The sequence below is a fragment of the Hyperolius riggenbachi genome, chromosome 8, assembly GCF_040937935.1.
Source record: "Hyperolius riggenbachi isolate aHypRig1 chromosome 8, aHypRig1.pri, whole genome shotgun sequence".
Taxonomy (NCBI): Eukaryota; Metazoa; Chordata; class Amphibia; order Anura; family Hyperoliidae; genus Hyperolius; species Hyperolius riggenbachi.
In genome coordinates this window covers 37,214,719-37,323,473 of record NC_090653.1, presented here as the reverse complement: position 1 = coordinate 37,323,473, position 108,755 = coordinate 37,214,719, and the positions used below count along the sequence as shown (strand labels likewise).

The 108,755-nt window shown below is 47.6% G+C and overlaps 1 protein-coding gene across 4 annotated transcripts; it reads right to left on the bottom strand.

The window, feature by feature from the left end:
- Positions 1–22,999: 22,999 nt before the first annotated feature.
- LOC137528727 (class I histocompatibility antigen, F10 alpha chain-like) lies at positions 23,000–95,862 on the bottom strand. 4 transcript variants are annotated; one of them, XM_068250243.1, is made up of 7 exons: positions 95,814–95,862; positions 82,062–82,322; positions 79,814–80,092; positions 60,688–60,963; positions 50,632–50,730; positions 40,398–40,427; positions 23,000–26,303 (listed from the first exon to the last, which is right to left on the bottom strand). In XM_068250243.1, exons 1-7 carry the CDS (start codon positions 95,860–95,862, stop codon positions 26,263–26,265), a joined length of 1,035 nt encoding a protein of 344 aa, XP_068106344.1. In that variant the 3' UTR covers positions 23,000–26,262. The 4 variants fall into 4 exon arrangements, with proteins under 4 accessions (XP_068106344.1, XP_068106342.1, XP_068106343.1 ...); XM_068250241.1 differs by lacking the exon at positions 95,814–95,862 and adding an exon at positions 94,283–94,360; XM_068250242.1 differs by lacking the exon at positions 95,814–95,862 and adding an exon at positions 93,894–93,953.
- Positions 95,863–108,755: the final 12,893 nt, after the last annotated feature.

The following is a 108,755-nucleotide window of genomic DNA, read 5'->3' as shown; positions in this document are numbered from 1 at the left end:
CATGGTACAATTTTTTCATCCAAACTTACCATTTCTATGTAGTATAAGGGTAAATTAAGTGAATATACTGAAAGGATAATTTCGGCAGTTCCCTTATATTACATAGAAATGGTAAGATTGGATGAAAAAATTGTACCATGTATGGCCAGCATTAGTCGGAGAGCTTAATGGCTTGTTTGCATAGAGATAACAACTGGAGTTTCTCAACTCTTCCTGTACTGGAAACAATTACACTGATGTATCTGATCTTAATGTTTTATTTCTTAGCTGTACTACACATACAAATCAAAATATCATCATTTTTTTTCGCTTCAGTGTCTCTTTAAAGGGAACCTTAACTCTGCCCAAAAAAATAAGTTTCACTTACCTGGGGCATCTACCAGCCCCCTGCAGCCATCCTGTGCCCTCGACGTTATTCACGTCTCCTCCGGGCCCCCGCTGTCACCTAGTTTAGATTTTGCCGATTCGGAGCCGGCGGCCCCCAACGCGTACCTTTGCACGCATTCCCGCTGGTGCAGGATGCTATTGCGGCTGGTAACATATCTTTATACACGTTGCAGGTTCCCTTCAAGAGGTTGCACCATTTTGCCAATATAGTAGCATCCGCAGGGACACCAAATACAATAGACCACGTATGTGGTACAGCAACTGATGAATTGTTTGACTTTCTATGTGACTGTGCCCACCTGTACAATATCGCCTTTCTTCATAAAGCGACATGCACTACAGTCTCCACAGGTGAAATTACCCATCCACTTCTTTTTAGTCAGCCAATTATCTGAAACTGTCGTAACATTTTTCCCAACATCACTATGTACAAGCTTCAATCGATCCCTGCTGCGGGTTCTGTACTGTTGTACGCATGCCAGCAGTGGTTGCATGCTGTAGCACGCGTGAAGCCTGTCTAAAAGGATGCAATGCTTCCCAACCTAGCCATCCAGCCAGAAGACGGGGCCATGGAGCCATTCCAGCTACAGGAGGTGCACATTGGAGAACGGGTGGAGCGGTGAGCATCAGGACGGCTCACCATAAATGCCTCCTCCCCCCATTTCTCATATTTTTTGGGCTCTGGTATCCCTTAAGTCTGAAAATCATGTTCAGTCCACAACTGTTTCTTTTTAATTTCAGGCCCGAATTACATGATTGGCTAAAAGGCAGAGAATTTAGGGTCATGAAGCTGAAGGCTAGAATGGAGGACGCCAAGAACTGGAACTTCTGGTGTCACGTATGAATCGGGAGGGAACAGTGGCGTAGTTAAGGAGCTGTGGGCCCCGATGCAAGTTTTACATGGGCCCCCCCCAAGCACTCTATACATAACAATGGATACGGCGCACCAAAACCTGCCAATGGCAACCACAGTGTCTGAGGTGCAAGAAAAGGATGGGGAACAGTGTGTTATTGATTACCACTATTCAATGTATCTATAGAAATGATTATTATGAGCACAGGACCAATAGAAAGCTAATACTGCAGTTGAGGGAGGGCCCTTCGGGGCCCCTCTGGCCCAAGGGCCCCGATGCGGTCGCTACCGCTGCAACCTCTATTGCTACGCCCCTGGGAGGGAAGATAGAAATCACTGGGCTCCTCGGTCAAATTTTGGATGGGCCCGCACTCTGAGTTACAAGTACTGTACTAGGTAGTCTTTAAATACACAGATATTGTATTAGGTACCGTACCATTGCCTTCTTATGGCTTCCTTCAGCCCATTGAAGTGTCCCTTCCCACAGCTCCACTCTCTGCCAGTCTCCCATGGTCCCCTTCATAGCGGGTCAGTGGTGTGTCAATCACCCGCCAATCCCGTTGTATTATGTCACAGTTGCCATACAGGTCTCATCCACTTAGAGACTTCTGGAGGCAAATCCACTGTGAGCACAATAAACATTTAAGGTTGTTTGGTGTTCCCATACATGATACAATCTTGATTGTATGTACAATCTGTAAAAAAAAATGATTGATTTCACACTGGAAATCAAGGCAATATACTGCCACCACCCTTCATTTTCAAAATGAGGCGAAGAGACCTCAGAACTAGCTTCCTAAAAAGAAAAAAGTTAATTACAACCTAACCAGCCAAATCAACTATTTATTAACATAATACAATGCGGTAGTGTGTCTCAATGTTGAGGACATGGAGTGCTAAGCATAGATCAGAATAACCAGATAACAAGGGCAAAGAACGATTCATTAGTTTTATTATAAAATTATACACACAGAGATAGTGTCTTCTGCCTTTGCTAATGAGACAGAAATACGCTTTCTTGAGCTGCAGTGAAAGTGTATATTTTTTTACACACAGGGAATACTTGGGAATGCTTTCGAATGTTCTTTTATGTAACTAAGAGTAGTTAGAAAAGCTATCAGATAAGCTAATTTATTCCAAATGTTTAAGACTTTCGGACAGCTCCACCAAGTATGTAATAACGTTCCGGGTGCCCAACATCCTCTAAGACAAAGTTCTGGTCTGGATGTTCAGGAACATTCTGCAAATCTCATAGGGAACTAGGTATGTTCTGTGCAATAGTTGGAGGGATATCTCCATTGCAGTAGTTTGCAGGCTGTCCTTGGGAAAAAGTTTGGCAGCACTGCGACCATCTCCATGGGAAGAGAGAAATGATGAAGTCTTGTTCCCACTTCAGCATGAAATACAGTCTGGTTCACATTACAAATCGACAGGGCTAACGCAAGCGATAGCGTTTTATTGAGTGATTTTGAAAGCTCTTTTCTAAGCGCTTTTGTGTAGTGATGTTTTTTTCCTGACGTCAGTCAGGAAGTGAACTCTTTGCCAGGGAAATTAACCACTTTGTCCTCCTTGACGTATAAAAACGTCAAGGAGGACAGGCGCGCTCCCGCGGCCGATGGCGCGCGTGCACGCGCACTCCAGGCCGCGGAGTCGGTAGCCACGGAATCAATGTATCGGGCTATGGAGCCCGATCACTGATTCCTCTCCCCCGCTGAAAAAGCGACAGCTTCTCTCGGAAGCTTCGCTCTTTCTGAAGCTGTGTCCCTCTAAGCGTACATTGTACGCTTAGAGTGACGTCATGTAAAAAAAATCGAGATTGCCATCTTGTGGCCAAAAAGTAAAACTACAAGTAAATGCCCCAAAACATTACAATACACCAATATTTCCCCAAATAAAACACTTTTATATCCCACCCTCCCAAAAATGCCCACATAAAATGTTTAATAAAAAAAAACAAAAAACATTACTATAAAAAAAAAAAAACACATAAATATTTACCTAAGGGTCTAAACTTTTTAAATATCTATGTAAAGATGAAATATTTCTCTCTATTTTTTTTTTTATAAGCTTGTAAATAGTGATGTATGCAAAACGGAAAAAATGCTCTTTAATTTCCAAATAAAATATTGTCGCGATACATTGTGATAGGGACATAATTTAAATGGTGAAATAACCGTGACAAATGGGCAATAACAATACGTGGGTTTTAATTATGGAGGCATGTATTATTTTAAAACTATAATGGCCGAAAACTGACAAATAATGAATTTTTTCATTTTTTTTCTTATTCTTCCTGTTAAAATGCATTTACAGTAAAGTGGCTCTTAGCAAAATGTACCCCCCAAAGAAAGCCTAATTGGTGGCGGAAAAAACAAGATATAGATCAGTTCATTGTGATAAGTAGTGATAAAGTTATAGGCTAATGAATGGGAGGTGAACATTGCTCGGATGCATAAGCTGAAAACGACTGAGATGTTAAGTGGTTAATAAATATAACGTATTTATTTATTTAAAACGCTTGGAAAATAGCTTTTCAAAGTGCTTTTTCAAGCGCTGATCGATTTTCCTATCTTTTCTATTGAATCGCAAACGCTCAGGAAATGGTGCAGGAGCCGTGTTTGTGATTGGATAGAAAGCTCACCGCTCATGTGATAACACTTACACAGAGCAACATTGCAGAAGCGCTTTTAAAGAGAACCTGTAACAAAAAAGTTCCCCTTGGGGGTACTCACCTCGGTAGGGGGAAGCCTCAGGGTCCCAATGAGGCTTCTCCCTCCGCTGTAGCTGCAGGCAATCCAGTGCTGGCTCCCCCGAAGTCTCTGGCAATCCAGGCTCCACACGCCTGTAAAGCTACATTTATTTATCTTCCCTGGCTCCAGCGGGGGCACTGTTGCGGCTCTAAGCACGGAGATAGGCGGAAATAGCCAATCTCCGTCGGGTCCGCTCTACTACGCTGCCGCAGGAGACTTGCGCCTGCGCCGTGGATCGGCCCGACAGCGATCGGCCAATTCAGCCTATCTCAGAGCGGATACTGCGCCTGCGCTGGAGCCGGGAAGGTAAAAATTTACATCCCCGCCATTCAGAGGGCCAGAGCGAGACTGCCGTGGGACACAGGAGGATGGGGAAGCATCGATAGGATCCAGAGGCTTCCCCCACCCGAGGTGAGTACCCCCAGGGGAACTTTCTCTCATTACAGGTTTTCTTTCAGGCGATTTTAAAAAATCGACAAAACACTAAAAAAAAAAAATGAAATCGCTCTAAGTGTGAATAAGCCCTTTGTGAAGGGCACCAAAAGACACAAAAATTAAAACTCATATAATTGGGAGATTGTTGACCCAGACTTAATGAATTTAATAAAGTGATACATCTACCTCATCTACCTTCCAATGGTATTAGCTTATCAATGTTAGTAAAATGTTTGCAGGTGGTCATGTTCCATTATTAGGGCTCGTTCACACTAGGGGGCGTTTTCAGCCTTTTTTCAAGAGCATGCGATTTTCAAAATCGCCCGCAAAATGCTTGTGCAATGAATCTCTATGAGAAGGTTGATATCAGCGCAGTTGTCTGATTTGCGCTCCGCAAAGCGGTGCCTGTACCATTGTGAGGGCGATTTTGGTCTAATGGTGTAGGAAGAACGCTAAACGCTCACAAAATCGGTTTGTGCGACAATTGCGTTCACGATTTTAAGAATGAATATATTGCATTTATTCTTTTCTAGGTCAAAGAGTTCATTTCCTGACTTGCGTCAGGGAGTTAATTAAAAAATCACTCAGCAAAAGAGCTTTAGAAAAGCGCTTAAAAAAAATGCAGCGCACAGACAAATGCTGGGAGGCGCTAAGAAAACTGCGCAGAAAATCGCAAAATGCTTGCGTTTTTAGTAGTGAACAAGGTCTCAGAGAGTCAGTTGGTGAAGTCCTTCCTCAAGGTTTGGGTTAGAAATATTTCAGTCATCTGAGACACAAGACTGTAGTTTGTACTGAAACCTAAATTTCTTCCATAACCTTAAAGGACATCTGAGTCGAAAATAAACTGATGAGAAAAACAATTGTATCTATCCTTAGTCTCCTAAAAATGACTTTTTTTTAGATTTCCCACAGTTTTATTTTATATTTAAATCAAATGTTTACGTTTTTACTGTTTCATCGTCTCTGCTCAATAATACCTTCAATGAAGTATGTCAGAGCTCAAATTTATTGACCCTTTTTATCTCTTTCCTGCTCTCAGAAGCCATTTACTGACAGGAAAGTGTTTTATGGCTGTAATTGCTTATCAATGAGGGCTATGCTATAGTCTGACCCAGTCCGACGCGGTCCCGACCTGGGCAGAAACTGTCACTTGCATACCTGATGTTTAACTTTTTCAGGCAGAGAAAAAAAAAGGAACACAGCCTAGTTATCTGTATGCTAGGCAGGGGTCAAGTCCTGCGTGTTTGCGGGTGGACGACGTCCACTTACTTTTATTGGAGAGTGGACGTCGTCCACCCTAGCACCCTGGAGGGGAGCAGCGCAGTGGAGAGGAGCGTTGGGCAGAGCAGCGGGGAAGGGCGGATGTCTCCCCCCCCTTCCCTCACCATGGGGCTCCTTTTCCTGGCTCTCCCCTCCAGATTCCAGAACATTTGCAGCGGCGGTGGCTGGCAGCGGGCATCAGTGAGCGGGACTTACCTCCTCCTGTTCCGGCGAGTTGACCCTGTGTGTGCTGCTAGTCTGGTCTAGTCAAGACCAGAGCAGCGGCATGCACAGCGTCAACTCGCCGGAACGAGGAGGAGGTAAGTCCCGCCCACTGATGCCCGCTGCCAGCCACCGCCGCTGCAAATGTTCTGGAATCTGGAGGGGGGAGCCAGGAAGAGGAGCCCCAAGGTGAGGGAAGGGCGGGGGGGGAGGGAATGCCCTCCCCGCTGCTCCCCTCCTGCTGGGGGGACACCTGGCTACCTATTCTGCGGACGCCTATAGACTGGCTATACTGGAGACTCCTATACACCTGGCTACATATACTGGGGACACCTATACACCTGGCTACATATACTGGGCACCTATACACCTGGCTACATATACTGGGGACACCTATACACCTGGCTACATATACAGGGCACATATACACCTGGCTACATAAACTGGGGACACCTATACACCTGGCTACATATACTGGGGGCACCTATACACCTGGCTATACTGGGGACACCTATACACCTAGCTGCATATACTGGGGGCACCTATACACCTGGCTACATATACTGGGGGTACCTATACACCTGGCTACATATACTGGGGACACCTATACACCTGGCTACATATACTGGGCACATATACACCTGGCTATACTGGGGGCACCTATACACCTGGCTACATATACTGGGGACACCTATACACCTGGCTAGATATACTGGGGACACCTATACACCTGGCTACATATACTGGGGACACGCACCTATATACCTGGCTATACTGGGGACACCTGAACACCTGGTTACATATACTGGGGACACCTGACTATACTGGGGACACCTATAGACCTGGCTACCTATTCTGGGGACATCTATACACCTGGCCACCTATTCTGGGAATATCTATACACCTGGCCACCTATTCTGGGAATATTTATACACCTGGCCACCTATTCTGAGGACATCTATACACCTGGTTACCTATTCTGGTGACATCTCTACACCTGGCCACCTATTCTGGGGACAACTATACACATGACTACTTATACTGGGGACACCTATAGACCTGGCTAGCTATACTGGGGGTACCTATTTTTGGGGAACTGCTGTCAGATCTGTATTTTTGGGGAACCGCTGATGCCAGATTACGTGTATTTTGGGGAACTCTTGCCAGATTGTGTAGGTTGGGGGACCACTGCTGCCAGATTACATGTATTTTGGGTGTTACGTGTATTTTGGGTGATCCACTGCCAGGTTTCGCGTATTTTTGGGAACTGCTTCCAGATTATGTGTATGTTGGGGGAACTGCTGCTGCCAGATTGTCTATTTTGGGGGAACCACTGTCATATTATCTGTATTTTGGAGGAGCCTCTGCCAGATTATGTGTATTTTTGGTCAAATGCTGTCAGATTACATCTACTTTTTGGGGATACACTACGCCAGAGCTCAAACTTCCCCTGGCAGACCTTTTATACCACTGCTAAGGTCATGTATATTTGGCCCCACCCATGACCACGCCCACGCTATGCTTAACCATGCCCATTTTTGGCGCGCTGCGCAGAGGTTTTTAGGGTGAGTCCACTCACCTCTTTTTCCAGGACTAGACCCCTGATGCTAGGCACTGTACATACACATGTCTATCTCATCGTGTTACATGTCACCTCGGTTGTCCTTTAAGTCAGGAATATCGAACTCCAGTTCTTGAAAGCTGTGGTTTTGAGTCTGACACATTTCTGGCTCAGCTCAAATTAATTGATGGAACTGAATCAGTAAAGGTGTGATTCATCAAGTACAAGACATTACTCCATTTATCAGTTCATCCTAAATATTGGCATGGTTGGTGATAGCCCTCAAGGACTGGAGTTCCACACCTGTGCCTTAACCGCCTTGGGAATAGGGTAGTCAGAATTAGAGATGGGCCGAACCTCCGATTTTAGGTTCGCGAACCGGGTTCGCGAACTTTCGCGGAAGGTTCGGTTCGCGTTAAAGTTCGCGAAGCGCAATAGACTTCAATGGGGATGCGAACTTTGAAAAAAAAAATAATTATGCTGGCCACAAAAGTGATGGAAAAGATGTTTCAAGGGGTCTAACACCTGGAGGGGGGCATGGCGGAGTGGGATAGATGCCAAAAGTCCCCGGGAAAAATCTGGATTTGACGCAAAGCAGCGTTTTAAGGGCAGAAATCACATTGAATGCTAAATGACAGGCCTAAAGTGCTTTAAAACATCTTGCATGTGTATACATCAATCAGGTAGTGTAATTAAGGTACTGCTTCACACTGACACACCAAACTCACCGTGTAACGCACCGCAAACAGCTGTTTGTGTAGTGACGGCCGTGCTGGACTGGTGCGCACCATGGCGAGAGTGCAGGTTTTGGTGGCTTTACAGCCCATATGGTCGGCCTGGCTGATGTAGCTGTCAGAACAGTGACTGTCCAGCTGATCAAATTTGGTCTGACCAGTGGCGGGTCCACTGAACAGAACAGGTATGCAGTGGCGGGTTCACTAAACAGGTATACAGTGGCGGGTCCACTGAACAGAACAGGTATGCAGTGGCAGGTTCACTGAACACAACAGGTATGCAGTGGCGGGTTCACTAAACAGGTATACAGTGGCGGGTCCACTGAACAGAACAGGTATGCAGTGGCGGGTTCACTAAACAGGTATACAGTGGCGGGTCCACTGAACAGAACAGGTATGCAGTGGCGGGTTCACTAAACAGGTATACAGCGGCGGGTCCACTGAACAGAACAGGTATGCAGTGGCAGGTTCACTGAACACAACAGGTATGCAGTGGCGGGTTCACTAAACAGGTATGCAGTGGCGGGTTCACTAAACAGGTATACAGTGGCGGGTCCACTGAACAGAACAGGTATGCAGTGGCAGGTTCACTGAACACAACAGGTATGCAGTGGTGGATTCACTGAACAGGTATGCAGTGGTGGGTTCACAGCACAGGTATGCAGTGGTGGGTTCACAGCACAGGTATGCAGTGGCGGGTTCACTGAACAGTACAGGTATACAGTGGCAGGTTCACTGAACAGGTATGCAGTGGCGGGTTCACTGAACAGTACAGGTATACAGTGGCAGGTTCACTGAACAGGTATGCAGTGGCGGGTTCACTGAACAGTACAGGTATACAGTGGCGGGTTCACTGAACAGGTATGCAGTGGTGGGTTCACAGAACAGGTATGCAGTGGTGGGTTCACAGCACAGATATGCAGTGGTGGGTTTACAGCACAGGTATGCAGTGGTGGGTTCACAGCACAGGTATGCAGTGGTGGGTTCACAGCACAGGTATGCAGTGGTGGGTTCACAGCACAGGTATGCAGTGGTGGGTTCACAGCACAGGTATGCAGTGGCGGGTTCACAGCACAGGTATGCAGTGGTGGGTTAACAGCACAGGTATGCAGTGGTGGGTTCACAGAACAGGTATGCAGCCAGCCCAGGAACAAGTTAAGCCTAACTAATCTTTCCCTGAGAGACAGTCTGCAGCAGCTCGCCCAACTCTCACTAATGCAGGCACACGAGTGGCCGTAATGGCCGCCGCTGCCTGCCTTATATAAGGGGGGGGGGGTGGGGCTCCAGGGGCTAGTGTAGCCTAATTGGCTACACTGGGCCTGCTGACTGTGATGTAGAGGGTCAAAGTTGACCCTCATAGTGCATTGTGGGGCGAACCGAACTTCCGGAAACGTTCGCCTGCGGGAGGCGAACGCGAACCACCTAAGTTCGCCGGGAACCGTTCGCCGGCGAACCGTTCGGCCCATCTCTACCAGGGAGGCAGTTCTGTCTTGTCACTTTTGTCAGCAGATCCATTGTTGTGGATGTGTGTTGTACTGTCTGCAGCCTCTCTGGTCACTCCCAGGGCTGTTCCTCACCTCAACTGTTGCCTCAGGGAAGTTAATCTCTCTGTAACCCACTCCCCCCCCCCTCATATAACACACTAATCAAATTTTTATAAATACTTGGCTATCTATGGGACAAATTGTGGATACAACAATAGAGTAACTTCCGCAGTAGGGGCGATCATTACCCCAGGCATCATTTAGGGCACCAGCGCATGCTAGACAGCTGTCTGATACCCCTCCCCCTTTGGCAATGCTGGGTAAGTACCTATCCCCTCTTCCAGTTCCTGCAGCATATAGCTTGACACAGTGGCGTAGCTAAGGAGCAGCGGGCCCCGATGCAAGTTTTACAATGGGGCCCCCAAGCACTCTATACATAACAATTGATACGGCGCACCAAAACCTGCCAATGGCAACTACAGTGTCTGAGGTGCAAGAAGGGGATGGGGATCAGTTTATTAATGATTACTACTATTCAAAGTATCTATAGAAGTGATTATTATGATCACAGGACCAATAGAGAGCTAATACTGTAGTTGAGGGTGGGCCCTTCGGGGCCCCTCTGGCCCAAGGGACCCGATGCGGTCGCTACCGCTGCACCCCCTATTGCTACGCCCCTGGCTTGACATCAGGTCAGCAGGAATGGGAAGAGTTGAGAGCAGGGACGTAACTAGACTTAACAGCCCCCACCCCCTGCAAAAATGTCCCTTGGTTCCCAAACCCCATGTAGGTCACATGATCAGGAGCCAGCAAATGGCAGCAGAGATTGTTCAGCTGTGAAGCAGCTTCTGGAAGCAGGAAGAAATGACACATGATCCGGCTCACGGTTTTTGTGAGTGAACAGGGAGTTTTTTTTTTGCTAATTGGCAGCACTTGCGTTTGGGGAGAGGAAGGAAGAGGGCCCCCAAAGCCTCTTGGCCCCCCTGCGATGGCAGGAGTCACAGGGTGATTTCTACACCCAGAGCAGGGACAAGGTCCTCCAGCACCCAAGGCTGAGACACCAAAGTGCGCCCCTCCGTACCTCCCACCCCAACCGTCACACACTGATTGCCATTAGATTAAGAGGCACCCCAGGGCCCCCAACACCTTAATCTCTAGTTATCTGGCTGCAGTCACTGCCATGTATCCACTTTTCTTATTTCTCTCCGCTTTAAACACAATAGGAGAATGATAGCTGAGTGAGTTGTGCGCCCCCCTCCTACACTGCGCCCTGAGGCTGGAGCCTCTCTCGCCTCTGTCTCGGCCCGGCCCTGTCTACACCCATGGTTGAGAGAGCCTCTTAGTGCCAATCTCTGCAAAATGTGGGTGGGGGTGTGTGGAGGGCCAGAGAGAGCTGCAGGAAGGAAGAGGGACCACTAGACCACCAGGGAGTGCCATAGGAATTGATGTGGGGCACCACTAGACTAACTGTGATTGCTGTAAATAGTGCAGCAAAGAAAGTATCACTGTTCATAATATTTGCTTTTAGAATGTCCTGTACATGAAAGCTGAGTTTTCTCTATAGCTGAATCTAACAAGGAATTTCCCGTCTCCAGTCAGAGAGCACTAGTGTTGTCCGGATCATGAACGATTCGGATCTTTGATCCGAATCTCTTTTGTGAGTCGAATAATCCGAATCATCAAAATGAGTGATTCGGATCACAGAGGGGGCGGGGCCAGGAGCGGCGCGCCACCCTCTCAGCGGGCAGGGGGGTCCTGGAAGAAGAGCAGAGATGGATCGCTAAGCTGGAGGGGAGCCAGCCTTGCAGGGACAGGTACATGAGAGAGGGGACATGGGTGGGTGCCACAGATATGTGTAGAGCACAGTGCTGGCTGCAATGTGCTGCTCATTTTAGGCTGTCAGTTCCTAGTTGTGCACAGTGAACAAATGGGAAACTTGTGGCTCAGAAGCACAGCTCAGCAACTTTGTAGACAGTGTGCTGGGCTAGAATGACAGGGCAGGCACTGTGATTGCAGGGCAATATGATCCTCCTGCACTGCTCTAAACAGCTGCACTTCACTTCTGGGAATGCTTTGGGGAATGCTTTCTTTCACTGTGCGACGTTTGCATTCAAAGTATACAGATGAACATATAGGTGAAATATATGTAAAGCATATGATTGCAGCATGTGGGTATTGTGTGCAAACAAACATTTCTGCTCTCTGCTCACCCGTCTTCCCTTCTCTGTCCACTATCCCCCCTTCTCTGTCTGTCCACCCCCTCCCCTTCTCTGTCCACCAGGGAAAGTCCTGTCCTGCTAGTCATTTCACCCCCCAATGCTTCCCTAGTAAAATGATCCGAGATTCGGATCAAAGATCCGGATCTTTTCAATGATCCGAATCGAATCATCCAAATCATTGAAAAGATCTGAACTTCCCATCTCTAGAGAGCACAGCGCCACCTGCTGTACAGCATGGACAAAGCGATTTCCAGGAAAGCACATGACTTCCTAGTAACAGCCGGCTGCATGTAGTTGGGCAAACAGTGCTATGCTGCCACCTACTGGTGGAAATTAATTATACGCCAACATAGAATAAGTTACATTTCTGTTCTAATATCCAAAATAACTAAAGATGGCTTAGCTGAACACATTCTGGGTGTCCTGACATGATTATGGACCTGGAAGACATCCTGTGACAGTTGAAATGAAGTGAAGAACCCACACTCAGTCACTTCTATGTACAGATAATTCACTTACTACACAGCAACAGCCCACAGAAGTCACTCATTATGCAGGTATTAGTTGTTCAAATTACCCGGCTGAAGAAAGTTGTTTTTTTAAAAACGATTTTGTGTAAAGATGATGGAGCAGCATTGCAGGTTGATGAGAAATGGTATTTTATTCATAAGGTTTGAAAATATCTCCTTGGAGAGAACTCAGGAGAAAACTTAAAGGACAACTGTAGCAAGCGGGCTACGGAGGCTGCCATATTTATTTCATTTTAAGCTATAGCAGTTGCCTGGCTATCCTGTTAATCCTCTGCTGCTAATACTTTTAGCCATAACCCCTGAACAAGCATGCAGCAGATCAGGTGTTTCTGACATTATTGTCAGATCTGACAAGATTAGCCGCATGCTTGTTTCTGGTGTTATTCAGACACTACTGCAGCCAAATAGACCAGAAGAACTGCCAGGCAACTTGTATTATTTAACAGGAAATAAATATGGCAGACTCCATATTCTTCTCACTTCAGTTGTCCTTTAATAGGCTATGGCCCTGATCTCTCGGTTGTAGGACATGTTGATTGCTCCTGCAGCAGCTGATAATCCTGCATCTGAACACAAGTGGGGATCCCTCTTGGGATATGAGCTTCCTCCTGAGCTTCCTACTGAGAGCAACTGATTAAGTGTAAACGGGGCCAGGGTCTCACCAGCTGTGCAGTAGGTCAGGCAGGAAGCTGCGAGTCTTCCCACAAGTAGTGTGTGAGTCACAATTTTTTCTGTCCAGATCCCCCACATCTAAAGGGATACAGAAAATCCTTTTTAAATGTCTCCTTCTCCTGCTCTGCCGTGCTGAAGTCCCTCCCTCCAGTGTATCATATCAAATGGGGTGAGAAGCATGGCTGTGCGGCTCTCCCTATTGGCTGTCTGCTACAGTACATCTGTCAATGTTACCGCATAGAGATTGCGAGTTACCGGCTGATCAAAGCTGGAGGTAAATACCAAACACTCTTACTTGATTTACCAAATGCTTTAATCTTTCTGAATTGCAATTTCTTGAGGTATTTACCACACAAGTCAGTAATTTACCTCACTAGTCAGTAATTTTACTTTTCAGTGGGGTAATAATAGGTTTAGTGAATTGGCATTGGGCCAGGTAATTGGAAAAATCAGCTGCTTTCTGCATTGCTGAATGCGGTAATGCTTAATGAATTAAAGGAGTTATCAGGCAATTTTTATTAAAATAAGCACTACTTACAGGGGGCTTCCTCCAGCCTCAAGCTCCCAGCATGTCCCTCGTCGCATCTCTCCCTTCAGCAGTTCGCCGCAGCTCGCTCCCGGTCCCTGGCGTTGACGTCAGGCCAACCTCCAGGTCGGCCTGTACTGCGCCTGCGCAAAAGGTGCTGTCAATCACCGCCACGTGGGCCGGAGCGGACTGCACAGTCGCAGAACTACTGCACCTGCGCAGTACGCTCTGGCCCACGTGGCGGTGATTGACAGCACCGCTTGCGCAGGCGCAGTACAGGCCTACCTGGAGGTCGGCCTGATGTCATCGCCGGGGACCGGGAGCGAGCTGCGGCTAACAGCTGAAGGGAGAGATGCGGCGAGGGACATGCTGGGAGCTTGGGGCTGGAGGATGCCCCCGGTAAGTAGTGCTTATTTTAATAAAAATTGCCTGATAACTCCTTTAAAGGATACCCGAGGTGACGAGTTAAATATCAGGTATGTAAGTGGCTGACTCAGTCCTGACTCAGACAGGAAGTGACTACAGTGTGACCCTCACTGATAAGAATTCCCAACTATAAAAAAACTTTCCTAGCAGAAAATGGCTTCTGAGAGCAGGAAAGAGATAAAAAGGGTCAATGGCCTCAATTCACTAAGATCATGCTGGAGATAAGGCAGAGAAAACGTACCACCACGCTGTGAGAGAGTTATCTTATCTCTTCATTCCTTAACCACTTGAGGACCTAGGGCTTTCTACCCCTTAAGGACCGGCCACTTTTTTTCCATTCAGACCACTGCAGCTTTCACGGTTTATTGCTCGCTCATACAACCTACCACCTAAATGAATTTTGGCTCCTTTTCTTGTCACTAATAAAGCTTTCTTTTAGTGCTATTTGATTGCTACTGCGATTTTTACTTTTTATTATATTCAGCAAAAAAGACATGAATTTTGGCAAAAAAATGATTTTTTTTAACTTTCTGTGCTGACAGTTTTCAAATAAAGTAAAATTTCTGTATACATGCAGCGCGAAAAATGTGGACAAACATGTTTTTGATAAAAAAAAAACCATTCAGTGTATATTTATTGGTTTGGGTAAAAGTTATAGCGTTTACAAACTATGGTGCAAAAAGTGAATTTTCCCATTTTCAAGCATCTCTGACTTTTCTGACCCTCTGTCATGTTTCATGAGGGGCTAGAATTCCAGGATAGTATAAATACCCCCCAAATGACCCCATTTTGGAAAGAAGACATCCCAAAGTATTCACTGAGAGGCATAGTGAGTTCATAGAAGATATTATTTTTTGTCACAAGTAAGCGGAAAATGACACTTTGTGAAAAAAAAAAAAGTTTCCATTTCTTCTAACTTGCGACAAAAAAAAATGAAATCTGCCACGGACTCCCCATGCTCCTCTCTGAATACCTTGAAGTGTCTACTTTCCAAAATGGGGTCATTTGTGGGGTGTGTTTACTGTCCTGACATTTTGGGGGGTGCTAAATTGTAAGCACCCCTGTAAAGCCTGAAGGTGCTCATTGGACTTTGGACCCCTTAGCGCAGTTAGGGTGCAAAAAAGTGCCACACATGTGGTATTGCCGTACTCAGGAGAAGTAGTATAATGTGTTTTGGGGTGTATTTTTACACATACCCATGCTGGGTGGGAGAAATATCTCTGTAAATGACAATTTGTTAATTTTTTTTACACACAATTGTCCATTTACAGAGATCTTTCTCCCACTCAGCATGGGTATGTGTAAAAATACACCACAAAACACATTATACTACTTCTCCTGAGTACGGCGATACCACATGTGTGGCACTTTTTTGCACCCTAACTGCGCTAAAGGGCCCAAAGTCCAATGAGTACCTTTAGAATTTCACAGGTCATTTTGAGAAATTTCGTTTCAAGACTACTCCTCACGGTTTAGGGCCCCTAAAATGCCAGGGCAGTATAGGAACCCCACAAATGACCCCATTTTAGAAAGAAGACACCCCAAGGTATTCCGTTAGGAGTATAGTGAGTTCATAGAAGATTTTATTTTTTTGTCAAAAGTTAGCGGAAATTGATTTTAATTGTGTTTTTTCACAAAGTGTCATTTTCCGCTAACTTTTGACAAAAAATAAAATCTTCTATGAACTCACCATACTCCTAACGGAATACCTTGGGGTGTCTTCTTTCTAAAATGGGGTCATTTGTGGGGTTCCTATACTGCCCTGGCATTTTAGGGGCCCTAAACCGTGAGGAGTAGTCTTGAAACGAAATTTCTCAAAATGACCTGTGAAATTCTAAAGGTACTCATTGGACTTTGGGCCCTTTAGCGCAGTTAGGGTGCAAAAAAGTGCCACACATGTGGTATCGCCGTACTCGGGAGAAGTAGTACAATGTGTTTTGGGGTGTATTTTTACACATACCCATGCTGGGTGGGAGAAATACCTCTGTAAATGGACAATTGTGTGTAAAAAAATCAAAAGATTGTCATTTACAGAGGTATTTCTCCCACCCAGCATGGGTATGTGTAAAAATACACCCCAAAACACATTATACTACTTCTCCCGAGTACGGCGATACCACATGTGTGGCACTTTTTTGCACCCTAACTGCACTAAGGGGCCCAAAGTCCAATGAGTACCTTTAGGATTTCACAGGTCATTTTTGTTTCAAGACTACTCCTCACGGTTTAGGGCCCCTAAAATGCCAGGGCAGTATAGGAACCCCACTAATGACCCCATTTTAGAAAGAAGACACCCCAAGGTATTCCGTTAGGAGTATGGTGAGTTCATAGAAGTTTTTATTTTTTTGTCACAAGTTAGCGGAAATTGATTTTAATAGTTTTTTTTCACAAAGTGTCATTTTCCGCTAACTTGTGACAAAAAATAAAATCTTCTATGAACTCACCATACTCCGTACGGAATACCTTTGGGTGTCTTCTTTCTAGAATGGGGTCATTTGTGGGGTTCCTATACTGCCCTGGCATTTTAGGGGCTCTAAACCGTGAGGAGTAGTCTTGAAACCAAATGTCGCAAAATGACCTGTGAAATCCTAAAGGTACTCATTGGACTTTGGGCCCCTTAGCGTACTTAGGGTGTAAAAAAGTGTCACACATGTGGTACCGCCGTACTCAGGAGAAGTAGTATAATGCGTTTTGGGGTGTATTTTTACACATACCCATGCTAAGTGGGAGAAATATCTCTGTAAATGACAATTGTTTGATTTTTTTACACACAATTGTCCATTTACATAGAAATTTCTCCCATCCAGCATGGGTATGTGTAAAAATACACCCCAAAACACATTATACTACTTTTCCTGAGTACAGCGGTACCACATGTGTGACAATTTTTTGCAGCCTAGGTGCGCTAAGGGGCCCAACGTCCTATTCACAGGTCATTTTGAAGCATTTGTTTTCTAGACTACTCCTCGCGGTTTAGGGCCCCTAAAATGCCAGGGCAGTATAGGAACCCCACAAGTGACCCCATTTTAGAAAGAAGACACCCCAAGGTATTCCGTTAGGTGTATGGCGAGTTCATAGAAGATTTTATTTTTTGTCACAAGTTAGTGAAAAATGACACTTTGTGAAAAAAAACCAATAAAAATTAATTTCCGCTAACTTTTGACAAAAAATAAAATCTTCTATGAACTCGTCATACACCTAACAGAATACCTTGGGGTGTCTTTTTTTCTAAAATGGGGTCACTTGTGGGGTTCCTATACCGCCCTGGCATTTTACAGGCCCAAAACCGTGAGTAGTCTGGAAACCAAATGTCTCAAAATGACTGTTCAGGGGTATAAGCATCTGCAAATTTTGATGACAGGTGGTCTATGAGGGGGCGAATTTTGTGGAACCGGTCATAAGCAGGGTGGCCTTTTAGATGACAGGTTGTATTGGGCCTGATCTGATGGATAGGAGTGCTAGGGGGGTGACAGGAGGTGATTGATGGGTGTCTCAGGGGGTGGTTAGAGGGGAAAATAGATGCAATCAATGCACTGGGGAGGTGATCGGAAGGGGGTCTGAGGGGGATCTGAGGGATTGGCCGAGTGATCAGGAGCCCACACGGGGCAAATTGGGGCCTGATCTGATGGGTAGGTGTGCTAGGGGGTGACAGGAGGTGATTGATGGGTGTCTCAAGGTGTGATTAGAGGGGGGAATAGATGCAAGCAATGCACTGGCGAGGTGATCAGGGCTGGGGTCTGAGGGCATTCTGAGGGTGTGGGCGGGTGATTGAGTGCCCTAGGGGCAGATAGGGGTCTAATCTGATAGGTAGCAGTGACAGGGGGTGATTGATGGGTAATTAGTGGGTGTTTAGGGTAGAGAATAGATGGAAACACTGCGCTTGGGTGGTGATCTGATGTCGGATCTGCGGGCGATCTATTGGTGTGGGTGGGTGATCAGTTTGCCCGCAAGGGGCAGGTTAGGGGCTGATTGATGGGTGGCAGTGACAGCGGGTGATTGATGGGTGGAAGTGACAGGGGGTGATTGATGGGTGGCAGTGACAGGGGGTGATTGATGGGTGATTGATAGGTGATTGACAGGTAATCAGTGGGTTATTACAGGGGAGAACAGATGTAAATATTGCACTGGCGAATTGATAAGGGGGGGTCTGAGGGCAATCTGAGCGTGTAGGCGGGCGATTGGGTGCCCGCAAGGGGCAGATTAGGGTCTGATCTGATGGGTAACAGTGACAGGTGGTGATAGGGGGTGATTGATGGGTAATTAGTGGGTGTTTAGAGGAGAGAATAGATGTAAACACTGCGCTTGGGTGGTGATCTGATGTCGGATCTGCGGGCGATCTATTGGTGTGGGTGGGTGATCAGATTGCCCGCAAGGGGCAGGTTAGGGGCTGATTGTTGGGTGGCAGTGACGGGGTGATTGATGGGTGATAGGTGATTGGCAGGTGATTGACAGGTGATCAGTGGGTTATTACAGGGAAGGACAGATGTAATTAATGCACTGGCGAATTGATAAGGGGGGGGTCTGAGGGCAATCTGAGCGTGTGGGCGGGTGATTGGGTGCCCGCAAGGGGCAGATTAGGGTCTGATCTGATAGGTAACAGTGACAGGTGGTGATAGGGGGTGATTGATGGGTGATTGATGGGTAATTAGTGGGTGTTTAGAGAAGATAACAGATGTAAACAATACATTTGGGAGGTAATCTGACGGCGGGTTTGCGGGCGATCTAATGGTGTGGGTGGGTGATCAGATTGCCCGCAAGGGGCAGGTTAGGGGCTGATTGATGGGTGGCAGTGACAGGGGGTGACAGGGGGTGATTGATGGGTGATAGGTGATTGGCAGGTGATTGACAGGTGATCAGTGGGTTATTACAGGGAAGAACAGATGTAATTAATGCACTGGTGAATTGATAAGAGGGGGTCAGAGGGCAATCTGAGCGTGTGGGCGGGTGATTGGGTGCCCGCAAGGGGCAGATTAGGGTCTGATCTGATAGGTAAAAGTGACAGGTGGTGATAGGGGGTGATTGATGGGTAATTAGTGTGTGTTTAGAGGAGAGAATAGATGTAAACAATGGATTTGGGAGGTGATCTGATGTCGGATCTGCGGGCGATCTATTGGTGTGGGGGGGTGATCAGATTGCCCGCAAGGGGCAGGTTAGGGGCTGGCTGATGGGTGGCAGTGACAGGGGGTGATTGACGGGTGATTGACGGGTGATTGACAGGTGATTGACAGGTGATTGACAGGTGATCAGGGGGATAGATGCATACAGTAAACAGGGGGGGTGGTCTGGGGGGGGGGGGGTCTGGGGAGAATCTGAGGGGTGGGGGGTGATCAGGAGGGGGCAGGGAGCAGGGTGGGGGATAAAAAAAAATAGCGTTGACAGATAGTGACAGGGAGTGATTGATGGGTGATTAGGGGGGTGATTGGGTGCAAACAGGGGTCTGGGGGGTGGGCAGGGGGGGGGGGTCTGATGGGTGCTGTGGGCGATCTGGGGCAGGGGGGGGGAAAAATCAGTGTGCTTGGTGCAGACTAGGGTGGCTGCAGCCTGCCCTGGTGGTCCCTCGGACACTGGGACCACCAGGGCAGGAGGCAGCCTGTATAATACACTTTGTAAACATTACAAAGTGTATTATACACTTTGTATGCGGCGATCGCGGGGTTAACATCCCGCCGGTGCTTCCGTATGGCCGGCGGGATGTTGCGGCGGGTGAGCGGCGCCAGGCGGAGGCGGAGGATCGCGTCACTGATGACGCGATCGCTCCGCCCATGCCCCTACAAGGACCGCCGCCAATTGTCAATACGGCGGTCCTTGCGGGGTGCACTTCCCGGCCGCCAATTGTACATACGGCGGTCGGGAAGTGGTTAAGTTACCTCCTCTGTAGTTAAGTTACCTCTTAGTGTATTAGTGTAAGTTGCCTCTTTGGTTTTAAAGACAGGAGAGGAGCTTAGTGAATTGAGGCCAATGTTTCAAACATTTTTGCTCTGGCATACTTCAATGAATGTGTCATTGAGCAAAAACAATACAACAGTTAAAAAGTAGATTTAAACACAAAATAAAACTGTGGAATAACTTAAAAAGTCATTTTTAGGAGAATGAAGATAGATACAATCGTTTATTTCATCTGTTTATTTTTGCCTCGGTGTCCTTTAAGGCCATTGTGGTACAGAACACCTAAGTTGATACATACATTTTACCCATCTGTTCCTCCTACATGTTGGGGATGTGGAGCAGATGAAGGGACATTATTGCATACATTTTGGTCCTGCCCTCAGCTCTAACCATTTTGGAAGCGGGTGCATAGACTCTGCAAGAATATCTATCTCACCCCATAACGTACCCTTTGCTCCAGATGTCTTCCTGCACCACTGTGGTTCTCTTCCCAGGAAAGCATATAAAAATAAATCCTCAATTACCTGATCAACGCAGATAAAAATGTGAAAGTGCACAGCAGTTGCTACTTTGAATTAGTGATGGAAAAGGGGTCAATGACCTTGCAGACCTCGAGGAGATGGTTTTAATTATTCAATTACAAAGTAGACCAGTATCTATGGACATGGCCTTCCTGGGTGATGTTTAAAGACACAAATCAATGTAAAAGGCCTTTGCTGGAGAAAGTTAGAATGGGCCCGGCTGAATAGAGTGAGGGGTCCTGAGACAGGGGAGCTGGGTACAGTGACAGGAGGGTGACACACGCTATATGCTGGGATGGAAAACAGTGCGGAGACTGTGGGGACTGTGCTGGAGCCGTGACTCACAGAAGCAGTGAGGGATTATCTATGACTGACAGGAGCAGAGAGCCAGTAGAAACAGCCCCTGTCTCCTGCAAGACCCTGTGATAGGATCCAAAGCCTTCTTGGGAGGGTCAAGCTTTTCTACCCCCAGGTAGCGGAGGAGAGAGATACCAAACAAAAGAGGTTTTCCCTGATGCCCTTCGGCCGTTTAACCCTTTAGGTTCCTGTTTGAAGATGCAGAGTACCTAGTTGGGAAATAACCTAAGCATGGCATGTGTAATGTCTCCTGGAAGGACATCTAAGTTGTGGCAATTAAATAAAATGTTAAGAAAGACTAATAGACAGATTTAGAGGGAGCAGAGGCAGTATAACAAACCTGTACGCCCTAAAGGGATATCTGGGATGCCTTTTACTTGTGTAATGCCATCACTGCACGGAACAGCATGTTAAAAAACAGAGATAGCTCCACACTGCTCTGTTGTTACCAAACTGTTTTATGTGAATTGAAGCCAGTAAATTACCGAACTTCTACCGCAACTGTGAAAATTTTGATGAATAAGCAAAAAAAGTCTAAAATACCGAATATGGTACTTTCCCGACTTTTTAATTTTTTTTCCCGAACAGCCTTTGACGAATTGAAGCCATTGTCAACATAAAGAATGTTGAATTTTACTGCTGAACAATATTTTGCTGCTGATAATTGTATCTCTAGTGTGTATGTTCCCTTTTGTTCTTTCCTTTTACTTGCTACAAAATGTTATGGCATCTGATGGAAGATAATGCATTGATATTATGTATTTTGTATGGGTATAGTAAACACTGGACTGGACAGTCGGCAGACTATGCGATGTGCTGGAATCTTTACATACCAGATTTGGTGCAAAAAACAAGGGACAATGCAACTTACACTGTAATGCTGCTGTGTGAATTGTTATGTGTATATCATAAAGGCAATTATTTTGGTTTTATGTTTTTCTCTTTGCTTTACAATAAAGCTTTTTTGAAAGTTAAAAAAAAAAATGGTTTTTTTTTATTAAATTTGCATTCAAGAATTATTTGCATGTCAATGGGCATTTCTATTGATGAAGCCACTTGGATGGTAGTGAAAGATTGTCAAGCATATACAAAATTGCTCAGTTAATTTTTTGTTGTTGTTGTATTTCTGGCATTTAGTGTAACAATTCCCTCCATCTTGTCCTGGGTGGAAAGTTGTGGTGGGTATATTCTTGCTTGAAGCTGCACTTATGGAAGAACTCTACCCAGCACCATCCAGTTACATGGCTGGAGACATCTGGGGATCTGTAGGTTATACACATCCCACTGCCGCCCATCACCAGATATTCAGCTGTGAAATCCCAGTCTCCTCCACACACACACATCTGTCTGTCGTCATGTATGGGCAATAAAAGCCCATAGAGACCTATGGAAGTCAGCCTAATAACCTGAACAGGAAGTGTGGCAGCCAGAAGTCAGGTGACAGCTTTCAGGGCGTGTTCAGAAGACAGGGAGCCCCGCCCACCTCTATTATCATATGGTGCCGGGTGACAGTCTCCTCAGGGCAGGTTCTAGACTTTTTGCTGCCTGAACCAAACTTGTGAAGATTTTTTTTTTGCTGGATTTGATGATTTGTGTGACAGGATAGTGACATTATCGGGGGATATTCAGCAGATTATTGATAATTCTATAAATGGAATCGATAAATAGATGGATGTGAAATGTGGGTGTGGCCACTCTAGTTCCCATCTATAACTTAGCAGCAGCTTAGAGATGTGACATCTACACACATGTAATGAGCTCATCCCGCCCACCTCTGGAGCTCCGCCCATCCCGCCACATTCATTTACACAGGTTTTCTCCTGCTGGACAACATAAGAGATCCAAAAAACTGGGCTGGGTTTTATGTCTGCTGTAAAGTGGCCTGTCACCCTCACATGGGTCATATCAGACTATAGTGGGAGGTAATATTCCAGTGATATATCTCCCAGCAGGAGTGGCCTCCCTGGTGTAGCAGGAGAAGGAATTGTCTTCTATGGGTTTCTTGATAATCTTCAGCTTTTCTACTTCACCTCATCAATCCGTCTCTCACTGGGGGCGGAGCTGAAAGGGGGCGGGAATCGGTTTTACTAATATCAGCTCATTAGGTAAATTACCAGTAAATGAATTTAGACAGAAATAAGAAAGACCCCAATAAAGTACCACAAAGAGAGACAAATGTTTGTTTTATTTTATTTATCAATTAAGGCCTTGAGTAAAAAATATAATTACATCTGATAATTTGATATCTACATTGTAAAAACATTTTATTACTACTACATTATAATTCTGTTTTGTGGACATTAATTTACAGAGGCGAAGCACTGCCTCACACATTGGATCCAATAAGGAAGAATAAACTTAATTTAATCAACAGGCAAAACATAAAATTTATTAACACGTTTCTGGAGGGATCACCCCGCTTCATCAGAAGTCAGTTTGTACATCCATTAAGGCTTCTCTATTTAAATAAAAGAGCTGAATCATAATTGGATAAATATAACCTATCACTGCATATATGGAGTGTTATATTCTAACCTGTATAAATCTAGAGGTGACAACTTCTTTTAGGTCATTATAAACAACAAAATAGGGATGTCGCTCTTAAAAAAATAAATAAAATACTTCTTCCACCTGTAATTCTTCCACCAGGAGCAGCACAATTTCTTATGTATTTATCTGCTGACGTGAGTCTGCTCCTGTACACCCATATGCACTTCTCACTGGCAGAGAAAGGAAACAGAACTCCTAATTTTCCCACCCTGTGCATTATCACCCCGCCTGACCGCACAAGCCCACTGCCTGGGTGTCATCCTGGACTCAGCTCTCTCCTTCATGCCCCACATCCAAACCATTACTGGGGCCTGCAATCTCAATTCATGCAACATCTCAAAAATCCAATCCTTCTTGACCAGGACACTGACAAATTTCACGTCTAAGCCTTCATCATTTCCCACCTGGACTACTGCAACACCCTCCTGTCAGACCTTCCTCTGAACTGCATTGCCCTCCCCCTACAATCCATCATGACCACAACAGACAGACTCATGTGCCCCACCCACTGCTCCGTCTCCATGACTCTGCAATGCAAATCCATGCACTGGTTCCCAATCTGCTTCAGAATCAGTTTAGAAGATCATATGTTTGGCCCACAAACCTATACACAAGTCCTGCCCAACCTACATCTCTGACCTGTTCAGCTGATCCACATCTGGCTGCCTTCTCTGATCCTCCAATGCCCTCCTCCTAACCATCCAACACATCTCGCACTCCCATGCACGAGTACAGGACTTCACTAGAGCCGCCCTTATCCTATGGAATTCTCTGAAACTGCCCATCTTGCTTGCCCCCTGCTTCAGCACCTTCCGACAGGCCCTCAGAACTCACCTCTTCACGAAAGCATACCCCAGCCCACCGATACCCTAACTCCCGCGGCCGAATACATCTCAATGCAGACCCTTCCTATCATGTCACCACCCCCACCCTTTAGATTGTAATCCTTGGGCAGGGTTCTTCCACCTGGTACTACTACTCCAGTGTATGATCTGGCATTGTGTGTCTCATTGCTTATTATCTGTATTGTGTTATCTGTCACCCCTATTATCATTGTCTGTAACCTTATCTATTGTAAAGCGCTGCCAGAGCCAAGCTACAAGAATTAGCATTAATCTGCATAAAAGCCGAGAATGGTGACATCCCTATTACACTGATGTCACTGCAGAGAGCTGAGTCTGCCAGATGCAGGGGAGTAACACACGGCTTATGCGACCAATACTGGCAGGAGGATCCCCCACTCATTACCTGCTGGGAAGACTGTAATGTGATAACATCTCTCTATTAATGCAGAGAGCTGAGTCTGCCAGATGCAGGGGAGTAACACACAGCTTATGCGACCAATACTGGCAGGAGGATCCCCCACTCATCACCTGCTGGGAAGACTGTAATGTGATAACATCTCTCTATTAATGCAGAGAGCTGAGTCTGCCAGATGCAGAGGAGTAACACACGGCTTATGCGACCAATACTGGCAGGAGGATCCCCCACTCATTACCTGCTGGGAAGACTGTAATGTGATAACATCTCTCTATTAATGCAGAGAGCTGAGTCTGCCAGATGCAGGGGAGTAACACACGGCTTATGCGACCAATACTGGCAGGAGGATCTCCCACTCATTACCTGCTGGGAAGACTGTAATGTGATAACATCTCTCTATTAATGCAGAGAGCTGAGGCTGCCAGATGCAGGGGAGTAACACACGGCTTATGCGACCAATACTGGCAGGAGGATCCCCCACTCATTACCTGCTGGGAAGACTGTAATGTGATAACATCTCTCTATTAATGCAGAGAGCTGAGTCTGCCAGATGCAGGGGAGTAACACACGGCTTATGCGACCAATACTGGCAGGAGGATCTCCCACTCATTACCTGCTGGGAAGACTGTAATGTGATAACATCTCTCTATTTCTAAAGAAATAGAAAGCATCTGCTGTTCTCTGAAGTCCTATGATGTCAGCAGTGATGCATTGTGGGACACCTCATATGCTCACTACAACCTGAATAGTTGCAAATAGTATTCTGTTCTAAGAAGGCAAACTTTTGTTTTGCACAGCACAGTAAGAGGGCTTTTTGGTCCTTTGTAGCCCCTTACACACTTCTAGGAGTTCTGGATCACCCTGAGCTTGCTGGGCAGTCTGTAACTCTGGGGCCCATATGCAATTACATTTTTCTCCTAAGTGATATATTCAAACTTGTCAATAAAATGCCTTTTAAATGACCAGCAAGTACGAAAATACCTAAAATAGTTTTGAAAGTACTTTTCCACCCACTTTTTGGTACTTTTTCAATTATAAAATGCTGAAAAGTTATTCTAAATAGAAGATGAAAAGAGAAAACCCAATAAAAAAGTTATTTACATATGGGGCCTGAGTGTTTTCATGGAAAGTTTTGTGAATCGGCCCCTTTGGATCATGAATCAGTAGCTGGAGAAGCAGAACGTGTGCTGTGCTCATTTGTGACTGAATTCTCATTATCTTGAAAAACAGACCACATAGTAGCTCCTATTTACAATAACATTTGGAAAATTCAGGAGGGTTCACAAACATTTAATCCACGCTGTAAATACGCCTCAATTACCCACAATCCTCTGCCTGTAGCAGACGCCACATTCTGACCAGAGCTGCGGGCTGTGATTTCTCCCATCTCTCTGCAGCTGAGAGTTCAGTAAACAATCTACACAGAACCCAGAGTTCCCAATTCAGCATTACAGCATTTCCAATAAACGGATTACAATACATGACAGGTTCTCTTAACATTTCCAGGAATGAAGAACATTACAAAGCAGATAAGAGATGAATGGAAAATGATGGATCTGCATAGAAAGAAAGTCCAGCCTCCTCTTGTGCCCTCTGTGCTCCACCCACATAATCCGCCATGATGGAGATTCAGGTTGTTGGGTTGTTGGAGTCAGAATTGTTATCTGAAGCTGTAAAACAAGACGTGATGCTGTTTATCCTGCATGATCATTATTCCAATAATGATGGTGCTGTGACATATGTCACAGCACCATTGACAAAACAGCACCTATATTAATCAAACCCCCTCTCAGTTCAGGGGTACTTTAAGGATGGCTTCTTTCTCCTGCATGGAGAGGTCCTTTGACTGCATATTGAATGTTCACAGCAAAATCTTCCTCATGCAAGCACCACACCCTTAAATCAACTCCAGACTTTTTATCTGCTTAATTGATAATGACATAGCTACAGACTTGCCCACAGCTGCCCATGAAATAGCGTTTGAGTCAATTGTCCAATTACTTTTGAGTCCCAGAAATGAAGGGATTGTGTTGAAGGACAATTGTAACGAGAGAGATATGGAGGCTGCCATATTTATTTCCTTTTAAAAATTACCAGTTGTCTGGCAGCCCTGCCGATCTATTTGGCTGCAGTAGTGTTTGAATCACACAAGAAACAAGCATGCAGATAATCTTGTCAGATCTGGAACACCTGTCAGGAAAACCAGATCTGCTGCATGCTTGTTCAGGGCCTATGGCTAAAAGCATTGGAGGCAAAGTTTCAGCAGGACAGCAAGGCAACTGGAATTGTTGAAAAGAAAATACAGGATCTTCTCAAAAAAATAGCATATTGTGATAAAGTTCATTATTTTCTGTAATGTACTGATAAACATAAGACTTTCATATATTTTAGATTCATTACACACAACTGAAGTAGTTCAAGCCTTTTATTGTTTTACTATTGATGATTTTGGCATACAGCTCATGAAAACCCCAAATTCCTATCTCAAAAAATTAGCATATTTCATCCGACCAATAAAAGAAAAGTGTTTTTAAAACAAAAAAAGTCAACCTTCAAATAATTATGTTCAGTTATGCACTCAATACTTGGTCGGGAATCCTTTTGCAGAAATGACTGCTTCAATGCGGCGTGGCATGGAGGCAATCAGCCTGTGGCACTGCTCAGGTGTTATGGAGGCCCAGGATGCTTCGATAGCGGCAAATCTTCTTCTTTTATTGGTCGGATGAAATATGCTAATTTTTTGAGATAGGAATTTTGGGTTTTCATGAGCTGTATGCCAAAATCCTCAATATTAAAACAATAAAAGGCTTGAACTACTTCAGTTGTGTGTATTTGAATCTAAAATATATGAAAGTCTAATGTTTATCAGTACATTACAGAATATAATGAACTTTATCACAATATGCTAATTTTTTGAGAAGATCCTGTACACTGGCTAACCTGTACTGTGGCACTTATACACTGGCTAACCTGTACTGCGGCACCTATACACTGGCTAACCTGTACTGTGGCACTTATACACTGGCTAACCTGTACTGCGGCACCTATATACTGGCTAACTTGTACTGTAGCACTTATACACTGGTTAAACTGTACTGCGGCACCTATACTGGCTAACCTGTACTGTGGCACCTATATACTGGCTAACCTGTACTGCGGCACTTATACACTGGATGACCTGTACTGTGGCACCTATATACTGGCTAACCTGTACTGTGGCACTTATACACTAGCTAACCTGTACTGCGGCACCTATACACTGGATAACCTGTACTGCGGCACCTATATACTGGCTAACCTGTACTGTGGCACTTATACACTAGCTAACATGTACTGCGGCACCTATACACTGGCTAACCTGCACTGCGGCACCTATACACTGGCTAACCTGCACTGCGGCACCTATACACTGGCTAACCTGTACTGTGGCACTTATACACTGGCTAACCTGTACTGCGGCACCTATATACTGGCTAACTTGTACTGTAGCACTTATACACTGGTTAAACTGTACTGCGGCACCTATACTGGCTAACCTGTACTGTGGCACCTATATACTGGCTAACCTGTACTGCGGCACTTATACACTGGATGACCTGTACTGTGGCACCTATATACTGGCTAACCTGTACTGTGGCACTTATACACTAGCTAACCTGTACTGCGGCACCTATACACTGGATAACCTGTACTGCGGCACCTATATACTGGCTAACCTGTACTGTGGCACTTATACACTAGCTAACATGTACTGCGGCACCTATACACTGGCTAACCTGCACTGCGGCACCTATACACTGGCTAACCTGCACTGCGGCACCTATACACTGGCTAACCTGTACTGCGGCACCTATACACTGGATAACCTGTACTGTGGCACCTATATACTGGCTAACTTGTACTGTAGCACTTATACACTGGTTAAACTGTACTGTGGCACCTATACTGGCTAACCTGCACTGCGGCACCTATACACTGGCTAACCTGCACTGCGGCACCTATACACTGGCTAACCTGTACTGTGGCACTTATACACTAGCTAACCTGTACTGCAGCACATATACACTGGATAACCTGTACTGCGGCACCTATACACTGGATGACCTGTACTGCGCACCTACATACTGGCTAACCTGTACTGTGTTACTTATACACTAGCTAACCTGTACTGCGGCACCTATACACTGGCTAACCTCTACTGTAGCACTTATACACTGCCTAAACTGTACTGCGGCACCTATACTGGCTAACCTGCACTGCGGCACCTATACACTGGCTAATCTGTACTGCGGCACCTATACACTGGCTAACCTGTACTGTGGCACTTATACACTAGCTAACCTGTACTGCGGCACCTATACACTGGTTAAACTGTACTGCGGCACCTATACTGGCTAACCTGTACTGTGGCACCTATATACTGGCTAACCTGTACTGCGGCACTTATACACTGGATGACCTGTACTGTGGCACCTATATACTGGCTAACCTGCACTGTGGCACTTATACACTAGCTAACATGTACTGCGGCACCTATACACTGGCTAACCTGCACTGCGGCACCTATACACTGGCTAACCTGCACTGCGGCACCTATACACTGGCTAACCTGTACTGTGGCACCTATACACTGGATAACCTGTACTGCGGCACCTATATACTGGCTAACTTGTACTGTAGCACTTATACACTGGTTAAACTGTACTGTGGCACCTATACTGGCTAACCTGCACTGCGGCACCTATACACTGGCTAACCTGCACTGCGGCACCTATACACTGGCTAACCTGTACTGTGGCACATATACACTGGATAACCTGTACTGCGGCACCTATACACTGGATGACCTGTACTGCGCACCTATATACTGGCTAACCTGTACTGTGTTACTTATACACTAGCTAACCTGTACTGCGGCACCTATACACTGGATAACCTGTACTGCGGCACCTATATATTGGCTAACCTGCACTGTAGTACTTATACACTGGCTAAACTGTACTGCGGCACCTATACTGGCTAACCTGTACTGCAGCACCTATACTGGCTAACCTGCACTGCGGCACCTATACACTGGCTAACCTGCACTGCGGCACCTATACACTGGCTAACCTGCACTGCGGCACCTATACACTGGCTAACCTGTACTGCGGCACCTATACACTGGCTAACCTGTACTGCGGCACCTATACACTGGATAACCTGTACTGCGGCACCTATATACTGGCTAACTTGTACTGTAGCACTTATACACTGGTTAAACTGTACTGTGGCACCTATACTGGCTAACCTGCACTGCAGCACCTATACACTGGCTAACCTGTACTGCGGCACATATACACTGGATAACCTGTACTGCGGCACCTATATACTGGCTAACCTGTACTGTGGCACTTATACACTAGCTAACCTGTACTGTGGCACATATACACTGGATAACCTGTACTGCGGCACCTATATACTGGCTAACCTGTACTGTGGCACTTATACACTAGCTAACCTGTACTGCAGCACATATACACTGGATAACCTGTACTGCGGCACCTATACACTGGATGACCTGTACTGCGCACCTACATACTGGCTAACCTGTACTGTGTTACTTATACACTAGCTAACCTGTACTGCGGCACCTATACGCTGGCTAACCTCTACTGTAGCACTTATACACTGCCTAAACTGTACTGCGGCACCTATACTGGCTAACCTGCACTGCGGCACCTATACACTGGCTAATCTGTACTGCGGCACCTATACACTGGCTAACCTGTACTGTGGCACTTATACACTAGCTAACCTGTACTGCGGCACCTATACACTGGATAACCTGTACTGCGGCACCTATATACTGGCTAACTTGTACTGTAGCACTTATACACTGGTTAAACTGTACTGCGGCACCTATACTGGCTAACCTGTACTGTGGCACCTATATACTGGCTAACCTGTACTACGGCACTTATACACTGGATGACCTGTACTGTGGCACCTATATACTGGCTAACCTGTACTGTGGCACTTATACACTAGCTAACCTGTACTGCGGCACCTATACACTGGATAACCTGTACTGCGGCACCTATATATTGGCTAACCTGCACTGTAGTACTTATACACTGGCTAAACTGTACTGCGGCACCTATACTGGCTAACCTGTACTGCAGCACCTATACTGGCTAACCTGCACTGCGGCACCTATACACTGGCTAACCTGCACTGCGGCACCTATACACTGGCTAACCTGCACTGCGGCACCTATACACTGGCTAACCTGTACTGCGGCACCTATACACTGGCTAACCTGTACTGCGGCACCTATACACTGGATAACCTGTACTGCGGCACCTATATACTGGCTAACTTGTACTGTAGCACTTATACACTGGTTAAACTGTACTGTGGCACCTATACTGGCTAACCTGCACTGCAGCACCTATACACTGGCTAACCTGTACTGTGGCACTTATACACTAGCTAACCTGTACTGTGGCACATATACACTGGATAACCTGTACTGCGGCACCTATATACTGGCTAACCTGTACTGTGGCACTTATACACTAGCTAACCTGTACTGTGGCACATATACACTGGATAACCTGTACTGCGGCACCTATATACTGGCTAACCTGTACTGTGGCACTTATACACTAGCTAACCTGTACTGTGGCACATATACACTGGATAACCTGTACTGCGGCACCTATATACTGGCTAACCTGTACTGTGGCACTTATACACTAGCTAACCTGTACTGTGGCACATATACACTGGATAACCTGTACTGCGGCACCTATATACTGGCTAACCTGTACTGTGGCACTTATACACTAGCTAACCTGTACTGTGGCACATATACACTGGATAACCTGTACTGCGGCACCTATACACTGGATGACCTGTACTGCGCACCTATATACTGGCTAACCTGTACTGTAGCACTTATACACTGCCTAAACTGTACTGCGGCACCTATACTGGCTAACCTGCACTGCGGCACCTATACACTGGGCTAATCTGCACTACGGCACCTATACACTGGCTAACCTGTACTGTGGCACCTATACACTGGATAACCTGTACTGCGGCACCTATATACTGGCTAACCTGTACTGTAGCACTTATACACTGGCTAAACTGTACTGCGGCACCTATACTGGCTAACCTGTACTGCAGCACCTATACTGGCTAACCTGCACTGCGGCACCTATACACTGGCTAACCTGCACTGCGGCACCTATACACTGGCTAACCTGTACTGCGGCACCTATAGCTGGCTTACCTATACTGGGGCACCTATAGCCAGCTAACCTTTACTGGGGCACCTGTAGCTGGTTAAACTATACTGGAGGCACCTATATGGGCTACCTATACTGGGGGAACTCATACTCACCATCAGTGTGCTGATCCATCGTTGTGTCTTAAAAATCGTGAATCAAAAATCACAATTTCTGACAGAAATCATGCAATTCAATCTTTTCCTAAAATCGATCCGGCCTATGCCACGGTCAACCCACCAGAGCACTGGTAGGAGAAGTCTATTGGGAAACTTTCAAAGAGAGCAGCACACTCAAAAAATGAACTAAATAGTAACTTTACTTGGTTCAAAAAAGTTTTACAATCAGGGCCAGTTCTAGACTTTTCGCTGCCTGAGGCAAACTTGTGAGGATGCCCTCCCCAATTTGGAATGATCGCACAGCACCTAACAGTTTACTCTGCTTCATTTAATATTCACAAATTACATGCTGCAGCTCAACACAATAGCACACTGACTGGTTGTGAGTCTGTGACAAATAAACTGCTCACCCTCAGCCACTCCATTCCTCCTCCTCCTGGTCAGGACAGCAGTGCCACCTCCTCCCTTCTGCTGTGCAAGTCAAATTAGAAATTGCTGCTCTCCTGCCTCCCCCCTCCCCACTCACTGTCAGACTCCTCACACAGCACAACAAGCTGCTTTTCCCCAATGACGATCTCTCCCCCCTCAATTTCCTCTCAATTCTCCTACTCTCATTGCATTCTGTAAGTGTAACCACAGTACAAAAATCCTGCCCCTGTAATCCTGCCCCTGTAATCTCTGCCCCTGATGCAAATGTTTCACCTTGCTTTCTGAGAGATCTTTACAAGTATACCCTGTAGCCCTGTTTGCAAGTATATCAGTGACAGTCCTGGAGGTAAACTGGCAAATGAATAGTTACCACAAATAATAACTCAGTCCATCAATTGTACCAAACCTCATTGGGCATAGTTTTAAGAGGTTGCTAATGAGTGCAAAAAATCATGCAATCCAATCCATGTGTCTTTTTACATAACAGACCCAGGCCACAAACTGTTTTGAGCAAAAAGATGCCAGTTCTCAAGCCAACAATGTGCACTAATTCGGATAGCCTTCAAGAACTTCTATGCCCACAATTTCTAAGCATAAGGGCTTGCTCCCACTAGATGTGGGTGGCCCAAGCAGCTATTGAGTGTTTTGGAAAATGGGTGTATTTGTATGTGATACAAGCGCGCATTGTGCAGGATGACGCTATGCTCATCAGCGGACAAACACATGCGCATGCTTTTTCCAGGCACTAAAATGCACACAAAGAAAAAAAAAATGCATGTAGGTGGAAACAGCCCAATGATTATCAATATGCTGTCAATTCTCCCTTGCATGATGGAGTTTGACACCCCTGCTTTGAGGTCTGGAATTGGCTGCATGTGTTATTTTGTGTGCCTCTGAGGAAGCAGTTGGTTACACAAAACACGTCAGGCCATTATTTTATACATCTGTGTGTAAATCTTTATGCAATTCCTCGATCTGTATTGGACTTGAAGACATTTGTACAAGAATAAATGTGATGCTTATCAGACTAGTCAATTCATGTTGGCTCCATTTGCGTGTTTCTTTTTTTTTAAACATTAATTTTTATTGCCAAAAGTGTAAACAGTTGTTAAACAATAGTAAGATGCATATGCAGGAGAACAGAGGCGCCAAAAGGATAAAAGGAAGCTAAATGAGCTTAAAAACCAAATTCTTGGTAAATAGAGGAGGAAGTGGTGGACTTACCTCCTCCAAGTAGACACACAACGACTGTAGTAAAGACAAGTCAATATATTTTATTTATGAACTCCAAATATGCAACGCGTTTCGCAGGTTTGATCTCGCTTCATCAGGCAATAACAACGGAGCAATAGCATATGTGGTCAGTAGAAGAGCCAGGCACCTCTGACAAACCTGCAAAACGCGTTGCATATTTGGAGTTCATAAATAAAATATATTGACTTGTCTTTACTACAGTCGTGTGTCTACTTGGAGGAGGTAAGTCCACCACTACCTCCTCTATTTACCAAGAATTTGGTTTTTTAAGCTCATTTAGCTTCCTTTTATCCTCTTGGTGCCTCTGTTCTCCTGCATAATATTGAGTCCACCCTGGGTTGAGGGTTGAACCCCCCTTTTTCTCATCTACAGAGAGCGACTTCTTATTCCTGGGTGGGGTCAGGAAAATCTCCCCACCTGCCTTTACAGTGGTTGCCTAATGGTAACCCTGGTTTGTGAGTATTAATATTTACTCTATCTAGTAACCATTTACCAGTACATATTACCCTATTGGGGCTCTTGGTGTTCCTTGTTTTTAATAGTAAGATGCAGTTGGCATTGGAATTAACATATAAATTCACTCAACAGTGAATAATTCAATCTGCTGTTGAGAATAAACAAAGATAACGAAATAACACCAAATATTAAGTCAGCAACATTAAGTCTAACACCTTTTAAGAATGGAATAGTAAACAGTGAAGGGCATACAAGGAAAAGCTAGGAAATAATAACATACCATGATTAATAATGTGGAACAAGGATAAAAAGTGTAGGTATGTGTAGTGGTTAAACAAACGCTCATACTACTTAGTGATCATCCAAGTGTCGTAGAGTTCTTATCATATTAATGTTGACTGTGGCTAGAGCAAGAGTATGTGTGAAAGAGGGAGGAATGGGAGCACATCAGTTACTGGTGACGTGTGGCACATGATACCTGCAGGGCCGGATTTAGGCCAAGGCCACCTAGGCCATGGCCTAGGGCACCACACCACACGAGGGCTAAACTGGTGAAGCATTTGCAAGTTTGCAAATGCTGCAATGCAGGGAGATCAGGCAAGCGCCTGACCACGGTACTCTCTGTGCACATTTGTATTGTGGCCAGCGGCTATGGACTTGGGCAGCATTGGAGACGGAAAGGAAGAGGAAGCTTCTGCACTGGAGACGAGCGGAGAAATGAGTGACACTGATGGCTGCAAGGTGTGAAGGCGAGCTGGCTACCAATACTGAAAGGGGGGTGGGAAAAGGAGGGATTAAGGGAGTCATCTGGCTACCTATACTAGAGGAAAGGGGGAGGGGTCATCTGGCTAACTATACTGGGGAGGGGTCATCTGGCTAACTATACTGGAGGGGGGTCATCTGGCTACCTATACTGGAGGAAAGGGGGAGGGGTCATCTGGCTACCTATACTGGAGGGGGTCATCTGGCTACCTTTACTGGAGGGAACGCGTCAGCTCACTACTTATACTGAAGGGGGGCGGTTGGGGACAGTGGCCTTGGGCAGTAAAGAGTACAAATCCGCCCTGGATATCTGGGATATTTCTAAGCGATGTGGTGTAGGGATTATATCCAGTCCCACATGGAGCACAGCAAGCTGAGGCGTTAACATAAAGGAGACCCATATGAGAGTTATAATACGGGTGGCGATTTCTTTCCAAAGAGCCCTAATAGGTTTGCAATATCAAAAAGTGTGGGATAGTGTACCTAGAAATCCACAATTTCTCCAACAGTCCGGAGACTGATCTCCCTTATACTTAGGTAAGCGCAAGGGAGTGGTGTATCAGTGTAGTAACATTTTTGGGAATGTTTCCCAGTGAGAAATACATCTGGAATATTTAGATAAGTAGGAGGAGCTCGTTGAATCTGTTCAAGAGATAATTCAACAAAGACTTCTTGTGACCAATAGTGAATATATTTCTTATGTTGGTAATCAGAAGACCTAAGGATTTCCGTGTAACACAGAGAGATACCTTTTTTAAGAGGGATAGGGGCTCTGACAAAATGAAATAAAGCTGTTGGAATGCTGGGAAGGGAAATTTGGATAAAGGCCAATACATGTTTCCACTGAGTATAAGTTAGAAAACCAAAGGCGGGAATGTGAAATTCCCCTTGAAGCTGGGCAAAGGGTTTACATTTCCCTTGACTAAGAAGGGCACTAAAGTCTGAGATATCTAGAGACTTCCAATGTTTCAAATTCAGAGTCTCTACAAGAAAAGGGGCCACTGAAAGTAGGATTTTTGGACTAAGATTGTCACCAAGGGGTTTCTGTTTCAAAATAAAGTGCCAGGAGTTAACCGTAACGTTAAAGTGGATCCGAGATAAACTTTTTCTCATTGCATAATTGTTTTCTTTTCATATACTGTAGTTTATAGGGCGTTTCTCAAGCCAAATCCTTTTTTTTTGTTTTGTTTTAATACTCTAATTCCCTATAAACTAAACAAGCCTTGCCGACAGCTTCAGAGTGCCTTGGCACTCTCAGATTCATGTACCAAGGGCTTATGGGAGCTCAGTCTGGAGGAGGGGTTACTAGCCAGAGATTTCAGAGACAGAGGGAAGGAGGGGAGTTAAGTTTTCACAGGTTGAGGGCTGGAGATGCAGAGCAGCTTGCCTGTGTTTAATGTGACAAACAGAACATGGCTGCCCTCATTGTATCACGGGAATAAATAATCATAATCTGTTGAAGCTGTTTGCAGTTAGATTTGCTGTGTAAACTATCTAAACTTTAGATAAGATATATTGACAAGTTACTTGTTATAGTTAGTTTTTCATCTCGGAGCCGCTTTAATGGTAGGTTAAGAGAATTTCTTGCCAGAGCCTTGTATCTGTTTTTCCAGTATGAAGTCACTTAAAGGGAAGGTCCAAGCAAAATAAAAAAATGAGTTTCACTTACCTGGGGCTTCTACCAGCCCTATGCAGCCATCCTGTGCCCTCGTAGTCACTCACTGCTGCTCCAGTCCCCCGCTGGCAGCTTGCCGACCTCAGAGATTGTCGGGCCGCATTGCGTACATTTTTACGCATTCCCGCTAGTGCAGGAACATTAACCCATATATTTTTACACGTTAGTGGTGCAACGCGTAAAAATTTACGCGTTGCACCACTAAACGCTTAAAATGTATGGGTTACTGTTCCTGCACTAGCGGGAATGCATAAAAATGTACGCAATGCGGCCCGACAACCTCCGAGGTCGGCAAGCTGCCAGCGGGGGACTGGAGCAGCAGTGAGTGACTACGAGGGCACAGGATGGCTGCATAGGGCTGGTAGAAGCCCCAGGTAAGTGAAACTCATTTTTTTTATTTTGCTTGGACCTTCCCTTTAAGTCTCCTTTAACAATAGATTGTTCAATTAATACCCACAGTGGAACCTCAGGCGATTTTTGCCACCAAAACTTTGAAACCTCTAGGTTACATGCATGGTAAAGGGATAAAATGCAAGGTACTCCTATACCACCATTTTTTTTAGGAATTATTAGGGTTTTAAAGGCTGTCCGGTGTCTTTTGCCCTGACATATATATTGTGCGATTCATTTATTTATTTAAAGAAGTTATGTTTAACTGGAATATTTACTGTTCTGGGGATATAAGTGATTTGGGCAAGATTCGCATTTTAAATGCGGCTAGCCTCCCAGCCCATGATAAAAGGTGAGAGGAAAGTTCTTTTAATTCTGACTTAACTTTATGTAAGAGGTATACAATTTGTCTTATAAAGGTTTGAAGAATTTTTGGTTAGCTTGATCCCTAAAGAGGAAATTGAATCAGAGACCCACGGGAAGCAATAATGATCTTTAATAGATTGTGGGATATGTTGGGGAATATGAGTACCTAATAAAACAATTTTAATTCTTCTTAATTTTATAATAAGAGCCATTGAAGAAATTATTTAAGGTTTCTAGTAGTGGAGGGAGGGATGATAAAGGATCAGTGATTGCTAGAATAGTGTCATCTGCAAAAAGGCCAATTTTATGCAGGTAGTCATTAATGGGAATTCCCTTAATTTTACAGTTGGATCGGATGGCTACTACTAGTGTTTCCATGATAAGGGTGAAAATGAGGGGGGATAGGGGACACCCTTGGCGAGTGCCGTTAGTTATTGTAAAATCCTTAGAGATAAACCCTGCAGAGACTACTGGGTACTTTTGCTGTGGAGCATGAGTACAATGCCATTATTGCCATTATTCCAAACCGTTTTAGAATAGCGGAGAGGAACACCCAGTGGACCCTATCTAATGCCTTCTCTGCATCTAGGGATAGAAACAGAGAAGGCAATTCCAGCAGCTCTGCGTAAGGAAAAATGTTAATGACTCTCCTCGTCCCATCACTGGCTTCTCTGCCTTTAGTAAAGCCGACTTGGTTGGGCACAATTACTGTGGGAAGAATTGGAAGTAGTCTGGAAGCAATGATCTTCGCATACAATTACGTATCGCCATTGAGGAGTGAGATTGGGCGATAGTTAGCAGGATTACTTTCGTCTTTTCCTTGTTTCGGTATAATAAAGATACTTGCTTCCAAACATTATTTGGGAGGGGAGTCCCTAGTCATAAGCTTGTTAAACAGGGAACACAAATGTGGGGCAAGAAGGGTTAGTGTTTATGTGTTTCTATACTGTTACATAGTTGTTTTGGTTGAAAAAAGACATACGTCCATCGAGTTCAACCAGTATAAAGTACAACACCAGCCTGCTCCCTCACATATCCCTGTTGATCCAGAGGAAGGCGAAAAAACCCTTACTGTTCACATGACATCCTCATAAAGTATATATTAGTTTCTATGAAGCGGCTACAATTACTTGTTTATGGATAGTATGATGGTGGTTCCACTTCCTCACCTTAGTGCTTGCAGCTGAAAATTGTATATTGATGAGTGTCCTAGGTCCATGTGACTTACTTCTGTCTGCTCTGAGACTTACTTTAAGGCTAATTGCACACATGGGGTTGATTCCCTAAACTATGACAAATGACTATGACAAATATCACACCTCATCAAAGACATCACACCTTATCAAAGATATCACACCTTATCAAAGTGAACACGCCTTATCAGAGTAGCATAGCAAGCGCTACAAACTTATGCCTGCTAATTGGCAATGGCACTCGTCCTGCCCTAAACCCCTGCAGGTTCGTAGCACTCACTTTGCCACTCTGATAAGGCGTGTTAACTTTGATAAGGTGTGATATTTGTCATATCACGTTTTAGTGAACCCCTTGGTGTGGTGCAATTGTCCTGCAGCATGAGAGCCTGTCGTAGAACAATCACAATGCACTATTTTGTATTTTAGAGTGCGCCGACGGGACAATTTTCTTAGCTCCGCCCCGCTCAGTGACATGCTCACTTGGTATTATACGAATGGCGCATGCAGTGCCATTGACTCCAATGCAATTGTGCACCCAGCGGTATTGCTGGGCAATGCACTGCAGAGTCAGCATCATTCAAAGCACTTCTGTCTCATTGCATGTGGGCACTATGACCAGTCTCACAGAGACTAATGGCCACTGAGACAATACTCTCCCCTGCCACTAATGGCCACTAAGTGGCACAGGAGAGTACTGTGACAAGATAGTGTGCAATAGGTTGAGGTGCGTAATGGGGTGCACACATTTGTTACATGCACGTTCCAAGCATTTCTGTTCAACACACACGTGTATGGGTTATGTGTGGGCACAGATATGCATACATGATTATATTATATTATTGACACACTGTCAATAAGCCTAAGGAGAACCACTCACCAGTTGCTTTAGCATTGCAGCAAGTAAAGCTACATACACACGGGGGACAAGTGTCCCCCGTTGCATGGAGACAAGAGACCAGGGAGTGACAGCTCCCAGGTGGCGACAGCTGTACACACGTCTCGCCAGAAAGGCAGAGACGCGGCAGAAGCTGTCTGTGAAGGGAGCATCCCCCGGCCGGATGCTCCATTCACTTTCCTTTGTCTCTTGTCGCTAGTCTGCATAGACACGCAGTACGCGTGATGGACTAGCGACAGTTGCGGTGACAGCTGTTGCCGGCGATTGGCCACGTCAATCGCCTGGCGACAGCTTTGACTGGCGACAGTTCGTGGCGCGCACCTCATACACACGGGGGACCTGTCGCCGTAACGTGCGCGTGCTACGTGTCTGTGGCGACAGTTGTGCCCCGTGTGTATGAGCCTTAACTCTATGCGAGTGTGTACTGTCCTGTGTCTGCCCTGGTACTGTGTGTTGCTGAACCTTGCCCTCTCTGAGAACCCGATCTGTTGCTGACCTCTGCTCCATCCAGCTACCTGCTCTGTTGCTGAACCTTGCCCGTCTGAGAACCCATTCTGCTGCTGACCACTGCTTTGTTGATGACCTGCTCTATTGGTGAACATTACTTCTACAAGAATCAAGCTTGGATCTGCTTAACTTACCAAGTACTGACCCAGTACTGTTCTGCTGGAGGTGTGTCCTCCTTCTGCCTGCATGCCAACCTGGAAGCAGCTCTGCAGTCAGTTGTTCACTCCATCAGCCACTGGAGTGATCCTCAACTTGACTACAGTTGAAGCGCTCCTGCCCCTCGCCTATCTGTCTTAGCATTAGGGGTTCTGGGTGGTGGTTTGAGAGAGAAGCTCTTCCTACTGGTCTCAAAAGACTCTGATATGTGACTTTGCCTCACCTGAAGGATATTATACACACACTGTACTGATAAACAGGAACAAGACATAATGGGATACTTACTGCTAGTGGTGCTGTAGCCACTCTTTGTTTCTGCAATAGATAACAGTAATAAAATAAGAAGCAAATAACACTAAACATGAGCTCCTTATAACCTGATGAACAATGATAGAACAATATGGGAGGTATTGGCTGTGATAGTATGTAAGCAGCGGCTCTTGTTCACCTCTTTCCATAGATGGTCACCATCTGCCATATAGCAGTGTGAGCGGCTGCCACAGTCAGGGGGTTTAGAGCAGGGCTGTGGAGCCGGTTCAAAAATCATCCGACTCCTCAGTTTATGAAACCACCGACTCAGACTCCGACTCCGGGTACCCAAAATGACTCCGACTCCTCGACTCTGATTCCTTAGTCTAATACTTACCAGGGCTGTGGATTTTGTACAAAAATCAACCGACTGACTCCTGACTCTTCAGTTTATAAAATCACTGACTCCGACTCCAACTCCGGGTACCAAAAATTGCTCCGACCCCAACTCCTCGACTCCGACTCCAACTCCACAGCCCTGGTTTAGAGGAATCAGTAAGGGAATATTCCATATATCATCACAGATAGGCTGACATCCAAATTTGGGGTGTAAAGTGGGGGGATGGTTGGCCTATCTGTGGGTGACATGCCATGGGGGTCCCTGTATGCAGAGCATACTTCAGCATGCATAGCTACCAGTCCTCTCTCCGACTTGCATCCTCTAGTGTCCTTTCTGAACTGGCCACTAGAGCTCTAGACTCACAGTCATGTGACCACAGTGATCCTGGAGCTCTAGTGGTCAGTTCAGAAGGGACACTAGAAAATGCAAGCTGGAGTGAGGACAAGTAGCTTCACATGCTAATGCACGTTTCAATACGCACTCTGAATCTGCCGAAACACTCCAGTGCGCACATAGTGAGGATAGGAGGGGTTGCTGGAACACATGGTGATAATAGTAGGGGGTGCTGGGACACATGGTGAGGCTAGGAGTGGCACTAGGCCACATGGTGAGGATAGGAGGGGTGCTGGGCCACATGGAGAGGCTAGGAGGGGGTGCTGGGCCACATGGTGAGGCTAGGAAGTGGTACTAGGCTATATGGTGAGGCTAGGAGGGGGTGCTGGGACACATGGTGAGGCTAGGAGGGGGTGCTGGGCCGCATGGTGAGGTTAGGAGGGGGTGCTGGGCCACATGGTGAGGCTAGGAGGGGGTGCTGGGCCGCATGGTGAGGCAAGGAGGGGGTGCTGGGCCGTATGGTGAGGCAAGGAGGGGGTGCTGGGCCATATGGTGAGGCAAGGAGGGGGTGCTGGGCCGCATGGTGAGGCTAGGAGTGGGTGCTGGGCCATATGGTGAGGCTAGGAAGGGGTGCTGGGCCATATGGTGAGGCTAGGAGTGGGTGCTGGGCCATATGGTGAGGCTAAGAGTGGGTGCTGGGCCATATGGTGAGGCTAGGAGTGGGTGCTGGGCCATATGGTGAGGCTAGGAGTGGGTGCTGGGCCATATGGTGAGGCTAGGAAGGGGTGCTGGGCCGCATGGTGAGGCAAGGAGGGGGTGCTGGGCCACATGGTGAGGCTAGGAAGGGGTGCTGGGCCACATGGTGAGGCTAGGAGGGGGTGCTGGGCCACATGATGAGGTTAGGAGGGGGTACTGGGCCACATGGTGAGACAAGAAGGGGGTGCTGGGTAGAGATGGCCCGAACCTCCGATTTTAGGTTCGCGAACCCACCGCAAAAGTTCGGTTCGCGCAAATTTTCGTGAACCGCAATAGACTTCAATGGAGAGGCGAACTTAGAAATTTAGAAAGCGTTATGGTGGCAAGAAAAATGATGGAAAAGATGTTTCAACCAGTCTAAAACCTGAACAGAGACATGGTTGAGTGGGATACACGTCAAAAGTCTCAATAAAAATCCTAGATTTTTCCTGCTCTCAGAAGCTATTTACTGACAGGAAAGTGTTTTATGGCTGTAGTTACGTATCAGTGAGGGTTATGCTAAAGTCCGACACAGACAGAAACTGTCACTTGCATACCTGATGTTTAACCTTTTCAGGCAGAGAAAGAAAAAAAAGGCACACAGCCTAGTTATTTGTATGCTTTGCACTATACATAGGAAGACAAAGAGAAAGCACCCGCAGCACCAGACCACTCAAAAGTATTTCCAAAAAATACATAAACTTTATTGGTAAATAGGAAACAAATTAAAAAAATAATTTAAAAATCACCAAAAGGTGACAGCAGCGGTGTACATATAAATAAATAATTCAATAATACAGGGATTTACAATACCTCACAAAACCTCATATAATGCCATATGGTTATTAACCACTTCACAACTGAGGGGTTTTACCCCTTGACCACCAGAGCAATTTTCACCTTTCAGCGCTCCTTCCATTCAGTCGTCTATAACTTTATCATTACTTATCACAATGAAATGAGCTATATCTTATTTTTTTTTGCCACCAATTAGGCTTTCTTTAGGTGGGACATTATGCCAAGAATTATTTTATTCTAAATGTGTTTTAATGGGAAAATAGGAAAAAATGTGGGAAAAAATTATTTTTCAGTTTTTGGCCTTTATAGTTTTTAAATAATGCATGCTACTGTAATTAAAACCCATGAAATTTATTTGCCCTTTTGTCCCGGTTATAAAACCGTTTAAATTATGTCCCTATCACAATGTTTGGCGCCAATATTTTAATTGGAAATAAAGGTGCATTTTTTTCAGTTTTGCGTCCATCCCTAATTACAAGCCCATAGTTTATAAAGTAACAGTGTTATACCCTCTTGACATAAATATTTAAAAAGTTCAGTCCCTAAGGTAACTATTTATGTATTTTTTTTTAATTGTAATTTTTTTTTTTTAAATTACAAAAAAAAAAAAATTGGGGAGTGTGGGAGGTAAGGAGTTAATTTTTTGTGTAAAACTCATTTATTTGTATGTGAAAAATGCTTTAGGGTGTAGTTTTACTATTTGGCCACAAGATGGCAACAGTAACTTTTTGCTTAAAGAGACTCTGTAACACATTTTTCAGCCTTAGTACTTCTATCCTATAAGTTCCTATGCCTGTTCTAATCTGCTCTGGCTTACTGCAGCCTTTCCTAATTGCACTGTCTCTGTAATAAATCAATGTATCTTTCCCCTGTCGTGTCTGTCGGGCTAAGGCTTGATTGTGTGGAATGTGCAGGGCTGCTTGTGATTGGTAGAAGCGATACACACCCTCTGCAGGCCCCCTGCACACTCTGAATGACTCACACACTCTGCTTAGCTGAGCCTATTACAAGCTGGTTAGTTTGTTTGTAAACACTGCCTAAAACTGTTAATTACAAGCCAGGATTGCAGCAGAGAGTGGCAGAAACAGCACAGAGGGGCACAGGAAAAAATAAGGAATAGAATGGTATGCTCAGGACTCACATGGCAGTGGCTGGAGGACCGTGTGTAGCAGACTTTACTGAGATTATCCAAGGCTGGAGGATAGAAGGGATTTGGCAGATCTGGTCTAGGATTGATAAGTTATAAGGTAGCAAATGTCTCACCCCTCAGTTGCTGGGTCATATTTTCATCACCTGAAATGATCATTTATGATTTATTCCGGTGACAGTCTAGCCTGAGCACAGATGCCCACTGATGCTGGAGGCTATGCAGAGCTGTGAAATCCTCAGTTGACTGATAATGCAGTTCTGTCTGGAGCTGCAGAATCCTCCATATAAGGCTTTCTCAACCAGGGTTCCTTGAGGACTCTGCAGGGGTTCCTTGGCATTTTCCCCCCTCGTGGGAGAAGTATAATAGAGCACATTATAATGGGGGTATTGCAAAAATTGCAAAAAAAAAGCCCTAAATTGGGGGTTCAGAATAATAATGAACATATTAGGTAAAAGCTCTAGAAAAAGGAGACAGAACAATGAAGGGCACTGTAATAGGGGGTAGTGAAATAAACAACCACGCCCACTTTTAAAGACCAAGCCTCCTGCAAAATAAATGCAGGGGGTTCCTCGAGAAAACCTATTTGCAGGGTTCCTCCAGGGTAAAAAGGTTGAGAGAGGCTGCCCCATATCCTCATTAGAGATAGCCCGAACGGTTCGCATGCAAACTTATTTGCGCGAACATCGCGGGTTCGCGATCGAACGTGAACTTTATGCGAGTTCGACCCGCCCCCTATACTACATCATTGGGCTAAACTGTGACCCCCTACATCACAGTCAGCAGACACATGGTAGCCAATCAGGCTACACTCCCTCCTGGAGCCCCCCCCCCTTTATAAAAGGCAACTGCGTCGGCCATGTTCTCTGACTCTGTACTGCTAGTTAATGAGAGAAGGGAGAGAGTTGCTGCAGAGATTAGGGGAAGCTTAGTTAGGCTGTTAGGCTTGTTAGCTTGCTCCGTGCTTATACTTATTGCTAAAAAGCACCCAAAACAGCTCTTTTGAGAGCTAATGTTCTTGTAATCTGTTTTTTTTTTTGTGTGTTGCCCACTCACACTTGCATATACAGCCCTGTCAGTCAGTCGCAGCTGGCCCTTGCTAATTGCTATACTGTGCCAGGCCCAGCACATTCAGTGCCTACCTTTTCACTGCACCTGTGTGCGACAGCTGCACATTACCAGTCCGTGCATAGCTGTTCATGTTCACTGCACCTGCGTGACAGCACGCAGTGTTATATACCAGTCACTGCATACCTGTTCAGTGTACCTGTGCATGTGACAGCTGCATATTTGTAATACCAGAACGTGCATACCTGTTCATGTTCACTGCACCTGCGTGACAGCACACAGTGTTATCTACTTGTCACTGCATACCTGTTCAGTGTACCTGTGTGTGTGATAGCTGCACATTGTATTGATACCAGTCACTGCATACCGGTTCACTGCACCTGTGTGACAGCACACAGTTTTCTATACCAGTCACTGCATAACTGTTCACTGTACCTGTGTGTGTGACAGCTGCACATTGTATTGATACCAGTCACTGCATACCTTTCACTGCACCTGTGTGACCGCACACTGTTTCATATACCAGTCCGTGCATACCTGTTAACCGCACCTGTGTGACAGCTGCACATTGTATTGTAATACCAGTCACTGCATACCTTTCACTGCACCTGTGTGACTGCACATTGTATTAGTCAAGTCAGTGCATACCTTTCACTTCATCCCCCAATATGGAAAAAACAGGCAGAGGCAGAGCCAGAGGCAGGTCTGTTCGAGGTCGTGCTGACATGATTTAGTGCGGCCCTGGACCAAAGTACAGTGCTCAGAAGAAGGCACGTACCATCAACTCCCAAGGTTGTCAGGACGTAGTTGACTAATTAACACAGAACACCTCATCTTCCACAGCAACCAGCGCTACTACATGCACCACATCCACTCCATTTGACACTTCGCAGGAGTTATTTGGTGGGGAATTAACTGATTCATAGCCATTATTGTTACAACAAGATGAAGTCGCTAAGCAAGTTACACCACCTCATATGTCTGAGTTAGACGTCACTACGGACATAAGGTGTGAGGAGGATGATGAAGTACCTGCTGTTGGTGCAGTTTATGAGGTGTCTGATACAAGCGAAGCTGTGGAGGATGATTAGGATGATGAGGATAATGATACTAGCATGGATGTCACGTGGGATCCTAATAGACACGATGACCAGGGGGACAGTTCAGAGGAGGAGTCAGAGAGGAGTAGGAGGAGATGAGTTGCTGAAAGAAGCAGGGGGAGCTCGTCGTCAGAAACAGCTCGTGGAAGTGTCCGGCGGCATGTATCGCCACCTATGGACAGCCAGCCAACATGCCCTTCAATGTCAGCTGCTGACGCCACCATAGTGCCATCACACCAGGGCTCAGCGGTGTGGAAAATTTTTTGTGTGTCTGCCTCAGATGAGAGCAATGCCATCTGTACTCTCTGCCGCCAAAAATTGAGCTGTGGAAAGGCCAAGACCGGCATAGGGACAAACGCCTTAAGAAGGTACATGACAAAAAAGCACAAACTGCAATGGGAAGACCACCTGAGCAAAAGCAGCACACAAAAACAAAGCCACCCTCCTTCTCCTCTTCCTCCTTCAGGTGCATTATCTTCAGCCACTTTCTCCCTTGCACCTTCACAGCCACCCTCCTCCACTCCGCCTCTCACCTTGAGCGGTTCCTGCTCCTCTGCCACAGCAGCCAGGTGTCAGTGAAGGAAATCTTTGAGCAGAAGAAGCCAATGTCTGCCAGTCACCCCCTTGCCCAGCATCTGACAGCTGGCTTGGCGGAACTGTTACCATACCAACTCGTGGACTCAGAGGCCTTCTGAAAATTTGTGTCGATTGGGACACCACAGTGGAAGATGCCAGGCCACAATTATTTCTCACAAAAGGTGATACCCAAACTGTACCATGATGTTGAAAGGCAAGTGGTGCCATCTCTGGCACACAGCGTTGGGTCAAGGGTCCATCTGACCATGGATGCCTGGTCTGCAAAGCTCGGTCAGGGCAGGTGCATTATTTACACAGCCCACTGGGTCAACCTGGTGAATGCTGGGAAGCACGGAGTACGTGGCTGTGCAGTGGACCTTGTGACACCTCCACGGCTTGCAGGCAGGCCTGTTGCCACCTCCTCTCCTTCTCCTCCTACATCCTCTTCGCGGTCATCCTTCTCCTCCTCCTTGGCTGAGTGGCAGAGCTACTCTACTGGTGCTGCGATCTCCTCTCCACCTACACAGCCCCAGCTCCCCAGGGCCTATGCTGCATGCCAGGTACGATGGTGTCACGCCATCTTAGACATGTCTTGCCTCAAAGCCGAGAGTCACACTGGAGCAGCTCTCCTGGCTGCTCTGAAAAAACAGGAGGATCAGTGGCTGACCCCGCACCAACTGGAGATCGGCAACGTGGTGTGTGACAACGGCAGCAATCTCATTTCGGCTTTGAATTTGGGAAACTTGACACATGTACCCTGCATGGCACATGTGCTGAATCTAATAATTCACAGATTTGTGTGTAAGTACTCAGGCTTACAGGACGTCCTGAAGCAGTCCAGGAAGGTGTGTGGGCATTTCAGGCAGTTCTACATGGCCATGGCACGCTTGGCCGATATTCAGCGGAGAAACAACTTGCCGGTGAGGCACTTGATTTGCGATAGCCCGACTCGCTGGAATTCAATGCTCCTGATGTTTAACCGCCTGCTACAACAGGAGAAAGCCATCAACCAGTATCTGTACAACTATAGTACAAGGACACATTCTGGGGAGTGGAGGTTGTTCTAGCTGAAGTACTGGACATTCATGCGAAATGCCTGCAGGCTCATGTGGCCGTTTGAGGAGGTGACAAATATGGTGAGTCACAGTGAAGGCGCCAACAGCGACTTGATCTCATATGCTTTCTTCCTGGAGCGTAGAGTGGTGATTCAAGCTGTGGAGGAGCGTGAACATGAACAGGAATAGGAGGAAGAGTTGTGGGAACAATTATCAGCAGAACCAGATGTTTCCTCAACACTTGCAGCAGCACAGAGGAAGGGGGAAGAGTCGTGTGGGGAAGAGGAGTCAGATGAGGAAGGTGTTTTTTTTTGAGGAGGAGGCGGAAGAACAACCGCAGCAGGCGGCGCAGGGGGCTTGTGCTGCTCACCTTTCCCGTGGTATTGTTTGTGGCTGGGGGTAGGAGGAGAACTTACCTGACATCACTGAGGAAGAGCAAGAGGAGATGGATAGTACGTCGGCATCCAAATTTGTATAGATGGCGGCTTTCATGCTGTCCAGCCTGTTGAGGAACCCCCGTATAAAAACTCAAGGGGAATAACCTGTACTGGGTGGCAACACTACTAGACCCTCGGTATAAGCACAAAGTGGCGGAGATGTTACCAAATCACCAGAAGGCAGAAAGGATGCAGCACTTGCACCACAAGCTGGCAAGTATGGTTTACAGTGCATTTACGGGTGATGTCACAGCACACCGGAATAAAGGTGCCACTGCCAGTAATCCTTCTCCCATGTCCATGCAGGCAAGGACAGGACGCTCTAGCGATCTCATGGTGATGTCGGACATGCGGACATTCTTTAGTCCAACGCATCGCCTTAGCCCTTCCGGATCCACCCTCCACCAACGTCTCGACTGGCAGGTAGCCGACTACCTGGCCTTAACTAAGGATGTAGACAACATCGATGAACCCCTGGACTACTGGGTGTGCATGCTTGACCTGTGGCCAGAGCTGACACAATTTCCCATCCAACTTCTCTCTTGCCCTACCTCAAGCGTCCTGTCAGAAAGAACCTTCGGCGCAGCTGGAGGCATTGTCACTGAGAAGAGAAGTCGCCTAGGTCAAAAAAGTGTTCAGTACCTCACCTTTATCAAAATGAATGAAGCATGGATCCCGGAGGGCTACTGCCCACCGAAGACTCAATCCCCGCACACAGCATCTCTGCCTGCACGCCGTGCGACTACCTGCCCCAAGACTAAGTCGGTCCCCAGTCTCCACACAGCATCTCTGCCTGCAGGCCGCTTGATTGCTTTCTCTGCCACCACCAACAGGGTCCAGGACTCCAGGTGGATTCCTGAATTTTTAAGGCCGCTGCTAGCAGCGGCCACTAACAAAAACAATACCAATTTTTTCTGGTGCGTGTACATGCCTGCCTAATTATTCTGGCTGCACTGCGGCTGCAACTACAAAACAAAAGGCATGTACATGTGTCAATTCCCCTTCGTGATTGTTACCTTGCCACGGTGAAGGGGCTTGCGTATCACAATGAAGCAATGACCGCCGGCTATATGAAAGTGTTGGGGGGCACACCCAAAATAATACGGTCATTGCTTCATTGTGAGGTACAGACTAACCAGCAAGCTCATGGTGAACCAGAACTCATTGGAGTGTGTAAGGGACTACAATGGTCCTAAAAGCCCCCTTACTAAAATGCTAAGAAAAACAAAAGTTTGCTTTCTTAAAACAGAAAGAATTTGCGATAATTATCGCAAATTCTTTCTGTTTTAAGAAAGCAAACTTTTGTTTTTCTCTGCTTCATTGTGGACAGACTAAATTCGATCAGCTGGACAGTCACTGTTGTTCTCTCATTGAGCTACCTCAGCCCGGCGACGATATGGGCTTGAAAACCGCTATCGCCTGCACTCTTGCCATGGTGCACACCAGTCTAGCACGGCTGTCACTACACAAACAGCTGTTTGCGGTGCGTTACACAGTGAGTTTGGTCTGTCAGTGTGAAGCAATACACTTATTACACTACCTGATTGATGTATACACATGCAAGATGTTTTAAAGCACTTTATGCCTCCAATTTAGCATGCAATGTGATTTCTGCCCTTAAAACGCTGCTGTGCGTCAAAACCTGATTTTTCCCCGGGACTTTTGGTGTGCATCCCACTCTGCCATGCCCCCCTCCATGTGTTAGATGATTTGAAACATCTTTTTCATCACTTTTCTGGCCAGAATTAATGTTTGAAGTTTTGAAAGTTCGCCTGCCTATTGAAGTCTATTGTGGTTCGCAAAGTTCGCGTGAATGCAAACTTTTTCGGAAGTTCCTGTTCGAGGTTCGCGAACCTAAAATTGGAGGCTCGAGCCATCTCTAATCCTCATCCCCCTCCCCTCTCCATAGGACTGAATGTGCTGCTCAGCAGGGAAACAAACAGCTCATCTGTGAATGTAAACTGTCACCAGAAGCAATCACAGATTATCATTTCAGGTGAATAAAAGAAAACCTGTAATTAAGAAAAAGTCCCCTGGGGTTACTTACCTTGTGAGGGGGAAGCCTCTGGATCCTAACGAGGCTTCCCTCGCCCTCCGTTGTCCAGCTGCAGCCCCCCGAAGCACGGCGATGTAAATATTTACCTTCCGGGATCCAGCGGAGGCGTACTAGTGGATCACCCTTCGCGTTAAGGCGGAAATAGCCGAACCCGATTGATCCGCTCTACTGCACAGACGCGAGTCCTTTTGCGCCTGTGCAGTAGAGCAGATACGATTGGGTTTTACTATTTCCGCCTTACCTGAAGGAAGAGCCGCTACTGCGCCTGCGCTGTAGCCAGGGAAGGTAAATAAATCAGCACTTGTCAGGCTTGTCGAGGAAGAATTGCGGGACACTTCGGGGGAGCCAGCGCTGGATTGCCTGCAGCTACAGGGGAGGGGTAAGCCTCATTGGGACCCTGAGGCTTCCCCCTACCGAGGCGAGTACCCCCCAGAGGAACTTTTTTTTTTAGTAAAGGTTTTCTTCAAGTCTGTGAACAATTACGCTTGTCTAATATAAAGAAAAGTCACATGTGGGAATAATAAACAGCTCTTATAACAGTCAGCCCTCCGGGTGTTACACTTACTCTTGTACCAGATGACTCCAGCAATAGCTGCAGCGACAACAAGCAGACAGCAGATGGCAGCAGCAGCAATCCCAGCAGGAGAGAGGCTATTGTTGGGTTCTTGGGGAGAGAAACACAAAGGAAACATGAGATGTGATAATGCAGAGATCCCATCCAGTACCTGATACTCTGCAGACAGAGATGTGTAATTGTACATAGTAGTGACATGTGACAGGACTGCTGATCTCTGGTTGGCTGCAGCTACCTGACAGTCAGAGCCTGGGCTATAGACAGAAGGGTAAATACTTTATTAAATGTTGAGCTGGGAGAAACTAGAAAGTAACTGATAAGACTATTCTGACGAGCTGCTCCTACTAATCAGCAGCAAACCCTCTTTGGGGAGGAACTCCCCGGTGCTCTACTTGAGTCCTGGCTAAATGGTAATGACCGCATCAACACTCTACAGGTGCCAGGCTACAGCCTTCTATGGGTAGACCGCGATCAGGAACTCTTTGGAACGAGGTGGCACTATATGCTTCTATATCAACTCCACCTGGTGAGCCAAAATCACCTTCCTCAGCAAAATCTTCTCCCCAGACCTTGAACTTTTAGCTATCAACTGTAGGCCCCAGTACTCACCCAGGCTGTTCTCCTCCTTTGTTCTGGTTGGGGTCTACATGCCCTGCAAACACTGAACAACTGTATCTCAAGGTAGGAATCTGCCTTCCCCAAGTCCCTCATCATCATCCTGGAGGACTTCAACAGCGCGAACCTGCGTCAGGAGCTGCCCCGTTTCAAGCAACATGTCACTTGCCCCACCAGGAACCACAACACCCTGGACCACTGCTACACCACCGTCAGGAATGCAAACAAGGCTGCTCAAGGTGCTGCCCTGGGGAACTCTGCTTAATCCGAACTGATCCTCACTTACAGAAGGCTCGATGAGACCCACAAGCCCACCACCAGCACTGTCAAAGAGTGGATGGCAGATGCAAAGCTGGAACTGCAGGCATGCTTTGACTGCACTAACTGGTCAGCCCTAGAGGCACCCACTCTGGAGGAATAGTCAGAAAACGTCCTCTCCCCTAATCAGCTTCTGCAAAGAGGTGTGCATCCCAATTAAGACCATTAAAGTATTCCCGATCAACATGCCCTGGTTCAACGACGAACTATGGAGATTCCAGAGGTGGCTCACAAGTCTGACACCGTAGAAGAGTATGGGGAAGCCAGGAATGCCCTGAACTGTGAACTGAAGGTTGCAAATCGTGCCCATTCTGACAGGGTGAGCCTCAGCCTCCAGTCTAACAACTTGCAGGATGTATGGAAGCGCCTCTGAGCTGCCATGGACTTCAAAGTGCCCCCCCCCCCCTTCAACATGCAAACATGCAGCCCCCAGCATCCAACTGGTCAAGAAGTTAAATGAGTTCTAGTGCAGATTTGAGCACCCTCCCAAGCAGCCTCTGGTCCCAGAGCCCATAACTAAGGAGGCCCAGGGATCTCTGGAGGCCAGAAGCACCCCTGTGCTGGCCACAGTGCTGGAGGTGGATGTGCTACACCGCCTCTATAAAACTAAACCCCAGGAAAGCCCCAGGCCCGGATGGCGTGTCCTCCTACGGTCAGAGAACCTGCGCGGTCCAGCTGGCCCCAATCCACACCTCACTACAGAATCGGGCCCTGCCAGAAGGTTAAAATGTCTTCAATTATCTCAGTTCTCAAAAAGCCAGGGTTAATAAATTCGCTGACGACACCACGCTAATTGGCCTCATTGGCAGAAATGAGGAAGATGTTTACCATAAAGAGATCGAGAGGATCTGCAATTGGTGTAAGGTCAACAAACACCTCAATATAGCAAAGACTGTTGACTGATTGTGGCCTTCGGGAAACGCCATACCACCCTCCTCCCAGTGTTCATTTATGGGACTGAGGTCTCCAGGGTCCCATGCGTTTGGTTCCTGTACACAACCATAACCTTAAATGGGAGCAGAATACCACCAATAGTCATAAGAAGGTTCAGCAGAGGTTATTCTTCCTGCACCAACTGAATAAATTCACGGGAATTGTTGACCAGTTTCTACAGTGCTACTATTGAGTGAATCCTCTGTTCCTCCATCATAGTCTGGTATGCAGGTGCAACTACAAGCGACAAGTACAAACAGCGGAAAAGATCATTAGCCCTCCCCTACCTCCTCTAGATCTCCTCCATACCACAGGAATGAAGACAAGGGCCACCAAGATTCTACATGACCCCTCCCACCCAGGCAGGCACTACTTTGAGTCCCTTCCATTGGGCCGCTGCTTCAGGTCCATCCCCTCCAGAACCATCAGGCAGAGGAGCACATTCTTCCCCCAAGCAGCCCTCCTCCTGAACTTGAGCCCCCCCCCCCCAAACTCCACTCCTGTGGCACTTTAGCCTTTGGGTTCAATGCTAACTCTACGGTTTTGTCTTCTTTACTGTATCTTCTCATCCTATACAATAAAACCTAACTGTCCCTGCGTCATCATTCCCTGTCTGTCCGTCCGAAGGTTTTTTGTACTGCGCAGTACAGACAGCCGTTGGGATGGGAGGTGAGGCAAGGGAGCAGGGCGGCCGTGTGCGCGCGTGCGTCCGGTAGGGGGGTGTGTAAGCGGGTGGCCGGGCTCGCGGCGGGCACGCGTGTGCATTGACTGGCGGCGGTGGCGTGGTTAAATCACTGTATAGTACAGTGTGCGCTGTTTGAGGGGGGTGGGGGGAAATGTAGATGACAGGCATTACTTACCTTTGGGGTGGGGGGTATTGCTCCCTAGTACCCCATCTGTATGCACTCCACCATCTTATTCTGCCAGATCCATAGGTGCCGCAGTCAGATGTGCCTGTGGCAGTGTTGACATTCCTGGCTGCCACAATGCATGCTGGGAAATGAAGTCCTTCAATATGAGTACATCCTTAGTCTTTTGCATGTGCCTCCTCCCAACTCCTCCCTTATGTGGGTGGTTATGGGAGAGTATGGACCACTTACAGACTGCAGTTCATTCTAGCTACTGGAAGTCAGCATTGCTAACAGAGCCAGCCATGTAAAAACGCAATACCCCACCCCTTCCACATCACTGGCCAATTGAGGAGTGAGTGCGATTCCACTGAAAAGAATAGAAAGGAGGGGATCTGGCACTCTACCAAACCCCTACAGAGAACAGAGGGAGGGAAGACGAGTGGCTGCCTGAGCTACACCCTTGAAAATAATATAATGTGAGGTCAGTGGCAGCCTGAGCTACACCACTTCAAAGATAAGAGGGAGGTAGGGTCAGTAGCTGTCTGAGCCATACCCCTACAGAGAACAGCAGGAGGGAAGGCCAGTGGTACCTGAGCCACACCCCTACAGAGAACAGAGGGAGGGGAGGTCAGTAACTGCCTGAGCCCAGGGCCGGAGCTACCATAGGAAAAAATGGGCAATTGCCCCAGGGCCCCAGAGCCTGTAGGGGCCCCCAAGGTGTCCCTCCCCCATCTTAAAGGGACTCCGAGCAGTGCAGAAACTATGGAAAGATGCATATCATTTTAAAGCTCTCTTTCTCCTCTTTCCAACGATATATAAACCGCCACCCTACACCTTTTAGTTTTCGCTATTTTTTAAATTGCCGCGGCCGCAATTTCAATCACGAAAATAGAGAAAACTACAAGGTGTAGGGCGACTATTTAGGTGTCGCCAGAAAGAGAGCTTTAAAATGATATCCATCTTTCCATAGTTACTTGTATTACACAGGACGACACTTTCCCCAGTGTCAGCAGCTCCATTCAGCACAATGGAGCTGCTGACTTTAGGAAAAAGTCGCCCGGTTTAATACAATGTAACTATGGATAGATGATATCATTTTAAAGCTCTCTTTCTCCTCTTTCTGGCGACACCTAAATCGTCGCCCTACATCTTTTAGTTTTCTCTATTTTCGCGATTGAAATCGTGGCCGCGGCAAATTCAATCACGAAAATATCGAAAACTAAAAGGCGTAGGGTGGCGGTTTATATATCATTGGAAAGAGGAGAAAGAGAGCTTTAAAATGATATACATCTTTCCATAGTTTCTTCACTGCTCGGAGTCCCTTTAACTGTTGCTCCCCAGGGACTCTGCAGAGTCGTTTAAGTTGGGAGGTGATTGGAGGAGGGTCAGCAGCCAGCTCTTGGGCCCAAGAGGAAAATTTGGCTGCAACAAAGGGCCTCTAATGGTCGGGGGGTGTCTGTTGGGGGGGCCCAGGCTAATTTTGCCCTAGGGCCCAATTGTTACTTGAACCGGCCCTGCCTGAGCCACAACCCTACGGAGAACAGAGGGAGGAAAAGTCAGTGACTGCTTGGACCTGTTGTGTCACACTGCGGTACTCTTCCACACCGCACCTCAACTTGCATAGTGGACGCAAGGTGACATATCCAAATCACTGTAATGTTGCAGTCTGCAGCATGTTACCACTTGAACCTTGCCTACCGCATAAATCATGCACAATGGGTAATGGGCATGCCTGGAGCACGGTGAGGCGCACATGCGGGAACCGACGGTAATCACAGTGACATAATTCCTGACCAGCAGGAAGTACTTCACTGAGTGAGGGGCGGGCATACGCCTGTTTCCACACCATGGCACAGGGTCATAGGAAGACTGATTTCTGTGGTACGAGGTTCTGGCGGCATGCTCCCCTGCCGTGCTATCACAGCACTGTTTAAGTGTAAAGTCGGCCTCAACAGTAGATCGCTTAAATCCATTTTGTTGTTCAAAACTGTCTGTCCTGGCAACATATCTGCAACCTTTACAGCTCCCACAGCGAAACATAACTGGGGGAGGAGCTCTATCAAGCCTTGTGCCACCAACACTTCTTAGCAGCTCTGATTGGACCCAATGATCTCATAAGTTCTTCCTCCTCCTGGCTGTAAGAAGCGGTGTAGGTCCGACAATTCATTTTATCCCATCATCATCAATCTGCAACACGTGGCAACTAGAGATGGGCCGAACGGTTCGCCGGTGAACGGTTCCAGGCAAACTTCGGGTGGTTCGCGTTTGCCTGCGAAGGCGAACTTTTGCGGAAGTTCGATTCGCCCCATAATGCACTATGAGGGTCAAATTTGACCCTCTACATCACAATCAGCAGGCACATTGTAGCCAATCCGGCTACACTCAGCCCTGGAGCCCCACCCCCCTTATATAAGGCAGGCTCTGGCGGCCATTACACTCACTCGTATGCCTGCACATAGACAGACTAGGGCGAGCTGCTGCAGACTTTTTCTTCTACGGACAGATTAGTCAGGCTCTTGGCTTGTTAGCTTGCTCCTGGCTGAATGTTATTGCTTTAATTGCACATTCAGTAGTCAGGAGGAGCTCCACACCAGTCAAAGTTGAGTGTGCCTCGACCTTCACCTCTGCGTCCACCGAGGTGCTCAGAACATCAAAACAGCAAAGAGGTCGGCACCACTCCAAACGTAAAGAAAAGCTCTTTTATTGCATCACCATTGTAGCTTAACAATGACAAACGTTGTTTCGGGCATAGGGCTATGCCCGAATCGACGTTTGTCATTGTTAAGCCACAATCGTGATGCAATAAAAGAGCTTTTCTTTACGATTGGAGTGGTGCCGACCTCTTTGCTGTTTTGATGTTATTGCTTTAATAGCACCCCTCATTCAACAGCTCTTTTCAGAGCTAATCCTGTTCGTATGATTTTTTTTTTTTCTGTGTGTCAAACTGACACTTGTGTTGCATAGACAGCATTGCTAATTCATACCGTGTGTGTGCCACTGCCAGCAGCCCAGCAGCAGCACATTCAGTGACTACCTGTGTGTGTGACAGGGAGCTGCACATTGTACTACCCAGTACTGCATATACCTACTAGTACCTGTTGTGTTGAGTGAACTCACCTGACTGCATCTAACTACCTTTTGTGTTCAGTGAACCCACCTCACTGCATATAAACTACCTTTGTGTTGAGTGAACTCACCTGACTGCATCTAACTACCTTTTGTGTTCAGTGAACCCACCTCACTGCATATAACTAACTTTGGGTTGAGTGAAGTCACCTCACTGCATCTAACTACCTTTGGGTTGAGTGAACTCACCTGACTGCATCTAACTACCTTTTGTGTTCAGTGAACCCACCTCACTGCATATAACTAACTTTGGGTTGAGTGAAGTCACCTCACTGCATATAACTACCTTTGTGTTGAGTGGACCGCCTGGACCGACACTGCGAAAAGCGACGATGAACCCTTGGTCTACTGGGTGCACAGGCTTGACCTGTGGCCAGAGCTGTCCCAATTTGCCATCCAACTTCTCTCTTGCCCTGCCGCGAGCGTCCTGTCAGAAAGGACCTTCAGTGAAGCTGGAGGCATTATCACCAAGAAGAGAAGTCGCTTAAAGACACTGAAGCGGAAAAAAAAATATGATATAATGAATTGGTTGTGTACTATGAATAATTACTAGAAGATTAGCAGCAAAGAAAATATTCTCATACTTTTATTTTCAGGTATATAGTGTTTTTTCTAACATTGCATCATTCTCTAATATGTGCAGATTACACAACACTAAGCTTTCAAAATGCGTCTTTCAGAGCAGTCTGAGAAGTAATGATTTCTCCTCTAGCAGATAAAAAGAAAACAGTTCACTTACAGTTGAGATAATAAAAGTCAGATAACAGCCCTCTCCACGACTAACTTAGTCGTAGAGATTAATGGCTTTTTTGCATAGAGATAACAACTGGAGTTTCTTAGCTCTTCCTGTACTGGAAACAATTAGACTGATGTATCTGATCTTAATGTTTTATTTCTTAGCTGTACTACACATACAAATCATATCATCATCATTTTTTTTCCGCTTCAGTGTCTCTTTAAGTCACAACAGTGTTCAGTACCTCACCTTTATCAAAATGAATAAGGCATGGATCCTGGAGGGCTACTGCCCGACCGAAGACTAAGTCAGTCCCCACACGCAACATCTCTGCCTGCAGGCCGCTTGACTGCCTTCTCCGCCACCACCAACAGGGTCCAGGACTCTAGGCGAATTCCTGAATTTTTAAGGCCGCTGCTAGCAGCGGCCGCTATACTGATTTTTCTGGTGCGTGTACATGCCTGCCTAATTTTTCTGGCTGCACTGCGGGCGGCTGCAACAAAAAAACAAAAAGGCATGTATATGTGCCCATCTCCCTTCGTGATCATTACCTTTCTGCGGTGAAGGGGATTGCGTATCACAATGAAGCAATGACCGCTGGCTATATGAGTGTCTCGGGTGGGGGTGGCACATCAAAGATAATAAGTTTGTTGTTTCATTGTGGTCAGACCAAATTTGATCAGCTGGACAGTCACTGTTCTGTCATTCAGCTACATCAGCCGGGCGACCATATGGGCTGTAAAGCCACCATCACCTGCACTCTCGTCATGGTGCGCACCAGTCCAGCATGGCCGTCACTACACAAACGGATGTTTGCAGTCACTGCATACCTTTCACTGCATCTGTGACTGCACATTGTATTATACCTGGCAGTCAGTGCATACCTTGCACTTGAACGGATGGCAGACTTGCCCTCCATAACTGATTCTCATGAAAGGAAAGTGGTGTCATCTTTGTCCGCCATAACAGATCCTCTTAAAGGATTTAAAGTGAATTAGTTTCAAAAACAGCAGGTCCTCCCGAGTCCCGTATTGTTATTTTTAGTCACTACTTCGGGGCGGGCATGCCTGCTGCCCTCCTTGCCTGGATGTGTGGTGGTAGCCATTTGTTAGGCTACAACTCCAGACCGGAATCACACCAGGAAGGGTTCCCCCGCCATTACCCTTGGTTCAATGGCAGACTTTCCCTCCATAATAGATTCTCGTTGCAGGTACTGAACAGCAAGTAGAAAATGTAATGTAAAAAAAATAGATGTAAGCTTTAACAATGGTAGAGAAAGAACCATCGAAAGTTGATAAGGCAGACAGACATTACCTAACCAGACATCACTGAGTGAGGAAGAGCAATGTCGCCATGGTGTGCACTGCGCAGTAGTCCACCACGGCCGTCACAGTTTGGTGTGTCAGTGTGAAGCAGTACTCTAATTACACTCCCTGATTGATGTATACACATGCAAGATGTTTGAAAGCACTTTAGGCCTGCAATTTAGCATTCAATGTGATTTCTGCCCTTAAAACGCTGCTTTGCGTCAAAACCAGATTTTTCCCCGGGACTTTTGGCATGTATCCCACTCCGCCACCTGGGGGTCCAGGTGTTAGACCCCTTGAAACACCATCAGTTTTCTGGCCAGCATAAGTGTTTCTAGTTTTACAAGTTCGCCTCCCCATTGAAGTCTTTTGCGGTTTGCGAACTTTTCCGCGAACCGAACCTTCCGCGGAAGTTTGCGAACCGAAAATCGGAGTTTCGGCCCATCTCTAGTGGCAACATTTGGAAAGCACATTTCTGATGTGAGACCAATGACCATTATACTCTGATCACTCCAGTGTGGCTTTCTACTCCATCATTCAAAGGGCGAACTGGGGGCGGAGCTATTTGTCTCTACTCTTCTGTATCGCGCAACTGTATGATCGTCTCTTTGTGTGCATATCCTCTTGATCAAAACCAACTGTAAAGTGGTCTAGCTTCCACCTTAAAGAGGAACTCCAGTGAAAATAATGTAATAAAAAAGTGCTTAATTTTTACAATAATTATGTATAAATGATTTAGTCAGTGTTTGCCCGTTGTAAAATCTTTTAAATCCCTGATTTACATTCTGACATTTATTACATGGTGACATTTTTACTGTTGGCAGGTGATGTAGCTGCTGTATGGTATTTTTGGCAGCTGCAAACAGCCATTTCCCACAATGCAGCAAGGTTCCCAGATAGGAAACTGCCAGAAGTACCACGGTCCTCAGAGTTTCTTGTGGGAGGGGTTTCACCACAATATCAGGCATACAGCGCCCCCTGATGGTCTGTTTGTGAAAAGGAATAGATTTGGCTCCCGAGGACTTCCGAACAGTGGTGCTCGGATACCCCTTTTCAAAATCCAGATTGGATCCGGATACCCAGATATCTGATCCAGGTCAGATATCAGAGTTCCAAAATTTCCGATCCAAATCGGATATCCGACCGGGGTATCCGGACGGATTCGGATATCCGCATAGAAAACCGGAAGAGGCCTTTAAATTGCTTCTAAAAGATTTTTTTAGGGCAAATGAGGCATGTAGCATCATTATTTTTTAAAGGGGAACACTAATTGATGATGTGGGGACTTAAAATCCCCCCCCCCCCCCAAAAAAAAAATGGCTGTCAATTAGCATTGTCAATTGGCACTTGACTTGGCATTTGGCACTTTGCACTTCGCACGTGCCAAGTGCAAAGTGCCAAGTTCCAGGTGCAAAGTTCCAAGTGCCAAGTGCAAAGTGCCAAATACAAAGTGTGAAGTGCAAACCTATGCCCTGCAGCACACACTCTGACTGTCACTGTAGGAAATCAAGCTAGCTACCTATTTAACAATAGTGTAGTGATAGTGAAGGGGTTGATCACTTAACAGCTTTAGGTTTATCACTGTATACAGCACTTGCTAGGCCAGCAGCACTGGAGCATTTCTCTCAGTGAGCATTCACAAGCAAGGGACGATATGTCTCATCATGGCAGCCCTCCTTATTATACAGGGGGGCTGGCCAGGGTTCCCTTCTGTAATTGGGTGCCAGAGCTTAGGCTGGGAGCCCTCTGATTGGCTCAATGACGTCATCTCCTTGGTTACAGTATTCGGATCTGGATATCCGCCAAATATCCGGGTATGCGACCAAATATCCGCGGTTTGCTATCCGGATTTCCACAGAAATCCGTAAATCCAAAGCCAAAACGGATAGCTGAAAAAAGGTCGGATATCCGGGTTACCCAGATATCCGGAATCCAGATAAGCACCCCTGCTTCCGAAGTACCCCACGGCGGGTAATTTAAATGAGGGAGCTGCCGCTATTGGTCACTGAATTGTGCTTCAGGGGTCCAGCTCTGTATTTCTGCAATCCAAATACTTTTCTTAGAGGGGTGAGCAGTATTTTCACATACAAGCTACCTGTCTATTAAAGGCACACACAGCCTACATTTAAAAAAAGCTCCCCCCTTCCTTCGTGGCACTCACCCCATTGGACAGCGAAGATCTCCTCCAAGCTGCTGTGCTCCACATGGCAGGAGTAAGTGTCGCCCTCCCTTGTTGGCACTTCCACGCTGACTCTGGTCTGATAGGTGCCATCAGGATGGGGGAGGATGGGACTGGCTTCATCTGAAGGAATATGGTCCTCTCCATTCCTCACCCACTTCACATCCACAGCTCGGGGGTGAAACCCGTATGCCAGACACTGAAGTCTTGTCACCCCGTCTGGCTGCTGACGGCCCAACACCTTCACCTCTGGCCGCACTGACAGGAGAGAGAACACAGTGAGGATCTGCTGGGGGAACAGAAGGGGGCGCTGTGTGTGCTCTGCACTGACAGGAGAGAGAACACAGTGAGGGGCTGCTGGGGGCACAGAAGGGGGCGCTGTGTGTGCTCTGCACTGACAGGAGAGAGAACACAGTGAGGATATGCTGGGGGCACAGAAGGGGGCGCTGTGTGCGCTCTGCACTGACAGGAGAGAGAACACAGTGAGGAACTGCTGGGGGCACAGAAGGGGGTGCTGTGTGTGCTCTGCACTGACAGGAGAGAGAACACAGTGAGGGGCTGCTGGGGCCACAGAAGGGGGCGCTGTGTGTGCTCTGCACTGACAGGAGAGGGAACACAGTGAGGGTCTGCTGGGGGCACAGAAGGGGGCGCTGTGTGTGCTCTGCACTGACAGGAGAGAGAACACAGTGAGGGGCTGCTGGGGGAACAGAAGGGGGCACTGTGTGTGCTCTGCACTGACAGGAGAGGGAACACAGTGAGGGGCTGCTGGGGGCACAGAAGGGGGCGCTGTGTGTGTTCTGTACTGACAGGAGAGAGAGAACACAGTGAGGATCTGCTGGGGGCACAGAAGGGGGCGCTGTGTGTGCTCTGCACTAACAGGAGAGAGAACACAGTGAGGGGCTGCTGGGGGAACAGAAGGGGGCGCTGTGTGTGCTCTGCACTAACAGGAGAGAGAACACAGTGAGGGGCTGCTGGGGGAACAGAAGGGGGCACTGTGTTTGCTCTGCACTGACAGGAGAGAGAACACAGTGAGGATCTGCTGGGGGAACAGAAGGGGGCGCTGTGTTTGCTCTGCACTGACAGGAGAGAGAACACAGTGAGGATCTGCTGGGGGAACAGAAGGGGGCGCTGTGTGTGCTCTGCACTGACAGGAGATAGAACACAGTGAGGAGCTGCTGGGGGAGCAGAAGGGGGCGCTGTGTGTGCTCTGCACTGACAGGAGAGAGAACACAGTGAGGGGCTGCTGGGGACACAGAAGGGGGCGCTGTGTGTGCTCTGCACTGAGAGGAGAGAGAACACAGTGAGGGGCTGCTTGGGGCACAGAAGGGGGCGCTGTGTGTGCTCTGCACTGACAGGAGAGAGAACACAGTGAGGGGCTGCTGGGGGAACAGAAGGGGGCGCTGTGTGTGCTCTGCACTGACAGGAGAGAGAACACAGTGAGGAGCTGCTGGGGACACAGAAGGGGGCGCTGTGTGTGCTCTGCACTGAGAGGAGAGAGAACACAGTGAGGGGCTGCTTGGGGCACAGAAGGGGGTGCTGTGTGTGCTCTGCACTGACAGGAGAGAGAACACAGTGAGGGGCTGCTGGGGGAACAGAAGGGGGCGCTGTGTGTGCTCTGCACTGACAGGAGAGAGAACACAGTGAGGAGCTGCTGGGGACACAGAAGGGGGCGCTGTGTGTGCTCTGCACTGAGAGGAGAGAGAACACAGTGAGGGGCTGCTTGGGGCACAGAAGGGGGTGCTGTGTGTGCTCTGCACTGAGAGGAGAGAGCACAAAAAATGAGTTTAACTTACCTGGGGCTTCTACCAGCCCCCTGCAGCTGCCCTGTGCCTGCACCATCACTAAGATCCCGTTTGCACTAGAAGCGGTGAGATTTTCGCATGGCCGCATCCACCCGCAGCTGCGTCCCATCTCCTTAGTTGACTTCACTATCGGGAGATGCGGAAGTGACGCGACTGCAGGCGGAAGTGATGCAATGTGGCGAGGTAGCAGCATTCGCATCACTATCCCTGTGGAAACGGGCCCTAAGTGATCCTCCGGCCCCCTGCAGTCACCCTCTTCCGGTCGGCTGACTGAGTGAGTTAATGACCTCTGCACATGTCCGTAAACACGCTCCTGCTGACGGGAGCATTCTTCGCATGCGCATTAGAGATTATTGCGTACTGCACACGCACAGAGCGCTCCCGTCCACATCATCAAAACTAAAGCAGGACGCTGCTGGGAAACGGAGGATTGCTTAGTGACGGCGCGGGCACAGGGCAGCTGCAGGAGGCTGTTAGATGCCTCGGGTAAGTTAAACTCTCTTTTTTCTTCAATTTAGGTTCCATTTAAAGCACCCCTGAAGTGAGAGGTATATGGACGCTGTCATATTTATTTCCTTTTAAATAATACCAGTTAACTGGCAGTCCTGCTGATCTATTTGGCTGCAATTATGTCTGAATCAAACACCTGAAACAAGCATGCAGCTAATCCAGCCACACTGAAATTGGAGCATCTGGTCTGCATGCTTGTTCAGGGCTATAGCTAAGAATATTAGAAACAAAGGCTCGGCAGGACAGCCAGGCAACCTGGATTGTTTAACCACTTTGTCCTCCTTGACGTATTTATACGTCAAGGAGGACATGCGTGCGCCCGGCCATGGATTCGGTAGCCCAGAAATCAGTGAATCGGGCCATGGTGCCCGATCACTGATTCCTCTCCCCTGCAGAAAAAGCGACAGCTTCTCTCGGAAGCGTCGCATTTTCTGAATCCTATGTCCCTCTAAGCGTACATTGTACGCTTAGAGTGACGCAATGTAAACAAACTGAAGGTTGCCATCTTGTGGCCAAAAAGTAAAACTACAGCTGAAAGTAAAAAAAAAAAAGTTAAAATAGACATATATTCCCCAAATCAAACACCATTTACATCCCACCCTCCCAAAAATACACACATAAAATGTATAATAAAAAAAACAAAAAAAACCAAAAAACAATAAAATAAAAAACACAAATATTTACCTAAGGGTCTAAACTTTTTAAAAATCTATGTAAAGATGAAATATTTCTATTTTTTTTTTTTTATAAGCTTGTAAATAGTGATGGATGCAAAATGGAAAAAATGCTCTTCTATTTCCAAATAAAATATTGTCGCCATACATTGTGATAGGGACATAATTTAAAGTGAACCTTAAGCGTCAAAAATAAATTGAGTTTTACTCACCTGGGACTTACCTCAGCCGGTAGCGGGACCCGGAGCATCAGAGCGACCAGTCGTGGGCACCGATCAGCTGCAGGGGGCTGAGGTAAGCCCCAGGTGAATAAAACTCAATTTATTTTTGACACTTAAGGTTCACTTTAAACGTTGAAATAACCGGGACAGATGGGCAAATACAATACGTGGGTTTTAATTATGGAGACACAAAAACAATAACTCTAAGGTAAGGGGCTGAGGTCAAATAGGAGCCAAGATAATTATATAATTTTTTTATATAATAAAAAATCTTCATGCACTATGCCAACATAAATGTAGTAGGTAAACAAGAAAGAATTGGCTCTTGGGTGCATGAAGATAAGAAAAATACTTTATTATGATATGTCTAACAATAATAATATATACAAAAAAACAAACACACTAACCCTTTTACAATGTAAATACCTAAAACCCACTAAAACCAATACAAAAGATGGGGCTAGCCTTCCAGACTACTCCCTGACCCTTCATGAATGGGGCTGCAGTCCCCACTGATCCAAAAAACTGGCACCAAGATAAAAAAAGTAGTATGACAATGACTGTGCTAGCAAAAAAATGGCTGAAAAGAAGGAAACCTATTCCACTGTGTAGACAGTTCATGAAGCATGAGTACACGCTGTTGTCTCAACCCAGTGACCCTCCACTCGCAGGGGTCACTGATGAAGGATAAATTCCTCAAAGATATTATCCAAAAGTGACCATATGAAGATCCTTGATTGTATCAATCAGATAGTTCCTTGGTGGCAAAAGTGACCTGCCATTAGATTGAATCATCATATCTGACAGCATGCAGCGAACACAGGACTTCAAGCTTGCTGTTAGTTAGAAGTGCATGACAGTGTTCCAGCATGTATGACAAAGCATAAGCGTTATGAGGCATAGGCACAGCAAGACAAGGATTTCCAGGCAGTAGTTCATGCATTGACTTGCCATTAAACACGCTCGCTGTCAGTTAGAAATGCATGACAGCAGGGACGGATCTAGGGGGGGGCAGGCGGGTATTTTGCCCCAGGCGCAGTTTGTTGAATACTTAAAAAGGCGGCAAAATTTGGATGGGGAATGGCAGTTTAGGCTCTAAAACCTGATCTTTAGGCGCCAAAACCTGACCTTTAGGTGCCAAAACTGGATGGGGAATGGCAGTTTAGGCGCCAGAACCTGACCTTGCCCCAGGCGCAACTTGGTCTAGATCCGTCCCTGCATGACAGTATTCCAGCATGTATGGCAAAGCTTAAGCGTTGTAAACACAAGCACAGCAAGACAAAGCTTCCAGGTGATAGTTCATGCAATGCCAGCAAAAGCATAAGCGTATTCAGCCAAAATTTGCCACATGTAAAAGTCACACAGCCATGTGATGGCCCCCAGCATAGTTACCAGTCCTGCTGGGATATACTCTCCGCAAAGTTAGCCATGGCTGGGATCAGTTGTGAGTCAGGGATGATGATGGAGAGGAAGTCCCAATGCTGCTAAACACCTGACATGTTTCGCCGCCCCTGGCGGCCTTTTCAAAAGGCAAAGCAGCTAAATCTCGGAGGTAGAACACCGCTGTTTTTTGGTTGGGCTTCCGTTTCGTGCGGCGCAGGTTTGTGGGCATCCGCCCTTTGGCGCGTGCTCACGCTTCTGCGTCCCGCTCTTGCGGCCTTGGAGCGCGACATGCGCTCCAGTGACGATGCGGCCACGCCCCCTCTACACGGGGAGGCGTAACGGGGAGTGTCTTTGTAGCTGGGAGGAGGGAGCAGGTCACATGGGGAGGTTTAAGAACGCCATTACGGTGTTCTACCTCCGAGATTTAGCTGCTTTGCCTTTGAAAAGGCCGCCAGGGGCAGCGAAACATGTCAGGTGTTTAGCAGCATTGGGGCTTCCTCTCCATCATCATCCCTGACTCACAACTGATCCCAGCCATGGCTAACTTTGCGGAGAGTATATCCCAGCAGGACTGGTAACTATGCTGGGGGCCATCACATGGCTGTGTGACTTTTACATGTGGCAAATTTTGGCTGAATACGCTTATGCTTTTGCTGGCATTGCATGAACTATCACCTGGAAGCTTTGTCTTGCTGTGCTTGTGTTTACAACGCTCAAGCTTTGCCATACATGCTGGAATACTGTCATGCATTTCTAACTGACAGCGAGCGTGTTTAATGGCAGGTTATTGCATGAACTACTGCCTGGAAATCCTTGTCTTGCTGTGCCTATGCCTCATAACGCTTATGCTTTGTCATACATGCTGGAACACTGTCATGCACTTCTAACTAACAGCAAGCTTGAAGTCCTGTGCTCGCTGCATGCTGTCAGATATGATGATTCAATCTAATGGCAGGTCACTTTTGCCACCAAGGAACTATCTGATTGATACAATCAAGGATCTTCATATGGTCACTTTTGGATAATATCTTTGAGGAATTTATCCTTCATCAGTGACCCCTGCGAGTGGATGGTCCCTGGGTTGAGACAACAGCGTGTACTCATGCTTCATGAACTGTCTACACAGTGGAATAGGTTTCCTTCTTTTCAGCCATTTTTTTGCTAGCACAGTCATTGTCATACTACTTTTTTATCTTGGTGCCAGTTTTTTGGATCAGTGGGGACTGCAGCCCCATTCATGAAGGGTCAGGGAGTAGTCTGGAAGGCTAGCCCCATCTTTTGTATTGGTTTTAGTGGGTTTTAGGTATTTACATTGTAAAAGGGTTAGTGTGTTTGTTTTTTTGTATATATTATTATTGTTAGACATATCATAATAAAGTATTTTTCTTATCTTCATGCACCCAAGAGCCAATTCTCTTTCTTGTTTACCTACTTTAATTATGGAGACATGTATTATTTTAAAACTAGAATAGCCGAAAACTGAGAAATAATGTTTTTTTTCCGTTTTTTTCTTATGCTTCATACACACTTGAGATAAAAGTCTTTTGAAAATGAAAGATCACAGACCAATTTTACCCCCTTCCATGTAGTATGAGAGCCATACCTACACAGTCTATTCTATGGAGCTGCACTCCCCAACAAATAAAATCTTTGCAGGATGCTGCACACACAGATGCCCGTACACACTCAAAAGATCATTATCTGCAAAAGATCTGTTCCTGCAAAAGATCCATTCCATGCAAAATGCATTATAGTCTATGAGATCTGCAGATCATCATACACACTTGGTTTAACAGACAATCATCTGCAGATCATCTGCAGATCAGATTCAACAGGGTGGATTTTCAGATCTGCAGATGATTGCCAGATATGCAGATGAAGTCTGTTAAGCAGGCCATACACTGGCCCGATTTGCGCCCGTTTCGACAGCAGATTCGATCACTGGGATCGAATCTGCTGCCAATCGTTCACGCTACACGCCGAATTTTGATCCATTTCGTCCGATCCCGTCGATCGTGCCGTGCGGAAAATAACCGTCGATCGCCCGCGGGTAAAGAGCGCATCGCTAGCGGCGTTCGAGTGCCCGACGACCGACGCAATAGAGCCCGCATACATTACCTGCTCCGCCGGCGCGACTGCAGTCTCCCGGTCACCGCTGCTCTGTCTGCGCTCTGGTCTCCAGGTCCGGCATGCCTCACTTCTTCTAGCCCGGCAGGAAGTTTAAACAGTAGAGCGCCCTCTACTGTTTAAACTTCCTGCCGGGCTAGAAGAAGTGAGGCATGCCGGACCTGGAGACCAGAGCGCAGACGGAGCAGCGGTGACCGGGAGACTGCAGTCGCGCCGGCGGAGCAGGTAATGTATGCGGGCTGGGCGGGGGCAGCAGCAGCAGCACCACCACAACAGATTGTGAACGGTTTCAGGCTGAAATCGGTTCACAATCTGTTTGCAGTAAAGGTAGCCATACGATCCCTCTCTGATCAGATTCGATCAGAGAGGGATCTATCTGTTGGTCGAATCTGATGGCAAATCGACCAGTGTATGGCCACCTTTAAACCAAGTGTGTATGATGATCTGCAGATCTCATAGACTATAATGCATTTTGCATGGAATGGATTTTTTGCAGGAACAGATCTTTTGCAGATAATGATCTTTTGAGTGTGTACAGAAGCTGTGTGTGCAGCATCCTGCAAAGATTTTATCTGATGGGGAGTGCAGCTACATAGAATATACTGTGTAGACTATGGCTCTCATACTACATGGAAGGGGGTAAAATTGGTCTGTGATCTTTCATTTTCCAAAGACTTTTATCTCAAGTGTGTATGAAGCATTATTCTTCCTGTTAAAATGCATTTACAGTAAAGTGGCTCTTACCGGTAGCAAAATGTACCCCACAAAGAAAGCCTAATTGGTGGCGGAAAAAACAAGATATAGATCAGTTCATTGTGATAAGTAATGATAAAGTTATAGGCTAATGAATGGGAGGTGAACATTGCTCGGATGCATAAAGTGAAAACGACTGAGAGCTGAAGTGGTTAAAAAGAAAAAAATGTCAGCATCGTGATCGATATGTATTGCTATACCGGTACCATAATGTATGGTGTATACGCTTGTCTAGTGTATGGTGTACATGTGTGTGTGTATAGTGTATAGTTGTGTGTATAGTGTAATTATATGTAGTCTATGTACATAGTGTGTATAGTGTATGCTGTATACATGTGTCTGTAGTGTACACCTGGTATTTGTAGTGCACTCTATGTACACAGTGTGTATAGTGGGTGCTGGATATATATTGTATCTATACATCAGGTATAACAAGGATTGTTTATAAATTACTGGTTATAAGGTATGGAAAGTTTGTAGTCCTCCCCGGGTCATAACAGATCACAGTGAGGATTGCTGTGAGGTGAGGGATATAGCAGCTGTAAAGTTACAGTAACACACATTCTACTGCACTGAGCTATGATAGTAATACATGGAGGAGGGCCTGAATGTATCATAGCAATGCTGCACACAGCTACAGTCACATGACTGCCATGTCACTCACCTCTCAGCAACCCTCACTATGATCTGATATGACCCAGGTGAGGGCTGTACAGAGTTGCTGCCTGGTAGCAGACAAGGTGTAACCCCTCCAGTTCTGGATTCTTGGTCACAGCGGCTCTCCACTCCTCTCCAGTCATAGTAAATCAAAGCGACTGTGTGTAAAGACTCCCCATACTGTATATAGAGCGCTGTGCTGTGTCTGTACACTGACCATATAGGGGGGTATTTATAAAGAAGAGGAACCGGCTCTTCACCAGAGAACTGCTGAGATTTCTCTACAAGAAACTGGTGATCAGCTCAGGTGATTGTAACTCCTCAGCCTGATCGTTGCATTCATCTCATCACCAGTTTCAGCAGAGATCTGCCACACATTCATCATACTTATCCAGTGGTGATCAGGCTGAGCGTCATGCTATAGATGGGCAGACAGTGCCCATCACTGTCAGTGTGGAGAAGCCATAGACTACAATGGGGAGCAGCAATGTGTGAGTCACACCCCATTCAGCAGCTTCAGCACATCACACTGGAGGGAGATGCGGCACACGGCTGCCATGGAAGTCTATCGGCTGCACAGCGCTACTTCTTCTAGTGAGGAGGAACCGCCACACCTAGAGAGCCATCACCCCAGTCATGTGACTGTACAATCCCGGTACAGCAATCACAGCCAGGACCACCAACCAACAGCCGGGAGCACCAGGGGACAGCGGCTCACAGCCGGGACCACCAACCAACAGCCGGGACCACCAGGGAAGAGCAGCCCACAGCCGGGACCACCAACCAACAGCCGGGACCACCAGGGGACAGTAGCTCACAGCCGGGACCACCAACCAACAGCCGGGACCAGCAGCTCTCAGCCGGGACCACCAGGGAAGAGCAGCCCACGGCCGGGACCACCAACCAACAGCGGCTCACAGCCGGGACCACCAGGGGACAGCGGCTCACAGCCGGAACCACCAGGGGACAGCGGCTCACAGCCGGAACCACCAGGGGACAGCGGCTCACAGCCGGAACCACCAGGGGACAGCGGCTCACAGCCGGAACCACCAGGGGACAGCGGCTCACAGCCGGAACCACCAGGAGACAGCAGCTCACAGCCGGGACCACCAGGGAAGAGCAGCCCACGGCCGGGACCACCAACCAACAGCCGGGACCACCAGGGAACACCAGTTCTCAGCCGGGACCACCAGGGAACACCAGCTCTCAGCCGGCACCACCAGGGAACAGCGGCTCACAGCCGGGACCACCAGGAGACAGTAGCCCACAGCCGGGACCACCAGGGGACAGCAGCTCACAGCCGGGACCACCAGGGGACAGCAGCTCACAGCCGGGACCACCAGGGGACAGCAGCTCACAGCCGGGACCACCAGGGGACAGCAGCTCACAGCCGGGACCACCAGGGGACAGCAGCTCACAGCCGGGACCACCAGGGGACAGCAGCTCACAGCCGGGACCACCAGGGGACAGCAGCTCACAGCCGGGACCACCAGGGGACAGCAGCTCACAGCCGGGACCACCAGGGGACAGCAGCTCACAGCCGGGACCACCAGGGGACAGCAGCTCACAGCCGGGACCACCAGGGGACAGCAGCTCACAGCCGGGACCACCAGGGGACAGCAGCTCACAGCCGGGACCACCAGGGAACAGCAGCTCACAGCCGGGACCACCAGGGAACAGCAGCTCACAGCCGGGACCACCAGGAAATAGCAGCACGTCCTCCTTTATGTATATGGGGGAGAATCTACTAAGTGAGGAATAAATTAGGGAAGATCTGTGTACAAATCACCTCTCTGTATACACCGACCCCATAGTGTAATCTATATGTGTGTACATACTGTGTGCAGCTATCCTGTATATATACAGAGTTCTATATCTTTCGGACTATAAGATGCTTTGGACTGTAAAGCCTCATCTGCACGTGTGGATGAGGCGGCGATACCCGCTCGATTCCCGCTGGTCCCCACACCGCTTATCTTCAGCTCGATTCCCTGCCATTGTCCCCTCGAGGGGACCGAGCAGGGAATCGGCGGTGGGGAGATCCGTCCTGTCGGATCTTATCAATCGAGCCGCATCAGCGGCTCGAGTGATAAGGATCATTGCGGCCGCATCTACGCGTGTAGATGCGGCTTAAAGATGCACTTAGGTGTAGAGGTCAATAACCAGGAAAGAAAATATACTAAACCTGGTGCTGCCATGGTCCATAATTGGAGGTAGCTGTTCTCCCCCAATTATTTTGTCCTACTGTGTCCCCCATGTGTCTTCATGTGTCCCATTCTGTCCTCCTTTGCTCCCCCCATGTTTCCCCTTCTGCCCCCCTTGGTACCCCCGTGTGTCCTCCTTTGTCTCCTTCTTTCCCCGTGTCTCTCATTCTGTTCTCCTCAGCCCCCTTGTGTGTTCCCCCTTTGTCTTCCTTTGTCCCCTTCTCTCCTCCTCGGCCCCGTGTTTCCTCCTTTGTCTCCTTCTGCCCTGTGTCCTCCTTTGGCCCCCCCATGTCTCCTCCGCTCCCCTTGTGCAAAAACAATTAGTGGCAGCGAGGCTAAACTATTCTACAGTTCCAGCTTTTGCTGATGTCAAATCGCCCTAAATCTTTCAGGTTAGGAAAACACACATCCTCCACCCTTACCCTGTGTATTGGCGTGCCACAGGGCTGTGTACTAAGTACTCTCCTCTATGCACGTTTTACCCATGACTATCAGCCTATCCACAACTCAAATATAATTGTTAAGTTTGCAGATGATACAACTGTCATTGGGCCTATATCAGACAATGAGGAATCTGCATACAGAGAAGAAGTTAGGAACCTGACTGCACGGTGCAACATTAACAACCGGTTATTAAATAAAAAAAACACCAAAGAAGTTATTCTGGAGTTTTGAGCCACCAAAAAGATCACTCACATATCAATAATGATCCATGCAGAGGCTGTAGAGAGAGTTTGCAGCTTTAACCTCTTGAGGACTGCAGGGCTAAACCCCCCTAGTGACCAGGCCATTTTGAGTAAAATTGGCCACTGCAGCTTTAAGGCCAAGCTGCAGAGCCGCACAACACAGCACACAAGTGATCACCCCCCCCCCCCCCCCTTTTCTCTGCACCAACAGAGCTCTCTGTTGGTGGGGTCTGTTCGCTCCCCCATGTTTATTTTTTTTTATTGTAAATATTATTGTTCGTGGTTTTTTTTTTTTTTTTTGTTTCTTTAAACCCTCTCCCTCCCTCCCCACAGCCAGCCAATTATGGCGATCGGCTGTCATAGGCTTCTGCCTATGAGAGCCGATCGCTCTCTTGTCCCCCAGGGGGACAGCCGTGTCACACGGCTGTCCCCAGTGCAGCTCTGCTGCTGATCGCAGCGCTGCACAGTCTAAATAGACGGTGATCACGCCGTCTAACAGTCTCCCACTGAAGGTGGGGTGGAACTCCGCCCCCCAAGCAGGAGATGCGCGCGATCTCCTGCAAAACAGAGCCCCAGGACTTTATGCCAATTGGCGTTAGGCGGTCCTGGGGCTGCCGCCGCGGCCACGCTCATCGGCGTGACGCGGTCGGCAAAAGGTTACGTCTATGGGAGTCACCATTGCAGAGAACCTGTCCTGGGCTGACAATGCTTTAGCTGTAGATGGCAAAGCACAACAACACCTCTACTTTTAAGAACACTAAGGAGCGCTAACCTCCCACAAAAGCTGCTGGTTAATTTCTACAGATTCATTATGGAAAGCGTTCTGACCAATTGCATGATGGCCTGGTACAACAGCTGCACCAAGGCTGCTAGAGAGGCCCTGAAGCACAGGTCATTATCAGCAATGCACTGCCATCACTGGAACTCTAGTATAAGACTCGCTGTATGAGAAGGGCCAAAAACATTATCAAGGACAACACTCACCCTGGAAAAGCATTGTTTGAGCTCCTTCCATCAGGAAGACATTTTAGATTAATCCGCACACACACAACAGACTGAAAACCAGCTTTTTCCCATCTGCCATAAACTTCATAAACTCTGAATCCTCTCTGAAATAATTAAAACCGTGTACAATTTTTTTAAATATTTGTAATACCTGGCATACTTGTATAATTTCTTCTCTTTCTACCTTTGTTACTCTCACTATGTTCCCTATATGCACCGTGGGGTTGTCATGAAAAGTAATTTCGTTGTGTTACACAATGACAATAAAGTGCCTGAATCTTGAATGATGAGATCAGCAGAAGCCGTAACTCTGTGGAGCAGAGCGAGAGAGGAGAGGACAGCGCTCGCTGCTGGAACTGTGGATTAGGTGAGCAGTGATGACGCATATATATATATATATATATATATATATATATATATATATATATATATATATATATATATATATATATATGTGTATATATATATATGTATATGTATATATATGTATATGTATATGTATATATATATGTGTGTGTGTGTGTGTGTGTGTGTGTGTGTGTGTGTGTGTGTGTGTGTGTGTGTGTGTGTGTGTGTGTGTGTGTGTGTGTGTGTGTGTGTGTGTGTGTGTGTGTGTGTGTGTGTGTGTGTGTGTGTGTGTGTGTGTGTGTGTGTGTGTGTGTGTGTGTGTGTGTGTGTGTGTGTGTGTGTGTGTGTGTGTGTGTGTGTGTGTGTGTGTGTGTGTGTGTGTGTGTGTGTATATATATACATATACTAGCCAACCCGCGTCGTAGCATACGCCGCATCTATCTATCTAATAGAGTACATGCCTCAACCTTGAAGCAAGAAGAAGTAGGCTTTCCATGAGAAAATGTATGCGTGCTCAAACACCAAGTTTAACCCTAGCAAGTCTGGCTTTGCAAATCCGGCCTAATTGGCTATTCATGAGGCAATGCTCATGCAAATATGCATTTGCTTTCGCATGCCAAACTATGCAGAGTCAAAAAACCAATACTGCAAAGTGCTCTCTCGCTGCCTGGGAACCACAGCGGCACCCCGGAGTGGGAGGCTGGGTGGCGCAGCTGCTCCCCCCCAAGCGTGGCCAGCGCTGGGGAGAGCCGTCCGCACCCACCTCCTAATATTAAAAACAGCCACTTACCTTAACGTCCATTGGGTTCTGCTACATGCGCATTAATTTTCTCATGGAAAGCATTTTGTGCAGTTTGTATCCTTTGGAGGCAGGTGGTGGATGGCTTGCTCCGATGGTGTGAACCCTGGAGTGAGTGCGCCTGTCCTCCCACCCCCCCCCCCCCCCCTCTGGAGTGCTGGATGTGAGCCAGCCCTGAGCTCTAAAGCTCGGGGTGACCCATGCTTCTCTCCTTTCTCATGTGGTGCCCCCAAATTAATGCACATGTAGCAGAACGCAATGGACATTAAGGTAAGTGCCTGTTTTTAATATCGGGAGGTGGGTGCAGACGGCTCTCCCCGGCGCTGGCCAAACTTGGGGGGGGGGGGGTCGTCCACGCCACCCAGCCCCCCCCCCCCTCCGGGGTGCCGCTGTGGTTTCCAGGCAGTGAGAGAGCCTGGGACCCTGCGGTCCCCCCAGTTGTATAAAAAGGGGGCATTGGGAATCCTCCCCGTGGCGCTCCTGGAGGCCTGGAGCACACCAAAAACTGCTAGCAGATCCGCAAAATGCTAGCAGATTTTGAAACGCTTTTTCTTATTTTTCTGTAGCATTTCACCTAGCATTTTGCGGTTTTGTAAAGCGTTTTTGGTGTAGTAGATTTCATATATTGTTACAGTAAAGCTGTTACTGAACAGCTTCTGTAACAAAAACGCCTGCAAAACCGCTCTGAACTGCCGTTTTTCAGAGCGGTTTGCGTTTTTCCTATACTTAACATTGAGGCAGAAACGCATCCGAAATCCAAAAAAATGCCTCACCTCAGGAGTATGCATTTCAGCAAAACGCCTCCCGCTCTGGTGTGCACCAGCCCATTGAAATACATTACCCAAGCGTATCCGCAGCCGCAAGTGGATCGCAAAATGCTGCCGAACCGCTCTGGTGTGCACTAAGCCGGATAGTGCTAATGTAGCATGTAGCAGGGTGACTGCTTTGTGGTATTGGTTTGTGCATGCATTTGCATGAGCATTGCCTCATGAATATCCAATTAGGCCAGATTTGCAATGTCAGACTTGCTAGGGTAAGGCCTCTTTTCCATGGACTGTGAATAGGCAGTGAAATGGCTCTCAAACTCTCACAACTGCTCGCTGCTGCCTGGTAACTGCTCGCTGCTGCCTGGTAACTGCTCGCTGCTGCCTGGTAACTGCTCGCTGCTGCCTGGTAACTGCTCGCTGCTGCCTGGTAACTGCTCGCTGCTGCCTGGTAACTGCTCGCTGCTGCCTGGTAACTGCTCGCTGCTGCCTGGTAACTGCTCGCTGCTGCCTGGTAACTGCTCGCTGCTGCCTGGTAACTGCTCGCTGCTGCCTGGTAACTGCTCGCTGCTGCCTGGTAACTGCTCGCTGCTGCCTGGTAACTGCTCGCTGCTGCCTGGTAACTGCTCGCTGCTGCCTGGTAACTGCTCGCTGCTGCCTGGTAACTGCTCGCTGCTGCCTGGTAACTGCTCGCTGCTGCCTGGTAACTGCTCGCTGCTGCCTGGTAACTGCTCGCTGCTGCCTGGTAACTGCTCGCTGCTGCCTGGTAACTGCTCGCTGCTGCCTGGTAACTGCTCGCTGCTGCCTGGTAACTGCTCGCTGCTGCCTGGTAACTGCTCGCTGCTGCCTGGTAACTGCTCGCTGCTGCCTGGTAACTGCTCGCTGCTGCCTGGTAACTGCTCGCTGCTGCCTGGTAACTGCTCGCTGCTGCCTGGTAACTGCTCGCTGCTGCCTGGTAACTGCTCGCTGCTGCCTGGTAACTGCTCGCTGCTGCCTGGTAACTGCTCGCTGCTGCCTGGTAACTGCTCGCTGCTGCCTGGTAACTGCTCGCTGCTGCCTGGTAACTGCTCGCTGCTGCCTGGTAACTGCTCGCTGCTGCCTGGTAACTGCTCGCTGCTGCCTGGTAACTGCTCGCTGCTGCCTGGTAACTGCTCGCTGCTGCCTGGTAACTGCTCGCTGCTGCCTGGTAACTGCTCGCTGCTGCCTGGTAACTGCTCGCTGCTGCCTGGTAACTGCTCGCTGCTGCCTGGTAACTGCTCGCTGCTGCCTGGTAACTGCTCGCTGCTGCCTGGTAACTGCTCGCTGCTGCCTGGTAACTGCTCGCTGCTGCCTGGTAACTGCTCGCTGCTGCCTGGTAACTGCTCGTTGGTGCCTGGTAACTGCTTGCTGCTGCCTGGTAACTGCTTGCTGCTGCCTGGTAACTGCTTGCTGCTGCCTGGTAACTGCTTGCTGCTGCCTGGTAACTGCTTGCTGCTGCCTGGTAACTGCTTGCTGCTGCCTGGTAACTGCTTGCTGCTGCCTGGTAACTGCTCGCTGCTGCCTGGTAACTGCTTGCTGAGCACACAGCTCAACAGTCCGTGGAAAAGAGGCCTTAAACTTGGTGTTTGATCACGCATACATTTTCTCATGCAAAGTACTTCTTCTTCTTGTTTGAAGGTTGAGGCACTTAGTCTATTATATATATACTAGCCGACCCGCGTCGTAGCATACGCCGCATCTTCTATCTATCTAATAGAGTACGTGCCTCAACCTTGAAGCAAGAAGAATAAAGGTGGGTACACACATCAGATAAAAGTCTTTGGAAAATCAAAGATCACAGACCAATCTTACCACCCTTCATGTAGTATGAGAGCCATACCTACACAGTCTATTCTATTGAGCTGAACTCCCCATCAGATAGAAATCTTTGCAAGATGCTGCACACACAGATGCTGTACAGACACAAAAGATCAGTATCTGCAAAAGATCAGTACCTACAAAATACATTCATAGTCTATATCTGCAGATCTCATACACACCTTGTTTAACGGACAATCATCTGCAGATCAGATCAACCAGGATGGATCTTTGAATCTGCAGATGATTGTCTGATCTGCAGATGAATGTCCGTCAAACAAGGTGTGTATTATGCTGGACATACATGGTACATTTTCTACCGTGTAATCGAGCGCTTTCTTATTTTCCACTCGTTTCTTCTTTTGTCCTGCCCGCCGGTATCGAGCGCAGAATCGATCCGGCGGGGTATCGGACACGTCGGAAATTATCAATCGAGCCATCAGCGGCTCGATTACATGGTAGAAAACATACCGTGTATGCCCAGCATGAGATCTGCAGATATCATAGACTATGAATGCATTTTGCAGAAACTGATTTTTTGCAGGAACAGATCTTTTGCAGATACTGATCTGTTGAATGTGTACAGCATCTTAGTGTGCAGCATCTTGCAAAAAAATTTATCTGATGGGGAGTTCAGCTCAATAGAATAGACTGTGTAGGTATGGCTCTCATACTACATGGAAGGGGGTAACATTGGTCTGTGATCTTTCATTTTCCAAAGACTTTTATCTGATGTGTGTACCCACCTTTTGGCTTTCCATTAGAAAATGTATGCGTGCTCAAACACCAAGTTTAACCCTAGCAAATCTGGCTTTCCAAATCTGGCCTAATTGGCTATTAATGAGGCAATGCTCATGCAAATATGCATTTGCTTTCGCATGCCAAACTATGCAGGGTCAAAAAACCAATACTGCAAAGCGGTCGCCCTGCGGGAATAAGTTCATGCTACATTAGCACTATCCAGGAGCGCCACGGGGAGGATTCCCAATGCCCCCCTTTTTATACAACCGGGGGGACCGCAGGGTCCCAGGCTCTCTCACTGCCTGGGAACCACAGTGGCACCCCGGAGGGGGAGGCTGGGTGGCGCAGCCGACCCCCCCCAAGTGTGGCCAGTGCCAGGGAGAGCCGTCCGCACCCACCTCCCAATATTAAAAACAGGCATTTACCTTAACGTCCATTGCGTTCTGCTACATGCGCATTAATTTTCTCATGGAAAGCATTTTTTGCAGTTTGTATCCTTTGGAGGCAGGTGGTAGATGGCTTGCTCTGGTGGTGTGAGTAGTCTGCACCTGTCCTCCCCCCCCCCCCCCCCCCCCTCTGGAGTGTTGTATGTGAGCCAGCCCTGAGCTCTAAAGCTTGGGGTGACCCATGCTTCACTCCTTTCTCATGTGGTGCCCCCAAGTTAATGCGCATGTAGCAGAACGCAATGGACGTTAAGGTAAGTGCCTGTTTCTAATATTGGGAGGTGGGTGCAGACGGCTCTCCCGGCACTGGCCATGCTTGGGGGGGGGGGGGGGGTCGCCTGCACCACCTAGCCTCCCCCTCCGGGATGCCGCTGTGGTTCCCAGGCAGTGAGAGAGCCTGGGACCCGCGGTCCCCCCGGTTGTATAAAAAGGGGGCATTGGGAATCCTCCCTGTGGCGCTCCTGGATAGTGCTAATGTAATGTCAGAAATATTTGCGTTTTCGACCAGCATCGAAAATTCATTGTATGCGGAAAAATGTCCACAATAATCCGCATGGAAATTCAGTCTATGCGGAAGTTTATACGGAAAAATGTCCGCAATGATGCGCAAGAAACTTCTCTGAATGCGGACGCTAATGCCCTTATGCGGAAAATGTCAGCAATAATACGCAAGTAACGCGAAAATGACTGGCATTAGGCGAAAATTAACGCGAAAAAATTAGATGGAAAATTTGCTTGTCAAAACGAAATTAGGAGAAAATTCAGTAAAAATTTGTCGAAACAAAATTTTTGCATTTTCGCTCATCACTGGCATGTAGCAGGGCGACCGCTTTGCGGTATTGGTTTTTTGACCCTGCATAGTTTGGCATGCAAAAGCAAATTTGCATTAGCATTGCCTCATGAATAGCCAATTAGGCCAGATTTGCAAAGCCAGACTTGCTAGGGTAGGCCTCTTTACCACGGACAGTTGATAGGCAGTAAAATGCCTCTCAAACTCTTACAACTGCTCACTACTGCCCGTTAACAGCTTGCTGCTGCCCGTTAACAGCTTGCTGCTGCCCGTTAACAGCTTGCTGCTGCCCGTTAACAGCTTGCTGCTGCCCGTTAACAGCTTGCTGCTGCCCGTTAACAGCTTGCTGCTGCCCGTTAACAGCTTGCTGCTGCCCGTTAACTGCTTGCTGCTGCCCGTTAACTGCTTGCTGCTGCCCGTTAACTGCTTGCTGCTGCCCGTTAACTGCTTGCTGCTGCCCGGTAACTGCTTGCTGCTGCCCGGTAACTGCTTGCTGCTGCCCGGTAACTGCTTGCTGCTGCCCGGTAACTGCTTGCTGCTGCCCGGTAACTGCTTGCTGCTGCCCGGTAACTGCTTGCTGCTGCCCGGTAACTGCTTGCTGCTGCCCGGTAACTGCTTGCTGCTGCCCGGTAACTGCTTGCTGCTGCCCGGTAACTGCTTGCTGCTGCCCGGTAACTGCTTGCTGCTGCCCGGTAACTGCTTGCTGCTGCCCGGTAACTGCTTGCTGCTGCCCGGTAACTGCTTGCTGCTGCCCGGTAACTGCTTGCTGCTGCCCGGTAACTGCTTGCTGCTGCCCGGTAACTGCTTGCTGCTGCCCGGTAACTGCTTGCTGCTGCCCGGTAACTGCTTGCTGCTGCCCGGTAACTGCTTGCTGCTGCCCGGTAACTGCTTGCTGCTGCCCGGTAACTGCTTGCTGCTGCCCGGTAACTGCTTGCTGCTGCCCGGTAACTGCTTGCTGCTGCCCGGTAACTGCTTGCTGCTGCCCGGTAACTGCTTGCTGCTGCCCGGTAACTGCTTGCTGCTGCCCGGTAACTGCTTGCTGCTGCCCGGTAACTGCTTGCTGCTGCCCGATAACTGCTTGCTGCTGCCCGGTAACTGCTCGCTGCTGCCCGGTAACTGCTCGCTGCTGCCCGGTAACTGCTTGCTGCTGCCTGGTAACTGCTCGCTGCTGCCTAGTAACTGCTTGCTGAGCACACAGCTCAACAGTCCGAGGAAAAGAGGCCTTAAACTTGGTAATTGAGCACGCATAAATTTTCTCATGCAAAGTACTTCTTCTTCTTGCTCCAAGGTTGAGGCACTTAGTCTATTATATATATATATATATTTTGTTTACACCTATGCATTGTAAATATGGTGCACAGTCACCTCTCCTCTCCAGATCTTCTCTCCCATTGTTGATGTGTTTCTTCAGCCACTCAGTACAGATATTCTGCAGATAGTTCTTGTCTCCCTCCCCCAGTCTCTCCTCTGGGCTGTTCCATCTCTGTGTGGTGATCTGAGCCTCATGCATGGCCGGGATGTACAGCCAGCTCTGTGTGTCCAGATACAGGAAATCTCTGCCATCATATCCAAACTGCTGATATCCTGCAGTGCTGCCATCATCTCTCAGCTCACAGCCCTCCATCAGCTGCACAATATGGATCCCTGCAGACAGCACAGAACATGTTACACGGGAGCAGAGCGTGTGCTGTCATGTGTGGGACATGTGCTGCAGGAGGGGTGATGGAGCAGGGTATAGAAGGGGGATACATATGTACATGGAATATACAGTATGTGTTATAACACAGCTCTCTGTATATGATGATGTCACAGCTCTACAAATATACAGTGTGCCCTTCACTATGGCAGGATCTCCTCTCTAATGGATGACAGGACACACCCCCAACATGTGGCTCCTGGTGACACCACACAATGGCTGACAGAGGAGTCACTGTTTCCCATCAAACGAGGGAGCTGCTCATCTCTTACTGGCTGACCTGAACTGCCAACAGTTCTACCAATCAATTAGGTGACACAACTTCAGACAAGCAGCTCACTGGCTGCTGTTTCCCACCATTTTCTGACAGCCAATCAGAAAATAATCAGGATTATTAATGACCGTGACTCCTCCCCCAGTGATGGTCACATGACAGCTGTACGTTATAGAACCATTATATTATTTTCCAAAATCATGGAGGCAACCTGGATCATGTGACCAACATCCCATACAGAGCTGAAATCCCCTCAGTAAGAGCTACCCGATGTCACCTGAGAGGACATTACCGGCTGCTCTACAGATCATATATTACTATTGATACATTTACTAAGATGGGGCCATAGATGGCAGCCACAGAGCTCTGGCCCTCCCTTTTTCTCCCCTTTCCCCCTAATTCACATACCCCATTACCCTCATTCGGTCTCAGCCTGCCATGTCGATGTGCAGCCCCCCCCCCCAGCACTCTGGGCTTCAGCACCAGGACACCACTACCAGGAAACCACAGAGCCGGCTGAGAAATCTATCATGCCAGCCATCTCTGCAGCCCTCTGACCTCGTGCCCTAGATCCATAGCACCATAATGAAAACTGGGAAAGTCAAGAAGCCAATTACAGAAGCAGCAGGATGGGAACTGGGGTGTCCCATTCAGAGTACTGTTGTCACTGGTGAGATATTACACATAATACGATTTGGTAGTTATATAAAAACTGTAAGGCAGGGAACACTTGTTAGATCTGTGTGTAACACATGGCAACACTCGCACTGCCGCACTCGCCATTATAGCCAATTTCCTGCTCGAGAATCGCACGCTATTTGTATTTGTTCACTTCTTTCTACGCAATTTTAAATTGGAAAGCTTTCTGCTTTTTTTTTTTTTTCCACACGACACACACAGCCCTAATTACAATATATTTTGCTGGATTACTGTAAAAACAGTGCAGAAGATTTGGGTGCAGCCGGTACCACCATAGGCCGTAATAGGAATTACAGCTATAGCAGCTCTCAGTAAGTGATCTGGGCGTCGTCAGAAGACGGAGCACAAATCACTCTAAAAACACTGTTATTCGGCCGTCAGCAATAGCTGGAAGCTGAATTACGGTACATCATTCCCCACTATCCATGGCGACCTGGAGGGGGAATAATAATGAACGCCGCCGGTACTTGTGCAGGAGCAGGGTGAGCCGTATATCAGCTGTATACTGTGCCCAAGTCTCCCGGCAGGAACCCCTAAATTGAGTGGAAAAAAACCTCACAAGTGTGTTCCCTGCCTGTCCTCTGTAATGACAGTAAACTGTGATTTGTCACTTGAAAACCCTGAAAATCCCCCATGAAGAGATGGACTAGTCCAAAACCTGTCAGTTCTGTCACCTTTTAGCTGCTTACTTTTCTCTTACTTAGCGATAGTGGTCCTTTAATACCACAGAGGTAGGATTCTATTGGTTAATTTTCAAAATGCATTAACTCAGAATTATTTTCATCTCATTGACTATCCCTGCTGAGGACACGCCCCCAGTGTTAGTGTCATGTGACTGGCTGCACCCCCTGTGTACAGTGACAGTGCCGGCCACATCATATTACATCTGCCATGTGTACAGTTATCTGCATTGTGCTGAATAAGGTGTGTAAGAATTGTCTCACCTCCGGTCTGGTTGAAGCGCTGCATGGTTAGCTGCACATTGTACTTCATAACAGCCTCATTGTCTTGAGCTATTTGTGTCTGTGTCTCCCAGTATTCCGGCTCCAGTTTCTTCATCCACTCAGTCTTGGGAAGACTCCGGCGGGTGTCACTGTTATAATTATCTATCTCCCGATCATCCACATATCCCACCTCAGAGTACACAGGCAGCCCGGATCCTGGAGCTGAGACTGCTGTTCTGTGATACCGCAGAGAGTGACTGTCTGAGGAGACAACATACAGGGAGAGGGATTAGTGCTGCCACAGGGGAAAGATCAGCATGACTCCACCCCCCCCCCCCCTCTGCTGGTCACACACAGTACTGCATGCAGATGTTCTCCCAAGAATTTTTTTCCAGCTGGGTGGCATGAAAAAGTAGCCAGGTGGGGCGGCTACTTTTTCATGCCACCCAGAGAGAATTCAGGGCAGGTGCCTTTTTGCACAATTCTGCTTACAACATAGGAGGTGAGCCGATGACAGCTGGGTGCTCACCAAAACTAGCCGGGTGGAGCACCCGGCTAAAAGAGCCTGGGGAGAACACTGAGATAAATCCTCCCCACACCACTTCTTGTGCTGCCCCCCCCCCCCCCCTTCCACACACACACACTGCCATCTGCTGGGCAATAACACATTGTAACCTGTATGCAGCTCCTCTGATATTAGTTACAGTCTGTATCATCAGCACACCATACATTATTATCTATATATATATATATATATATATAAAATCAGGTGTGTGTGTGTGTGTGTGTGTGTGTGTGTGTGTGTGTGTGTGTGTGTGTGTGTGTGTGTGTGTGTGTGTGTGTGTGTGTGTGTGTGTGTGTGTGTGTGTGTGTGTGTGTGTGTGTGTGTGTGTGTGTGTGTGTGTGTGTGTGTGTGTGTGTGTGTGTGTGTGTGTGTGTGTGTGTGTGTGTGTGTCGATCACTCGAAAACGGCTTGACCGATTTGAACGAAACTTGGTATGCAGATCCCTTATTACCTGGGATGATATGTTCTGGGGGTCTCGGGTCCCCCCTGCACACCTGGGCAGAGCTACAAACATCAAATCAGATTCCACCCATTCATGTCAATGGAAAAAAATGGAAAAGGCTGCCATTCTCACAGTAATCAAGCCAGAGTTCCCACACTTGGCAGTTGGCCACTTGGTGACCGAGGTTACAAATCCTGGAAAAGTGGGCGGAGAATAAAACAGCCAATCAGATTTCAGCCATTCATTTTTAATGGGAAAATGTAGACTGCAGCCATTTTTAGACTGTTAATCGCAGGGTTCTCAAACTTGACACAGTTGGTCACTGGGTGAATGCGATTAAGATTCAAGAAAGTGGGTGGAGCCTACAACAGCCAATCAAAATTCACCTATTCATTTTCAAGGGGAATATTTAAACTGCTGCTATTCTTACACTGTTAATGGCAGAGGCTTCAAACTTGCTACAGTCGGTCATTGGGTGACTGGGGTCAAAATTCACTAAAGGGGTGGAGCCACAAACAACCAATCAAGACAAGACAAATAACATTTATATCGTGCTTTTCTCCTGGCGGACTCAAAGCGCCAGAGCTGCAGCCACTAGGGCGCGCTCTATAGGCAGTAGCAGTGTTAGGGAAACTTGCCTAAGGTCTCCTACTGAATAGGTGCTGGCTTACTGAACAGGCAGATTTCCTTGCTGGATAAACTGTTTCCATTCACACATTTGTGATGCCAGGAACCTGAAAGCTCATACACTTGGCCATGGAGTGACTGTGTCAACGGAACAAAAAGTGGGCGGAGCCAAAACCAAATTTTACTGGGAAAATATAAACTGCAGCCATTCTTACACCGTTAATGGCAGAATTCTCAAACTTTGCACAGTTGGTCACTGGGTGGATGAGATTAAGATTTTGGAAGGTGGGTGGAGCCTACAACAGCCAATAAAAATCCACCTTTTTATTTTCAAAGGGAATATTGAGGGCTCGTTTCCACTATCGCGAATCCGCATGCGTCCAACGCATGCGGATTCGCACAAGTAATGCAAGTGGATGGGCCTGTTTCCACTGTAGCGTTGTTGAGGTGCGTTTTTTTCAGCGGTGAAAAAACGCACAAAAAAGTCACAGATTTCGCCTGCGAGTGGAATGCATGCGAATCGCATGCAATGTATTTAATAGGGAAATCGCATGCGATTTCTCTATGCATTTTTTGCCGCGAATTCGCATAGGTACCAATGTAAATTCACATAGGCAGTGACATGGTTAAAATCGCATATACCCTCACGTATGTGAATTCGCGGCAAAAACCGCATGGGGAAATCGCATGCAATTTCATCAGCGGTGGAATCCAGGCGATTCCGCACCGCAATAGTGAAAATGAGCCCTGAAGCTGCTACCATTCTCTTATACTGTTAATAGCAGATGCCTCAAACCTGGTACAGTTGGTCACTGGGTGACTAGGGTTCAAATTCAGAAAGGGTGCGGAGCCACAAACAGACAGATTTGATTATTTTTCAATGGGAATATACAAAGTATTGATACCAAGGACTCCAAAGCTGATAAACTTGATAATTGAGTGACTGTATGTCAAGTTTAGAAAAAGTGGGCGGTGCCAACAACTACATTTTTTCGTTGGCAGGGTTCCCAAACTTTACACAATTGGCCACTGGTCGACTGGGATGAATATTCAGAAAGTGGGTGGAGCCTAAAAGAGCCAATCAAAATTCACTTATTGCTTTTCAAGGGGAATATTGAAACTGCAGCCATTCTTATACTGTTAATGGCAGAGGCCTCAAACCTGCTACAGTCGGTCGTTAAAGAGACTCTGTAACATGAAAAACATCCCCTGGGGGGTACTCACCTCGGGTAGGGGAAGCCTCCGGATCCTAATGAGGCTTCCCACACCGTCCTCTGTCCCACGGGGGTCTCGCTGCAGCCCTCCGAACAGCCGGCGACAGACCTGACTGTCAGTTCAATATTTACCTTTGCTGGCTCCAGCGGGGGCGCTGTGGCTGCTTTCGGCTCCGAACTACACGGAAATACCCGATCTCAGTCGGGTCCGCTCTACTGCGCAGGCGCCGGAAACTTGCGCCTGCGCAGTAGAGCAGACCCGACGGCGATCGGGTATTTCCGCCTACTTCGGAGCCGACAGCCGTCAGAGCACCTGTGCAGGAGCCGGGAAGGTAAATATTGACATCATCTTTCACGGAGGGCTGCAGCGAGGGACGGAGGACGGCGTGGGAAGCCTCATTAGGATCCGGAGGCTTCCCCCACCCGAGGTGAGTACCCCCCCCAGGGGATCTTTTGATGTTACAGATCCTCTTTAAGTGTCTGGGGTTCAAATTCAGTAAAGGGGCGGAGCCAAAAACAGCCAAGTTTCTTTTCTGGATAAACTGCTTTCATTAGCACAATTTTGATGCCAGGAACCCAAAAGCTCACAAACTTGATCATTGAGTGACTGTGTGTCAAGGTTACAAAAAGTGGGTGGAGTTAAAAACAGATTTTTCTGGGAAATTGTAAACTGCAGCCTTTCTTCAGTGTTAATGGCAGGGTTCTCAAACTTTGCACAGCTGGATACTGGGTGACTGGGATTAATATTCAGGAAAGTGGGTGGAGCCTAAAATTGCCAATCAAAAAGCACGTGTCGCTTTTCAAGGAGAATATTAAAATTGCTGCCATTCTTGCACTGTTAATGGCACAAGCCTCAAACCTGGTACAGTTGGTAATTGGGTCACTGGGGTTCAAATTCAGAAAAGGGGACAGAGCCACAAACAGTGAATCAGATTTGTTTCATTTCATGGGAAAATACAAATTATTGATGCCAAGGACCCCACAACTCACAAACTTGGTCATTGAGTGATTGTGTGTCATGGTTACAAAAAGTGGGCAGAGCCAAAAACAATTTTCACTGAGAAAATGTAAACTGCAGCCCTTCCTACACTGTTTATGTTCCCAAACTTTGCCCAGATGGTCACTCTGTGACTAAGATTAATATTCAGGGAAGTGGATGGAGCCTATAATAGCCAATCAAAATTCACCTCTTGATTTTCAAGGGGAATATTTAAATTGCTGCCATTTTTACACTGTTAATAGCAGATGCCTCAAACCTGCTAAAGTTGGGCATTGGGTGACTGGGGTTCAAATGCTGGAGAGGGGATGAAGCCACAAACAGCCAATCTGATTTGTTTAATTTCTATGGGAATATACAAATTATTGATGCCATGGACCCCAAAGCTCACAAACTTGGTCATTGAGTGTTTGTGCGTTAGGGTTAGAAAAAGTGGGCGGAGCCAACACCAGTCAAATACATTCCCGGGCAACGCCGGATCATCAGTGGGTGGAGACAAATACAAATTTCCCTGGGAAAATGTAACCTGCAGCCATTCTTACCCTGTTAATGACACTGGGTGACTGGGATTATTATGTAGAAAAGTGGGTGAAGCCTACAAAAGTGAATCAAACTTCACCTATTGCTTTTCAAGGGGAATATGTAATTACTACCATTCTTGCACTGTTAATGGCACAGGCCTCAAACCTGGTACAGTTGGTCATTGGGTGACTGGGGTTCAAATTCAGAAAAGGGGGTGGAGCCACGAACAGCCAATCAGATTTTTTCATTTCAATGCAAATTGATACCAAAGACCGCAAAGCTCACAAACTTGGTCAGTGAGTAATTGTGTGTTAGGGTTAGAAAAGTATGCAGAGCCAACACCAGCCAAATACATACCCGGGCAACGCCGGGCAATCAGCTAGTACATTATATAGTGCTATCTATCACATTACAGCCCATATAAGCTTTGTGGTGGGAGGAGGGATAGTGATGATGCTGTAAGGCCTCCAGTCACACTGTGTGTGTATTCCGTGTTTCCTGCACACAAATACCCATTTGCTCTGATGATAATAAATGGGCAGCTTCACATGTAACACATTTTATGGTGCACAGAAGTATTCCTGCAGCAGCTGCACTTCTACAAACATGATTCTTGTATTTAGTGGTGTAACTATAAAGAGCAGCCCCCGCAATTGCAGGAGGGGCCAGCGGGGAGAAGTTTGACCCCTCGGTCAAACTTGAGAACCCCATATGGCCCTCGAGTCAAAAAGTTTGCCCACCCTTGCTGTAGCCATAACTGGCATAACTCTGGGATATAAGCCCCCACGATCACCCAGCAGGGATAAGGTGCCAGGACTTCTTCCTTCCTCTGCCAGGGTCCCCTCCTTTGCTCCCTTGGCTGTGTCTTGTCATCCAGACCCACAGATCAGCTCCGTGACAGCGACAGTCAGGGCTTACCTCTTCCACCATCAGGTCTCTCTGGCACTCCTGCTACAGCCACTAGGTGTCCTCTGCATTCTTCTCGGTCTTCACTAAATGAGGATGCACTCACTGACCATAACCCAAAAGACAATCTGGAAAATTGTGCACATGGCCGGCCTCCAGGGGGGGCGCTCCTGCCCCCCTGGCCGCATATCTACCTGGCTGCAGGGCTCTGGCCGGATTTCTTGCATGGTAGCTCCGCCCCCTGGTGCCGCTGGGGGCGAAGACTCCAGCAACCTGCTGCCTCGCTTGCTGTTATCATCACTGTGCGTGCACACGCCCTCTAGTGACAGCAAGGAGACATGGGAAGGTGGTGCAGCTACAGCCCCACGGACTCTGGAGGACACTGGAGCAGTGACTGAAGGCTGGAGCAGGGGTAAGCAGCAGCTAGGTGATGATCTTATATGCCCAGCTGATTCCTTCCTGGTCCACCGTCCAGCTAGCTCAGGGGTGAGCAAACTAGCCAGCCTGCTTCAGCCCTCTTCATCAATAGGATCCCTGTGATGGCAAAGGGATAATGAGCAGTGCTGTGCAGCGGTATTTGAAATGCAAAGCGGGAACAGCAGGCTAGAAGGCTGGAGGAATGTGCCCTGTTAGTTCAGCTTCCACGTGGTTTGGGCAGTGGATCTTGTGTTTATTCTTCTTATCTTACTAAAGGTGGCCATACATGGTACAATTTTTACATTTTTTTCAATTAGATAATTTAGTTCGATTATTCAGTTAGATCGAATATAAAGATTTTTCCAGCATGTCCAATCAGATTTTTCTAAAAAAAAACAAAAAACGGGATAATCGTTCGAATTTCTTGATTGTAAAAAAAAAAATATTTTCAACTTTCATTCGATTCGATCATTTAGATTGAATAAACGGGATAATCAAACGTTTTTTATTGTACCATGTATGGCCACCATAATGTGGCTGTATACAGAAAAGTCAGGTTCGCTGTCCTCATTTTGTTAAAAATGTGTATGCTTGGCTGGAATGTGGGGCATCTCACTGAATTAACTGATAAGCAGCTCACTAGAGTGATTCTTTCCATCACCCTGCTGTGTGCAGATGCACAGTAACGGAGTCTTCCTGACAGGGCATTCCTAGTGAATAGTGTGTACAGGGAGGGTGCTGTCTGTTTAGCCTCCCTGGCGGTGCATTTCTGTCAGGAATTAGGAGTCAAAAGCGGTACTTTTTTTTTTTTTTTAATGAATTTTAGGCCTCCAATTAACTCACCAAAATACATCAGAATAAAAGCCTGGTAGACATTCTGCATATAAATAAAAGACAGGAACACAAAATTGTTGAAGTAAATACATTTATCAATAATCTGAAAGAATAGTAAAATTGTACAAATAAGGCAGCAGATTATGCAGTATGTACATATATACTCCTAATACACCTCCCGTGTGTGGTATATTTTAAAGCAAGGAATTGCACACAGGGCAACATCACAGTCTGGACAGTAGAATCGTGATTCTTTCCTGATTCTTTTCCCCTTCTCGTCGCTTTTGCTGCAGCATACATGACATGTCCTTTTTGGGGAGTTGGTGGAATGTATTCCATAAAATGACGGCTAGTGAGGTGCTCCGGGTTTACCACATAAGAGGCGCGGCGTCCAACTCTGGCATCCGCTGCAGTCTGCTACTTTAGACAGATGCATTCGCACAGTTTCCAGATGAAGTCAGCGTGCGTCACTGGCCTGTCACTTCACTGCTTGTGCAGAATGTATGCATTCCAAATGCTTTGTTCCAGTAGGTGCCAGAAAATCTTCTTGTAATATTTTTTCTGCCGTTTCCTTATGGCAGGATAAAAAGGTCACCGCCTGGTCAGCTCTGTCCACACCACCCATGGTGTGGTTATAGTCCACCACGACCTGCGGTTTTGCAATATCTTTTCCTCCTCTCGTTCTGGTGGGGACAGTGGAGGTGTCGTGAACAGTAGAGAGGAGACTGAGGTCTTTTTTGTCCCGCCACCGGAGGGCTAACATCTTCCCCTTCTGCCAAGCAGCTATGTCCCCAGTCTTCAGCTTCTGCTTGGCAAAGGCTGACGGCATCTCCCTCCTGTTAGCCCTAACGGTGCCATAGGTGTGCTTTATAAGACTCTCAAGACAGTTCAGGGGAGGTATAGAAATTAATTGTGGTGAGACAGTAGCCTTTGTCCAGTAGGCTCCAGAAGGGACAATACAGACAATGTCGCCACTCCAAACTCGCTAAACCTGGGACAAAATTTTGTGCCTTTTCCCGTATACAAAATAGTGTTCCAGATGTATCCGGTACTCGACTCGCATAGAGTGTATGATTTGATCCCAAAGCGATCCCAAAAGAATCCTTGAGGAGTAGCCAATTGTTGGGTGGCATACCGATTGGTCTCCTCCACTATCTTCTCAATAACCGTCTCCGAGAAGAAAAGTTGCAGGTATGCAACCCCTGTTGCACTCGCACTCCTTCTTCATGCCGGGCTCCCCAGTAAAAGGGAAACGTGGGGGCGGTGGCGGAGCCTGAGAAAGGTCAATGGGGCACCAAACCTGGTCGATGCGGCACCAAACTTCGCTGGTGATGGAGTCGCTGTCGCTATCTGGGTCGGATGACAGATCCCCAGGTGCGTCACTGTCACTGGAGTCCGCCAGTGACTGCAGATCGCTGTCCTCCAGCGCTTCCGTGGCCTCCGGGTCCCGGAAGATCAGAGTGGTAATGGGGAATCCGGCGACCGGGGGGGAAGAAGCCTGTGTGCACTGTTTTTGCCCAAACGAGCAGAGCTCGTGCTTACCGCTCCTGACATGTGTCAGTCAGCCCGAGCTCTGCTCGTGAATACCGCCAGGGGGGTTAAGCTCTCTACCCACACTCTCTCCCTCCCTCTCTGTTTACCTCTGTCCACCTCTCTACACACACTCTCTCCCTCCCTCTCTGTTTACCTCTGTCCACCTCTCTACCCACACTCTCTCCCTCCCTCTCTGTTTACCTCTGTCCACCTCTCTACCCACACTCTCCCTCCCTCTCTGTTTACCTCTGCCCACACTTTCTCCCTCCACCTCTGTCCACACTGTCTCCCTCCCTCTCTGTCTACACTCTCTGTCTCCCTCCCTCTCTGTCTACACTCTCTGTCTCCCTCCCTCTCTGTCTCCCTCCCTCTCTGTCCACCTCTCTGCCCACGCTGTCTCTCTCCCTCCCTCCCTCCCTCTCTGTCTACCTCTCCACCTATCTAGGACATAACTAAGAAGAAAAGGTGAATTGCATATGGGCCTGTGTGTGCCAGAAGAGGATGAATGGAGGGGGGGGGGGGTGTCACCAAAATCTGATTACGCTCAGGGCGCTGTGAAACCTAAGGCCGGCCCTGATTGTGCAAAGAACCAGAATCCGGGCACCACGGATGTATCAGCAGAAAGTATTGTAGATTTCCGCACCACTTCAAAGTTTAAATCACAATTTATTGTATCAAAAACACAAATATTTAAAAAGTACTGTAGGGCAAAACAGTCCGCTGTGTCGGGCTCCTGCCCTTCTTCATGTTGCCCAGTTCACTGGGAACTTGAAGGCACTCAGAACTGAGCAACTTGAAGAAGGGCAGGAACCCGAAGTCCTACAATACTTTATTCTTCTCGGTCCTCCACATGTCACGTGAAGTCATGTGATGTGCAGGAAAACATAGATCATGTGGAAGGCTGAGGCCAGAGGACACCTAGTGACTGCAGTGGGAGTGCCAGAGAGATCTGATGGTGACACTGGTAAGCCCTGGCTGTCACCTCCGCTCAGTTGATCTGTAGGTCTGGATGACAGAACACAGCCAAGGGAGCAAAGGAGAGGACCCTGGCGGAGGAAGGAAGAAGTCCAGGTCCCTTCTCCCTGCTGGGCCCCCATGTGATTGTGGATTCTACCCCAGAGGTATGCCATTGGCTACAGCAAGGGTGGGCAAACTTTGTGACTCAAGAGCCACATGGGGTTCTCAAGTTTGACTGAGGGGTTGGACAAGAACAGGATAGGTGTGACCATAATAGGAAGTGGGCAGAGCTAACGGTAATGCAACAGTGTAACGCAAAGACAGTGGGCTTGAGTTTTCTCCCGAAACACAGTTAGGCAAAGCGTACCTAAAGATAGGGCTGGTGCACACTACCAGAGCTTTTTAAAGAGATTTTAAAAGCTCTTGCTAATGCAATACTATGGGGAATTTTTACAAAATCACATCGCTCCAGTGAGAACACACACATAGGATAACATTAGCAGGAGCTTTCAAAATCACAAAGCGCTCAGAAAAGCTCTTCTGGAGTGCACCAGCCAATAATTAGATAACTTTTCCCCACCCACAAACAGCAAATGGCAGCAGCAGGGATTCTTTGACACCAAACACAGGCCAAGGGACAGCAGGCAGACCCCCTCAGTCAGCAAGTAGAGAGCAGGTTACAGTGAAAAACTTAACCACTCTCAGCTATATGTTTGTCTTCCATCTATATGCGCAATAATAAAGGTGTCATATTGGTCAGTACACAGTGTGTTATACCAGAATCTTTTTCAAAAGAGAATGTTCTGGTATAATGAACCGTTCCATGTACTAACCTACACGAGTACTGTATTGTGCTTATATGTGTAAGAAAAACATATAGTTGAGCGACACAACATATTAAAACACATTTTTTTTTAATCAGAAACCTGAGTAACCAAATGGCTACCTTGAAGTGCAATGAAATATCCTCCATCACAGACCCCCTCAGACAGCAAGACACATTATGCGGCAGCTTTTTCCCCCAAAATATACATAATGCAGCAGTATTTCTCATAAAATACACATAATGTGCAGCACTTCCCCACAAAGTACACATAATTCAGCAGCGTTTGCCAGAACATACACATAATGCAAAGCATTTCCCCAAACAAACATAATGAGGCAGCGTTTCCTCAGAAAATACACATAATGCGGCAGTATTTCCTCCAAACACACATAATGTGGCAGTATTTCTTATAAAATACACATAATGCGCAGCTATTACACACAAAATACACATAATGAAGCAGCATTTTCCAGAAAATACACATAATGAGGCGGGGTTTCCCCGAAAAGACACATAATGTTCAGCGTTTTCCTGAAAAAATACAGTCAGGCAGCATTTCCCCCCTTAACCTCTTGAGGACCACAGGTTTAAACCCCTCTAGTGACCAGGCGATTTTTTACAATTCAGCACTGCACCACTTTAATGATTTATTGCTCAGTCATAAAACGTACCACCGAAATATATTTTCCCTCCTTTTCTTCCCACCAATAGAACTGTATTTTGGTGGTCTCTGTTTGCTGCTGTGTTTATTTTTGGTTTTTTTTTAATTAATAAAAATACTTTTTTGTAAAAAAAACCCTATTACTTTTATTCCCCCCTCCTAAATTGGCCCTAGACTGCGATCCATACACTACAGTACTCTCTCATAGGCATCAAACCATGAGAGGGATTAGATTGTGAGCCTCTCCTGGGGACAGTTAAAGGGAAGGTTCAGGGAGGGGGGTAAAAAAATAAAAATCTATATACACTTGCCTGGGGCTTCCTCCAGCCCGTGGCAGGCAGGAGGTGCCCTCGCCGCTGCTCCGCAGGCTCCCGGTGGTTTCCGGTGGCCGACCCGACCTGGCCAGGCCGGCTGCCAGGTCGGGCTCTTCTGCGCTCCAAGGCCTGGCACTTCTGCGTCCCACGCGGGCGCGCTGACGTCATCGGACGTCCGCCGGTCTGTACTGCGCAGGCAGTATTCCCCTTTTATCTCCCATCCCCCCATTAGTGCCCCCTAATAGCCTTGGTGGTAGTGGTGCACCTGAAAATAAAACAGTTTACTCACCTAGCAGAAGACTCCTCTTTTGGCCTATAATGTGCGTACATTTGAATACGGCGCTGGTAGACTTGGGCGCAGGATCCAGCTGTTAAATGGCTGGTCCTGCTTCTGCACAAGTCCGGGGCGTTTTAATTACTATTCCCCCTCCAGGCCGACATGGATAGTGGGGGAATGAAATAATTCGGCTTCCAGCGATTGCTGGAGGCCGAATTATTGTGTTTTTTTAAGCAACTTCGGCTCCGTCTTCTGACGGAGCCGACCTTCCTCACTGAGCGCCGCTATAGACTGATTCCCATTACAGTCTATGGCGGCGCTGGCTGCGCCCAAATCTAGCAGCGCTGAAAAGCACTGCTCCGTATAATGTTACTCCCCGATCAATTTTCAGAGCAGCAAGTTCAGCTGAAAAACTCCCACAGACAGTCAGAGCAGGGCTACGGGAAAATGGCGCCCAAAGCCCAGCACTGGAGACACAAATAGACTCAATTGCTGGGCTGCAGACACCATTTTCCCACAGCCCTGTTCTTGCCAGAAGCCACTGCCTGCAGCCAGGATCAGGTGAGCTGCGGCTGGTGAACTGGCGCGGTGTTGGTTGGATGCCACATGACAGTTCACTTCCTGGGGGGGTCGCGCACAATCAATGTGTCACCTTCTAGGGGCCCTGCCAGCTGGGGGTATACTGACACCCCCAAACACCAGCAGAATTCCCCCATAATAACCCCTCCCCCTCTACTCACCACCATACACTCCTGACACCCCCAGGATAAGCAGGATGAGGGGGACCATCTTCTCCCTCCTGGGGGATACTGAGACCCCCAAACACCAGCAGAATTCCCCCATAATAACCCCTCCCCCTGTACTCACCACTATACACTCCTGACACCGCCGGGGTAAGCGGGATGAGGGGGGGGCACCTTCTCCCTCCTGGGGGGGGGGGGGTACGGAGGCCCCAAACACCAGCAGAATCCCCCATAATAACCCCTCCCCCCTCTACTCACCACCATACACTCCTGACACCCCCAGGATAAGCAGGATGAGGGGGGGCCATCTTCTCCCTCCTGGGGGGATGCTGAGACCTCCAAACACCAGCAGAATCCCCCACAATAACCCCTCCCACTCTACTCACCACCATACACTCCTGACACCCCCAGGATAAGCAGGATGAGGGGGGCCATCTTCTCCCTCCTGGGGGGATACTGAGACCTCCAAACACCAGCAGAATCCCCCACAATAACCCCTCCCACTCTACTCACCACCATACACTCCTGACACCCCCAGGATAAGCAGGATGAGGGGGGCCATCTTCTCCCTCCTGGGGGGATACTGAGACCTCCAAACACCAGCAGAATCCCCCACAATAACCCCTCCCACTCTACTCACCACCATACACTCCTGACACCCCCAGGATAAGCAGGATGAGGGGGGCCATCTTCTCCCTCCTGGGGGGATACTGAGACCTCCAAACACCAGCAGAATCCCCCACAATAACCCCTCCCACTCTACTCACCACCATACACTCCTGACACCCCCAGGATAAGCAGGATGAGGGGGGCCATCTTCTCCCTCCTGGGGGGATACTGAGACCTCCAAACACCAGCAGAATCCCCCACAATAACCCCTCCCACTCTACTCACCACCATACACTCCTGACACCCCCAGGATAAGCAGGATGAGGGGGGCCATCTTCTCCCTCCTGGGGGGATACTGAGACCTCCAAACACCAGCAGAATCCCCCACAATAACCCCTCCCACTCTACTCACCACCATACACTCCTGACACCCCCAGGATAAGCAGGATGAGGGGGGGCCATCTTCTCCCTCCTGGGGGGATGCTGAGACCTCCAAACACCAGCAGAATCCCCCACAATAACCCCTCCCACTCTACTCACCACCATACACTCCTGACACCCCCAGGATAAGCAGGATGAGGGGGGCCATCTTCTCCCTCCTGGGGGGATACTGAGACCTCCAAACACCAGCAGAATCCCCCATAATAACCCCTCCCCCCTCTACTCACCACCATACACTCCTGACACCCCCAGGATAAGCAGGATGAGGGGGGGGGGCATCTTCTCCCTCCTGGGGGGATGCTGAGACCTCCAAACACCAGCAGAATCCCCCACAATAACCCCTCCCACTCTACTCACCACCATACACTCCTGACACCCCCAGGATAAGCAGGATGAGGGGGGCCATCTTCTCCCTCCTGGGGGGATACTGAGACCTCCAAACACCAGCAGAATCCCCCACAATAACCCCTCCCACTCTACTCACCACCATACACTCCTGACACCCCCAGGATAAGCAGGATGAGGGGGGCCATCTTCTCCCTCCTGGGGGGATACTGAGACCTCCAAACACCAGCAGAATCCCCCACAATAACCCCTCCCACTCTACTCACCACCATACACTCCTGACACCCCCAGGATAAGCAGGATGAGGGGGGGCCATCTTCTCCCTCCTGGGGGGATACTGAGACCTCCAAACACCAGCAGAATCCCCCACAATAACCCCTCCCACTCTACTCACCACCATACACTCCTGACACCCCCAGGATAAGCAGGATGAGGGGGGGCCATCTTCTCCCTCCTGGGGGGATACTGAGACCTCCAAACACCAGCAGAATACCCCACAATAACCCCTCCCCCTCTACTCACCACCATACACTCCTGACACCCCCAGGATAAGCAGGATGAGGGGGGCCATCTTCTTCCTCCTGGGGGGATACTGAGACCTCCAAACACCAGCAGAATCCCCCACAATAACCCCTCCCACTCTACTCACCACCATACACTCCTGACACCCCCAGGATAAGCAGGATGAGGGGGGCCCATCTTCTCCCTCCTGGGGGGACACTGAGACCTCCAAACACCAGCAGAATCCCCCCCCCCCCCCCCCCCATAACCACCCCTCCGCCTCTACTCACCACCATACACTCCTGACACCCCCAGGATAAGCAGGATGAGTGGGGCCAATCTTCTCCCTCCTGGGGGGATACTGAGACTCCCAAACACCAGCAGAATCCCCCATAATAACCCCTCTACTCACCACCATACACTCCTGACACCCCCAGGATAAGCAGGATGAGGGGGGCCATCTTCTCCCTCCTGGGGGGATACTGAGACCCCAAACACCAGCAGGAACTTCAGCAGCAGCAGCAGCTCAGGAAGCGTCACACAGTGAGTCAGTAACTCTGTGGTGATTGGAGGAGCACTGCCTCTGTCCAATAGGAAAATAAGTAGAGGGATGTCAGCTGTTGCCGGGCAGAGGAACTCGGGAAGATTGATGGGAAGTTCGGATCTTTTCAATGATCCGGATGATTCGAATCGGATCATTGAAAAGATCCGGATCTATGATCCGAGTCTCGGATCATTTTACAAGGGAAGCATTCCGGGGTGAAATGACTAGCAGGACAGGAGAAGGGGAGGGGGTGGACACACAGAGAAGATGGATAGAGAGCAGGGAGTGGACAGAGGAGGGAGGAGCAGAGAGCAGAAATGTTTGCTTGCACACAATACCCACATGCTGCAATCATATGCTTTACATATATTTCACCTATATGCTCATCTGTGTACTTGAATGGAAACGTCGCACAGTGAAAGAAAGCATTCCCAGAAGTGAAATGCAGCTGTTTAGAGCGAGTGCAGGAGGATCATCTTGCCCTGCAATCACAGTGCCTGCAAAGTTACTGAGCTGTGCTGAGCCAAAAGTTTCCAATGTGTTCACTGTGCATGACTAGGAACAGACAGCCTATAATCAGCAGCACATTATAGCCAGTATGTGTGCTCTCAGGGGCGTAGCAATAGGGGGTGCAGAGGTAGCGACCGCATCGGGGCCCTTGGGCCAGAGGGGCCCCGAAGGGCCCTCCCTTAACTACAGAATTAGCTCTCTATTGGTCCTATGCTCATAATAATGACTTCTGTAGATACTTTGAATAGTGGTAATCATTAACAAACTGTTCCCCATCCCCTTCTTGCACCTCTGACACTGTAGTTGCCATTGGCAGATTTTGCGCCGTATAAATTGTTATGTATAGAGTGCTTGAGGGGCCCCATTGTAAAACTTGCATCGGGGCCCACAGCTCCTTAGCTACGCCACTGTGTGCTCTACACATATCTGGCAGTGGCACCCATGTCCCCTCTCTCTCATCTACCTGTCCCTGCAAGGCTGGCTCCCCTGAGTCCCCTCCAACAGAGCGATCCATCTCTGCTCTGCTTCCAGGACCCCGCTGCCCGCTGAGAGGGGGCGTGTTGCTCCTGGCCCCGCCCCTTTTGCGATCCGAATCACTAATTTTGATGATTTGGATGATTCGACTCACAAAATAGATTCGGATCCGAATCGTTCATGATCCGGACAACACTACAGCTGAGAGACATCAGAGGGATACAAAGTAAAAGTGAAACCTGGAGATGGCTCTTATTTATATTATCATTATTGATAGTATTTCTGCAAAAAGTTCTGCTTACCTAGGGCTTCTACTGACCCCCTGCAGATGCCCTGCGCGTGACCTGGGACAAAATGATCCTCTGCGGCTCACTTAAGTTTTAGCTGACTTCAATGTCGCTGGCACTGCATGTTCACGGCCCTGGCCATGCGCATCCTCGCCCCCGCTGCCTGGAGGGTCCTGTACGAGGTTTTTTTGTATTTGCTTATAGGTGTCCTTTAACCACTTCTGTACCAGCAGTCTCTGTCCTCCAGAAACTGCTGGTACAAAAAAGTCTCGCCTCACAGACCCGTCGCTCTCTTCGTTCACGACACTCTCCCATCGTTCACTATGCTCTCCAGTCGCTGAAGCGACACACTATGACAGCAGCATGACTCCCAACTGTCCCTCTTTGGGAGCCCTGTCCCGCTTTCCTCCTCATTTGTCCCTATTTCTGGAATTTGTCCCTCTTTCTATGTAAATATATGTATTTCACTACTAAAAAATGCGTTTGACTTTAAACTTTATTCCCATGCTTTAAATTGATATATTACTAATTTTAAAATGTTAATATGAAGGAAAATAAACCAGGATAAAAAGGACCAATGTGGTCTGAATTATAAAACAACATATTTTTCTCATGAAATCTTTATGGTATTCATGACTAGGGGTGTGCTGGGGGCGTGATCAGGGGTGTGGCAGGGGCGTGGCTTAAGTGTCCCTCTTTCTCATCTCAACAAGTTGGGAGGTATGCAGCAGAGCTCCATGAGACGATCAGGAGCGGTTTTTGTTGGCTCCTGAGCCTGTGATCACTGTGAGCCAATGTGATTGGATCAATCGAACGGACCCGATTTGGCTCAGCTATTTCATCCGGAGCCCGAGGAGATAGATGGTACTGCGATGGATCCCTAAGTTAAAACCCCCCATATGTGCACACATCTGCTGACAGGTGGATTTTCGGGGGGAGGCAGCGCTGGATTAGTGCTACACAAGGATGGGGGAAGCCTCATTAAGATCCAGAGGCTTCCCCCTCCTGAGGGGGGAAGCCCCAGGGGCAATGTATTCTATTACAGATTTTCTTTAAAATACATTTTTAGCACTTGGCCATTGAAAAAGTACCAAAAAAATAGGTGACAAAGTCGTGGAAAATTATTCTGAGTATATTCTTGCTTGCTGGAAGCTTAAAGGGACCCTGAGCAGAGGCATAAATTAAAAACTGGACTTACCTGGGGCTTCCTCCAGCACCCTCTGGCATCCTATGGGTCCTTTCCATGGTCCCGCTGCCGGCTCCTGTAATCTGGCAACTTCGGATTACCGTGCATGCGCAGGATGCTTACGGTGGCCGGCATTATGAAGCACCTCTGCGCGCACAGGCTGTGCATGCATGACTTCAGCCAAAGCCGCTGGATTACTGCTAGCGGGACCACGGAAGAGGTTGCCGGGGAACCTAGCGGACTACGGGGGGGGGGTGGAGGAAGCCCCAGGTAGGCCAGATTTTCAATTTATGCCCCTGCTCAGGGTGTTTTTAAAGCTAATGGGAATCAGTTATTAAATTTTAAAAAAGTCAGATACTCACCTAAGGAGAAGGAAGGCTCGGTCCTGCACTGGCTCCTCCATTCACATCCTCCACCGAGGGGACTTCGGAAGTCTTCGGGAGCCGAGTCCTCCCGAAGACAGGCGGCGCACACGCGAGTGCGTCGTAAAGGGCGCGCGCGCGTGCGCAGTGTAGAGCAGCCCGTCTTCGGGAGCACTAGGGCTCCCGAAGCATTTCCGAAGCCTCCCTCCGGTCGGGAGACAGCGGTATTTGACTGAAACGGACGAATACTGCTACAGGGGAGCCAGGACAACAGCGGGCACCGGGAGAGGAGAGGGGACGCTCTATGGGACTCAGAGCCTCCCTCTCCTTAGGTGAGTATTTGACTTTTTTTTTTTAATACGGGTTCCCATTCACTTTAACTACCCAAAGACCGCATCAGGCCAGTGATGGGCCGAAATTTCGCATCGAAATTTGCATTTTTGCATCGTAATCGTAATGCGAAATTTCAGAGAAAATCGTAATTGATTTTGTATGCAATAGTAGTATTTCATAATTTCGTGTAATTTTTAACTTAATTTTCGTGCAATTTTGCAAAATGTTGTGCCCCACCGGAGAGAGAGTGATACAATCACACATATGACTGCCAGTGACAACACATGCTGGAGTAACTTATTTTCCCCCTTAGGGCTCGTTTCCACTGTAGCGGTGCGGAATCGCCTGGATTCCACCACTGAAGAAATCGCATGCGGCTGCGTTTCCGCATGCGGATTTACCCGCGATTTCGCATGGCAAGGAGCCAGGCGAATTTAACCATGTCACTGCCTGTGTAAAGTTCCATTGCCTTTCATGCGAAATCGCATGCAAAATCGCGGGGAAATCCGCATGACAAAGCCGCATGCGATTTCCCTATTGAATGCATTAGCGGCGATTCGCCCGCATTCCTGCCGCACGCGAAATCTGACGACCCTGTCGTGCAGATTTTTCCTGCACCGAAAAACGCCGCCGCACACGTGGAAACAGCCCCATCCCCTAACATTGAGTATGCGAATCCGCATGCAGTGCCCGCATGCGGATTCGCTATAGTGGAAACGAGCCCTTAGTGTGTGTTTCTGTTCTTTTTCATCTGCTGTGTGTGTACTGCACTGTACTGTGTGTGTATTGCATCTGCAGCGTGTGTGTAAGGCCCGGTTCACATTAGCGTTTTTTGCGGATCGGAACGTATACTGTACAAACGGAACGGATGTGAATGGATCCAATGTTAACCTATGGATGCATTCACATGCGTCCGTTGGTACGGATATGTTCCGTACGTTCCGGTCCCCGGATCCAAAAAATGCTAGAGGCCCTAATTTTCCAGACCGTTCTGCCCAGCGGAACAGATCCGGACAAAAAATGCTGCTGCATTGGGGCAATGGAAAACGGAACGTTTCTTCGCACTAGTGAAGAAACGGACCGTTCCACGGGATGGGGGAATGGGCCGACGCAAATCTAGCGATGGGAGGGTGAGGGGAGGGTGCAGCAGCCGGGAGGATGGGTGATGGGGAGTTTATACATACCTAATTTTCAGTAGTAGCCGGCGGTAGAGGCTTCCGTCTTCATGTGACTAGTCACACGGCGCGCTGTGTAGTCACAGCAGAAGAAGAGGAAGCCTCTACTACCGGCTACTACTGAAAATTAGGTATGCATTTGCTGAGTGAAAACGGATCCGATCAATCATTGATCAGATCTGTTTTCACTATGTGAACCGGGCCACAGACTGAGCCATCCGGATCCGGTGAAGCGGAGACCAGATCCGCTCACTGGATCCTTTTGGCTCAGAATACTAATATGAACCGGGACTAACTGTGTGGGTGTGTACTCTGTGTGTGTGTATTGCATCTGTGTGTGTGTATTGCATCTGCAGCGTGTGTGTGTGTAAAACTGTGTGGATGTGCACTCTATGGCCTGGTGCATACCAAAAACCGCTTGCAGATCCGCAAAATGCTAGTGGTTTTTGAAGCGTTTTTTCTTATTATTATGAAGCGTTTTGCTAGCATTTTGTGGTTTTGTGTAGCGTTTTTTACTTAAAGTTGTAATGATTTGCTCTGCTGTCTGCACAGGCAGGCAGCTTTTTGACCATTTTTTAGGTCTGAGTGCTGCAGGTCCCTGGAAAAGAGACCTGTCTTCACTCTGCAAGTTGCAGGATTGCTGTTCTGGTGAGGAATTTGCATCCACTTGTCATGCAAATTGCTTAGCTGCTTCCTTTGATGGCTGGCAGTATAAATATCATTTCCTCCCAGAATTCCCTACTGGTCATGAAGGTTTGTTCGTGCTAACTTACCTGGAGTCTCAGCCCTCTGCTTATGGTTTGCTAATATTGCTATCCTAGAGTAGTTCCTTGGGAGTGCACTTGCATTCTTTGTAGCTTAGTGAGGTCATATTATCTGTATTGCCTTGTTCTGTCTTTCTGTTGCGATTCTTCTGTCGCCAGCGGCGGCCGACAGGAAATTGCTCTGTCTGTTTGGATCGCATTCGCCCTAGCATTAGAGGCGGTGGATCTCTCTGTGTTCTATCTTGGAGGTTGACCTCGGCTGCGGTTGCTGCTGGTTACTCCTTCTGTCTGTCTTGTTGTGCGGATCGCACTCGCTCTCTTGTGGAAGAGCAGTGGATATTTTCAGTCCTGTTCCTGTGTACGGATCGCACTCGCTCTTGCGGAAGAGCAGTGGATCCTTTCTGACTTGTTCCTGTTGTCTGTCTATCTGGCGGTCTGGAGTAAACGCTTGCTGTTGCCTGAGGTAAGGCAACCGATTAGCAAGCGTTTCTGTTATTTGTTTGTTTGTGTTTTCTGTGTTCTTTTGTTAGTCACGGTTGGCGCGTTTTCTCTGTTGCGCTTTTCATGCGGAGAACCGCACCATTAACGTGTTTTGTCGCTGTTGCTCCATCTGCCAGTGGGAATTCCCCTCTACAGGTGCATTGCATCACAGCTGGGTTCTGTTATTCAGACGCTTGTGGAGGATTTCCGCAGTGTCAGAGCACAGCTTGTGCGCTGACCACGGAGATAATTCCGCAATCGTTACAAAAGTGAAGCATTTTTGGTAGCGTTTTTGTGTAGCAGATTACAGATATTGTTACAGTAAAGCTGTTACTGAACAGCTACTGTAACAAAAACGCCTGGAAAACCGCTCTGATCTGGCGTTTTATCAAGCGTTTTGCGTTTTTTCTATACTTAACATTGAAGACAGAAACGCCTCAGAAATCCAAAAAAATGCTGCAGCCCGGGAGTTTGCGTTTCAGCTAAAACCGACCCGCTCTGGTGTGCACCAGCCCATTGAAATACATTAGCCAAGAGGATTTACAGGCGGATGCGGCCAGCGGATCGCATCCAAATCCGCTCGGTGTGCACTGGGCCTGTGTGTGTGTTGCATTTGCAGCGTGTGTGTGTGTGTAACTGTGTGGGTGTGTACTCTGTGTGTGTATTGCATCTGCAGCATGTGTGTATGGCATCTGCAGCGTGTGTGTGTGTGTGTAGCTGTGTGGGTGTGTACTCTGTGTGTATGTATTGCATCTGCAGTGTGTGTGTGTGTATGTGTATGTACTGTGTTTGTGTACTGTGTGTGACTGTTTTGCATCTGCTCTGTGTGTGTTTGCTTATTGCATCTGCAGTGTGTGTATTGCATCTGCAGTGTGTGTATTGCATCTGCAGTGTATGTGTGTTTTGCATCTGCAGTGTATGTGTGTTTTGCATCTGCAGTGTTAGTGTGTGTTTTGCATCTGCAGTGTGTGTGTAAATTGCATCTGCAGTGTGTGTGTGTGTGTTTTGCATCTGCAGTATGTGTGTGTGTTTTGCATCTGCAGTATGTGTGTGTGTTTTGCATCTGCAGTATGTGTGTGTGTTTTGCATCTGCAGTGTGTGTGTGTTTTGCATCTGCAGTGTGTGTGTGTGTTTTGCATCTGCAGCGTGTGTGCTTATTGCATCTGCAGTGTGTGTATTACAGCTGCAGTGTATGTGTGTATTACAGCTGCAGTGTATGTGTGTGTTTTGCATCTGCAGTGACTGTGTGAGTGTGTGTTTTGCATCTGCAGTGTGTGTGTGTACTGCATCTGCAGTGTGTGTGTGTGTGTGTGTACTGCATCTGCAGTGTGTGTGTGTACTGCATCTGCAGTGTGTGTGTGTACTGCATCTGCAGTGTGTGTGTGTGTACTGCATCTGCAGTGTGTGTGTGTGTACTGCATCTGCAGTGTGTGTGTGTGTGTGTGTGTGTGTATGTGTATTGCATCTGCAGTGTGTGTGTGTGAGTGTGTGTTTTGCATCTGCAGTGTGTGTGTACTGCATCTGCAGTGTGTGTGTGTGTGTGTGTGTGTGTGTGTGTGTGTGTGTGTGTGTGTGTGTGTGTGTGTGTGTGTGTGTGTGTGTGTGTGTGTTTTGCATCTGCAGTGTGTGTGTACTGCATCTGCAGTGTGTGTGTGTATGCGTGTGTGTTTTGCATCTGCAATGTGTGTGTGTGTTTTGCATCTGCAATGTGTGTGTGTTGCATCTGCAGCTTTTTTTTTTTTTTTTAAACATGCTTTATGGGCTGGTGCACACCAAAACCCGCTAGCAGATCCGCAAAATGCTAGCAGATTTTTAAACGCTTTTTATTTTTCTATGGCGTTTTGCGGATTGCTGCTGCGGTTTTCAGTATAGTAGATTTCATATATTGTTACAGTAAAGCTGTTACTGAACAGCTTCTGTAACAAAAACACCTGCAAAACCGCTCTGAAGTGCCGTTTTTCAGAGCGGTTTGCGTTTTTCCTATACTTAACATTGAGGCAGAAACGCATCCGAAATCCAAAAAATGCCTCACCCAGGCATTTTTCGTTTCTGCAAAACGCCTCCCGCTCTGGTGTGCACCACCCCATTGATATACATTGACCAAGCAGATCCGCAGCCGCAAGCGGATCTGAAAACGCCCAAAAAGCCGCTCGGTGTGCACCAGCCCTAAGTGCTGGTGTGGTGGGTGGTGGGTATGGAATGGTCTTTGCAGGTTTTTTTTGGGAGGGGCACTGGAATTAAGCTTTGTGGAGGCAGTATCAGATCTGTTAAAAAGGGTGTTATACAGATTAATGTAAATTGCCATGGTTAGGACCGATAACAAGGGCACTGGCCCCCCTGCCAATTAACCTCTTGACGACCAGCTAACGCCGATTGGCGTAAACTGGTCGTCTGCGGGTTACCATGGAAACGGCCGCTCGATCGAGCGGCCTTTCCATGTCAGTTCACGGAGGGTGTCTCCGTGAACAGCCGGAGAGCCGCCGATCGCAGCTCTCCGGCAAAATGTAAACAGGCGGGGAGGAAATCCCCGCTGTTTACATCATACGGCGCTGCTGCGCAGCAGCGCCGTCAGGCAGATCGGCGATCCCCGGCCTCTGATTGGCCGGGGATCGCCGGCATATGATAGGCTGAAGCCTATCCTACAATGCGCAGGACGGAACTCCGTCCTGCGCATTACGGAGAGAGGGAGGGAGGGAGGTAAGGAGCGGGAGGGCAGAAATGGCTGCGGAGGGGGGCTTTGAGAAGCCCCCCCCCGCAAAACGCAGATGGCCGGCGGCGATCAGACCCCCCCAGCAGGACATCCCCCTAGTGGGGAAAAAAGGGGGGTAGTCTGATCGCCCTGCTGGACTCCTGATCGGTGCTGCGGGCTGTAGAGCCCACGCAGCACCGATCAGTGTAAAATCCACTGGTCGGCAAGTGGTTAAATAGCGGGTGCCAGGTTTACCATTTGTAGCCGCACTTTGCATAGCTGGCAACCACACTGCTCGCTATTTTATCAGCGCTCTTTTTACCGGTCATTGCCCTGATCGAGGCATTACATTAATCTCTATACCACCTTCCTGTTGGATTCACCCCACACACCTTTTTTTTTTTTTTTTCAAGTGCCTGTTTTTGAGTGCACTCGGTTTCTTCTCTAGGCCACGAGCTAGCTATATACAGGGTGGTGCACGAAAGACTGGCCCTGTTACCTGTCACATGTGCAGGTTTACAGGTAGGTGCTAACCGGTCCTCGTACACCTCTTGATCAGTCCCTGCTGTGTGTCCTCAGTTTATTAAAGCATGTGTTGCCTGTATTTGCTGCTGTATGGGTAATGTTCCCATACATAAATGCAGGTGACTCAGGCTTCAGTAAAGCCGCAGAGGTCACAGCAGGGATAGAGCAAGAGGCACATGAGGAGGACAGGCCAGCCAACGTTTGCTTCTATATTCATGTTCAAGACAGGCAGCTGGGCCAGTCTTTCACGTGCCACCTTCTAGAACTCTCGCCTTGAAGTACTGGGTCACCGGTTCGAATCCCAGCCAGGGCACCGTCTGCATGGAGTTTGTATGTTCTTCCTGTGTCTACCTTGGTTTCCTCCCACATGCCAAATACATACAGAAACGTTCATTGGCTTCCCCCTAAATTGACCCTAGACAATGATTCATACACTACATAGACATGACAATGGTAGGTAATATGGGGATATGTTTTGGTGCTGGTCTTGTCTTGGTGCTCTGCTGGTCTTAGGTAATACAGGTAGTCCCCAACTTACGAACGCCCGACTTACGAATGACCCGCCGTTACACAAACGGCATGGATTCAGTGTTTCCATGGGAACACGCCCCCCAATTTTTTTTTTCAAATTGGACTTGTAGTTTTTGAGAAAATCGATAAGAAAAAATTCAAAGAAAAATGGCTTTTAAACTTGTATAAGCAGGTACAGGAGGCAGAGGTGACACAGAGGGGGCACAGAGGAGGTAAGGGGACAGAGAGAGCACATTGTTCTGACTTCAGAACAGATTCAGGTTAAAAATGAACCTACAGTCCTTATCCCGTTCGTTAACCGGGGGGACTACCTGTATCTGCATTACCTACCATGGTTCCACAGGTTGCCCTATGCATGGACACACAGGCAGTGGAATTTTGTTATACCTGTCTCTCTATAGTGGAGTAACGGAGGGACTTTACCGTCTCCATATAATGAGTACAGTGCCATCTGCTGTACAGCACGACAGGTGATTTCTAGGAAACCACGTGAATTCCCTTTAAAGGGGCCCATACACTTACCGATTTTTCCCGCCGATATGATCACTGTGATCGAATCGACTGTGAAATCGTCGCGTAAACGTTGACAGAACAATCGATTTCCGTCGGAAATCGGTTGTTCCCGACGATTCCCGTCGTTCCGTCTGTACAGAACATTTCCCTCAATCGCCGGTGGGTCGGGAGTGCGTCGATAGCGGCATTTGAATGCCCGACGACCGACGCTAGTGGCAATACATTACCTGCTCCGGCCGGCGCGAGTCCCCGCTGCTCCTTCTCCGCTGGGTTCTGGGTTACAGCTGGCTACTTCCTGTCCCGGCAGGAAGTTTAAACAGTAGAGTGCCCTCTACTGTTTAAACTTCCCCGGACAGGAAGTACAGTGAAGCTGGAGCCGAGCGCGGAGAAAAAGACAGCGGAGACCGGGGGACTCGCGCCGGCCGGATCAGGTAATGTATGCAGGGTGGTGGGGGGGGGGGGGGGGGTTGGGGGGGCGCAGCAGCTCCACAGGTGGTGAATCGGTTTCATGCTGAAATCAATTCACAATCTGTTTGCAGTAAAGGCAGCCATACGATCCCTCTGATCAGAGAGGAATCTATCTGTTGGTCGCATTTGATGGCAAATCGACCAGTGTATGGCCACCTTAACAGCTGGCTGCTTACTTTTCAAAGCTGGGTAATAAGCAGCGCTCTACTGTCACCTACTGGTGAAAAAGAAGCATAACACTGACAAAGTAAAATTCTTGTTTTGCTATCTAAAAGAAAAATAGAAGTGTTTCACCCAGTTTCCCCATTGTATGAAGACATTTTGTTGCCATTTAAAAAAGCCCCTTTATTTTAAATACAAATAATGCACTTACTACAAAGTAACAGTCCACAATGTAACTTATGTACATTTTAATTGAGGACATCTAGGTAAATATGATAAAACAGCATTGTCTGTTAATGATAAATGGTGCAGAAGTTCCCATCATTGAGGACAGATGGATGTTCCAGGTGGAACCCCTTTTATTAACTCATTTTCTTCTCTGGTCAACATGTGTACCTCCCCATCCTCAGGGGCGTGTCTTCTTCTCAAGCAGGGGCGGGGCTAGCATATTGCAGCAGTGAATGACTTTGGCAGTCTACATGTCCCAAATATCTCATGCGGTGCTTTCGAAGGTCCTCGCTACAACACATCACTCTGCCTGCAGCTGGAATTTATCTATTGAATTCCATTCATTATTTTACAACGGTGAGTTGGGGTCACTCTGCAAGTAGCAGGAATGCTCTTATTATCACCATATGGCCTTACTCTAAAGCTGTATACAGTGGACTCTGGCTACCCAAAGCAATCACTCTTCATCATTTCATCTGACAGCCCACTTACTGTACAGGGGACCCCATCCTCTGCGGTAATATGCCATGTTGGATTTACCCAGCTGATTGCTATTGTACTTCCAGAAGTGTAATGCTTCCTCCTCACCCTCTCTCCCCATAGCACAGCATGCACCGGCCTCCATGCCTGTACATGATTAGGGATAATCAATGAGATGCAAAGATTTCTGAGTTCATGTAGGATTATGTAAATGTGTATGCAAATTTATGCAACTTGAAAATGCACCAACCAATTTAAACCTTGGTGGGATTTAATTGTTCCATTTTTAAGCTGCATAAATTTGCATACAAATTTAAATAAACCTTAATGAACTCAGAAATATTTGCATCACATTGATCATCCCTATACAGGATCACTAGACAACTGTCACCCAAAGTGTACAGGAAAGATGGTTTCCGGTCAAAGGAATTGCTAGTTTATGTGTAGCTTAAGCAAACTCATGAAATCAATAAATCACGACAACTGCATACAGAGATCCTCCCAACTCCCACTTTTTCCAGCTACTCAGCTGCTTCCTCTGCTCTGCAAAGCATGGTGGGAAATTTAATAGGAAGTGATATTGTGACCAGAAATGGAGTAATATCTCTGACAAATATTTATGGCAAAATCTGTTTTATTGACAAATAATAACAATGTAGAAATTCTACAAGACAAGCAAAGTAATGAGGCTGTAATCACCAGAGGTGGAATGCTGGCCATTGATTGACTGAACCAGCTGCCACATTCTCTGTACATCAGATGAAGTACTAAAGGACCCCCTTACCAGATCACACAGGAAGCCTAAACCTCATAAACATAGCCCCCAACTGTCTCTCTTTTGGAGGGACAGTCCCTCTTTAGGAACCAAATTCCTCTGCCCTTCTTTCTGCCTCACTTTTCCCTCTTTCAGGACTGCACAGATCTATGTAAATGTATAAACATTTCTACTGAAAAAATGTGTTTGTCTCTAAACTTTATTCCCATAATTTAATTTGATCTATTTCTTATTTTCAAATGTTAATATGAAGGAAAATGAAGCAGGATAGAAAGGACCAGTGTGGTTTGAATTATAAAATACATTTTTTCTTATGAAATCCTTGTGGTATGTGTGATTGGTTCACAGCTTAAAGGAGTCATCAGGGGAAATATGCTAAAATAAGTGGTACTTACCGGGGGCTTCCTCCAGCTGCAAGCTCCCAGGACGTCCCTCGCCGCAGCTCTGCCCGCAGCCGTTCGCCGCAAGACCGTCCCG

Coding starts and splice junctions, on each gene's coding strand:
- LOC137528727 (XM_068250243.1), bottom strand. CDS start 95,862: ATGGCCCCCCTCATCCTGCTTATCCTGGGGGTGTCAGGAGTGTATGGT. Junction 82,323..95,813: donor GGTGTCAGGAGTGTATGGTG/GTGAGTAGAGGG, acceptor TTGTCTCCTCAG/ACAGTCACTCTCTGCGGTAT. Junction 60,964..79,813: donor AGAAGATCTGGAGAGGAGAG/GTGACTGTGCAC, acceptor CTCTCCTGTCAG/TGCGGCCAGAGGTGAAGGTG.